The sequence below is a fragment of the Tripterygium wilfordii genome, chromosome 5, assembly GCF_013401445.1.
Source record: "Tripterygium wilfordii isolate XIE 37 chromosome 5, ASM1340144v1, whole genome shotgun sequence".
In the NCBI taxonomy this organism is placed as follows: domain Eukaryota; kingdom Viridiplantae; phylum Streptophyta; class Magnoliopsida; order Celastrales; family Celastraceae; genus Tripterygium; species Tripterygium wilfordii.
Window position 1 is genome coordinate 5649175 of NC_052236.1, and position 144179 is coordinate 5793353.

Genomic DNA, 144179 nt, shown 5'->3' on the forward strand with positions numbered 1-144179 from the left:
TAACGTTTCGTTAGGTAAAGAAGCCAATAGACCAAGTTAGCTTCAAAATTGCACGAAACATGAAAAACTTGTCTATGCATAGAATTGAGCATTCCTAAGGCATGAAAATGGACCGTTATACTCTATTTAGTGTTCTTCGAAGTCTTAACTTGCTAGTTTAGCTTTTGAACATCGTTTTGTTAGGTAAAGAAGCCAATAGACCAAGTTAAGTTCGAAATTGCGCGAAACGTGAAAAACTTGTCCATGCATAGAATTGAGCATTCCTAAGGCATGAAAATAGACCGTTATACTCTATTTAGTGTTCTGAGCAGTCTTAACTTGCTAGTTTAGCTTTTGGACATCGTTTCATTAGGCAAAGAAGCCAATAGACCAAGTTAAGTTCAAAATTGCACGAAACGTGAAAAACTTGTCCATGCAAAGAATTGAGCATTCCTAAGGCATCAAAATAGACCGTTATACTCTATTTAGTGTTCTTAGAAGTCTTAACTTGCTAGTTTGGCTTTTGGATAATGTTTCGTTAGGTAAAGAAGCCAATAGACCAAGTTAAGTTCGAAATTGCACGAAACGTGAAAAACTTGTCCATGCATAGAATTGAGCATTCCTAAGGCATCAAAATAGACCGTTATACTCTATTTAGTGTTCTTAGAAGTCTTAACTTGCTAGTTTAGCTTTTGGACAACGTTTCGTTAGGTAACGCAGCCAATAGACCAAGTTAGGTTCAAAATTGCACGAAACGTGAAAAACTTGTCCATGCATAAATTTGAGCATTCCTAAGGTATCATAATAGACCATTATACTCTATTTAGTGTTCTTAGAAGTCTTAACTTGCTAGTTTAGCTTTTGGATAACGTTTCGTTAGGTAAAGAAGCCAATAGACCAAGTTAGGTTCAAAATTGCACGAAACATGAAAAACTTGTCTATGCGTAGAATTCAGCATTCCTAAGGCAAGAAAATGAACCGTTATACTCTATTTAGTGTTCTTCGAAGTCTTAACTTGCTAGTTTAGCTTTTGGACTTCGTTTTGTTAGGTAAAGAAGCCAATAGACCAAGTTAGGTTCAAAATTGCACGAAACGTGAAAAACTTGTCCATGCATAGAATTGAGCATTCCTAAGGCATCAAAATAGACCGTTATACTCTATTGATTGTTCTTGGAAGTCATAACTTGCTAGTTTAGCTTTTGGACATCGTTTCGTTAGGTAAAGAAGCCAATAGACCAAGTTAGGTTCAAAATTGCATGAAACGTGAAAAACTTGTCCATGCTTAGAATTGAGCATTCCTAAGGCATCAAAATAGACCGTTATACTCTATTTAATGTTCTTGGAAGTCTTAACCTGCTAGTTTATCTTTTGGACAACGTTTCGTTAGGTAAAGAAGCCAATAGACCAGGTTAAGTTCAAAATTACACGAAACCTGAAAAACTTGTCTATGCATAGAATTGAGCATTCCTAAGGCATCAAAATAGACTGTTATACTCTATTTAGTGTTCTTGGAAGTCTTAGCTTGCTTGTTTATCTTTTGGACAACGTTTCGTTAGGTAAAGAAGCCAATAGACCAAATTAAGTTCAAAATTACACGAAACCTAAAAAACTTGTCTATGCATAGAATTGAGCATTCCTAAGGCATGAAAATGGACCGTTATACTCTATTTAGTGTTCTTAGTAGTCTTAACTTGCTAGTTTAACTTTTGGACAACGTTTCGTTAGGTAAAGAAGCCAATAGACCAAGTTAAGTTCAAAATTGCACGAAACGTTAAAAACTTGTCCATGCATAGAATTGAGCATTCCTAAGGCATCAAAAGTTATAATCTATTTAGTGTTCTTAGAAGTCTTAACTTGCTAGTTTAGCTTTTGGACAACGTTTCGTTAGGTAAAGAAGCCAATATACCAAGTTAAGTTCAAAATTGCATGAAACATGAAAAACTTGTCCATGCATAGAATTGAGCATTCGTAAGGCATCAAAATAGACCGTTATACTCTATTTAGTGTTCTTAGAAGTCTTAACTTGCTAGTTTACCTTTTGGATAATGTTTCGTTAGGTAAAGAAGCCAATAGACCAAGTTAGGTTCAAAATTGCACGAAACCTGAAAAACATGTCTATGCATAGAATTGAGCATTCCTAAGGCATGAAAATGGACCGTTACACTCTATTTAGTGATCTTCGAAGTCTTAACTTGCTAGTTTAGCTTTTGGACATGGTTTTGTTAGGTAAAGAAGCCAATACACCAAGTTAAGTTCGAAATTGCGCGAAACGTGAAAAACTTGTCCATGCATAGAATTTAGCATTCCTAAGGCATCAAAATAGACTGTTATACTCTATTTAGTGTTCTTACTAGCCTTAACTTGCCAGTTTAGCTTTTGGACATCGTTTCGTTAGGTAAAGAAGCCAATAGACCAAGTTAAGTTTAAAATTGCGCGAAACGTGAAAAACTTGTCCATGCATAGAATTGAGCATTCCTAAGGCATCAAAATAGACCGTTATACTCTATTTAGTGTTCTGAGCAGTCTTAACTTGCTAGTTTAGCTTTTGGACATCGTTTCGTTAGGTAAAGAAGCCAATAGACCAAGTTAAGTTCAAAATTGCACGAAACGTGAAAAACTTGTCCATGCAAAGAATTGAGCATTCCTAAGGCATCAAAACAGACCGTTATACTCTATTTAGTGTTTTTAGAAGTCATAACTTGCTAGTTTAGCTTTTGGACATCGCTTCGTTAGGTAAAGAAGCCAATAGACCAAGTTAGGTTCAAAATTGCATGAAACGTGAAAAACTTGTCCATGCATAGAATTGAGCATTCCTAAGGCATCAAAATCGACCGTTATACTCTATTTAGTGTTCTTAGAAGTCATAACTTGCTAGTTTAGCTTTTGGACATCGTATCGTTAGGTAAAGAAACCAATAGACCAAGTTAAGTTCACAATTGCACGAAACGTTAAAAACTTGTCCATGCATAGAATTGAGCATTCCTAAGGCATCAAAAGTTATACTCTATTTAGTGTTCTTAGAAGTCTTAACTTGCTAGTTTAGCTTTTGGACATCGTTTCGTTAGGTAAAGAAGCCAATAGACCAAGTTAAGTTCAAAATTGCACGAAACGTTAAAAACTTGTCCATGCATAGAATTCAGTATTCCTAGGGCATCAAAATGGACCGTTATACTCTATTTAGTGTTCTTAGAAGTCTTAACTTGCTAGTTTAGCTTTTGGACAACGTTTCGTTAGGTAAAGAAGCCAATAGATCAAGTTAATTTCAAAATTGCACGAAACGTGAAAAACTTGTCCATGCATAGAATTGAGCATTCCTAAGGCATCAAAATTGACCGTTATACTCTATTTAGTGTTCTTGGAAGTCTTAACTTGCTAGTTTATCTTTTGGACAACGTTTGCTAGGTAAAGAAGCCAATAGACCAAGTTAAGTTCAAAATTGCACGAAACCTGAAAAACATGTCTATGCATAGAATTGAGCATTCCTAAGGCATCAAAATGGACCGTTATACTCTATTTAGTGTTCTTCGAATTCTTAACTTGCTAGTTTAGCTTTTGGACATCGTTTCGTTAGGTAAAGAAGCCAATAGACCAAGTTAAGTTCAAAATTGCACGAAACGTGAAAAACTTGTCCATGCATAGAATTGAGCATTCCTAAGATATCAAAATAGACCATTATACTCTATTTAGTGTTCTTAGAAGTCTTAACTTGCTAGTTTAGCTTTTGGATAACGTTTCATTAGGTAAAGAAGCCAATAGACCAAGTTAGGTTCAAAATTGCACGAAACATGAAAAACTTGTCTATGCATAGAATTGAGCATTCCTAAGGCAAGAAAATGGACCGTTATACTCTATTTAGTGTTCTTCGAAGTCATAACTTGCTAGTTTAGCTTTTGGACATCGTTTCGTTAGGTAAAGAAGCCAATAGACCAAGTTAGGTTCAAAATTGCACGAAACGTGAAAAACTTGTCCATGCATAGAATTGAGCATTCCTAACGCATCAAAATAGACCATTATACTCTATTTAGTGTTCTTCGAAGTTATAACTTGCTAGTTTAGCTTTTGGACATCGTTTCGTTAGGTAAAGAAACCAATAGACCAAGTTAAGTTCACAATTGCACAAAACGTTAAAAACTTGTCCATGCATAGAATTGAGCATTCCTAAGGCATCAAAAGTTATACTCTATTTAGTGTTCTTATAAGTCTTAACTTGCTAGTTTAGCTTTTGGACAACGTTTCGTTCGGTAAAGAAGCCAATAGACCAAGTTAAGTTCAAAATTGCATGAAACATGAAAAACTTGTCCATGCATAGAATTGAGCATTCCTAAGGCATCAAAATAGACCGTTATACTCTATTTAGTGTTCTTCGAAGTCTTAACTTGCTAGTTTAGCTTTTGGACATCGTTTTGTTAGGTAAAGAAGCCAATAGACCAAGTTAGGTTCAAAATTGAACGAAACGTGAATAACTTGTCCATGCAAAGAATTGAGCATTCCTAAGGCATCAAAATAGACCGTTATACTCTATTTAGTGTTCTTAGAAGTCTTAACTTGCTAGTTTGGCTTTTGGATAACGTTTCGTTAGGTAAAGAAGCCAATAGACCAAGTTAGGTTCAAAATTGCACGAAACGTGAAAAACTTATCCATGCATAGAATTGAGCATTCCTAAGGTATCAAAATAGACCATTATACTCTATTTAGTGTTCTTAGAAGTCTTAACTTGCTAGTTTATCTTTTGGATAACGTTTCGTTAGGTAAAGAAGCCAATAGACCAAGTTAGGTTCAAAATTGCACGAAACCTGAAAAACATGTCTATGCATAGAATTGAGCATTCCTAAGGCATCAAAATGGACCGTTATACTCTATTTAGTGTTCTTCGAATTCTTAACTTGCTAGTTTAGCTTTTGGACATCGTTTCGTTAGGTAAAGAAGCCAATAGACCAAGTTAAGTTCAAAATTGCACGAAAGGTGAAAAACTTGTCCATGCATAGAATTGAGCATTCCTAAGATATCAAAATAGACCATTATACTCTATTTAGTGTTCTTAGAAGTCTTAACTTGCTAGTTTAGCTTTTGGATAACGTTTCGTTAGGTAAAGAAGCCAATAGACCAAGTTAGGTTCAAAATTGCACGAAATGTGAAAAACTTGTCCATGCATAGAATTGAGCATTCCTAAGGCATCAAAATAGACCGTTATACTCTATTTAGTGTTCTTAGAAGTCATAACTTGCTAGTTTAGCTTTTGGACATCGTTTCGTTAGGTAAAGAAGCCAATAGACCAAGTTAGGTTCAAAATTGCACGAAACGTGAAAAACTTGTCCATGCATAGAATTGAGCATTCCTAACGCATCAAAATAGACCATTATACTCTATTTAGTGTTCTTCGAAGTCATAACTTGCTAGTTTAGCTTTTGGACATCGTTTCATTAGGTAAAGAAACCAATAGACCAAGTTAAGTTCACAATTGCACGAAACGTTAAAAACTTGTCCATGCATAGAATTGAGCATTCCTAAGGCAAGAAAATGGACCGTTATACTCTATTTAGTGTTCTTCGAAGTCATAACTTGCTAGTTTAGCTTTTGGACATCGTTTCGTTAGGTAAAGAAGCCAATAGACCAAGTTAGGTTCAAAATTGCACGAAACGTGAAAAACTTGTCCATGCATAGAATTGAGCATTCCTAACGCATCAAAATAGACCATTATACTCTATTTAGTGTTCTTCGAAGTCATAACTTGCTAGTTTAGCTTTTGGACATCGTTTCGTTAGGTAAAGAAACCAATAGACCAAGTTAAGTTCACAATTGCACAAAACGTTAAAAACTTGTCCATGCATAGAATTGAGCATTCCTAAGGCATCAAAAGTTATACTCTATTTAGTGTTCTTATAAGTCTTAACTTGCTAGTTTAGCTTTTGGACAACGTTTCGTTCGGTAAAGAAGCCAATAGACCAAGTTAAGTTCAAAATTGCATGAAACATGAAAAACTTGTCCATGCATAGAATTGAGCATTCCTAAGGCATCAAAATAGACCGTTATACTCTATTTAGTGTTCTTCGAAGTCTTAACTTGCTAGTTTAGCTTTTGGACATCGTTTTGTTAGGTAAAGAAGCCAATAGACCAAGTTAGGTTCAAAATTGAACGAAACGTGAATAACTTGTCCATGCAAAGAATTGAGCATTCCTAAGGCATCAAAATAGACCGTTATACTCTATTTAGTGTTCTTAGAAGTCTTAACTTGCTAGTTTGGCTTTTGGATAACGTTTCGTTAGGTAAAGAAGCCAATAGACCAAGTTAGGTTCAAAATTGCACGAAACGTGAAAAACTTATCCATGCATAGAATTGAGCATTCCTAAGGTATCAAAATAGACCATTATACTCTATCTAGTGTTCTTAGAAGTCTTAACTTGCTAGTTTATCTTTTGGATAACGTTTCGTTAGGTAAAGAAGCCAATAGACCAAGTTAGGTTCAAAATTGCACGAAACCTGAAAAACATGTCTATGCATAGAATTGAGCATTCCTAAGGCATCAAAATGGACCGTTATACTCTATTTAGTGTTCTTCGAATTCTTAACTTGCTAGTTTAGCTTTTGGACATCGTTTCGTTAGGTAAAGAAGCCAATAGACCAAGTTAAGTTCAAAATTGCACGAAACGTGAAAAACTTGTCCATGCATAGAATTGAGCATTCCTAAGATATCAAAATAGACCATTATACTCTATTTAGTGTTCTTAGAAGTCTTAACTTGCTAGTTTAGCTTTTGGATAACGTTTCATTAGGTAAAGAAGCCAATAGACCAAGTTAGGTTCAAAATTGCACGAAACATGAAAAACTTGTCTATGCATAGAATTGAGCATTCCTAAGGCAAGAAAATGGACCGTTATACTCTATTTAGTGTTCTTCGAAGTCTTAACTTGCTAGTTTAGCTTTTGGACATCGTTTTGGTTAGGTAAAGAAGCCAATAGACCAAGTTAGGTTCAAAATTGCACGAAATGTGAAAAACTTGTCCATGCATAGAATTGAGCATTCCTAAGGCATCAAAATAGACCGTTATACTCTATTTAGTGTTCTTAGAAGTCATAACTTGCTAGTTTAGCTTTTGGACATCGTTTCGTTAGGTAAAGAAGCCAATAGACCAAGTTAGGTTCAAAATTGCACGAAACGTGAAAAACTTGTCCATGCATAGAATTGAGCATTCCTAACGCATCAAAATAGACCATTATACTCTATTTAGTGTTCTTCGAAGTCATAACTTTCTAGTTTAGCTTTTGGACATCGTTTCATTAGGTAAAGAAACCAATAGACCAAGTTAAGTTCACAATTGCACGAAACGTTAAAAACTTGTCCATGCATAGAATTGAGCATTCCTAGGGCATCAAAAGTTATACTCTATTTAGTGTTCTTATAAGTCTTAACTTGCTAGTTTAGCTTTTGGACAACGTTTCGTTCGGTAAAGAAGCCAATAGACCAAGTTAAGTTCAAAATTGCATGAAACATGAAAAACTTGTCCATGCATAGAATTGAGCATTCCTAAGGCATCAAAATAGACCGTTATACTCTATTTAGTGTTCTTCGAAGTCTTAACTTGCTAGTTTAGCTTTTGGACATCGTTTTGTTAGGTAAAGAAGCCAATAGACCAAGTTAGGTTCAAAATTGAACGAAACGTGAATAACTTGTCCATGCAAAGAATTGAGCATTCCTAAGGCATCAAAATAGACCGTTATACTCTATTTAGTGTTCTTAGAAGTCTTAACTTGCTAGTTTGGCTTTTGGATAACGTTTCGTTAGGTAAACAAGCCAATAGACCAAGTTAGGTTCAAAATTGCACGAAACGTGAAAAACTTATCCATGCATAGAATTGAGCATTCCTAAGGTATCAAAATAGACCATTATACTCTATTTAGTGTTCTTAGAAGTCTTAACTTGCTAGTTTATCTTTTGGATAACGTTTCGTTAGGTAAAGAAGCCAATAGACCAAGTTAGGTTCAAAATTGCACGAAACATGAAAAACTTGTCTATGCATAGAATTGAGCATTACTAAGGCAAGAAAATGGACCGTTATACTCTATTTAGTGTTATTAGAAGTCTTAACTTGCTAGTTTGGCTTTTGGATAATGTTTCGTTAGCCAAAGAAGCCAATAGACCAAGTTAAGTTCAAAATTGCACGAAACGTGAAAAACTTGTCCATGCATAGAATTGAGCATTCCTAAGGCATCAAAATAGACCGTTATACTCTATTTAGTGTTCTTAGAAGTCTTAACTTGCTAGTTTGGCTTTTGGATAACGTTTCGTTCGGTAAAGAAGCCAATAGACCAAGTTAAGTTCAAAATTGCACGAAACGTGAAAAACTTGTCCATGCATAGAATTGAGCATTCCTAAGGCATCAAAATAGACCGTTATACTCTATTTAGTGTTCTTAGAAGTCTTAACTTGCTAGTTTAGCTTTTGGACATAGTTTCGTTAGGTAAAGAAACCAATAGACCAAGTTATGTTCACTATTGCACGAAACGTTAAAAACTTGTCCATGCATAGAATTGAGCATTCCTAAGGCATCAAAAGTTATACTCTATTTAGTGTTCTTAGAAGTCTTAACTTGCTAGTTTAGCTTTTGGACAACGTTTCGTTAGGTAAAGAACCCAATAGACCAAGTTAAGTTCAAAATTGCGTGAAACATGAAAAACTTGTCCATGCATAGAATTGAGCATTCCTAAGGCATCAAAATAGACCGTTATACTCTATTTAGTGTTCTTAGAAGTCTTAACTTGCTAGTTTACCTTTTGGATAATGTTTCGTTAGGTAAAGAAGCCAATAGACCAAGTTAGGTTCAAAATTGCACGAAACATGAAAAACTTGTCTATGCATAGAATTGAGCATTCCTAAGGCATGAAAATGGACCGTTATACTCTATTTAGTGTCCTTCGAAGTCTTAACTTGCTAGTTTAGCTTTTGGACATCGTTTTGTTAGGTAAAGAAGCCAATAGACCAAGTTAAGTTCGAAATTGCGCGAAACGTGAAAAACTTGTCCATGCATAGAATTGAGCATTCCTAAGGCATCAAAATAGACCGTTATACTCTATTTAGTGTTCTGAGCAGTCTTAACTTGCTAGTTTAGCTTTTGGACATCGTTTCGTTAGGTAAAGAAGCCAATAGACCAAGTTAAGTTCAAAATTGCACGAAACGTGAAAAACTTGTCCATGCAAAGAATTGAGCATTCCTAAGGCATCAAAATAGACCGTTATACTCTATTTAGTGTTCTTAGAAGTCTTAACTTGCTAGTTTGGCTTTTGGATAACGTTTCGTTAGGTAAAGAAGCCAATAGACCAAGTTAAGTTCAAAATTGCACGAAACGTGAAAAACTTGTCCATGCATAGAATTGAGCATTCCTAAGGCATCAAAATAGACCGTTATACTCTATTTAGTCTTCTTAGAAGTCTTAACTTGCTAGTTTAGCTTTTGGACAACGTTTCGTTAGGTAAAGAAGCCAATAGACCAAGTTAAGTTCAAAATTGCGTGAAACATGAAAAACTTGTCCATGCATAGAATTGAGCATTCCTAAGGCATCAAAATAGACCGTTATACTCTATTTAGTGTTCTTAGAAGTCTTAACTTGCTAGTTTACCTTTTGGATAATGTTTCGTTAGGTAAAGAAGCCAATAGACCAAGTTAGGTTCAAAATTGCACGAAACATGAAAAACTTGTCTATGCATAGAATTGAGCATTCCTAAGGCATGAAAATGGACCGTTATACTCTATTTAGTGTCCTTCGAAGTCTTAACTTGCTAGTTTAGCTTTTGGACATCGTTTTGTTAGGTAAAGAAGCCAATAGACCAAGTTAAGTTCGAAATTGCGCGAAACGTGAAAAACTTGTCCATGCATAGAATTGAGCATTCCTAAGGCATCAAAATAGACCGTTATACTCTATTTAGTGTTCTGAGCAGTCTTAACTTGCTAGTTTAGCTTTTGGACATCGTTTCGTTAGGTAAAGAAGCCAATAGACCAAGTTAAGTTCAAAATTGCACGAAACGTGAAAAACTTGTCCATGCAAAGAATTGAGCATTCCTAAGGCATCAAAATAGACGTTATACTCTATTTAGTGTTCTTAGAAGTCTTAACTTGCTAGTTTGGCTTTTGGATAACGTTTCGTTAGGTAAAGAAGCCAATAGACCAAGTTAAGTTCAAAATTGCACGAAACGTGAAAAACTTATCCATGCATAGAATTGAGCATTCCTAAGGCATCAAAATAGACCGTTATACTCTATTTAGTGTTCTTAGAAGTCTTAACTTGCTAGTTTAGCTTTTGGACAACGTTTCGTTAGGTAAAGCAGCCAATAGACCAAGTTAGGTTCAAAATTGCACGAAACGTGAAAAACTTGTCCATGCATAAAATTGAGCATTCCTAAGGTATCAAAATAGACCTTTATACTCTATTTGGTGTTCTTAGAAGTATTAACTTGCTAGTTTAGCTTTTGGATAACGTTTCGTTAGGTAAAGAAGCCAATAGACCAAGTTAGGTTCAAAATTGCACGAAACATGAAAAACTTGTCTATGCGTAGAATTCAGCATTCCTAAGCCAAGAAAATGGACCGTTATACTCTATTTAGTGTTCTTCGAAGTCTTAACTTGCTAGTTTAGCTTTTGGACATCGTTTTGTTAGGTAAAGAAGCCAATAGACCAAGTTAGGTTCAAAATTGCACGAAACGTGAAAAATTTGTCCATGCATAGAATTGAGCATTCCTAAGGCATCAAAATAGACCGTTATACTCTATTTAGTGTTCTTAGAAGTCATAACTTGCTAGTTTAGCTTTTGGACATCGTTTCGTTAGGTAAAGAAGCCAATAGACCAAGTTAGGTTCAAAATTGCACGAAACGTGAAAAACTTGACCATGCTTAGAATTGAGCATTCCTAAGGCATCAAAATAGACCGTTATACTCTATTTAGTGTTCTTGGAAGTCTTAACCTGCTAGTTTATCTTTTGGACAACGTTTCGTTAGGTAAAGAGGCCGATAGACCAAGTTAAGTTCAAAATTACACGAAACCTGAAAAACTTGTCTATGCATAGAATTGAGCATTCCTAAGGCATCAAAATAGACTGTTATACTCTATTTAGTGTTCTTGGAAGTCTTAGCTTGCTAGTTTATCTTTTGGACAACGTTTCGTTAGGTAAAGAAGCCAATAGACCAAGTTAAGTTCAAAATTACACGAAACCTGAAAAACTTGTCTATGCATAGAATTGAGCATTCCTAAGGCATGAAAATGGACCGTTATACTCTATTTAGTGTTCTTAGTAGTCTTACCTTGCTAGTTTAACTTTTGGACAATGTTTCGTTAGGTAAAGAAGCCAATAGACCAAGTTAAGTTCGAAATTGCACGAAACGTTAAAAACTTGTCCATGCGTAGAATTGAGCATTCCTAAGGCATCAAAAGTTATACTCTATTTAGTGTTCTTAGAAGTCTTAACTTGCTAGTTTAGCTTTTGGACAACGTTTCGTTAGGTAAAGAAGCCAATAGATCAAGTTAAGTTCAAAATTGCATGAAACACGAAAAACTTGTCCATGCATAGAATTGAGCATTCCTAAGGCATCAAAATAGACCGTTATACTCTATTTAGTGTTCTTAGAAGTCTTAACTTGCTAGTTTACCTTTTGGATAATGTTTCGTTAGGTAAAGAAGCCAATAGACCAAGTTAGGTTCAAAATTGCACGAAACATGAAAAACATGTCTATGCATAGAATTGAGCATTCCTAAGGCATGAAAATGGACCGTTATACTCTATTTAGTGTTCTTCGAAGTCTTAACTTGCTAGTTTAGCTTTTGGACATGGTTTTGTTAGGTAAAGAAGCCAATAAACCAAGTTAAGTTCGAAATTGCGTGAAACGTGAAAAACTTATCCATGTATAGAATTTAGCATTCCTAAGGCATCAAAATAGACTGTTATACTCTATTTAGTGTTCTTACTAGCCTTAACTTGCCAGTTTAGCTTTTGGACATCGTTTCGTTAGGTAAAGAAGCCAATAGACCAAGTTAAGTTCAAAATTGCACGAAACGTGAAAAACTTGTCCATGCAAAGAATTGAGTATTCCTAAGCCATCAAAACAGACCGTTATACTCTATTTAGTGTTTTTAGAAGTCATAACTTGCTAGTTTAGCTTTTGGACATCGTTTCGTTAGGTAAAGAAGCCAATAGACCAAGTTAGGTTCAAAATTGCATGAAACGTGAAAAACTTGTCCATGCATAGAATTGAGCATTCCTAAGGCATCAAAATAGACCGTTATACTCTATTTAGTGATCTTAGAAGTCTTAACTTGCTAGTTTAGCTTTTGGACATCCTTTCGTTAGGTAAAGAAACCGATAGACCAAGTTAAGTTCACAATTGCACGAAACGTTAAAAACATGTCCATGCATAGAATTGAGCATTCCTAAGGCATCAAAAGTTATACTCTATTTAGTGTTCTTAGAAGTCTTAACTTGCTAGTTTAGCTTTTGGACATCGTTTCGTTAGGTAAAGAAGCCAATAGACCAAGTTAAGTTCAAAATTGCACGAAACGTTAAAAACTTATCCCTGCATAGAATTCAGTATTCCTAAGGCATCAAAATGGACCGTTATACTCTATTTAGTGTTCTTAGAAGTCTTAACTTGCTAGTTTAGCTTTTGGACAACGTTTCGTTAGGTAAAGAAGCCAATAGATCAAGTTAAGTTCAAAATTGCACGAAACGTGAAAAACTTGTCCATGCATAGAATTGCGCATTCCTAAGGCATCAAAATAGACCGTTATACTCTATTTAGTGATCTTAGAAGTCTTAACTTGCTAGTTTAGCTTTTGGATAACGTTTCGTTAGGTAAAGAAGCCAATAGACCAAGCTAGGTTCAAAATTGCACGAAACGTGAAAAACTTGTCCATGCATAGAATTGAGCATTCCTAAGGCATCAAAATAGACCGTTATACTTTATTTAGTGTTCTTGGAAGTCCTAACTTGCTAGTTTATCTTTTGGACAACGTTTGTTAGGTAAAGAAACCAATAGACCAAGTTAAGTTCAAAATTGCACGAAACCTGAAAAACATGTCTATGCATAGAATTGAGCATTCCTAAGGCATGAAAATGGACCGTTATACTCTATTTAGTGTTCTTCGAAGTCTTAACTTGCTAGTTTAGCTTTTGGACATCGTTTTGTTAGGTAAAGAAGCCAATAGACCAAGTTAAGTTCAAAATTGCACGAAACGTGAAAAACTTGTCCATGCAAAGAATTGAGTATTCCTAAGCCATCAAAACAGACCGTTATACTCTATTTAGTGTTTTTAGAAGTCATAACTTGCTAGTTTAGCTTTTGGACATCGTTTCGTTAGGTAAAGAAGCCAATAGACCAAGTTAGGTTCAAAATTGCATGAAACGTGAAAAACTTGTCCATGCATAGAATTGAGCATTCCTAAGGCATCAAAATAGACCGTTATACTCTATTTAGTGATCTTAGAAGTCTTAACTTGCTAGTTTAGCTTTTGGACATCGTTTCGTTAGGTAAAGAAACCGATAGACCAAGTTAAGTTCATAATTGCACGAAACGTTAAAAACATGTCCATGCATAGAATTGAGCATTCCTAAGGCATCAAAAGTTATACTCTATTTAGTGTTCTTAGAAGTCTTAACTTGCTAGTTTAGCTTTTGGACATCGTTTCGTTAGGTAAAGAAGCCAATAGACCAAGTTAAGTTCAAAATTGCACGAAACGTTAAAAACTTATCCATGCATAGAATTCAGTATTCCTAAGGCATCAAAATGGACCGTTATACTCTATTTAGTGTTCTTAGAAGTCTTAACTTGCTAGTTTAGCTTTTGGACAACGTTTCGTTAGGTAAAGAAGCCAATAGATCAAGTTAAGTTCAAAATTGCACGAAACGTGAAAAACTTGTCCATGCATAGAATTGAGCATTCCTAAGGCATCAAAATAGACCGTTATACTCTATTTAGTGATCTTAGAAGTCTTAACTTGCTAGTTTAGCTTTTGGATAACGTTTCGTTAGGTAAAGAAGCCAATAGACCAAGCTAGGTTCAAAATTGCACGAAACGTGAAAAACTTGTCCATGCATAGAATTGAGCATTCCTAAGGCATCAAAATAGACCGTTATACTCTATTTAGTGTTCTTGGAAGTCCTAACTTGCTAGTTTATCTTTTGGACAACGTTTGTTAGGTAAAGAAGCCAATAGACCAAGTTAAGTTCAAAATTGCACGAAACCTGAAAAACATGTCTATGCATAGAATTGAGCATTCCTAAGGCATGAAAATGGACCGTTATACTCTATTTAGTGTTCTTCGAAGTCTTAACTTGCTAGTTTAGCTTTTGGACATCGTTTTGTTAGGTAAAGAAGCCAATAGACCAAGTTAAGTTCGAAATTGCGCGAAACGTGAAAAACTTGTCCATGCATAGAATTTAGCATTCCTAAGGCAAGAAAATGGACCGTTATACTCTATTTAGTGTTCTTACTTGCCTTAACTTGCCAGTTTAGCTTTTGGACATCGTTTCGTTAGGTAAAGAAGCCAATAGACCAAGTTAAGTTCAAAATTGCACGAAACGTGAAAAACTTGTCCATGCAAGGAATTGAGCATTCCTAAGGCATCAAAACAGACCGTTATACTCTATTTAGTGTTTTTAGAAGTTATAACTTGCTAGTTTAGCTTTTGGACATCGTTTCGTTAGGTAAAGAAGCCAATAGACCAAGTTAGGTTCAAAATTGCATGAAACGTGAAAAACTTGTCCATGGATAGAATTGAGCATTCCTAAGGCATCAAAATCGACCGTTATGCTCTATTTAGTGTTCTTAGAAGTCATAACTTGCTAGTTTAGCTTTTGGACATCGTTTCGTTAGGTAAAGAAACCAATAGACGAAGTTAAGTTCACAATTGCACGAAACGTTAAAAACTTGTCCATGCATAGAATTGAGCATTCCTAAGGCATCAAAAGTTATACTCTATTTAGTGTTCTTAGAAGTCTTAACTTGCTAGTTTAGCTTTTGGACATCGTTTCGTTAGGTAAAGAAGCCAATAGACCAAGTTAAGTTCAAAATTCCACGAAACGTGAAAAACTTGTCCATGCATAGAATTGAGCATTCCTAAGGCATCAAAATAGACCGTTATACTCTATTTAGTGTTCTTGGAAGTCTTAACTTGCTAGTTTAGCTTTTGGACAACGTTTCGTTAGGTAAAGAAGCCAATAGATCAAGTTAAGTTCAAAATTGCACGAAACGTGAAAAACTTGTCCATGCATAGAATTGAGCATTCCTAAGGCATCAAAATAGACCGTTATACTCTATTTAGTCATCTTAGAAGTCTTAACTTGCTAGTTTAGCTTTTGGATAACGTTTCATTAGGTAAAGAAGCCAATAGACCAAGTTAGGTTCAAAATTGCATGAAACGTGAAAAACTTGTCCATGCATAGAATTGAGCATTCCTAAGGAATCAAAATCGACCGTTATACTCTATTTAGTGTTCTTAGAAGTCATAACTTGCTAGTTTAGCTTTTGGACATCGTTTCGTTAGGTAAAGAAACCAATAGACCAAGTTAAGTTCACAATTGCACGAAACGTTAAAAACTTGTCCATGCATAGAATTGGGCATTCCTAAGGCATCAAAAGTTATACTCTATTTATTGTTCTTAGAAGTCTTAACTTGCTAGTTTAGCTTTTGGACATCGTTTCGTTAGGTAAAGAAGCCAATAGACCGAGTTAAGTTCAAAATTGCACGAAACATTAAAAACTTGTCCATGCATAGAATTCAGTATTCCTAAGGCATCAAAATGGACCGTTATACTCTATTTAGTGTTCTTAAAAGTCTTAACTTGCTAGTTTAGCTTTTGGACAACGTTTCGTTAGGTAAAGAAGCAATAGATCAAGTTAAGTTCAAAATTGCACGAAACGTGAAAAACTTGTCCATGCATAGAATTGAGCATTCCTAAGGCATCAAAATAGACCGTTATACTCTATTTAGTGATCTTAGAAGTCTTAACTTGCTAGTTTAGCTTTTGGATAACGTTTCGTTAGGTAAAGAAGCCAATAGACCAAGTTAGGTTCAAAATTGCACGAAACGTGAAAAACTTGCCCATGCATAGAATTGAGCATTCCTAAGGCATCAAAATAGACCGTTATACTCTATTTAGCGTTCTTGGAAGTCTTAACTTGCTAGTTTATCTTTTGGACAACGTTTGTTAGGTAAAGAAGCCAATAGACCAAGTTAAGTTCAAAATTGCACGAAACCTGAAAAACATGTCTATGCATAGAATTGAGCATTCCTAAGGCATCAAAATGGACCGTTATACTCTATTTAGTGTTCTTCGAATTCTTAACTTGCTAGTTTAGCTTTTGGACATCGTTTCGTTAGGTAAAGAAGCCAATAGACCAAGTTAAGTTCAAAATTGCACGAAACGTGAAAAACTTGTCTATGCATAGAATTGAGCATTCCTAAGGCATCAAAATAGACCGTTATACTCTATTTAGTGTTCTTAGAAGTCTTAACTTGCTAGTTTAGCATTTGGACAACGTTTCGTTAGGTAAAGAAGCCAATAGACCAAGTTAGGTTCAAAATTACACGAAACGTGAAAAACTTGTCCATGCGTAGAATTGAGCATTCCTAAGGTATCAAAATAGACCGTTATACTCTATTTAGTGTTTTTAGAAGTTATAACTTGCTAGTTTAGCTTTTGGACATCGTTTCGTTAGGTAAAGAAGCCAATAGACCAAGTTAGGTTCAAAATTGCATGAAACGTGAAAAACTTGTCCATGGATAGAATTGAGCATTCCTAAGGCATCAAAATCGACCGTTATACTCTATTTAGTGTTCTTAGAAGTCATAACTTGCTAGTTTAGCTTTTGGACATCGTTTCGTTAGGTAAAGAAACCAATAGACGAAGTTAAGTTCACAATTGCACGAAACGTTAAAAACTTGTCCATGCATAGAATTGAGCATTCCTAAGGCATCAAAAGTTATACTCTATTTAGTGTTCTTAGAAGTCTTAACTTGCTAGTTTAGCTTTTGGACATCGTTTCGTTAGGTAAAGAAGCCAATAGACCAAGTTAAGTTCAAAATTGCACGAAACGTGAAAAACTTGTCCATGCATAGAATTGAGCATTCCTAAGGCATCAAAATAGACCGTTATACTCTATTTAGTGTTCTTAGAAGTCTTAACTTGCTAGTTTAGCTTTTGGACAACGTTTCGTTAGGTAAAGAAGCCAATAGATCAAGTTAAGTTCAAAATTGCGCGAAACGTGAAAAACTTGTCCATGCATAGAATTGAGCATTCCTAAGGCATCAAAATAGACCGTTATACTCTATTTAGTGATCTTAGAAGTCTTAACTTGCTAGTTTAGCTTTTGGATAACGTTTCATTAGGTAAAGAAGCCAATAGACCAAGTTAGGTTCAAAATTGCACGAAACGTGAAAAACTTGCCCATGCATAGAATTGAGCATTCCTAAGGCATCAAAATAGACCGTTATACTCTATTTAGCGTTCTTGGAAGTCTTAACTTGCTAGTTTATCTTTTGGACAACGTTTGTTAGGTAAAGAAGCCAATAGACCAAGTTAAGTTCAAAATTGCACGAAACCTGAAAAACATGTCTATGCATAGAATTGAGCATTCCTAAGGCATCAAAATGGACCGTTATACTCTATTTAGTGTTCTTCGAATTCTTAACTTGCTAGTTTAGCTTTTGGACATCGTTTCGTTAGGTAAAGAAGCCAATAGACCAAGTTAAGTTCGAAATTGCGCGAAACGTGAAAAACTTGTCCATGCATAGAATTTAGCATTCCTAAGGCATCAAAATAGACTGTTATACTCTATTTAGTGTTCTTACTAGCCTTAACTTGCCAGTTTAGCTTTTGCACATCGTTTCGTTAGGTAAAGAAGCCAATAGACCAAGTTAAGTTCAAAATTGCACGAAACGTGAAAAACTTGTCCATGCAAAGAATTGAGCATTCCTAAGGCATCAAAACAGACCGTTATACTCTATTTAGTGTTTTTAGAAGTCATAACTTGCTAGTTTAGCTTTTGGACATCGTTTCGTTAGGTAAAGAAGCCAATAGACCAAGTTAGGTTCAAAATTGCATGAAACGTGAAAAACTTGTCCATGCATAGAATTGAGCATTCCTAAGGAATCAAAATCGACCGTTATACTCTATTTAGTGTTCTTAGAAGTCATAACTTGCTAGTTTAGCTTTTGGACATCGTTTCGTTAGGTAAAGAAGCCAATAGACCAAGTTAAGTTCACAATTGCACGAAACGTTAAAAACATGTCCATGCATAGAATTGAGCATTCCTAAGGCATCCAAAGTTATACTCTATTTAGTGTTCTTAGAAGTCTTAACTTGCTAGTTTAGCTTTTGGACATCGTTTCGTTAGGTAAAGAAGCCAATAGACCAAGTTAGGTTCAAAATTGCAAGAAACGTGAAAAACTTGTCCATGCATAGAATTGAGCATTCCTAAGGCATCAAAATAGACCGTTATACTCTATTTAGTGATCTTAGAAGTCTTAACTTGCTAGTTTAGCTTTTGGACATCCTTTCGTTAGGTAAAGAAACCGATAGACCAAGTTAAGTTCACAATTGCACGAAACGTTAAAAACATGTCCATGCATAGAATTGAGCATTCCTAAGGCATCAAAAGTTATACTCTATTTAGTGTTCTTAGAAGTCTTAACTTGCTAGTTTAGCTTTTGGACATCGTTTCGTTAGGTAGAGAAGCCAATAGACCAAGTTAAGTTCAAAATTGCACGAAACGTTAAAAACTTATCCCTGCATAGAATTCAGTATTCCTAAGGCATCAAAATGGACCGTTATACTCTATTTAGTGTTCTTAGAAGTCTTAACTTGCTAGTTTAGCTTTTGGACAACGTTTCGTTAGGTAAAGAAGCCAATAGATCAAGTTAAGTTCAAAATTGCACGAAACGTGAAAAACTTGTCCATGCATAGAATTGAGCATTCCTAAGGCATCAAAATAGACCGTTATACTCTATTTAGTGATCTTAGAAGTCTTAACTTGCTAGTTTAGCTTTTGGATAACGTTTCGTTAGGTAAAGAAGCCAATAGACCAAGCTAGGTTCAAAATTGCACGAAACGTGAAAAACTTGTCCATGCATAGAATTGAGCATTCCTAAGGCATCAAAATAGACCGTTATACTTTATTTAGTGTTCTTGGAAGTCCTAACTTGCTAGTTTATCTTTTGGACAACGTTTGTTAGGTAAAGAAGCCAATAGACCAAGTTAAGTTCAAAATTGCACGAAACCTGAAAAACATGTCTATGCATAGAATTGAGCATTCCTAAGGCATGAAAATGGACCGTTATACTCTATTTAGTGTTCTTCGAAGTCTTAACTTGCTAGTTTAGCTTTTGGACATCGTTTTGTTAGGTAAAGAAGCCAATAGACCAAGTTAAGTTCAAAATTGCACGAAACGTGAAAAACTTGTCCATGCATAGAATTGAGTATTCCTAAGGCCATCAAAACAGACCGTTATACTCTATTTAGTGTTTTTAGAAGTCATAACTTGCTAGTTTAGCTTTTGGACATCGTTTCGTTAGGTAAAGAAGCCAATAGACCAAGTTAGGTTCAAAATTGCATGAAACGTGAAAAACTTGTCCATGCATAGAATTGAGCATTCCTAAGGCATCAAAATAGACCGTTATACTCTATTTAGTGATCTTAGAAGTCTTAACTTGCTAGTTTAGCTTTTGGACATCGTTTCGTTAGGTAAAGAAACCGATAGACCAAGTTAAGTTCATAATTGCACGAAACGTTAAAAACATGTCCATGCATAGAATTGAGCATTCCTAAGGCATCAAAAGTTATACTCTATTTAGTGTTCTTAGAAGTCTTAACTTGCCAGTTTAGCTTTTGGACATCGTTTCGTTAGGTAAAGAAGCCAATAGACCAAGTTAAGTTCAAAATTGCACGAAACGTTAAAAACTTATCCATGCATAGAATTCAGTATTCCTAAGGCATCAAAATGGACCGTTATACTCTATTTAGTGTTCTTAGAAGTCTTAACTTGCTAGTTTAGCTTTTGGACAACGTTTCGTTAGGTAAAGAAGCCAATAGATAAAGTTAAGTTCAAAAATGCACGAAACGTGAAAAACTTGTCCATGCATAGAATTGAGCATTCCTAAGGCATCAAAATAGACCGTTATACTCTATTTAGTGATCTTAGAAGTCTTAACTTGCTAGTTTAGCTTTTGGATAACGTTTCGTTAGGTAAAGAAGCCAATAGACCAAGCTAGGTTCAAAATTGCACGAAACGTGAAAAACTTGTCCATGCATAGAATTGAGCATTCCTAAGGCATCAAAATAGACCGTTATACTCTATTTAGTGTTCTTGGAAGTCCTAACTTGCTAGTTTATCTTTTGGACAACGTTTGTTAGGTAAAGAAGCCAATAGACCAAGTTAAGTTCAAAATTGCACGAAACCTGAAAAACATGTCTATGCATAGAATTGAGCATTCCTAAGGCATGAAAATGGACCGTTATACTCTATTTAGTGTTCTTCAAAGTCTTAACTTGCTAGTTTAGCTTTTGGACATCGTTTTGTTAGGTAAAGAAGCCAATAGACCAAGTTAAGTTCGAAATTGCGCGAAACGTGAAAAACTTGTCCATGCATAGAATTTAGCATTCCTAAGGCAAGAAAATGGACCGTTATACTCTATTTAGTGTTCTTACTTGCCTTAACTTGCCAGTTTAGCTTTTGGACATCGTTTCGTTAGGTAAAGAAGCCAATAGACCAAGTTAAGTTCAAAATTGCACGAAACGTGAAAAACTTGTCCATGCAAGGAATTGAGCATTCCTAAGGCATCAAAACAGACCGTTATACTCTATTTAGTGTTTTTAGAAGTTATAACTTGCTAGTTTAGCTTTTGGACATCGTTTCGTTAGGTAAAGAAGCCAATAGACCAAGTTAGGTTCAAAATTGCATGAAACGTGAAAAACTTGTCCATGGATAGAATTGAGCATTCCTAAGGCATCAAAATCGACCGTTATACTCTATTTAGTGTTCTTAGAAGTCATAACTTGCTAGTTTAGCTTTTGGACATCGTTTCGTTAGGTAAAGAAAGCCAATAGACCAAGTTAAGTTCACAATTGCACGAAACGTTAAAAACTTGTCCATGCATAGAATTGAGCATTCCTAAGGCATCAAAAGACGTTATACTCTATTTAGTGTTCTTAGAAGTCTTAACTTGCTAGTTTAGCTTTTGGACATCGTTTCGTTAGGTAAAGAAGCCAATAGACCAAGTTAAGTTCAAAATTGCACGAAACGTGAAAAACTTGTCCATGCATAGAATTGAGCATTCCTAAGGCATCAAAATAGACCGTTATACTCTATTTAGTGTTCTTAGAAGTCTTAACTTGCTAGTTTAGCTTTTGGACAACGTTTCGTTAGGTAAAGAAGCCAATAGATCAAGTTAAGTTCAAAATTGCACGAAACGTGAAAAACTTGTCCATGCATAGAATTGAGCATTCCTAAGGCATCAAAATAGACCGTTATACTCTATTTAGTGATCTTAGAAGTCTTAACTTGCTAGTTTAGCTTTTGGATAACGTTTCAGTTAGGTAAAGAAGCCAATAGACCAAGTTAAGGTTCAAAATTGCATGAAACGTGAAAAACTTGTCCATGCATAGAATTGAGCATTCCTAAGGAATCAAAATCGACCGTTATACTCTATTTAGTGTTCTTAGAAGTCATAACTTGCTAGTTTAGCTTTTGGACATCGTTTCGTTAGGTAAAGAAGCCAATAGACCAAGTTAAGTTCACAATTGCACGAAACGTTAAAAACTTGTCCATGCATAGAATTGAGCATTCCTAAGGCATCAAAAGACCGTTATACTCTATTTAGTGTTCTTAGAAGTCTTAACTTGCTAGTTTAGCTTTTGGACAATCGTTTCGTTAGGTAAAGAAGCCAATAGACCAAGTTAAGTTCAAAATTGCACGAAACGTGAAAAACTTGTCCATGCATAGAATTCAGTATTCCTAAGGCATCAAAATAGACCGTTATACTCTATTTAGTGTTCTTAGAAGTCTTAACTTGCTAGTTTAGCTTTTGGACAACGTTTCGTTAGGTAAAGAAGCAATAGATCAAGTTAAGTTCAAAATTGCACGAAACGTGAAAAACTTGTCCATGCATAGAATTGAGCATTCCTAAGGCATCAAAATAGACCGTTATACTCTATTTAGTGATCTTAGAAGTCTTAACTTGCTAGTTTAGCTTTTGGATAACGTTTCGTTAGGTAAAGAAGCCAATAGACCAAGTTAAGTTCAAAATTGCGCGAAACGTGAAAAACTTGTCCATGCATAGAATCGAGCATTCCTAAGGCATCAAAATAGACCGTTATACTCTATTTAGTGTTCTTGGAAGTCTTAACTTGCTAGTTTAGCTTTTGGACATCGTTTCGTTAGGTAAAGAAGCCAATAGACCAAGTTAAGTTCAAAATTGCACGAAACCGTGAAAAACATGTCTATGCATAGAATTGAGCATTCCTAAGGCATCAAAATAGGACCGTTATACTCTATTTAGTGTTCTTCGAAGTCTTAACTTGCTAGTTTAGCTTTTGGACATCGTTTCGTTAGGTAAAGAAGCCAATAGACCAAGTTAAGTTCAAAATTGCACGAAACGTGAAAAACTTGTCCTATGCATAGAATTGAGCATTCCTAAGGCATCAAAATAGACCGTTATACTCTATTTAGTGTTCTTAGAAGTCTTAACTTGCTAGTTTAGCTTTTGGACAATCGTTTCGTTAGGTAAAGAAGCCAATAGACCAAGTTAGGTTCAAAATTGCACGAAACGTGAAAAACTTGTCCATGCGATAGAATTGAGCATTCCTAAGGCATCAAAATTAGACCGTTATACTCTATTTAGTGTTCTTAGAAGTCATAACTTGCTAGTTTAGCTTTTGGACATCGTTTCGTTAGGTAAAGAAGCCAATAGACCAAGTTAAGTTCAAAATTGCACGAAACGTGAAAAACTTGTCCATGCATAGAATTGAGCATTCCTAAGGCATCAAATACCGTTATACTCTATTTAGTGTTCTTAGAAGTCTTAACTTGCTAGTTTAGCTTTTGGACATCGTTTCGTTAGGTAAAGAAGCCAATAGACCAAGTTAAGTTCAAAATTGCACGAAACGTGAAAAACTTGTCCATGCATAGAATTGAGCATTCCTAAGGCATCAAAATAGACCGTTATACTCTATTTAGTGTTCTTAGAAGTCTTAACTTGCTAGTTTAGCTTTTGGACAATCGTTTCGTTAGGTAAAGAAGCCAATAGACCAAGTTAAGTTCAAAATTGCAGCGAAACGTGAAAAACTTGTCCATGCATAGAATTGAGCATTCCTAAGGCATCAAAATAGACCGTTATACTCTATTTAGTGTTCTTAGAAGTCTTAACTTGCTAGTTTAGCTTTTGGACTAACGTTTCGTTAGGTAAAGAAGCCAATAGACCAAGTTAGGTTCAAAATTGCACGAAACGTGAAAAACTTGTCCATGCATAGAATTGAGCATTCCTAAGGCATCAAAATAGACCGTTATACTCTATTTAGCGTTCTTGGAAGTCTTAACTTGCTAGTTTATCTTTTGGACAACGTTTGTTAGGTAAAGAAGCCAATAGACCAAGTTAAGTTCAAAATTGCACGAAACCTGAAAAACATGTCTATGCATAGAATTGAGCATTCCTAAGGCATCAAAATGGACCGTTATACTCTATTTAGTGTTCTTCGAATTCTTAACTTGCTAGTTTAGCTTTTGGACATCGTTTCGTTAGGTAAAGAAGCCAATAGACCAAGTTAAGTTCGAAATTGCGCGAAACGTGAAAAACTTGTCCATGCATAGAATTTAGCATTCCTAAGGCATCAAAATAGACTGTTATACTCTATTTAGTGTTCTTACTAGCCTTAACTTGCCAGTTTAGCTTTTGCACATCGTTTCGTTAGGTAAAGAAGCCAATAGACCAAGTTAAGTTCAAAATTGCACGAAACGTGAAAAACTTGTCCATGCAAAGAATTGAGCATTCCTAAGGCATCAAAACAGACCGTTATACTCTATTTAGTGTTTTTAGAAGTCATAACTTGCTAGTTTAGCTTTTGGACATCGTTTCGTTAGGTAAAGAAGCCAATAGACCAAGTTAGGTTCAAAATTGCATGAAACGTGAAAAACTTGTCCATGCATAGAATTGAGCATTCCTAAGGAATCAAAATCGACCGTTATACTCTATTTAGTGTTCTTAGAAGTCATAACTTGCTAGTTTAGCTTTTGGACATCGTTTCGTTAGGTAAAGAAACCAATAGACCAAGTTAAGTTCACAATTGCACGAAACGTTAAAAACTTGTCCATGCATAGAATTGGGCATTCCGAAGGCATCAAAAGTTATACTCTATTTATTGTTCTTAGAAGTCTTAACTTGCTAGTTTAGCTTTTGGACATCGTTTCGTTAGGTAAAGAAGCCAATAGACCGAGTTAAGTTCAAAATTGCACGAAACGTTAAAAACTTGTCCATGCATAGAATTCAGTATTCCTAAGGCATCAAAATGGACCGTTATACTCTATTTAGTGTTCTTAAAAGTCTTAACTTGCTAGTTTAGCTTTTGGACAACGTTTCGTTAGGTAAAGAAGCAATAGATCAAGTTAAGTTCAAAATTGCACGAAACGTGAAAAACTTGTCCATGCATAGAATTGAGCATTCCTAAGGCATCAAAATAGACCGTTATACTCTATTTAGTGATCTTAGAAGTCTTAACTTGCTAGTTTAGCCTTTGGATAACGTTTCGTTAGGTAAAGAAGCCAATAGACCAAGTTAGGTTCAAAATTGCACGAAACGTGAAAAACTTGCCCATGCATAGAATTGAGCATTCCTAAGGCATCAAAATAGACCGTTATACTCTATTTAGCGTTCTTGGAAGTCTTAACTTGCTAGTTTATCTTTTGGACAACGTTTGTTAGGTAAAGAAGCCAATAGACCAAGTTAAGTTCAAAATTGCACGAAACCTGAAAAACATGTCTATGCATAGAATTGAGCATTCCTAAGGCATCAAAATGGACCGTTATACTCTATTTAGTGTTCTTCGAATTCTTAACTTGCTAGTTTAGCTTTTGGACATCGTTTCGTTAGGTAAAGAAGCCAATAGACCAAGTTAAGTTCAAAATTGCACGAAACGTGAAAAACTTGTCTATGCATAGAATTGAGCATTCCTAAGGCATCGAAATAGACCGTTATACTCTATTTAGTGTTCTTAGAAGTCTTAACTTGCTAGTTTAGCATTTGGACAACGTTTCGTTAGGTAAAGAAGCCAATAGACCAAGTTAGGTTCAAAATTACACGAAACGTGAAAAACTTGTCCATGCGTAGAATTGAGCATTCCTAAGGTATCAAAATAGACCATTATACTCTATTTAGTGTTCTTAGAAGTCTTAACTTGCTAGTTTAGCTTTTGGATAACGTTTCGTTAGATAAAGAAGCCAATAGACCAAGTCAGGTTCAAAATTGCACGAAACATGAAAAACTTGTCTATGCATAGAATTGAGCATTCCTAAGGCAAGAAAATGGACCGTTATACTCTATTTAGTGTTCTTCGAAGTCTTAACTTGCTAGTTTAGCTTTTGGACATCGTTTTGTTAGGTAAAGAAGCCAATAGACGAAGTTAAGTTCAAAATTGCACGAAACGTGAAAAACTTGTCCATGCATAGAATTGAACATTCCCAAGGCATCAAAATAGACCGTTATACTCTATTTAGAGTTCTTGGAAGTCTTAACTTGCTAGTTTATCTTTTGGACAACGTTTCGTTAGGTAAAGAGGCCAATAGACCAAGTTAAGTTTAAAATTGTACGAAACCTGAAAAATTTGTCTATGCATAGAATTGAGCATTCCTAAGGCATGAAAATGGACCGTTATACTCTATTTAGTGTTCTTAGTAGTCTTAACTTGCTAGTTTAGCTTTTGGACATCGTTTCGTTAGGTAAAGAAGCCAATAGACCAAGTTAGGTTCAAAATTGCACGAAACGTGAAAAACTTGTCCATGCATAGAATTGAGCATTCCTAAGGCATCGAAATAGACCGTTATACTCTATTTAGTGTTCTTCGAAGTCTTAACTTGCTAGTTTAGCTTTTGGACAACGTTTGGTTAGGTAAAGAAGCCAATAGACCAAGTTAGGTTCAAAATTGCACGAAACGCGAAAAACTTGTCCATGCAAAGAATTGAGCATTCCTAAGGTATCAAAATAGACCATTATACTCTATTTAGTGTTCTTAGATGTCTTAACTTGCTAGTTTAGCTTTTGCATAACGTTTCGTTAGGTAAAGAAGCCAATAGACGAAGTTAGGTTCAAAATTGCACGAAACATGAAAAACTTGTCTATGCATAGAATTGAGCATTCCTAAGGCATCAAAATGGACCGTGATACTCTATTTAGTGTTCTTCGAAGTCTTAACTTGCTAGTTTAGCTTTTGGACATCGTTTTGTTAGGTAAAGAAGCCAATAGACGAAGTTAAGTTCAAAATTGCACGAAACGTGAAAAACTTGTCCAAGCATAGAATTGAGTATTCTTAAGGCATCAAAATAGACCGTTATACTCTATTTAGTGTTCTTAGAAGTCTTAACTTGCTAGTTTAGCTTTTGGATAACGTTTCGTTAGGTAAAGGAGCCAATAGACCAAGTTAGGTTCAAAATTGCACGAAACATGAAAAACTTGTCTGTGCATAGAATTGAGCATTCCTAAGGCATGAAAATGGACCGTTATACTCTATTTAGTGTGTTTCGAAGTCTTAACTTGATAGTTTAGCTTTTGGACATCGTTTCGTTAGGTAAAGAAGCCAATAGACCAAGTTAAGTTCAAAATTGCATGAAACGTGAAAATCTTGTCCATGCATAGAATTGAGCATTCCTAAGGCATCAAAATAAACCGTTACACTCTATTTAGTGTTCTTAGAATTCTTAACTTGCTAGTTTAGCTTTTGGACATCGTTTCGTTAGGTAAAGAAGCCAATAGACCAAGTTAAGTTCAAAATTGCACGAAACGTTAAAAACTTGTCCATGCATAGAATTGAGCCTTCCTAAGGCATCAAAATGGACCGTTATAGTCTATTTAGTGTTCTTAGAAGTCTTAACTTGGTAGTTTAGCTTTTGGACATCGTTTCGTTAGGTAAAGAAGCCAATAGACCAAGTTAAGTTCAAAATTGCACGAAACGTGAAAAACTTGTCCATGCAAATAATTGAGCATTCCTAAGGCATCAAAATAGACCGTTATACTCTATTTAGTGTTCTTAGAAGTCTTAACTTGCTATTTTGGCTTTTGGATAACGTTTCGTTAGGTAAAGAAGCCAATAGACCAAGTTAAGTTCAAAATTGCACGAAACGTGAAAAACTTGTCCATGCATAGAATTGAGCATTCCTAAGGTATCAAAATAGACCATTATACTCTATTTAGTGTTCTTAGAAGTCTTAACTTGCTAGTTTAGCTTTTGGACAACGTTTCATTAGGTAAAGAAGCCAATAGACCAAGTTAGCTTCAAAATTGCACGAAACATGAAAAACTTGTCTATGCATAGAATTGTGCATTCCTAAGGCATGAAAATGGACCGTGATACTCTATTTAGTGTTCTTCGAAGTCTTAACTTGCTAGTTTAGCTTTTGGACATCGTTTTGTTAGGTAAAGAAGCCAATACACGAAGTTAAGTTCAAAATTGCACGAAACGTGAAAAACTTGTCCAAGCATAGAATTGAGCATTGTTAAGGCATCAAAATAGACGTTATACTCTATTTAGTTTCTTAGAAGTCTTAACTTGGTAGTTTACCTTTTGGATAACGTTTCGTTAGGCAAAGAAGCCAATAGACCAAGTTAGGTTCAAAATTGCACGAAACATGAAAAACTTGTCTGTGCATAGAATTGAGCATTCCTAAGGCATGAAAATGGACCGTTATACTCTATTTAGTGTGTTTCGAAGTCTTAACTTGATAGTTTAGCTTTTGGACATCGTTTCGTTAGGTAAAGAAGCCAATAGACCAAGTTAAGTTCAAAATTGCATGAAACGTGAAAATCTTGTCCATGCATAGAATTGAGCATTCCTAACGCATCAAAATAAACCGTTACACTCTATTTAGTATTCTTAGAAGTCTTAACTTGCTAGTTTAGCTTTTGGACATCGTTTCGTTAGGTAAAGAATCCAATAGACCAAGTTAAGTTCAAAATTGCACGAAACGTTAAAAACTTGTCCATGCATAGAATTGAGCATTCCTAAGGCATCAAAATGGACCCTTATAGTCTATTTAGTGTTCTTAGAAGTCTTAACTTGCTAGTTTAGCTTTTGGACATCGTTTTGTTAGGTAAAGAAGCCAATAGACCAAGTTAAGTTCAAAATTGCACGAAACGTGAAAAACTTGTCCCTGCATAGAATTGAGCATTCCTAAGGCATCAAAATAGACCGTTATACTCTATTTAGTGATCTTAGAAGTCTTAACTTGCTAGTTTAGCTTTTGGATAACGTTTCGTTAGGTAAAGAAGCCAATAGACCAAGTTAGGTTCAAAATTGCACGAAACGTGAAAAACTTATCCATGCATAGAATTGAGCATTCCTAAGGCATCAAAATAGACCGTTATACTCTATTTAGTGTTCTTGGAAGTCTTAACTTGCTAGTTTATCTTTTGGAGAACGTTTGTTAGGTAAAGAAGCCAATAGACCAAGTTAAGTTCAAAATTGCACGAAACCTGAAAAACATGTCTATGCATAGAATTGAGCATTCCTAAGGCATCAAAATGGACCGTTATACTCTATTTAGTGTTCTTCGAATTCTTAACTTGCTAGTTTAGCTTTTGGACATCGTTTCGTTAGGTAAAGAAGCCAATAGACCAAGTTAAGTTCAAAATTGCACGAAACGTGAAAAACTTGTCTATGCATAGAATTGAGCATTCCTAAGGCATCGAAATAGACCGTTATACTCTATTTAGTGTTCTTAGAAATCTTAACTTGCTAGTTTAGCATTTGGACAACGTTTCGTTAGGTAAAGAAGCCAATAGACCAAGTTAGGTTCAAAATTACACGAAACGTGAAAAACTTGTCCATGCGTAGAATTGAGCATTCCTAAGGTATCAAAATAGACCATTATACTCTATTCAGTGTTCTTAGAAGTCTTAACTTGCTAGTTTAGCTTTTGGATAACGTTTCGTTAGGTAAAGAAGCCAATAGACCAAGTTAGGTTCAAAATTGCACGAAACATGAAAAACTTGTCTATGCATAGAATTGAGCATTCCTAAGGCAAGAAAATGGACCGTTATACTCTATTTAGTGTTCTTCGAAGTCTTAACTTGCTAGTTTAGCTTTTGGACATCGTTTTGTTAGGTAAAGAAGCCAATAGACGAAGTTAAGTTCAAAATTGCACGAAACGTGAAAAACTTATCCATGCATAGAATTGAACATTCCTAAGGCATCAAAATAGACCGTTATACTCTATTTAGAGTTCTTGGAAGTCTTAACTTGCTAGTTTATCTTTTGGACAACGTTTCGTTAGGTAAAGAGGCCAATAGATCAAGTTAAGTTTAAAATTGCACGAAACCTGAAAAATTTGTCTATGCATAGAATTGAGCATTCCTAAGGCATGAAAATGGACCGTTATACTCTATTTAGTGTTCTTAGTAGTCTTAACTTGCTAGTTTAGCTTTTGGACATCGTTTCGTTAGGTAAAGAAGCCAATAGACCAAGTTAGGTTCAAAATTGCACGAAACGTGAAAAACTTGTCCATGCATAGAATTGAGCATTCCTAAGGCATCGAAATAGACCGTTATACTCTATTTAGTGTTCTTAGAAGTCTTAACTTGCTAGATTAGCTTTTGGATAACGTTTCGTTAGGTAAAGGAGCCAATAGACCAAGTTAGGTTCAAAATTGCACGAAACATGAAAAACTTGTCTGTGCATAGAATTGAGCATTCCTAAGGCATGAAAATGGACCGTTATACTCTATTTAGTGTGTTTCGAAGTCTTAACTTGATAGTTTAGCTTTTGGACATCGTTTCGTTAGGTAAAGAAGCCAATAGACCAAGTTAAGTTCAAAATTGCATGAAACGTGAAAATCTTGTCCATGCATAGAATTGAGCATTCCTAAGGCATCAAAATGAACCGTTATAGTCTATTTAGTGTTCTTAGAAGTCTTAACTTGCTAGTATAGCTTTTGGACATCGTTTCGTTAGGTAAAGAAGCCAATAGACCAAGTTAAGTTCAAAATTGCACGAAACGTGAAAAACTTGTCCATGCAAATAATTGAGCATTCCTAAGGCATCAAAATAGACCGTTATACTCTATTTAGTGTTCTTAGAAGTCTTAACTTGCTATTTTGGCTTTTGGATAACGTTTCGTTAGGTAAAGAAGCCAATAGACCAAGTTAAGTTCAAAATTGCACGAAACGTGAAAAACTTGTCCATGCAAATAATTGAGCATTCCTAAGGCATCAAAATAGACCGTTATACTCTATTTAGTGTTCTTAGAAGTCTTAACTTGCTATTTTGGCTTTTGGATAACGTTTCGTTAGGTAAAGAAGCCAATAGACCAAGTTAAGTTCAAAATTGCACGAAACGTGAAAAACTTGTCCATGCATAGAATTGAGCATTCCTAAGGCATCAAAATAGACCGTTATACTCTATTTAGTGTTCTTAGAAGTCTTAACTTGCTATTTTGGCTTTTGGATAACGTTTCGTTAGGTAAAGAAGCCAATAGACCAAGTTAAGTTCAAAATTGCACGAAACGTGAAAAACTTGTCCATGCAAATAATTGAGCATTCCTAAGGCATCAAAATAGACCGTTATACTCTATTTAGTGTTCTTAGAAGTCTTAACTTGCTATTTTGGCTTTTGGATAACGTTTCGTTAGGTAAAGAAGCCAATAGACGAAGTTAAGTTCAAAATTGCACGAAACGTGAAAAACTTGTCCAAGCATAGAATTGAGCATTCTTAAGGCATCAAAATAGACCGTTATACTCTATTTAGAGTTCTTAGAAGTCTTAACTTGGTAGTTTACCTTTTGGATAACGTTTCGTTAGGTAAAGAAGCCAATAGACCAAGTTAGGTTCAAAATTGCACGAAACATGAAAAACTTGTCTGTGCATAGAATTGAGCATTCCTAAGGCATGAAAATGGACCGTTATACTCTATTTAGTGTGTTTCGAAGTCTTAACTTGATAGTTTAGCTTTTGGACATCGTTTCGTTAGGTAAAGAAGCCAATAGACCAAGTTAAGTTCAAAATTGCATGAAAGGTGAAAATCTTGTCCATGCATAGAATTGAGCATTCCTAAGGCATCAAAATGAACCGTTATAGTCTATTTAGTGTTCTTAGAAGTCTTAACTTGCTAGTATAGCTTTTGGACATCGTTTCGTTAGGTAAAGAAGCCAATAGACCAAGTTAAGTTCAAAATTGCACGAAACGTGAAAAACTTGTCCATGCAAATAATTGAGCATTCCTAAGGCATCAAAATAGACCGTTATACTCTATTTAGTGTTCTTAGAAGTCTTAACTTGCTATTTTGGCTTTTGGATAACGTTTCGTTAGGTAAAGAAGCCAATAGACCAAGTTAAGTTCAAAATTGCACGAAACGTGAAAAACTTGTCCATGCAAATAATTGAGCATTCCTAAGGCATCAAAATAGACCGTTATACTCTATTTAGTGTTCTTAGAAGTCTTAACTTGCTATTTTGGCTTTTGGATAACGTTTCGTTAGGTAAAGAAGCCAATAGACCAAGTTAAGTTCAAAATTGCACGAAACGTGAAAAACTTGTCCATGCATAGAATTGAGCATTCCTAAGGCATCAAAATAGACCGTTATACTCTATTTAGTGTTCTTAGAAGTCTTAACTTGCTATTTTGGCTTTTGGATAACGTTTCGTTAGGTAAAGAAGCCAATAGACCAAGTTAAGTTCAAAATTGCACGAAACGTGAAAAACTTGTCCATGCAAATAATTGAGCATTCCTAAGGCATCAAAATAGACCGTTATACTCTATTTAGTGTTCTTAGAAGTCTTAACTTGCTATTTTGGCTTTTGGATAACGTTTCGTTAGGTAAAGAAGCCAATAGACGAAGTTAAGTTCAAAATTGCACGAAACGTGAAAAACTTGTCCAAGCATAGAATTGAGCATTCTTAAGGCATCAAAATAGACCGTTATACTCTATTTAGAGTTCTTAGAAGTCTTAACTTGGTAGTTTACCTTTTGGATAACGTTTCGTTAGGTAAAGAAGCCAATAGACCAAGTTAGGTTCAAAATTGCACGAAACATGAAAAACTTGTCTGTGCATAGAATTGAGCATTCCTAAGGCATGAAAATGGACCGTTATACTCTATTTAGTGTGTTTCGAAGTCTTAACTTGATAGTTTAGCTTTTGGACATCGTTTCGTTAGGTAAAGAAGCCAATAGACCAAGTTAAGTTCAAAATTGCATGAAACGTGAAAATCTTGTCCATGCATAGAATTGAGCATTCCTAAGGCATCAAAATAAACCGTTACACTCTATTTAGTATTCTTAGAAGTCTTAACTTGCTAGTTTAGCTTTTGGACATCGTTTCGTTAGGTAAAGAATCCAATAGACCAAGTTAAGTTCAAAATTGCACGAAACGTTAAAAACTTGTCCATGCATAGAATTGAGCATTCCTAAGGCATCAAAATGGACCGTTATAGTCTATTTAGTGTTCTTAGAAGTCTTAACTTGCTATTTTAGCTTTTGGACATCGTTTCGTTAGGTAAAGAAGCCAATAGACCAAGTTAAGTTCAAAATTGTACGAAACGTGAAAAACTTGTCCATGCAAATAATTGAGCATTCCTAAGGCATCAAAATAGACCGTTATACTCTATTTTGTGTTCTTAGAAGTCTTAACTTGCTATTTTGGCTTTTGGATAACGTTTCGTTAGGTAAAGAAGCCAATAGACCAAGTTAAGTTCAAAATTGCACGAAACGTGAAAAACTTTTCCATGCATAGAATTGAGCATTCCTAAGGTATCAAAATAGACCATTATAATCTATTTAGTGTTCTTAGAAGTCTTAACTTGCTAGTTTAGCTTTTGGATAACGTTTCGTTAGGTAAAGAAGCCAATAGACCAAGTTAGGTTCAAAATTGCACGAAAGATGAAAAACTTGTCTATGAATAGAATTGAGCATTCCTAAGGCATGAAAATGGACCGTTATACTCTATTTAGTGTTCTTCGAAGTCTTAACTTGTGAGTTTAGCTTTTGGACATCGTTTTGTTAGGTAAAGAAGGCAATAGACGAAGTTAAGTTAAAAATTGCACGAAACGTGAAAAACTTGTCCATGCATAGAATTGAGCATTCCTAAGGCATCAAAATGGACCGTTATAGTCTATTTAGTGTTCTTAGAAGTCTTAACTTGCTAGTTTAGCTTTTGGACATCGTTTCGTTAGGTAAAGAAGCCAATAGACCAAGTTAAGTTCAAAATTGCACGAAACGTGAAAAACTTGTCCATGCAAATAATTGAGAATTCCTAAGGCATCAAAATAGACCGTTATAGTCTATTTAGTGTTCTTAGAAGTCTTAACTTGCTAGTTTAGCTTTTGGACATCGTTTCGTTAGGTAAAGAAGCCACTAGACCAACTTAGGTTCAAAATTGCACGAAAGATGAAAAACTTGTCTATGAATAGGATTGAGCATTCCTAAGGCATGAAAATGGACCGTTATACTTTATTTAGTGTTCTTCGAAGTCTTAACTTGTGAGTTTAGCTTTTGGACATCGTTTTGTTAGGTAAAGAAGGCAATAGACGAAGTTAAGTTAAAAATTGCACGAAACGTGAAAAACTTGTCCATGCATAGAATTGAGCATTCCTAAGGCATCAAAATAGACCGTTATACTCTATTTAGTGTTCTTAGAAGTCTTAACTTGCTAGTTTAGCTTTTGGACATCGTTTCGTTAGGTAAAGAAGCCAATAGACCAAGTTAAGTTCAAAATTGCACGAAACGTGAAAAACTTGTCCATGCATAGAATTGAGCATTCCTAAGGCATGAAAATGGACCCTTATACTCTATTTAGTGTGTTTCGAAGTCTTAACTTGCTAGTTTAGCTTTTGGACATCGTCTCGTTAAGTAAAGAAGCCAATAGACCAAGTTAAGTTCAAAATTGCATGAAACGTGAAAAACTTGTCCATGCATAGAATTGAGCATTCCTAAGGCATCAAAATAAACCGTTACACTCTATTTAGTGTTCTTAGAAGTCTTAACTTGCTAGTTTAGCTTTTGGACAGCGTTTCGTTAGGTAAAGAAGCCAATAGACCAAGTTAAGTTCAAAATTGCACGAAAGATGAAAAACTTGTCTATGAATAGAATTGAGCATTCCTAAGGCATGAAAATGGACCGTTATACTCTATTTAGTGTTCTTCGAAGTCTTAACTTGTGAGTTTAGCTTTTGGACATCGTTTTGTTAGGTAAAGAAGGCAATAGACGAAGTTAAGTTAAAAATTGCACGAAACGTCAACAACTTGTCCACGCATAGAATTGAGCATTCCTAAGGCATCAAAATAGACCGTTATACTCTATTTAGTGTTCTTAGAAGTCTTAACTTGCTAGTTTAGCTTTTGGACATCGTTTCGTTAGGTAAAGAAGCCAATAGACCAAGTTAAGTTCAAAATTGCACGAAACGTGAAAAACTTGTCCATGCATAGAATTGAGCATTCCTAAGGCATCAAAATGGACCGTTATAGTCTATTTAGTGTTCTTAGAAGTCTTAACTTGCTAGTTTAGCTTTTGGACATCGTTTCGTTAGGTAAAGAAGCCAATAGACCAAGTTAAGTTCAAAATTGCACGAAACGTGAAAAACTTGTCCATGCAAATAATTGAGCATTCCTAAGGCATCAAAATAGACCGTTATACTCTATTTAGTGTTCTTAGAAGTCTTAACTTGCTATTTTTGCTTTTGGATAACGTTTTGTTAGGTAAAGAAGCCAATAGACCAAGTTAAGTTCAAAATTGCACGAAACGTGAAAAACTTGTCCATGCATAGAATTGAGCATTCCTAAGGTATCAAAATAGACCATTATACTCTATTTAGTGTTCTTAGAAGTCTTAACTTGCTAGTTTAGCTTTTGGACATCGTTTCGTTAGGTAAAGAATCCAATAGACCAAGTTAAGTTCAAAATTGCACGAAACGTTAAAAACTTGTCCATGCATAGAATTGAGCATTCCTAAGGCATCAAAATGGACCGTTATAGTCTATTTAGTGTTCTTAGAAGTCTTAACTTGCTAGTTTAGCTTTTGGACATCGTTTCGTTAGGTAAAGAACCCAATAGACCAAGTTAAGTTCAAAATTGCACGAAACGTGAAAAACTTGTCCATGCAAATAATTGAGCATTCCTAAGGTATCAAAATAGACCATTATACTCTATTTAGTGTTCTTAGAAGTCTTAACTTGCTAGTTTAGCTTTTGGATAACGTTTCGTTAGGTAAAGAAGCCAATAGACCAAGTTAGGTTGAAAATTGCACGAAAGATGAAAAACTTGTCTATGAATAGAATTGAGCATTCCTAAGGCGTGAAAATGGACCGTTATACTCTATTTAGTGTTCTTCGAAGTCTTAACTTGTGAGTTTAGCTTTTGGACATCGTTTTGTTAGGTAAAGAAGGCAATAGACGAAGTTAAGTTAAAAATTGCACGAAACGTGAAAAACTTGTCCATGCATAGAATTGAGCATTCCTAAGGCATCAAAATAGACCGTTATACTCTATTTAGTGTTCTTAGAAGTCTTAACTTGCTAGTTTAGCTTTTGGACATCGTTTCGTTAGGTAAAGAAGCCAATAGACCAAGTTAAGTTCAAAATTGCACGAAACGTGAAAAACTTGTCCATGCATAGAATTGAGCATTCCTAAGGCATGAAAATGGACCCTTATACTCTATTTAGTGTGTTTCGAAGTCTTAACTTGCTAGTTTAGCTTTTGGACATCGTCTCGTTAAGTAAAGAAGCCAATAGAGCAAGTTAAGTTCAAAATTGCATGAAACGTGAAAAACTTGTCCATGCATAGAATTGAGCATTCCTAAGGCATCAAAATAAACCGTTACACTCTATTTAGTGTTCTTAGAAGTCTTAACTTGCTAGTTTAGCTTTTGGACAGCGTTTCGTTAGGTAAAGAAGCCAATAGACCAAGTTAAGTTCAAAATTGCACGAAAGATGAAAAACTTGTCTATGAATAGAATTGAGCATTCCTAAGGCATGAAAATGGACCGTTATACTCTATTTAGTGTTCTTCGAAGTCTTAACTTGTGAGTTTAGCTTTTGGACATCGTTTTGTTAGGTAAAGAAGGCAATAGACGAAGTTAAGTTAAAAATTGCACGAAACGTCAACAACTTGTCCACGCATAGAATTGAGCATTTCTAAGGCATCAAAATAGACCGTTATACTCTATTTAGTGTTCTTAGAAGTCTTAACTTGCTAGTTTAGCTTTTGGACATCGTTTCGTTAGGTAAAGAAGCCAATAGACCAAGTTAAGTTCAAAATTGCACGAAACGTGAAAAACTTGTCCATGCATAGAATTGAGCATTCCTAAGGCATCAAAATGGACCGTTATAGTCTATTTAGTGTTCTTAGAAGTCTTAACTTGCTAGTTTAGCTTTTGGACATCGTTTCGTTAGGTAAAGAAGCCAATAGACCAAGTTAAGTTCAAAATTGCACGAAACGTGAAAAACTTGTCCATGCAAATAATTGAGCATTCCTAAGGCATCAAAATAGACCGTTATACTCTATTTAGTGTTCTTAGAAGTCTTAACTTGCTATTTTTGCTTTTGGATAACGTTTTGTTAGGTAAAGAAGCCAATAGACCAAGTTAAGTTCAAAATTGCACGAAACGTGAAAAACTTGTCCATGCATAGAATTGAGCATTCCTAAGGTATCAAAATAGACCATTATACTCTATTTAGTGTTCTTAGAAGTCTTAACTTGCTAGTTTAGCTTTTGGACATCGTTTCGTTAGGTAAAGAATCCAATAGACCAAGTTAAGTTCAAAATTGCACGAAACGTTAAAAACTTGTCCATGCATAGAATTGAGCATTCCTAAGGCATCAAAATGGACCGTTATAGTCTATTTAGTGTTCTTAGAAGTCTTAACTTGCTAGTTTAGCTTTTGGACATCGTTTCGTTAGGTAAAGAACCCAATAGACCAAGTTAAGTTCAAAATTGCACGAAACGTGAAAAACTTGTCCATGCAAATAATTGAGCATTCCTAAGGTATCAAAATAGACCATTATACTCTATTTAGTGTTCTTAGAAGTCTTAACTTGCTAGTTTAGCTTTTGGATAACGTTTCGTTAGGTAAAGAAGCCAATAGACCAAGTTAGGTTGAAAATTGCACGAAAGATGAAAAACTTGTCTATGAATAGAATTGAGCATTCCTAAGGCGTGAAAATGGACCGTTATACTCTATTTAGTGTTCTTCGAAGTCTTAACTTGTGAGTTTAGCTTTTGGACATCGTTTTGTTAGGTAAAGAAGGCAATAGACGAAGTTAAGTTAAAAATTGCACGAAACGTGAAAAACTTGTCCATGCATAGAATTGAGCATTCCTAAGGCATCAAAATAGATCGTTATACTCTATTTAGTGTTCTTAGAAGTCTTAACTTGCTAATTTAGCTTTTGGACATCGTTTCGTTAGGTAAAGAAGCCAATAGACCAAGTTAAGTTCAAAATTGCACGAAACGTGAAAAACTTGTCCATGCATAGAATTGAGCATTCCTAAGGCATGAAAATGGACCCTTATACTCTATTTAGTGTGTTTCGAAGTCTTAACTTGCTAGTTTAGCTTTTGGACATCGTCTCGTTAGGTAAAGAAGCCAATAGACCAAGTTAAGTTCAAAATTGCATGAAACGTGAAAAACTTGTCCATGCATAGAATTGAGCATTCCTAAGGCATCAAAATAAACCGTTACACTTTATTTAGTGTTCTTAGAAGTCTTAGCTTGCTAGTTTAGCTTTTGGACATCGTTTCGTTAGGTAAAGAAGCCAATAGACCAAGCTAAGTTCAAAATTGCACGAAACGTGAAAAACTTGTCCAAGCATAGAATTGAGCATTCTCAAGGCATCAAAATAGACCGTTATACTCTATTTAGTGTTCTTAGAAGTCTTAACTTGCTAGTTTAGCTTTTGGATAACGTTTCGTTAGGTAAAGAAGCCAATAGACCAAGTTAGGTTCAAAATTGCACGAAACATGAAAAACTTGTCTGTGCATAGAATTGAGCATTCCTAAGGCATGAAAATTGACCGTTATACTCTATTTAGTGTGTTTCGAAGTCTTAACTTGATAGTTTAGCTTTTGGACATCGTTTCGTTAGGTAAAGAAGCCAATAGACCAAGTTAAGTTCAAAATTGCATGAAACGTGAAATTCTTGTCCATGCATAGAATTGAGCATTACTAAGGCATCAAAATGGACCGTTATAGTCTATTTAGTGTTCTTAGAAGTCTTAACTTGCTAGTTTAGCTTTTGGACATCGTTTCGTTAGGTAAAGAAGCCAATAGACCAAGTTAAGTTCAAAATTGCACGAAACGTGAAAAACTTGTCCATGCAAATAATTGAGAATTCCTAAGGCATCAAAATAGACCGTTATAGTCTATTTAGTGTTCTTAGAGGTCTTAACTTGCTAGTTTGGCTTTTGGATAACGTTTCGTTAGGTAAAGAAGCCAATAGACCAAGTTAGGTTCAAAATTGCACGAAAGATGAAAAACTTGTCTATGAATAGAATTGAGCATTCCTAAGGCATGAAAATGGACCGTTATACTCTATTTAGTGTTCTTCGAAGTCTTAACTTGTGAGTTTAGCTTTTGGACATCGTTTTGTTAGGTAAAGAAGGCAATAGACGAAGTTAAGTTAAAAATTGCACAAAACGTTAAAAACTTGTCCATGCATAGAATTGAGCATTCCTAAGGCATCAAAATAGACCGTTATACTCTATTTAGTGTTCTTAGAAGTCTTAACTTGCTAGTTTAGCTTTTGGACATCGTTTCGTTAGGTAAAGAAGCCAATAGACCAACTTAGGTTCAAAATTGCACGAAAGATGAAAAACTTGTCTATGAATAGAATTGAGCATTCCTAAGGCATGAAAATGGACGGTTATACTCTATTTAGTGTTCTTAGAAGTCTTAACTTGCTAGTTTGGCTTTTGGATAGCGTTTCGTTAGGTAAAGAAGCCAATAGACCAAGTTAAGTTCAAAATTGCACGAAACGTGAAAAACTTTTCCATGCATAGAATTGAGCATTCCTAAGGTATCAAAATAGACCATTATAATCTATTTAGTGTTCTTAGAAGTCTTAACTTGCTAGTTTTGCTTTTGGATAACGTTTCGTTAGGTAAAGAAGCCAATAGACCAAGTTAGGTTCAAAATTGCACGAAAGATGAAAAACTTGTCTATGAATAGAATTGAGCATTCCTAAGGCATGAAAATGGACCGTTATACTCTATTTAGTGTTCTTCGAAGTCTTAACTTGTGAGTTTAGCTTTTGGACATCGTTTTGTTAGGTAAAGAAGCCAATAGATGAAGTTAAGTTAAAAATTGCACGAAACGTGAAAAACTTGTCCATGCATAGAATTGAGCATTCCTAAGGCATCAAAATAGACCGTTTTACTTTATTTAGTGTTCTTAGAAGTCTTAACTTGCTAGTTTAGCTTTTGGACATCGTTTCGTTAGGTAAAGAAGCCAATAGACCAACTTAGGTTCAAAATTGCACGAAAGATGAAAAACTTGTCTATGAATAGAATTGAGCATTCCTAAGGCATGAAAATGGACCGTTATACTCTATTTAGTGTTCTTTGAAGTCTTAACTTGTGAGTTTAGCTTTTGGACATCGTTTTGTTAGGTAAAGAAGGCAATAGACGAAGTTAAGTTAAAAATTGCACGAAACGTGAAAAACTTGTCCATGCATAGAATTGAGCATTCCTAAAGCATCAAAATAGACCGTTATACTCTATTTAGTGTTCTTAGAAGTCTTAACTTGCTAGTTTAGCTTTTGGACATCGTTTCGTTAGGTAAAGAAGCCAATAGACCAACTTAGGTTCAAAATTGCACGAAAGATGAAAAACTTGTCTATGAATAGAATTGAGCATTCCTAAGGCATGAAAATGGACCGTTATACTCTATTTAGCGTTCTTCGAAGTCTTAACTTGTGAGTTTAGCTTTTGGACATCGTTTTGTTAGGTAAAGAAGGCAATAGACGAAGTTAAGTTAAAAATTGCACGAAACGTGAAAAACTTGTCCATGCATAGAATTGAGCATTCCTAAGGCATCAAAATAGACGTTATACTCTATTTAGTGTTCTTAGAAGTCTTAACTTGCTAGTTTAGCTTTTGGACATCGTTTCGTTAGGTAAAGAAGCCAATAGACCAAGTTAAGTTCAAAATTGCACGAAACGTGAAAAACTTGTCCAAGCATAGAATTGAGCATTCTTAAGGCATCAAAATAGACCGTTATACTCTATTTAGTGTTCTTAGAAGTCTTAACTTGCTAGTTTAGCTTTTGGATAACGTTTCGTTAGGTAAAGAAGCCAATAGACCAAGTTAGGTTCAAAATTGCACGAAACATGAAAAACTTGTCTGTGCATAGAATTGAGCATTCCTAAGGCATGAAAATGGACCGTTATACTCTATTTAGTGTGTTTCGAAGTCTTAACTTGATAGTTTAGCTTTTGGACATCGTTTCGTTAGGTAAAGAAGCCAATAGACCAAGTGAAGTTCAAAATTGCATGAAACGTGAAAATCTTGTCCATGCATAGAATTGAGCATTCCTAAGGCATCAAAATAAACCGTTACACTCTATTTAGTATTCTTAGAAGTCTTAACTTGCTAGTTTAGCTTTTGGACATCGTTTCGTTAGGTAAAGAAGCCAATAGACCAAGTTAAGTTCAAAATTGCACGAAACGTGAAAAACTTGTCCATGCAAATAGTTGAGAATTCCTAAGGCATCAAAATAGACCGTTATAGTCTATTTAGTGTTCTTAGAGGTCTTAACTTGCTAGTTTGGCTTTTGGATAACGTTTCGTTAGGTAAAGAAGCCAATAGACCAAGTTAAGTTCAAAATTGCACGAAACGTGAAAAACTTTTCCATGCATAGAATTGAGCATTCCTAAGGTATCAAAAGAGAACATTATAATCTATTTAGTGTTCTTAGAAGTCTTAACTTGCTAGTTTAGCTTTTGGATAACGTTTCGTTAGGCAAAGAAGCCAATAGACCAAGTTAGGTTCAAAATTGCATGAAAGATGAAAAACTTGTCTATGAATAGAATTGAGCATTCCTAAGGCATGAAAATGGACCGTTATACTCTATTTAGTGTTCTTCGAAGTCTGAACTTGTGAGTTTAGCTTTTGGACATCGTTTTGTTAGGTAAAGAAGGCAATAGACGAAGTTAAGTTAAAAATTGCACGAAACGTGAAAAACTTGTCCATGCATAGAATTGAGCATTCCTACGGCATCAAAATAGACCGTTATACTCTATTTAGTGTTCTTAGAAGTCTTAACTTGCTAGTTTAGCTTTTGGACATCGTTTCGTTAGGTAAAGAAGCCAATAGACCAACTTAGGTTCAAAATTGCACGAAAGATGAAAAACTTGTCTATGAATAGGATTGAGCATTCCTAAGGCATGAAAATGGACCGTTATACTTTATTTAGTGTTCTTCGAAGTCTTAACTTGTGAGTTTAGCTTTTGGACATCGTTTTGTTAGGTAAAGAAGGCAATAGACGAAGTTAAGTTAAAAATTGCACGAAACGTGAAAAACTTGTCCATGCATAGAATTGAGCATTCCTAAGGCATCAAAATAGACCGTTATACTCTATTTAGTGTTCTTAGAAGTCTTAACTTGCTAGTTTAGCTTTTGGACATCGTTTCGTTAGGTAAAGAAGCCAATAGACCAAGTTAAGTTCAAAATTGCACGAAACGTGAAAAACTTGTCCATGCATAGAATTGAGCATTCCTAAGGCATGAAAATGGACCCTTATACTCTATTTAGTGTGTTTCGAAGTCTTAACTTGCTAGTTTAGCTTTTGGACATCGTCTCGTTAAGTAAAGAAGCCAATAGACCAAGTTAAGTTCAAAATTGCATGAAACGTGAAAAACTTGTCCATGCATAGAATTGAGCATTCCTATGGCATCAAAATAAACCGTTACACTCTATTTAGTGTTCTTAGAAGTCTTAACTTGCTAGTTTAGCTTTTGGACATCGTTTCGTTAGGTAAAGAAGCCAATAGACCAAGTTAAGTTCAAAATTGCACGAAACGTGAAAAACTTGTCCATGCATAGAATTGAGCATTCCTAAGGCATCAAAATGGACCGTTATAGTCTATTTAGTGTTCTTAGAAGTCTTAACTTGCTAGTTTAGCTTTTGGACATCGTTTCGTTAGGTAAAGAAGCCAATAGACCAAGTTAAGTTCAAAATTACACGAAACGTGAAAAACTTGTCCATGGAAATAATTGAGCATTCCTAAGGCATCAAAATAGACCGTTATACTCTATTTAGTGTTCTTAGAAGTCTTAACTTGCTATTTTGGATTTTGGATAACGTTTCGTTAGGTAAAGAAGCCAATAGACCAAGTTAAGTTCAAAATTGCACGAAACGTGAAAAACTTGTCCATGGAAATAATTGAGCATTCCTAAGGCATCAAAATAGACCGTTATACTCTATTTAGTGTTCTTAGAAGTCTTAACTTGCTAGTTTAGCTTTTGGACATCGTTTCGTTAGGTAAAGAAGCCAATAGACCAAGTTAAGTTCAAAATTACACGAAACGTGAAAAACTTGTCCATGGATAGAATTGAGCATTCCTAAGGCATGAAAATTGACCGTTATACTCTATTTAGTGTTCTTCGAAGTCTTAACTTGTGAGTTTAGCTTTTGGACATCGTTTTGTTAGGTAAAGAAGGCAATAGACGAAGTTAAGTTAAAAATTGCACGAAACGTCAAAAACTTGTCCATGCATAGAATTGAGCATTCCTAAGGCATCAAAATAGACCGTTATACTCTATTTAGTGTTCTTAGAAGTCTTAACTTGCTAGTTTAGCTTTTGGACATCGTTTCGTTAGGTAAAGAAGCCAATAGACCAACTTAGGTTCAAAATTGCACGAAAGATGAAAAACTTGTCTATGAATAGAATTGAGCATTCCTAAGGCATGAAAATGGACCGTTATACTCTATTTAGCGTTCTTCGAAGTCTTAACTTGTGAGTTTAGCTTTTGGACATCGTTTTGTTAGGTAAAGAAGGCAATAGACGAAGTTAAGTTAAAAATTGCACGAAACGTGAAAAACTTGTTCATGCATAGAATTGAGCATTCCTAAGGCATCAAAATAGACCGTTATACTCTATTTAGTGTTCTTAGAAGTCTTAACTTGCTAGTTTAGCTTTTGGACATCGTTTCGTTAGGTAAAGAAGCCAATAGACCAAGTTAAGTTCAAAATTGCACGAAACGTGAAAAACTTGTCCAAGCATAGAATTGAGCATTCTTAAGGCATCAAAATAGACCGTTATACTCTATTTAGTGTTCTTAGAAGTCTTAACTTGCTAGTTTAGCTTTTGGATAACGTTTCGTTAGGTAAAGAAGCCAATAGACCAAGTTAGGTTCAAAATTGCACGAAACATGAAAAACTTGTCTGTGCATAGAATTGAGCATTCCTAAGGCATGAAAATGGACCGTTATACTCTATTTAGTGTGTTTCGAAGTCTTAACTTGATAGTTTAGCTTTTGGACATCGTTTCGTTAGGTAAAGAAGCCAATAGACCAAGTGAAGTTCAAAATTGCATGAAACGTGAAAATCTTGTCCATGCATAGAATTGAGCATTCCTAAGGCATCAAAATAAACCGTTACACTCTATTTAGTATTCTTAGAAGTCTTAACTTGCTAGTTTAGCTTTTGGACATCGTTTCGTTAGGTAAAGAAGCCAATAGACCAAGTTAAGTTCAAAATTGCACGAAACGTGAAAAACTTGTCCATGCAAATAGTTGAGAATTCCTAAGGCATCAAAATAGACCGTTATAGTCTATTTAGTGTTCTTAGAGGTCTTAACTTGCTAGTTTGGCTTTTGGATAACGTTTCGTTAGGTAAAGAAGCCAATAGACCAAGTTAAGTTCAAAATTGCACGAAACGTGAAAAACTTTTCCATGCATAGAATTGAGCATTCCTAAGGTATCAAAAGAGAACATTATAATCTATTTAGTGTTCTTAGAAGTCTTAACTTGCTAGTTTAGCTTTTGGATAACGTTTCGTTAGGCAAAGAAGCCAATAGACCAAGTTAGGTTCAAAATTGCATGAAAGATGAAAAACTTGTCTATGAATAGAATTGAGCATTCCTAAGGCATGAAAATGGACCGTTATACTCTATTTAGTGTTCTTCGAAGTCTGAACTTGTGAGTTTAGCTTTTGGACATCGTTTTGTTAGGTAAAGAACGCAATAGACGAAGTTAAGTTAAAAATTGCACGAAACGTGAAAAACTTGTCCATGCATAGAATTGAGCATTCCTACGGCATCAAAATAGACCGTTATACTCTATTTAGTGTTCTTAGAAGTCTTAACTTGCTAGTTTAGCTTTTGGACATCGTTTCGTTAGGTAAAGAAGCCAATAGACCAACTTGGGTTCAAAATTGCACGAAAGATGAAAAACTTGTCTATGAATAGGATTGAGCATTCCTAAGGCATGAAAATGGACCGTTATACTTTATTTAGTGTTCTTCGAAGTCTTAACATGTGAGTTTAGCTTTTGGACATCGTTTTGTTAGGTAAAGAAGGCAATAGACGAAGTTAAGTTAAAAATTGCACGAAACGTGAAAAACTTGTCCATGCATAGAATTGAGCATTCCTAAGGCATCAAAATAGACCGTTATACTCTATTTAGTGTTCTTAGAAGTCTTAACTTGCTAGTTTAGCTTTTGGACATCGTTTCGTTAGGTAAAGAAGCCAATAGACCAAGTTAAGTTCAAAATTGCACGAAACGTGAAAAACTTGTCCATGCATAGAATTGAGCATTCCTAAGGCATGAAAATGGACCCTTATACTCTATTTAGTGTGTTTCGAAGTCTTAACTTGCTAGTTTAGCTTTTGGACATCGTCTCGTTAAGTAAAGAAGCCAATAGACCAAGTTAAGTTCAAAATTGCATGAAACGTGAAAAACTTGTCCATGCATAGAATTGAGCATTCCTAAGGCATCAAAATAAACCGTTACACTCTATTTAGTGTTCTTAGAAGTCTTAACTTGCTAGTTTAGCTTTTGGACATCGTTTCGTTAGGTAAAGAAGCCAATAGACCAAGTTAAGTTCAAAATTGCATGAAACGTGAAAAACTTGTCCATGCATAGAATTGAGCATTCCTAAGGCATCAAAATAAACCGTTACACTCTATTTAGTGTTCTTAGAAGTCTTAACTTGCTAGTTTAGCTTTTGGACATCGTTTCGTTAGGTAAAGAAGCCAATAGACCAAGTTAAGTTCAAAATTGCACGAAACGTGAAAAACTTGTCCATGCATAGAATTGAGCATTCCTAAGGCATCAAAATGGACCGTTATAGTCTATTTAGTGTTCTTAGAAGTCTTAACTTGCTAGTTTAGCTTTTGGACATCGTTTCGTTAGGTAAAGAAGCCAATAGACCAAGTTAAGTTCAAAATTACACGAAACGTGAAAAACTTGTCCATGGAAATAATTGAGCATTCCTAAGGCATCAAAATAGACCGTTATACTCTATTTAGTGTTCTTAGAAGTCTTAACTTGCTATTTTGGATTTTGGATAACGTTTCGTTAGGTAAAGAAGCCAATAGACCAAGTTAAGTTCAAAATTGCACGAAACGTGAAAAACTTGTCCATGGAAATAATTGAGCATTCCTAAGGCATCAAAATAGACCGTTATACTCTATTTAGTGTTCTTAGAAGTCTTAACTTGCTAGTTTAGCTTTTGGACATCGTTTCGTTAGGTAAAGAAGCCAATAGACCAAGTTAAGTTCAAAATTACACGAAACGTGAAAAACTTGTCCATGGATAGAATTGAGCATTCCTAAGGCATGAAAATTGACCGTTATACTCTATTTAGTGTTCTTCGAAGTCTTAACTTGTGAGTTTAGCTTTTGGACATCGTTTTGTTAGGTAAAGAAGGCAATAGACGAAGTTAAGTTAAAAATTGCACGAAACGTCAAAAACTTGTCCATGCATAGAATTGAGCATTCCTAAGGCATCAAAATAGACCGTTATACTCTATTTAGTGTTCTTAGAAGTCTTAACTTGCTAGTTTAGCTTTTGGACATCGTTTCGTTAGGTAAAGAAGCCAATAGACCAACTTAGGTTCAAAATTGCACGAAAGATGAAAAACTTGTCTATGAATAGAATTGAGCATTCCTAAGGCATGAAAATGGACCGTTATACTCTATTTAGCGTTCTTCGAAGTCTTAACTTGTGAGTTTAGCTTTTGGACATCGTTTTGTTAGGTAAAGAAGGCAATAGACGAAGTTAAGTTAAAAATTGCACGAAACGTGAAAAACTTGTCCATGCATAGAATTGAGCATTCCTAAGGCATCAAAATAGACGTTATACTCTATTTAGTGTTCTTAGAAGTCTTAACTTGCTAGTTTAGCTTTTGGACATCGTTTCGTTAGGTAAAGAAGCCAATAGACCAAGTTAAGTTCAAAATTGCACGAAACGTGAAAAACTTGTCCAAGCATAGAATTGAGCATTCTTAAGGCATCAAAATAGACCGTTATACTCTATTTAGTGTTCTTAGAAGTCTTAACTTGCTAGTTTAGCTTTTGGATAACGTTTCGTTAGGTAAAGAAGCCAATAGACCAAGTTAGGTTCAAAATTGCACGAAACATGAAAAACTTGTCTGTGCATAGAATTGAGCATTCCTAAGGCATGAAAATGGACCGTTATACTCTATTTAGTGTGTTTCGAAGTCTTAACTTGATAGTTTAGCTTTTGGACATCGTTTCGTTAGGTAAAGAAGCCAATAGACCAAGTGAAGTTCAAAATTGCATGAAACGTGAAAATCTTGTCCATGCATAGAATTGAGCATTCCTAAGGCATCAAAATAAACCGTTACACTCTATTTAGTATTCTTAGAAGTCTTAACTTGCTAGTTTAGCTTTTGGACATCGTTTCGTTAGGTAAAGAAGCCAATAGACCAAGTTAAGTTCAAAATTGCACGAAACGTGAAAAACTTGTCCATGCAAATAGTTGAGAATTCCTAAGGCATCAAAATAGACCGTTATAGTCTATTTAGTGTTCTTAGAGGTCTTAACTTGCTAGTTTGGCTTTTGGATAACGTTTCGTTAGGTAAAGAAGCCAATAGACCAAGTTAAGTTCAAAATTGCACGAAACGTGAAAAACTTTTCCATGCATAGAATTGAGCATTCCTAAGGTATCAAAAGAGAACATTATAATCTATTTAGTGTTCTTAGAAGTCTTAACTTGCTAGTTTAGCTTTTGGATAACGTTTCGTTAGGCAAAGAAGCCAATAGACCAAGTTAGGTTCAAAATTGCATGAAAGATGAAAAACTTGTCTATGAATAGAATTGAGCATTCCTAAGGCATGAAAATGGACCGTTATACTCTATTTAGTGTTCTTCGAAGTCTGAACTTGTGAGTTTAGCTTTTGGACATCGTTTTGTTAGGTAAAGAAGGCAATAGACGAAGTTAAGTTAAAAATTGCACGAAACGTGAAAAACTTGTCCATGCATAGAATTGAGCATTCCTACGGCATCAAAATAGACCGTTATACTCTATTTAGTGTTCTTAGAAGTCTTAACTTGCTAGTTTAGCTTTTGGACATCGTTTCGTTAGGTAAAGAAGCCAATAGACCAACTTAGGTTCAAAATTGCACGAAAGATGAAAAACTTGTCTATGAATAGGATTGAGCATTCCTAAGGCATGAAAATGGACCGTTATACTTTATTTAGTGTTCTTCGAAGTCTTAACTTGTGAGTTTAGCTTTTGGACATCGTTTTGTTAGGTAAAGAAGGCAATAGACGAAGTTAAGTTAAAAATTGCACGAAACGTGAAAAACTTGTCCATGCATAGAATTGAGCATTCCTAAGGCATCAAAATAGACCGTTATACTCTATTTAGTGTTCTTAGAAGTCTTAACTTGCTAGTTTAGCTTTTGGACATCGTTTCGTTAGGTAAAGAAGCCAATAGACCAAGTTAAGTTCAAAATTGCACGAAACGTGAAAAACTTGTCCATGCATAGAATTGAGCATTCCTAAGGCATGAAAATGGACCCTTATACTCTATTTAGTGTGTTTCGAAGTCTTAACTTGCTAGTTTAGCTTTTGGACATCGTCTCGTTAAGTAAAGAAGCCAATAGACCAAGTTAAGTTCAAAATTGCATGAAACGTGAAAAACTTGTCCATGCATAGAATTGAGCATTCCTAAGGCATCAAAATAAACCGTTACACTCTATTTAGTGTTCTTAGAAGTCTTAACTTGCTAGTTTAGCTTTTGGACATCGTTTCGTTAGGTAAAGAAGCCAATAGACCAAGTTAAGTTCAAAATTGCACGAAACGTGAAAAACTTGTCCATGCATAGAATTGAGCATTCCTAAGGCATCAAAATGGACCGTTATAGTCTATTTAGTGTTCTTAGAAGTCTTAACTTGCTAGTTTAGCTTTTGGACATCGTTTCGTTAGGTAAAGAAGCCAATAGACCAAGTTAAGTTCAAAATTACACGAAACGTGAAAAACTTGTCCATGGAAATAATTGAGCATTCCTAAGGCATCAAAATAGACCGTTATACTCTATTTAGTGTTCTTAGAAGTCTTAACTTGCTATTTTGGATTTTGGATAACGTTTCGTTAGGTAAAGAAGCCAATAGACCAAGTTAAGTTCAAAATTGCACGAAACGTGAAAAACTTGTCCATGGAAATAATTGAGCATTCCTAAGGCATCAAAATAGACCGTTATACTCTATTTAGTGTTCTTAGAAGTCTTAACTTGCTAGTTTAGCTTTTGGACATCGTTTCGTTAGGTAAAGAAGCCAATAGACCAAGTTAAGTTCAAAATTACACGAAACGTGAAAAACTTGTCCATGGATAGAATTGAGCATTCCTAAGGCATGAAAATTGACCGTTATACTCTATTTAGTGTTCTTCGAAGTCTTAACTTGTGAGTTTAGCTTTTGGACATCGTTTTGTTAGGTAAAGAAGGCAATAGACGAAGTTAAGTTAAAAATTGCACGAAACGTCAAAAACTTGTCCATGCATAGAATTGAGCATTCCTAAGGCATCAAAATAGACCGTTATACTCTATTTAGTGTTCTTAGAAGTCTTAACTTGCTAGTTTAGCTTTTGGACATCGTTTCGTTAGGTAAAGAAGCCAATAGACCAACTTAGGTTCAAAATTGCACGAAAGATGAAAAACTTGTCTATGAATAGAATTGAGCATTCCTAAGGCATGAAAATGGACCGTTATACTCTATTTAGCGTTCTTCGAAGTCTTAACTTGTGAGTTTAGCTTTTGGACATCGTTTTGTTAGGTAAAGAAGGCAATAGACGAAGTTAAGTTAAAAATTGCACGAAACGTGAAAAACTTGTCCATGCATAGAATTGAGCATTCCTAAGGCATCAAAATAGACGTTATACTCTATTTAGTGTTCTTAGAAGTCTTAACTTGCTAGTTTAGCTTTTGGACATCGTTTCGTTAGGTAAAGAAGCCAATAGACCAAGTTAAGTTCAAAATTGCACGAAACGTGAAAAACTTGTCCAAGCATAGAATTGAGCATTCTTAAGGCATCAAAATAGACCGTTATACTCTATTTAGTGTTCTTAGAAGTCTTAACTTGCTAGTTTAGCTTTTCGATAACGTTTCGTTAGGTAAAGAAGCCAATAGACCAAGTTAGGTTCAAAATTGCACGAAACATGAAAAACTTGTCTGTGCATAGAATTGAGCATTCCTAAGGCATGAAAATGGACCGTTATACTCTATTTAGTGTGTTTCGAAGTCTTAACTTGATAGTTTAGCTTTTGGACATCGTTTCGTTAGGTAAAGAAGCCAATAGACCAAGTGAAGTTCAAAATTGCATGAAACGTGAAAATCTTGTCCATGCATAGAATTGAGCATTCCTAAGGCATCAAAATAAACCGTTACACTCTATTTAGTATTCTTAGAAGTCTTAACTTGCTAGTTTAGCTTTTGGACATCGTTTCGTTAGGTAAAGAAGCCAATAGACCAAGTTAAGTTCAAAATTGCACGAAACGTGAAAAACTTGTCCATGCAAATAGTTGAGAATTCCTAAGGCATCAAAATAGACCGTTATAGTCTATTTAGTGTTCTTAGAGGTCTTAACTTGCTAGTTTGGCTTTTGGATAACGTTTCGTTAGGTAAAGAAGCCAATAGACCAAGTTAAGTTCAAAATTGCACGAAACGTGAAAAACTTTTCCATGCATAGAATTGAGCATTCCTAAGGTATCAAAAGAGAACATTATAATCTATTTAGTGTTCTTAGAAGTCTTAACTTGCTAGTTTAGCTTTTGGATAACGTTTCGTTAGGCAAAGAAGCCAATAGACCAAGTTAGGTTCAAAATTGCATGAAAGATGAAAAACTTGTCTATGAATAGAATTGAGCATTCCTAAGGCATGAAAATGGACCGTTATACTCTATTTAGTGTTCTTCGAAGTCTGAACTTGTGAGTTTAGCTTTTGGACATCGTTTTGTTAGGTAAAGAAGGCAATAGACGAAGTTAAGTTAAAAATTGCACGAAACGTGAAAAACTTGTCCATGCATAGAATTGAGCATTCCTACGGCATCAAAATAGACCGTTATACTCTATTTAGTGTTCTTAGAAGTCTTAACTTGCTAGTTTAGCTTTTGGACATCGTTTCGTTAGGTAAAGAAGCCAATAGACCAACTTAGGTTCAAAATTGCACGAAACGTGAAAAACTTGTCCATGCATAGAATTGAGCATTCCTAAGGCATCAAAATAGGACCGTTATACTCTATTTAGTGTTCTTAGAAGTCTTAACTTGCTAGTTTAGCTTTTGGACATCGTTTCGTTAGGTAAAGAAGCCAATAGACCAAGTTAAGTTCAAAATTGCACGAAACGTGAAAAACTTGTCCATGCATAGAATTGAGCATTCCTAAGGCATGAAAATAGGACCGTTATACTCTATTTAGTGTTCTTAGAAGTCTTAACTTGCTAGTTTAGCTTTTGGACATCGTTTCGTTAGGTAAAGAAGCCAATAGACCAAGTTAAGTTCAAAATTGCACGAAACGTGAAAAACTTGTCCATGCATAGAATTGAGCATTCCTAAGGCATCAAAATAGACCGTTATACTCTATTTAGTGTTCTTAGAAGTCTTAACTTGCTAGTTTAGCTTTTGGACATCGTTTCGTTAGGTAAAGAAGCCAATAGACCAAGTTAAGTTCAAAATTGCACGAAACGTGAAAAACTTGTCCATGCATAGAATTGAGCATTCCTAAGGCATCAAAATAGACCGTTATACTCTATTTAGTGTTCTTAGAAGTCTTAACTTGCTAGTTTAGCTTTTCGACATCGTTTCGTTCGGTAAAGAAGCCAATAGACCAAGTTAAGTTCAAAATTGCACGAAACGTGAAAAACTTGTCCATGCATAGAATTGAGCATTCCTAAGGCATCAAAATGGACCGTTATAGCTCTATTTAGTGTTCTTAGAAGTCTTAACTTGCTAGTTTAGCTTTTGGACATCGTTTCGTTAGGTAAAGAAGCCAATAGACCAAGTTAAGTTCAAAATTGCACGAAACGTGAAAAACTTGTCCATGGAAATAATTGAGCATTCCTAAGGCATCAAAATAGACCGTTATACTCTATTTAGTGTTCTTAGAAGTCTTAACTTGCTAGTTTAGCTTTTGGATAATCGTTTCGTTAGGTAAAGAAGCCAATAGACCAAGTTAAGTTCAAAATTGCACGAAAAGTGAAAAACTTGTCCATGCATAGAATTGAGCTTTCCTAAGGCATCAAAACAGACCGTTATACTCTATTTAGTGTTATTAGATGTCTTAACTTGCTAGTTTAGCTTTTGGACATCGTTTCGTTAGGTAAAGAAGCCAATAGACCAAGTTAAGTTCAAAATTACACGACACGTGAAAAACTTGTCCATGCATAGAGTTGAGCATTCCTAAGGCATCAAAATTGACCGTTATACTCTATTTAGTGTTCTTAGAAGTCTTAACTTGCTGAGTTTAGCTTTGGACATCGTTTCGTTAGGTAAAGAAGGCAATAGACCGAAGTTAAGTTCAAAATTACACGACACGTGAAAAACTTGTCCATGCATAGAGTTGAGCATTCCTAAGGCATCAAAATTGACCGTTATACTCTATTTAGTGTTCTTAGAAGTCTTAACTTGCTAGTTTAGTTTTTCGACATCATTTCGTTAGGTAAAGAAGCCAATAGACCAAGTTAAGTTCAAAATTGCACGAAACGTGAAAAACTTGTCCATGCATAGAATTGAGCATTCCTAAGGCATCAAAATTTACCGTTATACTCTATTTAGTGTTCTTAGAAGTCTTAACTTGCTAGTTTAGCTTTTGGACATCGTTTCGTTAGGTAAAGAAGCCAATAGACCAAGTTAAGTTCAAAATTGCACGAAACGTGAAAAACTTGTCCATGCATAGAATTGAGCATTCCTAAGGCATCAAAATAGACCTTTATACTCTATTTAGTGTTATTAGAAGTATTAACTTGCTAGTTTAGCTTTTGAACATTGTTTCGTTAGGTAAAGAAGCCAATAGACCAAGTTAAGTTCAAAATTGCACGAAACGTGAAAAACTTGTCCTATGCATAGAATTGAGCATTCCTAAGGCATCAAAATAGACCGTTATACTCTATTTAGTGTTCTTAGAAGTCTTAACTTGCTAGTTTAGCTTTTGGACATCGTTCTGTTAGGTAAAGAAGGCAATAGACGAAGTTAAGTTAAAAATTGCACGAAACGTCAAAAACTTGTCCATGCATAGAATTGAGCATTCCTAAGGCATCAAAATAGACCGTTATACTCTATTTAGTGTTCTTAGAAGTCTTAACTTGCTAGTTTAGCTTTTGGACATCGTTCCGTTAGGTAAAGAAGCCAATAGACCAAGTTAAGTTCAAAATTGCACGAAACGTGAAAAACTTGTCCATGCATAGAATTGAGCATTCCTAAGGCATGAAAATGGACCCTTATACTCTATTTAGTGTTCTTAGAAGTCTTAACTTGCTAGTTTAGCTTTTGGACATCGTCTTCGTTAGGTAAAGAAGCCAATAGACCAAGTTAAGTTCAAAATTGCATGAAACGTGAAAAACTTATCCATGCATAGAATTGAGCATTCCTAAGGCATCAAAATAAACCGTTACACTCTATTTAGTGTTCTTAGAAGTCTTAACTTGCTAGTTTAGCTTTTGGACATCGTTTCGTTAGGTAAAGAAGCCAATAGACCAAGTTAAGTTCAAAATTGCACGAAACGTTAAAAACTTGTCCATGCATAGAATTGAGTGTTCCTAAGGCGTCAAAATAGAACGTTATACTCTTTTTAGTGTTCTTAGAAGTCTTAACTTGCTAGTTTAGCTTTTGGACAACGTTTCGTTAGGTAAAGAAACCAATAGATCAAGTTAAGTTCAAAATTGCACGAAACGTGAAAAACTTGTCCATGCATAGAATTGAGCATTCCTAGGGCATCAAAATAGACCGTTATACTCTATTTAGTGTTCTTAGAAGTCTTAACTTGCTAGTTTAGCTTTTGTATAACGTTTCGGTAGGTAAAGAAGCCAATAGACCAAGTTAAGTTCAAAATTGCACGAAACGTGAAAAACTTTTCCATGCATAGAATTGAGCATTCCTAAGGCATCAAAATAAACCGTTACACTCTATTTAGTGTTCTTAGAAGTCTTAACTTGCTAGTTTAGCTTTTGGACATCGTTTCGTTAGGTAAAGAAGCCAATAGACCAAGTTAAGTTCAAAATTGCACGAAAGATGAAAAACTTGTCTATGAATAGAATTGAGCATTCCTAAGGCATGAAAATGGACCGTTATACTTTATTTAGTGTTCTTCGAAGTCTTAACTTGTGAGTTTAGCTTTTGGACATCGTTCTGTTAGGTAAAGAAGGCAATAGACGAAGTTAAGTTAAAAATTGCACGAAACGTCAAAAACTTGTCCATGCATAGAATTGAGCATTCCTAAGGCATCAAAATAGACCGTTATACTCTATTTAGTGTTCTTAGAAGTCTTAACTTGCTAGTTTAGCTTTTGGACATCGTTCCGTTAGGTAAAGAAGCCAATAGACCAAGTTAAGTTCAAAATTGCACGAAACGTGAAAAACTTATCCATGCATAGAATTGAGCATTCCTAAGGCATGAAAATGGACCCTTATACTCTATTTAGTGTGTTTCGAAGTCTTAACTTGCTAGTTTAGCTTTTCGACATCGTCTTGTTAGGTAAAGAAGCCAATAGACCAAGTTAAGTTCAAAATTGCATGAAACGTGAAAAACTTATCCATGCATAGAATTGAGCATTCCTAAGGCATCAAAATAAACCGTTACACTCTATTTAGTGTTCTTAGAAGTCTTAATTTGCTAGTTTAGCTTTTGGACATCGTTTCGTTAGGTAAAGAAGCCAATAGACCAAGTTAAGTTCAAAATTGCACGAAACGTTAAAAACTTATCCATGCATAGAATTGAGTGTTCCTAAGGCGTCAAAATAGAACGTTATACTCTATTTAGTGTTCTTAGAAGTCTTAACTTGCTAGTTTAGCTTTTGGACAACGTTTCGTTAGGTAAAGAAACCAATAGATCAAGTTAAGTTCAAAATTGCACGAAACGTGAAAAACTTGTCCATGCATAGAATTGAGCATTCCTAGGGCATCAAAATAGACCGTTATACTCTATTTAGTGTTCTTAGAAGTCTTAACTTGCTAGTTTAGCTTTTGTATAACGTTTCGGTAGGTAAAGAAGCCAATAGACCAAGTTAAGTTCAAAATTGCACGAAACGTGAAAATCTTGTCCATGCATAGAATTGAGCATTCCTAAGGTATCAAAATAGACCATTATACTCTATTTAGTGTTCTTAGAAGTCTTAACTTGCTAGTTTAGCTTTTGGATAACGTTTCGTTAGGTAAAGAAGCCAGTAGACCAAGTTAGGTTCAAAATTGCACGAAACATGAAAAACTTGTCTATGCATATAATTGAGCATTCCTAAGGCATGAAAATTGACCTTGATACTCTATTTAGTGTTCTTCGAAGTCTTAACTTGCTAGTTTAGCTTTTGGACATCGTTTTGTTAGGTAAAGAAGCCAATAGACGAAGTTAAGTTCAAAATTGCATGAAACGGGAAAAACTTGTCCAAGCATAGAATTGAGCATTCTTATGGCATCAAAATAGACCGTTATACTCTATTTAGTGTTCTTAGAAGTCTTAACTTGCTAGTTTAGCTTTTGGATAACGTTTCGTTAGGTAAAGAAGCCAATAGACCAAGTTTGGATCAAAATTGCACGAAACATGAAAAACTTGTCTGTGCATAGAATTGAGCATTCCTAAGGCATGAAAATGGACTGTTATACTCTATTTAGTCTGTTTCGAAGTCTTAACTTGATAGTTTAGCTTTTGGACATCGTTTCGTTAGGTAAAGAAGCCAATAGACCAAGTTAAGTTCAAAATTGCATGAAACGTGAAATTCTTGTCCATGCATAGAATTGAGCATTCCTAAGGCATCAAAATGGACCGTTATAGTCTATTTAGTGTTCTTAGAAGTCTTAACTTGCTAGTTTAGCTTTTGGACATCGTTTCGTTAGGTAAAGAAGCCAATAGACCAAGTTCAGTTCAAAATTGCACGAAACGTGAAAAACTTGTCCATGCAAATAATTGAGAATTCCTAAGGCATCAAAATAGACCGTTATAGTCTATTTAGTGTTCTTAGAGGTCTTAACTTGCTAGTTTGGCTTGGGATAACGTTTCGTTAGGTAAAGAAGCCAATAGACCAAGTTAAGTTCAAAATTGCACGAAACGTGAAAAACTTGTCCATGCATAGAATTGAGCATTCCTAAGGTATCAAAATAGACCATTATACTCTATTTAGTGTTCTTAGAAGTCTTAACTTGCTCGTTTACCTTTTGGATAAAGTTTCGTTAGGTAAAGAAGCCAATAGACCAAGTTAGGTTCAAAATTGCACGAAACATGAAAAACTTGTCTGTGCATAGAATTGAGCATTCCTAAGGCATGAAAATGGACCTTTATACTCTATTTAGTGTGTTTCGTAGTCTTAACTTGATAGTTTAGCTTTTGGACATCGTTTCGTTAGGTAAAAAAGCCAATAGACCAAGTTAAGTTCACAATTGCATGAAACTTGAAAATCTTGTCCATGCATAGAATTGAGCATTCCTAAGGCATCAAAATAAACCGTTACACTCTATTTAGTGTTCTTAGAAGTCTTAACTTGCTAGTTTAGCTTTTGGACATTGTTTCGTTAGCTAAAGAAGCCAATAGACCAAGTTAAGTTCAAAATTGCACGAAACGTTAAAAACTTGTCTTTGCATAGAATTGAGCATTCCTAAGGCACCAAAATGGACCGTTATAGTCTATTTAGTGTTCTTAGAAGTCTTAACTTGCTAGTTTAGCTTTTGGACATCATTTCGTTAGGTAAAGAAGCCAATAGACCAAGTTAAGTTCAAAATTACACGAAACGTGAAAAACTTGTCCATGCAAATAGTTGAGAATTCCTAAGGCATCAAAATAGACCGTTATAGTCTATTTAGTGTTCTTAGAGGTCTTAACATGCTAGTTTGGCTTTTGGATAACGTTTCGTTAGGTAAAGAAGCCAATAGACCAAGTTAAGTTCAAAATTGCACGAAACGTGAAAAACTTTTCCATGCATAGAATTGAGCATTCCTAAGGTATCAAAATAGACCATTATAATCTATTTAGTGTTCTTAGAAGTCTTAACTTGCTAGTTTAGCATTTGGATAACGTTTCGTTAGGTAAAGAAGCCAATAGACCAAGTTAGGTTCAAAATTGCACGAAAGATGAAAAACTTGTCCATGAATAGAATTGAGCATTCCTAAGGCATGAAAATGGACCGTTATACTATATTTAATGTTCTTCGAAGTCTTAAATTGTGAGTTCAGCTTTTGGACATCGTTTTGTTAGGTAAAGAAGGCAATAGACGAAGTTAAGTTAAAAATTGCACGAAACGTGAAAAACTTGTCCATGCATAGAATTGAGCATTCCTAAGGCATCAAAATAGACCGTTATACTCTATTTAGTGTTCTTAGAAGTCTTAACTTGCTAGTTTAGCTTTTGGACATTGTTTCGTTAGGTAAAGAAGCCAATAGACCAAGTTAAGTTAAAAATTACACGAAACGTGAAAAACTTGTCCATGGAAATAATTGAGCATTCCTAAGGCATCAAAATAGACCGTTATACTCTATTTAGTGTTCTTCGAAGTCTTAACTTGTGAGTTTAGCTTTTGGACATCGTTTTGTTAGGTAAAGAAGGCAATAGACGAAGTTAAGTTAAAAATTGCACGAAACGTGAAAAACTTGTCCATGCATAGAATTGAGCATTCCTACGGCATCAAAATAGACCGTTATACTCTATTTAGTGTTCTTAGAAGTCTTAACTTGCTAGTTTAGCTTTTGGACATCGTTTCGTTAGGTAAAGAAGCCAATAGACCAACTTAGGTTCAAAATTGCACGAAAGATGAAAAACTTGTCTATGAATAGGGTTGAGCATTCCTAAGGCATGAAAATGGACCGTTATACTTTATTTAGTGTTCTTCGAAGTCTTAACTTGTGAGTTTAGCTTTTGGACATCGTTTTGTTAGGTAAAGAAGGCAATAGACGAAGTTAAGTTAAAAATTGCACGAAACGTGAAAAACTTGTCCATGCATAGAATTGAGCATTCCTAAGGCATCAAAATAGACCGTTATACTCTATTTAGTGTTCTTTGAAGTCTTAACTTGCTAGTTTAGCTTTTGGACATCGTTTCGTTAGGTAAAGAAGCCAATAGACCAAGTTAAGTTCAAAATTACACGAAACGTGAAAAACTTGTCCATGCAAATAGTTGAGAATTCCTAAGGCATCAAAATAGACCGTTATAGTCTATTTAGTGTTCTTAGAGGTCTTAACTTGCTAGTTTGGCTTTTGGATAACGTTTCGTTAGGTAAAGAAGCCAATAGACCAAGTTAAGTTCAAAATTGCACGAAACGTGAAAAACTTGTCCATGCATAGAATTGAGCATTCCTAAGGTATCAAAATAGACCATTATACTCAATTTAGTGTTCTTAGAAGTCTTAACTTGCTAGTTTAGCTTTTGGATAACGTTTCGTTAGGTAAAGAAGCCAATAGACCAAGTTAGGTTCAAAATTGCACGAAAGATAAAAAACTTGTCTATGAATAGAATTGAGCATTCCTAAGGCATGAAAATGGACCGTTATACTCTATTTAGTGTTCTTCGAAGTCTTAACTTGTGAGTTTAGCTTTTGGACATAGTTTTGTTAGGTAAAGAAGGCAATAGACGAAGTTAAGTTAAAAATTCCACGAAACGTGAAAAACTTGTCCATGCATAGAATTGAGCATTCCTAAGGCATCAAAATAGACCGTCATACTCTATTTAGTGTTCTTAGAAGTCTTAACTTGCTAGTTTAGCTTTTGGACATCGTTTCGTTAGGTAAAGAAGCCAATAGACCAAGTTAAGTTCAAAATTGCACGAAACGTGAAAAACTTGTCCATGCATAGAATTGAGCATTCCTAAGACATGAAAATGGACCCTTATACTCTATTTAGTGTGTTTCGAAGTCTTAACTAGCTAGTTTAGCTTTTGGACATCGTTTCGTTAGGTAAAGAAGCCAATCGACCAAGTTAAGTTCAAAATTGCAGGAAGCGTGAAAAACTTGTCCATGCATAGAATTGAGCATTCCTAAGACATCAAAATAAACCGTTACACTCTATTTAGTGTTCTTAGAAGTCTTAACTTGCTAGTTTAGCTTTTGGATAACGTTTCGTTAGGTAAAGAAGCCAATAGACCAAGTTAGGTTCAAAATTGGACGAAAGATGAAAAACTTGTCTATGAATAGAATTGAGCATTCCTAAGGCATGAAAATGGACCGTTATACTCTATTTAATGTTCTTCGAAGTCTTAACTTGTGAGTTTAGCTTTTGGACATAGTTTTGTTAGGTAAAGAAGGCAATAGACGAAGTTAAGTTAAAAATTCCACGAAACGTGAAAAACTTGTCCATGCATAGAATTGAGCATTCCTAAGGCATCAAAATAGACCGTCATACTCTATTTAGTGTTCTTAGAAGTCTTAACTTGATAGTTTAGCTTTTGGACTTCGTTTCGTTAGGTAAAGAAGCCAATAGACCAAGTTAAGTTCAAAATTGCACGAAACGTGAAAAACTTGTCCATGCATAGAATTGAGCATTCCTAAGACATGAAAATGGACCCTTATACTCTATTTAGTGTGTTTCGAACTCTTAACTTGCTAGTTTAGCTTTTGGACATCGTTTCATTAGGTAAAGAAGCCAATAGACCAAGTTAAGTTCAAAATTACATGAAACGTGAAAAACTTGTCCATGCATAGAATTGAGCATTCCTAAGGCATCAAAATAAACCGTTACACTCTATTTAGTGTTCTTAGAAGTCTTAACTTGCTAGTTTAGCTTTTGGATAACGTTTCGTTAGGTAAAGAAGCCAATAGACCAAGTTAGGTTCAAAATTGGACGAAAGATGAAAAACTTGTCTATGAATAGAATTGAGCATTCCTAAGGCATGAAAATGGACCGTTATACTCTATTTAATGTTCTTCGAAGTCTTAACTTGTGAGTTTAGCTTTTGGACATAGTTTTGTTAGGTAAAGAAGGCAATAGACGAAGTTAAGTTAAAAATTCCACGAAACGTGAAAAACTTGTCCATGCATAGAATTGAGCATTCCTAAGGCATCAAAATAGACCGTCATACTCTATTTAGTGTTCTTAGAAGTCTTAACTTGATAGTTTAGCTTTTGGACTTCGTTTCGTTAGGTAAAGAAGCCAATAGACCAAGTTAAGTTCAAAATTGCACGAAACGTGAAAAACTTGTCCATGCATAGAATTGAGCATTCCTAAGACATGAAAATGGACCCTTATACTCTATTTAGTGTGTTTCGAACTCTTAACTTGCTAGTTTAGCTTTTGGACATCGTTTCATTAGGTAAAGAAGCCAATAGACCAAGTTAAGTTCAAAATTACATGAAACGTGAAAAACTTGTCCATGCATAGAATTGAGCATTCCTAAGGCATCAAAATAAACCGTTACACTCTATTTAGTGTTCTTAGAAGTCTTAACTTGCTAGTTTAGCTTTTGGATAACGTTTCGTTAGGTAAAGAAGCCAATAGACCAAGTTAGGTTCAAAATTGGACGAAAGATGAAAAACTTGTCTATGAATAGAATTGAGCATTCCTAAGGCATGAAAATGGACCGTTATACTCTATTTAATGTTCTTCGAAGTCTTAACTTGTGAGTTTAGCTTTTGGACATAGTTTTGTTAGGTAAAGAAGGCAATAGACGAAGTTAAGTTAAAAATTCCACGAAACGTGAAAAACTTGTCCATGCATAGAATTGAGCATTCCTAAGGCATCAAAATAGACCGTCATACTCTATTTAGTGTTCTTAGAAGTCTTAACTTGATAGTTTAGCTTTTGGACTTCGTTTCGTTAGGTAAAGAAGCCAATAGACCAAGTTAAGTTCAAAATTGCACGAAACGTGAAAAACTTGTCCATGCATAGAATTGAGCATTCCTAAGACATGAAAATGGACCCTTATACTCTATTTAGTGTGTTTCGAAGTCTTAACTTGCTAGTTTAGCTTTTGGACATCGTTTCATTAGGTAAAGAAGCCAATAGACCAAGTTAAGTTCAAAATTGCATGAAACGTGAAAAACTTGTCCATGCATAGAATTGAGCATTCCTAAGGCATCAAAATAAACCGTTACACTCTATTTAGTGTTCTTAGAAGTCTTAACTTGCTAGTTTACCTTTTGGACATCGTTTCGTTAGGTAAAGAAGCCAATAGACCAAGTTAAGTTCAAAATTGCACGAAACGTTAAAAACTTGTCCATGCATAGAATTGAGTATTCCTAAGGCATCAAAATGGACCGTTATACCCTATTTAGTGTTCTTAGAAGTCTTAACTTGCTAGTTTAGCTTTTGGACAACGTTTCGTTACGTAAAGAAGCCAATAGATCAAGTTAAGTTCAAAATTGCACGAAACGTGAAAAAGTGTCCATGCATAGAATTGAGCATTCCTAAGGCATCAAAATAGACCGTTATACTCTATTTAGTGTTCTTAGAAGTCTTAACTTGCTAGTTTAGCTTTTGGACATCGTTTCGTTAGGTAAAGAAGCCAATAGACCAAGTTAAGTTCAAAATTACACGAAATGTGAAAAACTTGTCTATGCAAAGAATTGAGCATTCCTAAGGCATCAAAATAGACAGTTATACTCTATTAAGTGTTCTTGGAAGTCTTAACTTGCTAGTTTATCTTTTGGACAACGTTTGTTAGGTAAAGAAGCCAATAGACCAAGTTAAGTTCAAAATTGCACGAAATCTGAAAAACTTGTCTATGCATAGAATTGAGCATTCCTAAGGCATCAAAATGGACCGTTATACTCTATTTAGTGTTCTTAGAAGTCTTAACTTGCTAGTTTAGCTTTTGGACATCGTTTGTTAGGTAAAGAAGCCAATAGACCAAGTTAAGTTCAAAATTGCACGAAACGTGAAAAACTTGTCCATGCAAAGAATTGAGCATTCCTAAGGCCTCAAAATAGACCGTTATACTCTATTTAGTGTTCTTAGAAGTCTTAACTTGCTAGTTTGGCTTTTGGATAACGTTTCGTTAGGTAAAGAAGCCAATAGACCAAGTTAAGTTCAAAATTGCATGAAACGTGAAAAACTTGTCCATGCATAGAATTGAGCATTCCTAAGGCATGAAAATGGACCGTTATACTCTATTTAGTGTGTTTCGAAGTCTTAACTTGCTAGTTTAGCTTTTGGACATCGTTTCGTTACGTAAAGAAGCCAATGGACCAAGTTAAGTTCAAAATTGCATGAAACGTGAAAAACTTGTCCATGCATAGAATTGAGCATTCCTAAGGCATCAAAATAAACCGTTACACTCTATTTAGTGTTCTTAGAAGTCTTAACTTGCTAGTTTAGCTTTTGGACATCGTTTCGTTAGGTAAAGAAGCCAATAGACCAAGTTAAGTTCAAAATTGCACGAAACGTTAAAAACTTGTCCATGCATAGAATTGAGTATTCCGAAGTCATCAAAATGGACCGTTATACTCTATTCAGTGTTCTTTGACGTCTTAACTTGCTAGTTAGGTTTTGGACAACGTTTCGTTAGGTAAAGAAGCCAATAGATCAAGTTAAGTTCAAAATTGCACGAAACGTGAAAAACTTGTCCATGCATAGAATTGAGCATTCCTAAGGCATCAAAGTAGACCGTTATACTCTATTTAGTGTTCTTAGAAGTCTTAACTTGCTAATTTAGCTTTTGTATAACATTTCGTTAGGTAAAGAAGCCAATAGACCAAGTTAAGTTCAAAATTGCACGAAATATGAAAAACTTGTCCATGCATAGAATTGAGCATTCCTAAGGCATCAAAATAGACCGTTATACTCTATTTAGTGTTTTTGCAAGTCTTAACTTGCTAGTTTATCTTTTGGACAACGTTTGTTAGGTAAAGATGCCAATAGACCAAGTTAAGTTCAAAATTGCACGAAACCTGAAAAACTTGTCTATGCATAGAATTGGGCATTCCTAAGGCATCAAAATGGACCGTTATACTCTATTTAGTGTTCTTAGAAGTCTTAACTTGCTAGTTTAGCTTTTGTCCATCGTTTGTTAGGTAAAGAAGCCAATAGACCAAGTTAAGTTCAAAATTGCACGAAACGTGAAAAACTTGTCCATGCAAAGAATTGAGCATTCCTGAGGCATCAAAATAGACCGTTATACTCTATTTAGTGTTCTTAGAAGTCTTAACTTGCTAGTTTGGCTTTTGTATAACGTTTCGTTAGGTAAAGAAGCCAATAGACCAAGTTAAGTTCAAAATTGCACGAAACGTGAAAAACTTGTCCATGCATAGAATCGAGCATTCCTAAGGCATGAAAATGGACCGTTATACTCTATTTAGTGTGTTTCCAAGTCTTAACTTGCTAGTTTAGCTTTTGGACATCGTTTCGTTACGTAAAGAAGCCAATAGACCAAGTTAAGTTCAAAATTGCATGAAACGTGAAAAACTTGTCCATGCATAGAATTGAGCATTCCTAAGGCATCAAAATAAACCGTTACACTCTATTTAGTGTTCTTAGAAGTCTTAACTTGCTCGTTTAGCTTTTGGACATCGTTTCGTTAGGTAAAGAAGCCAATAGACCAAGTTAAGTTCAAAATTGCACGAAACGTTAAAAACTTGTCCATGCATAGAATTGAGTATTCCTAAGGCATCAAAATGGACCGTTATACTCTATTTAGTGTTCTTAGATGTCTTAACTTGCTAGTTTAGCTTTTGGACAACGTTTCGTTAGGTAAAGAAGCCAATAGATCAAGTTAAGTTCAAAATTACACGAAACGTGAAAAACTTGTCCATGCATAGAATTGAGCATTCCTAAGGCATCAAAATAGACCGTTATACTCTATTTAGTGTTCTTGGAAGTCTTAACTTGCTAGTTTATCTTTTGGACAACGTTTGTTAGGTAAAGAAGCCAATAGACCAAGTTAAGTTCAAAATTGCACGAAACCTGAAAAACTTGTCTATGCATAGAATTGAGCATTCCTAAGGCATCAAAATGGACCGTTATACTCTATTTAGTGTTCTTAGAAGTCTTAACTTGCTAGTTTAGCTTTTGGACATCGTTTGTTAGGCAAAGAAGCCAATAGACCAAGTTAAGTTCAAAATTGCACGAAACGTGAAAAACTTGTCAATGCAAAGATTGAGCATTCCTAAGGCCTCAAAATAGACCGTTATACGCTATTTAGTGTTCTTAGAAGTCTTAACTTGCTAGTTTGGCTATTGGATAACGTTTCGTTAGGTAAAGAAGCCAATAGACCAAGTTAAGTTCAAAATTGCACGAAACGTGAAAAACTTGTCCATGCATAGAATTGAGCATTCCTAAGGCATCAAAATAGACCGTTATACTCTATTTAGTGTTCTTAGAAGTCTTAACTTGCTAGTTTCACTTTTGGACAACGTTTCGTTAGGTAAAGAAGCCAATAGACCAAGTTAGGTTCAAAATTGCACGAAAAGTGAAAAACTTGTCCATGCATAGAATTGAGCATTCCTAAGGTATCAAAATAGACCATTATACTCTATTTAGTGTTCTTAGAAGTTTTAACTTGCTAGTTTAGCTTTTGCATAACGTTTCGTTAGGTAAAGAAGCCAATGGACCAAGTTAGGTTCAAAATTGCACGAAACATGAAAAACTTGTCTATGCATAGAATTGAGCATTCCTAAGGCATGAAAATGGACCGTGATACTCTATTTAGTGTTCTTCGAAGTCTTAACTTCTAGTTTAGCTTTTGGACATCGTTTTGTTAGGTAAAGAAGCCAATAGACGAAGTTAAGTTCAAAATTGCGCGAAACGTGAAAAACTTGTCCAAGCATAGAATTGAGCATTCTTAAGGCATCAAAATAGACCGTTATACTCTATTTAGTGTTCTTAGAAGTCTTAACTTGCTCGTTTACCTTTTGGATAAAGTTTCGTTAGGTAAAGAAGCCAATAGACCAAGTTAGGTTCAAAATTGCACGAAACATGAAAAACTTGTCTGTGCATAGAATTGAGCATTCCTAAGGCATGAAAATGGACCTTTATACTCTATTTAGTGTGTTTCGTAGTCTTAACTTGATAGTTTAGCTTTTGGACATCGTTTCGTTAGGTAAAAAAGCCAATAGACCAAGTTAAGTTCACAATTGCATGAAACTTGAAAATCTTGTCCATGCATAGAATTGAGCATTCCTAAGGCATCAAAATAAACCGTTACACTCTATTTAGTGTTCTTAGAAGTCTTAACTTGCTAGTTTAGCTTTTGGACATCGTTTCGTTAGGTAAAGAAGCCAATAGACCAAGTTAAGTTCAAAATTGCACGAAACGTTAAAAACTTGTCCATGCATAGAATTGAGCATTCCTAAGGCATCAAAATGGACCGTTATAGTCTATTTAGTGTTCTTTGAAGTCTTAACTTGCTAGTTTAGCTTTTGGACATCGTTTCGTTAGGTAAAGAAGCCAATAGACCAAGTTAAGTTCAAAATTGCACGAAACGTGAAAAACTTGTCCATGCATAGAATTGAGCATTCCTAAGGCATCAAAATAGACCGTTATACTCTATTTAGTGTTCTTAGAAGTCGTAACTTGCTAGTTTCGCTTTTGGACAACGTTTCGTTAGGTAAAGAAGCCAATAGACCAAGTTAGGTTCAAAATTGCACGAAACGTGAAAAACTTGTCCATGCATAGAATTGAGCATTCCTAAGGTATCAAAATAGACCATTATACTCTATTTAGTGTTCTTAGAAGTCTTAACTTGCTAGTTTAGCTTTTGCATAACGTTTCGTTAGGTAAAGAAGCCAATAGACCAAGTTAGGTTCAAAATTGCACGAAACATGAAAAACTTGTCTATGCATAGAATTGAGCATTCCTAAGGCATGAAAATGGACCGTGATACTCTATTTAGTGTTCTTCGAAGTCTTAACTTGCTAGTTTAGCTTTTGGACATCGTTTTGTTAGGTAAAGAAGCCAATAGACGAAGTTAAGTTCAAAATTGCACGAAACGTGAAAAACTTGTCCAAGCATAGAATTGAGCATTCTTAAGGCATCAAAATAGACCGTTATACTCTATTTAGTGTTCTTAGAAGTCATAACTTGCTAGTTTACCTTTTGGATAAAGTTTCGTTAGGTAAAGAAGCCAATTGACCAAGTTAGGTTCAAAATTGCACGAAACATGAAAAACTTGTCTGTGCATAGAATTGAGCATTCCTAAGGCATGAAAATGGACCGTTATACTCTATTTAGTGTGTTTCGTAGTCTTAACTTGATAGTTTAGCTTTTGGACATCGTTTCGTTAGGTAAAGAAGCCAATAGACCAAGTTAAGTTCAAAATTGCATGAAACTTGAAAATCTTGTCCATGCATAGAATTGAGCATTCCTAAGGCATCAAAATAAACCGTTACACTCTATTTAGTGTTCTTAGAAGTCTTAACTTGCTAGTTTAGCTTTTGGACATTGTTTCGTTAGGCAAAGAAGCCAATAGACCAAGTTAAGTTCAAAATTGCACGAAACGTTAAAAACTTGTCTTTGCATAGAGTTGAGCATTCCTAAGGCACCAAAATGGACCGTTATAGTCTATTTAGTGTTCTTAGAAGTCTTAACTTGCTAGTTTAGCTTTTGGACATCATTTCGTTAGGTAAAGAAGCCAATAGACCAAGTTAAGTTCAAAATTACACGAAACGTGAAAAACTTGTCCATGCAAATAATTGAGCATTCCTAAGGCATCAAAATAGACCGTTATACTCTATTTAGTGTTCTTAAAAGTCTTAACTTGCTAGTTTGGCTTTTGGATAACGTTTCGTTAGGTAAAGAAGCCAATAGACCAAGTTAAGTTCCAAATTGCACGAAACGTGAAAAACTTGTCCATGCATAGAATTGAGCATTCCTAAGGTATCAAAATAGACCATTATACTCTATTTAGTGTTCTTAGAAGTCTTAACTTGCTAGTTTAGCTTTTGGACAACGTTTCGTTAGGTAAAGAAGCCAATAGACCAAGTTAGGTTCAAAATTACACGAAACGTGAAAAACTTGTCCATGCATAGAATTGAGCATTCCTAAGGTATCAAAATAGACCATTATACTCTATTTAGTGTTCCTAGAAGTCTTAACTTGCTAGTTTAGCTTTTGCATAACGTTTCATTAGGTAAAGAAGCCAATAGACCAATTTAGGTTCAAAATTGCACGAAACATGAAAAACTTGTCTATGCATAGAATTGAGCATTCCTAAGGCATGAAAATGGACCTTGATACTCTATTTAGTGTTCTTCGAAGTCTTAACTTGCTAGTTTAGTTTTTGGACATCGTTTCGTTAGGTAAAGAAGCCAATAGACGAAGTTAAGTTTAAAATTGCACGAAACGTGAAAAACTTGTCCAAGCATAGAATTGAGCATTCTTAAGGCATCAAAATAGACCGCTATACTCTATTTAGTGTTCTTAGAAGTCTTAACTTGCTAGTTTAGCTTTTGGATAACGTTTCGTTAGGTAAAGAAGCCAATAGACCAAGTTAGGTTCAAAATTGCACGAAAGATGAAAAAACTTGTCTATGAATAGAATTGAGCATTCCTAAGGCATGAAAATGGACCGTTATACTCTATTTAGTGTTCTTCGTAGTGTTAACTTGCTAGTTTAGCTTTTGGACATCGTTTCGTTAGGTAAAGAAGCCAATAGACCAAGTTAAGTTCAAAATTGCATGAAACGTGAAAAACTTGTCCATGCATAGAATTGAGCATTCCTAAGGCATCAAAATAAACCGTTACACTCCATTTAGTGTTCTTAGAAGTCTTAACTTGCTAGTTTAGCTTTTGGACTTCGTTTCGTTAGGTAAAGAAGCCAATAGACCAAGTTAAGTTCAAAATTGCACGAAACGTTAAAAACTTGTCCATGCATAGAGTTGAGTATTCCTAAGGCATCAAAATGGACCGTTATAGTCTATTTAGTGTTCTTAGAAGTCTTAACTTGCTAGTTTAGCTTTTGGACATCATTTCGTTAGGTAAAGAAGCCAATAGACCAAGTTAAGTTCAAAATTACACGAAACGTGAAAAACTTGTCCATGCAAATAATTGAGCATTCCTAAGGCATCAAAATAGACCGTTATACTCTATTTAGTGTTCTTAAAAGTCTTAACTTGCTAGTTTGGCTTTTGGATAACGTTTCGTTAGGTAAAGAAGCCAATAGACCAAGTTAAGTTCCAAATTGCACGAAACGTGAAAAACTTGTCCATGCATAGAATTGAGCATTCCTAAGGTATCAAAATAGACCATTATACTCTATTTAGTGTTCTTAGAAGTCTTAACTTGCTAGTTTAGCTTTTGGACAACGTTTCGTTAGGTAAAGAAGCCAATAGACCAAGTTAGGTTCAAAATTACACGAAACGTGAAAAACTTGTCCATGCATAGAATTGAGCATTTCTAAGGTATCAAAATAGACCATTATACTCTATTTAGTGTTCCTAGAAGTCTTAACTTGCTAGTTTAGCTTTTGCATAACGTTTCGTTAGGTAAAGAAGCCAATAGACCAATTTAGGTTCAAAATTGCACGAAACATGAAAAACTTGTCTATGCATAGAATTGAGCATTCCTAAGGCATGAAAATGGACCTTGATACTCTATTTAGTGTTCTTCGAAGTCTTAACTTGCTAGTTTAGTTTTTGGACATCGTTTCGTTAGGAAAAGAAGCCAATAGACGAAGTTAAGTTTAAAATTGCACGAAACGTGAAAAACTTGTCCAAGCATAGAATTGAGCATTCTTAAGGCATCAAAATAGACCGTTATACTCTATTTAGTGTTCTTAGAAGTCTTAACTTGCTAGTTTAGCTTTTGGATAACGTTTCGTTAGGTAAAGAAGCCAATAGACCAAGTTAGGTTCAAAATTGCACGAAAGATGAAAAAACTTGTCTATGAATAGAATTGAGCATTCCTAAGGCATGAAAATGGACCGTTATACTCTATTTAGTGTTCTTCGTAGTGTTAACTTGCTAGTTTAGCTTTTGGACATCGTTTCGTTAGGTAAAGAAGCCAATAGACCAAGTTAAGTTCAAAATTGCATGAAACGTGAAAAACTTGTCCATGCATAGAATTGAGCATTCCTAAGGCATCAAAATAAACCGTTACACTCTATTTAGTGTTCTTAGAAGTCTTAACTTGCTAGTTTAGCTTTTGGACTTCGTTTCGTTAGGTAAAGAAGCCAATAGACCAAGTTAAGTTCAAAATTGCACGAAACATTAAAAACTTGTCCATGCATAGAATTGAGTATTCCTAAGGCATCAAAATGGACCGTTATACTCTATTTAGTGTTCTTAGAAGTCTTAACTTGCTTGTTTAGCTTTTGGACAACGCTTCGTTAGGTAAAGAAGCCAATAGATCAAGTTAAGTTCAAAATTGCATGAAACGTGAAAAACTTGTCCATGCATAGAATTGAGCATTCCTAAGGCATCAAAATAGACCGTTATACTCTATTTAGTGATCTGAGAAGTCTTAACTTGCTAGTTTAGCTTTTGGATAACGTTTCGTTAGGTAAAGAAGCCAATAGACCAAGTTAGGTTCAAAATTGTACGAAACGTGAAAAACTTGTCCATGCATAGAATTGAGCATTCCTAAGGCATCAAAATAGACCGTTATACTCTATTTAGTGTTCTTGGAAGTCTTAACTTGCTAGTTTATCTTTTGGACAACGTTTGTTAGGTAAAGAAGCCAATAGACCAAGTTAAGTTCAAAATTGCACGAAATCTGAAAAAACTTGTCTATGCATAGAATTGAGCATTCCTAAGGCATCAAAATGGACCGTTATACTCTATTTAGTGTTCTTCGAATTGTTAACTTGCTAGTTTAGCTTTTGGACATCGTTTCGTTAGGTAAAGAAGCCAATAGACAAAGTTAAGTTCAAAATTGCACGAAACGTGAAAAACTTGTCTATGCATAGAATTGAGCATTACTAAAGCATCAAAGTGGACCATTGTACTCTATTTAGTATTCTTAGATGTCTAACTTGCTAGTTTAGCATTCATACAACTATTCATTATGTAAAGATGTGAATAGACCAAGTTATGTTTGAAAATGCACAAAACCTGAAAAGCTCGTCTATGGACAGAATTGAGCATTCCTGAAGGATCAAAGTGGACCATTGTACTCTTTTTAGTGTTCATAGAAATCTGACTTGCTAGTTTAGATTTCGTACAACGTTTTGTTAGGTAAAGATGCCAATAGACTAAGTTATGTTTGAAAATGCACAGAACGTGAAAAACTTGTCTATGGACAGAATTGAGCATTCCTAAACCATCAAAGTCGACCGTTGTATTAGGGTTTAGGGTCTTGCTAGTTTAGATTTCGTACAACGTTTCGTTAGGTAAAGATGCCAATAGACCAAGTTATGTTTAAAAATGCACAGAACGTGAAAAGCTTGTCTATGGACAGAATTGAGCATTCCTAAACCATCAAAGTGGACCGTTGTATTATCTTTAGTGGTCTTAGAACTCTAACTTACTAGTTTAGCTTTTGTACAATGTTTCGTTAGGTAAAGATGCCAATAGACCAAGTTATGTTTGAAATTACACAAAAACTTGGAAAGCTCGTCTATGGGGAGAGTTGAGCAATTCCAAACATCAAAATGGGCCATTATACTATATTTAGTGTTCGTAGAAATCTTAACTTGCTAGTTTTGATTTCGTACAACATTTCGTTAGGTTAAGATGCCAATAGATCAAGCTATGTTTGAAAATGCATGAAACGAGAAATGCTCGTCTATGGACAGAATTGAGCATTCCTAAAGCATCAAAGTGGACCATTATACTCTATTTAGTGTTCTTGGAAGTCTTAACTTGCTAGTTTATCATTTGGACAACGTTTCGTTAGGTAAAGAAGCCAATAGACCAACTTAAGTTCAAAATGGCACGAAACGTGAAAAACTTGTCTATGCATAGAATTGAGCATTCCTAAGGCATCAAAATGGACCGTTATACTCTATTTAGTGTTCTTCGAAGTCTTAACTTGCTAGTTTAGCTTTTGGACATCGTTTCGTTTGGTAAAGAAGCCAATAGACCAAGTTAAGTTCAAAATTGCATGAGACGTGAAAAACTTGTCTATGCATAGAATTGAGCATTTCTAAAGCATCAAAGTGCACCATTGTACTCTATTTAGTATTCTTAGATGTCTAAGTTGCTAGTTTAGCATTCATACAACTATTTGTTCTGTAAAGATGTCAATAGACCAAGTTAGGTTTGAAAATGCACAAAACTTGAATAGCTCGTCTATGGACAGAATTGAGCATTCCTAAAGGATCAAAGTGGACCGTTGTACTCTTTTTAGTGTTTTTAGAAATCTGACTAGCTAGTTTAGATTTTGTACAACGTTTCGTTAGGTAAAAATGCCAATAGACCAAGTTATGTTTGAAAATGCACAGAACGTGAAAAGCTTGTCTATGGACAGAATTGAGCAATTTCAAACATCAAAATGGGCCATTATACTATATTTAGTGTTCTTTGAAATCTTAACTTGCTAGTTTAGCTTTCGTACAACGTTTCGTTAGGTTAAGATGCCAATAGATCAAGCTATGTTTGAAAATGTACGAAACGAGAAATGCTCGTCTCTGGATAGAATTGAGCCTTCCTAAAGCATCAAACTGGACCCTTATACTCTATTTAGCGTTCTTGGAAGTCTTAACTTGCTAGTTTATCTTTTGGACAACGTTTCGCTAGGTAAAGAAGCCAATAGACCAAGTTAAGTTCAAAATTGCACGAAACGTGAAAAACTTGTCTATGCATAGAATTGAGCATTCCTAAGGCATCAAAATGGACCGTTATACTCTATTTAGTGTTCTTCAAAGTCTTAGCGTTTGGACATCGTTTTGTTAGGTAAAGAAGCCAATAGATCAAGTTAAGTTCAAAATTGCACGAAACATGAAAACCTTGTCTGTGCATAGAATTGAGCATTCCTAAAGCATCAAAGTGGACCATTGTACTCTATTTAGTATTCTTAGATGTCTAACTTGCTAGTTTAGCATTCATACAACTATTCGTTCTGTAAATATGTCAATAGACCAAGTTATGTTTGAAAATGCACAAAACGTGAAAAGCTCGTCTATGGACAGAATTGAGCATTCCTAAAGGATCAAAGTGGACCGTTGTACTCTATTTAGTGTTCTTAGAAGTCTAACTTGCTAGTTTTGATTTCGTATAACGTTTCGTTAGGTAAAGATGTCAATAGATCAAGCTATGTTTGAAAAAGCACGAAATAAGAAATGCTTGTCTCTGGAAAGAATTGAGCATTCCTAAAGCATCAAAGTGGACCGTTATACTCTATTTAGTGTTCTTGGAAGTCTTAACTTGCTAGTTTATCTTTTGGAGGACGTTTTGTTAGGTAAAGAAGCCAATAGACCAAGTTCAGTTCAAAATTGCACGAAACGTGAAAAACTTGTCTATGCATAGAATTGACCATTCCTAAGGCATCAAAATGGACCGTTATACTCTATTTAGTGTTCTTCGAAGTCTTAACTTGCTAGTTTAGCTTTTGGACATCGTTTCGTTAGGTAAAGAAGCCAAAAGACCAAGTTAAGTCAAAAAATTCCACGAAACGTGAAAAACTTGTATATGAATAGAATTGAGCATTCATAAAGCATCAAAGTGGGCCATTGTACTCTATTTAGTATTCTTAGATGTCTAACTTGCTAGTTTAGCATTCATAGAACTCTTCGTTCTATAAAGATGTCAATACACCAAGTTATGTTTGAAAATGCACAAAACGTGAAAAGCTCGTCTATGGACAGAATTGAGCATTCCTAAAGGATCAAAGTGGAGCGTTGTACTCTATTTAGTGTTCTTAGAAGTGTAACTTGCTAGTTTAGATTTCGTACAACGTTTCGTTAGGTAAAGATGCCAATAGACCAAGTTATGTTTGAAAATGCACAGAACGTGAAAAGCTCGTCTATGGAGAGAATTGAGCATTCCTAAACCATCAAAGTGGACCGTTGTATTATATTTATTGTTCTTAGAACTCTAACTTGCTAGTTTAGATTTCATACAATGTTTCGTTGGGTAAAGATGCCAATAGACCAAGTTATGTTTGAAATTACACAAAAACTTTGAAAGCTCGTCTATGGAGAGAGTTGAGCAATTCCAAACATCAAAATGGGCCATTATACTATATTTAGTGTTCTTAGAAATCTTAACTTGCTAGTTTAGCTTTCGTACAGCGTTTCGTTAGGTTAAGATGCCAATAGATCAAGCTATGTTTGAAAATGCACGAAACGAGAAATGCTCGTCTAAGGACAGAGTTGAGCATTCCTAAAGCATCAAAGTGGACCGTTATACTCTATTTAGTGTTCTTGGAAGTCTTAACTTGCTAGTTTATCTTTTGGACAATGTTTCGTTAGGTAAAGAAGCCAATAGACCAAGTTAAGTTCAAAATTGCACGAAACGTGAAAAACTTGTCTATGCATAGAATTGAGCATTCCTAAAGCATCAAAGTGGACCATTGTACTCTATTTAGTATTCTTAGATGTCTAACTTGCTAGTTTGGCATTCTTACAACTATTCGTTCTGTAAAGATGTCAATAGACCAAGTTATGTTTGAAAATGCACAAAACGTGAAAAGCTCGTCTATGGACACAATTGAGCTTTCCTAAAGGATCAAAGTGGACCGTTGTACTCTTTTTAGTGTTCTTAGAAGTCTGACTTGCTAGTTCAGATTTCGTTCAACGTTCCGTTAGGTAAAGATGCCAATAGATCAAGTTATGTTTGAAAATGCACAGAACGTGAAAAGCTCGTCTATGGACAGAATTGAGCATTCTCGTCTATGGACAGAATTGAGCATTCCTAAACTATCAAAGTGGACCGTTGTATTATATTTAGTGTTCTTAGAAATCTTAACTTGCTAGTTTAGTTTTTGTACAACGTTTCGTTAGGTTAAGATGCCAATAGATCAAGCTATGTTTGAAAATGCACGAAACGAGAAATGCTCATCTATGGACAGAATTGAGCATTCCTAAAACATCAAAGTGGAACGTTATACTCTATTTAGTGTTCTTGGAAGTCTGAACTTGCTAGTTTATCTTTTGGACAACGTTTCGTTAGGTAGAGAAGCCAATAGACCAAGTTAAGTTGAAAATTGCACGAAACGTGAAAAACTTGTCTATGCATAGAATTGAGCATTCCTAAGGCATCAAAATGGACCGTTATACTTTATTTAGTGTTCTTCGAAGTCTTAACTTGCTAGTTTAGCTTTTGGACATCGTTTCGTTAGGTAAAGAAGCCAATAGACCAAGTTAAGTTCAAAATTGCACGAAACGTGAAAAACTTGTCTATGCATATAATTGAGCATTCGTAAAGCATCAAAGTGGACCATTGTACTCTATTTAGTATTCTTAGATGTCTAACTTGCTAGTTTAGCATTCATACAAATATTCGTTCCGTAAAGATGTCAATAGACCAAGTTATGTTTGAAAATGTACAAGACGTGAAAAGCTCATCTATGGACAGAATTGAGCATTCCTAAAGGATCAAAGTGGACCGTTGTACTCTTTTTAGTGTTCTTGCAAGTTTGACTTGCTAGTTTAGATTTCGTACAACGTTTCGTTAGGTAAAGATGCCGATAGACCAAGTTATGTTTGAAAATGATCAGAACGTGAAAAACTCGTCTATGGACAGAATTGAGCATTCCTAAACCATCAAAATGGACCGTTGTATTATATTTGGTGTTCTTAGAACTGTAACTTGCTAGTTTAGCATTCGTACAATGTTTCGTTAGGTAAAGATGACGGATCGAGTTTAACACAAGAGGGGGGGGTGAATTGTGTCCCCAAATTCCAATTGGAATCCCTTTTTCAATTTAAACAAATTAATGGCAATTAACAAGTAGCACACAAATTTGGACTCTAATGATTTTCCTAATCAATATTCAATCCAATGCAAGATGTGATACAATATAGTGAATGACCAAATATCAAATAATCAAGAATTGCACAAAACAGATTTTCAAGCAACACACTGCACACAGATTTTTCAACTCAGATTTTACCTATCAAATGATGTCAAAATGCAACGAAATTTTATATGCAATGTCACAACACCTTAATAAACACTATATCAAAATTTCAGATCAAAATTCAAAGTTTAAGGTAGTCTGCTAATCTCGGACAGATTAGGGTTTTGAAAATCCTGCAGTTTGAAACAAGTAGTAAATATAAACAAGTAAACAAAGAAATCAACACAGCGATTTATAGTAGTTCGGAGACCCTTCTCCTACGTCTACTACCTAGATTCACCAACCTAGGATTTTCCCAACTCCACTAAGGTGTGGTTTTAAGAGACCCACAAAACTCCTTACACCAAGGGTTTCTAAGAACTCCCTCAAACTTCAATGTTTACAATTTCCCCTAACAAAGGGAATTTCTCAATGGGATTTTCAGCCAAGGTTCTCACAGGTTACCTCAAAGGTATTTGGTGTGGAACTCTCAAGATTACAGCAACACTCTCAAAGATAGGATTTTAAGAACAAGAGAGGTTTAGATTGTAAGTAAACAAAGCCTAAAGGATATAGGAACTTCCCTTTTGCAAAAGCAAGAGTAGTGAGAAGTCCTTGATTGTAGAGGCTTGTATTGGAGAAGATTGTTGTAGCAAATAGCAAGAAAGCTTGATGATTGATGAACTTGATAGCAAGAGGTTTCTCTCAAGGATAATTTTCAATTTGCTTCTCCAAGTTGTATGAAAGGGAAGATCCTCTTTTAAAGGCAATTCTCTCCTATGCTTGCAGCCATTGGATCAAACTTCAAGAGTTGATCTCTACCATCCATTGCAGCTCCTAATCTTGGTCATTGATGATTTGAGCAAACAAATCTCCACCATAGAGCATATAGACATTGGAAGCTTGAGAGAAGTCAAGTTGTACCTTTCTTCCATAAGTGTTGTCACAAGCACAACCCTTTGATCAATGTACGTCTTCAAATCTTGACCATTCAAACTCTCTTTAATTCTCAACCATGGATGTAAATTGTACTATGCCATCTTGTCCCTTCATTTTGAATCAAAGACTTCAAAAGTGATCCCTTAGTCAAGGATCTTGTTTGATTGCACCAACCTAACTTTCTTGGTAGCACATGTCTTGAGTGAAAATGTCAAGGATCTTGTTTGATTGCACCAACCTAACTTTCTTGGTAGCACATGTCTTGAGTGAAAATGTCAAACAAGAATATATCACTAATGATAGAGAGGACAAGGTTTGTCCCACATGTTTGAAAAGAGTTGTATCTCCATGAAGACCACAACCAATAGCCTCAATGTTTGATTCATTCAACTTGATTAAGTGCCTTAGTGGAAAGTTGGCAAATATAGGATTTTTCATAGTTTCCTAGAGCTCCAAGCTCATTCTTAGAAACATGATTTCGACCACTCTTTGAACATACTGAATTCTGAGCCATATGAGACCACAATGATGATTAACCTACAAGGAAATAGGAGGTAGAACTCCCCAATTGCATGTAAGCTTAAAGAGCTTCATATAGAGCGCATAGGTTAATTACATTAGAACAACAACCCAGAAAATTCATATTACTGCATGATAAATCATTTTATATGTATTAGAATGTCCATGTAAAATTTCATAACAATCGGAAATCGTTTGGTCACTCAACCAAGCAATTAGATCACTAATAGTGAAACCGATAAATTCTAAGTGTAAATTCAAAGTCATTTTGCAAACTCAGTGTAAATGACCTTTTCTCTTGAACTTTACTAAATCAAATATGTTCATAGTGATGAAACTAAGATGCACACGAAATTTCATTTAAATCGGAGTTCATTTGGTTCACCACGTTCACAAAGAACACATATGCACAAAATTAGGTAAAACCTAGTTTTGGCGGAATTTAAGCATATGACCAAATATATATGTGATGCACTTAATTTCTCATGATTATAGTCCTAGAACATATATTAAACCTTCATGTGCATGTGGTTCAAGTTTCAAGTCATTTGGACCTAAGTTGGTTAAGATATGATAATTGGAAAATTGATGCTCTAACTTAGTCCATGTATGTTTTGTTTTCAAAACTTAATTTCCAGCACTATCTCAAAAATATATAGTCATTTAAATTCAATTCATATAAATCAAATATTGTTTTAATGTTTCATTATCATTTATAAATGATTTAATATCATCAAAATTAGACATATAGGACCATAGGTCCAACAAAAGATGCCAATAGACCAATTATGTTTGAAATTACACAAAAACTTGGAAAGCTCGTCTACGGAGAGAGTTGAGCAATTCCAAACATCAAAATGGGCCATTATACTATATTTAGTGTTCTTAGAAATCTTAACTTGCTAGTTTAGCTTTCGTACAGCGTTTCGTTAGGTTAAGATGCCATAGATCAAGCTATGTTTGAAAATGCACGAAACGAGAAATGCTCGTCTATGGACAAAATTGAGCATTCCTAAAGCATCAAAGTGGACCGTTATACTCTATTTAGTGCTCTTGGAAGTCTTAACTTGCTAGTTTATCTTTTGGACAACGTTTCGTTATGTAAAGAAGCCAATAGACCAAGTTAAGTTCAAAATTGCACGAAACGTGAAAAACTTGTCTATGCATAGAATTGAGCATTCCTAAGGCATCAAAATGGACCTTTATACTCTATTTAGTGTTCTTCGAAGTCTTAACTTGCTAGTTTAGCTTTTGGACATCGTTTCGTTTGGTAAAGAAGCCAATAGACCAAGTTAAGTTCAAAATTGCATGAGACGTGAAAAACTTGTCTATGCATAGAATTGAGCATTGCTAAAGCATCAAAGTAGACCATTGTACTCTATTTAGTATTCTTAGATGTCTAACTTGCTAGTTTAGCATTCATACCACTATTTGTTCTGTAAAGATGTCAATAGACCAAGTTATGTTTGAAAATGCACAAAACGTGAATAGCTCGTCTATGGACATAATTGAGCATTCCTAAACGATCAAAGTGGTCCGTTGTACTCTTTTTAGTGTTCTTACAAGTTTGACTTGCTAGTTTAGATTTCGTACAACGTTTCGTTAGGTAAAGATGCCGATAGACCAAGTTATGTTTGAAAATGATCAGAACGTGAAAAGCTCGTCTATGGACAGAATTGAGCATTCCTAAACCGTGAAAATGGACCGTTGTATTATATTTAGTGTTCTTAGAACTCTAAATTGCTAGTTTAGCATTCGTACAATGTTTCGTTAGGTAAAGATGCCAATAGACCAATTATGTTTGAAATTACACAAAAACTTGGAAAGCTCGTCTATGGAGAGAGTTGAGCAATTCCAAACATCAAAATGGGCCATTATACTATATTTAGTGTTCTTAGAAATCTTAACTTGCTAGTTTAGCTTTCGTACAGCGTTTCGTTAGGTTAAGATGCCATAGATCAAGCTATGTTTGAAAATGCACGAAACGAGAAATGCTCGTCTATGGACATAATTGAGCATTCCTAAAGCATCAAAGTGGACCGTTATACTCTATTTAGTGTTCTTGGAAGTCTTAACTTGCTAGTTTATCTTTTGGACAACGTTTCGTTATGTAAAGAAGCCAATAGACCAAGTTAAGTTCAAAATTGCACGAAACGTGAAAAACTTGTCTATGCATAGAATTGAGCATTCCTAAGACATCAAAATGGACCTTTATACTCTATTTAGTGTTCTTCGAAGTCTTAACTTGCTAGTTTAGCTTTTGGACATCGTTTCGTTAGGTAAAGAAGCCAATAGACCAAGTTAAGTTCAAAATTGTACGAAACGAGAAAAACTTGCCTATGCATAGAATTGAGCATTCCTAAAGCATCAAAGTGGACCATTGTACTCTATTTAGTATTCCTAGATGTCTAACTTGCTAGTTTAGCATTCATACCACTATTCGTTCTGTAAAGATGTCAATAGACCAAGTTATGTTTGAAAATGCGCAAAACGTGAAAAGCTCGTCTATGGACACAATCTAGCTTTCCTAAAGGATCAAAGTGGACCGTTGTATTCTTTTTAGTGTTCTTAGAAGTCTGACTTGCTAGTTTAGATTTCGTACAACGTTTCGTTAGGTAAAGATGCCAATAGACCAAGTTATGTTTGAAAATGCACAGAACGTGAAAAGCTCGTCTATGGACAGAATTAAGCATTCCTAAACCATCAAAGTGGACCGTTGTATTATATTTAGTGTTCTTAGGACTCTAACTTGCTAGTTTAGCTTTCGTACAATGTTTCGTTAGGTAAAAATGCCAATAGACCAAGTTATGTTTGAAATTACACAAAAACTTGGAAAGCTCGTCTATGGAGAGAGTTGAGCAATTCCAAACATCAAAACGGGCCATTATACTATATTTAGTGTTCTTAGAAATCTTAACTTGCTAGTTTAGCTTTTGGACATCGTTTCGTTAGGTAAAGAAGCCAATAGACCAAGTTAAGTTCAAAATTGCACGAAACGTGAAAAACTTGTCTATGCATATAATTGAGCATTCGTAAAGCATCAAAGTGGACCATTGTACTCTATTTAGTATTCTTAGATGTCAAACTTGCTAGTTTAGCATTCATACAAATATTCGTTCCGTAAAGATGTCAATAGACCAAGTTATGTTTGAAAATGTACAAGACGTGAAAAGCTCATCTATGGACAGAATTGAGCATTCCTAAAGGATCAAAGTGGACCGTTGTACTCTTTTTAGTGTTCTTACAAGTTTGACTTGCTAGTTTAGATTTCGTACAACGTTTCGTTAGGTAAAGATGCCGATAGACCAAGTTATGTTTGAAAATGATCAGAACGTGAAAAGCTCGTCTATGGACAGAATTGAGCATTCCTAAACCATCAAAATGGACCGTTGTATTATATTTGGTGTTCTTAGAACTGTAACTTGCTAGTTTAGCATTCGTACAATGTTTCGTTAGGTAAAGATGCCAATGGACCAATTATGTTTGAAATTACACAAAAACTTGGAAAGCTCGTCTACGGAGAGAGTTGAGCAATTCCAAACATCAAAATGGGCCATTATACTATATTTAGTGTTCTTAGAAATCTTAACTTGCTAGTTTAGCTTTCGTACAGCGTTTCGTTAGGTTAAGATGCCATAGATCAAGCTATGTTTGAAAATGCACGAAACGAGAAATGCTCGTCTATGGACAGAATTGAGCATTCCTAAAGCATCAAAGTGGACCGTTATACTCTATTTAGTGCTCTTGGAAGTCTTAACTTGCTAGTTTATCTTTTGGACAACGTTTCGTTATGTAAAGAAGCCAATAGACCAAGTTAAGTTCAAAATTGCACGAAACGTGAAAAACTTGTCTATGCATAGAATTGAGCATTCCTAAGGCATCAAAATGGACCTTTATACTCTATTTAGTGTTCTTCGAAGTCTTAACTTGCTAGTTTAGCTTTTGGACATCGTTTCGTTAGGTAAAGAAGCCAATAGACCAAGTTAAGTTCAAAATTGCACGAAACGAGAAAAACTTGCCTATGCATAGAATTGAGCATTCCTAAAGCATCAAAGTGGACCATTGTACTCTATTTAGTATTCCTAGATGTCTAACTTGCTAGTTTAGCATTCATACCACTATTCGTTCTGTAAAGATGTCAATAGACCAAGTTATGTTTGAAAATGCGCAAAACGTGAAAAGCTCGTCTATGGACAATCTAGCTTTCCTAAAGGATCAAAGTAGACCGTTGTATTCTTTTTAGTGTTCTTAGAAGTCTGACTTGCTAGTTTAGATTTCGTACAACGTTTCGTTAGGTAAAGATGCTAATAGACCAAGTTATGTTTGAAAATGCACAGAACGTGAAAAGCTCGTCTATGGACAGAATTAAGCATTCCTAAACCATCAAAGTGGACCGTTGTATTATATTTAGTGTTCTTAGAACTCTAACTTGCTAGTTTAGCTTTCGTACAATGTTTCGTTAGGTAAAAATGCCAATAGACCAAGTTATGTTTGAAATTACACAAAAACTTGGAAAGCTCGTCTATGGAGAGAGTTGAGCAATTCCAACCTTCAAAAAGGGCCATTATACTATATTTAGTGTTCTTTGAAATCTTAACTTGCTAGTTTAGCTTTCGTACAGCGTTTCGTTAGGTTAAGTTGCCAATAGATCAAGCTATGTTTGAAAATGCACGAAACGGGAAATGCTCTTCTATGGGTATTCCTAAAGCATCAAAGTGGACCGTTATATTCTATTTAGTGCTCTTGGAAGTCTTAACTTGCTAGTTTATCTTTTGGACAACATTTCGTTAGGTAAAGAAGCCAATAGACGAAGTTAAGTTCAAAATTGTACGAAACGTGAAAAACTTGTCTATGCATAGAATTGAGCATTCCTAAGGCATCAAAATGGACCTTTATACTCTATTTAGTGTTCTTCGAAGTCTTAACTTGCTAGTTTAGCTTTTGGACATCGTTGCGTTAGGTAAAGAAGCCAATAGACCAAGTTAAGTTCAAAATTCCACGAAACGTGAAAAACTTGCCTATGCATAGAATTGAGCATTCCTAAACCATCAAAGTGGACCATTGAACTCTATTTTGTATTCTTAGATGTCTAACTTGCTAGTTTAGCATTCATACAACTATTCGTTCTGTAAAGATGTCAATAGACCAAGTTATGTTTGAAAATGCACAAAACGTGAAAAGCTCGTCTATGGACACAATTGAGCAATCCTAAAGGATCAAAGTGGACCGTTGTATCATTTTTAGTGTTCTTAGAAGTCTGACTTGCTAGTTTAGATTTCGTACAACGTTTCGTTAGGTAAAGATGCCAATAGACCAAGTTATGTTTGAAAATGCACAGAACGTGAAAAGCTCGTCTATGGACAGAATTGAGCATTCTCGTCTATGGACAGAATTGAGCATGCCTAAACTATCAAAGTGGACCGTTGTATTATATTTAGTGTTCTTAGAAATCTTAACTTGCTAGTTTAGTTTTTGTACAACGTTTCGTTAGGTTAAGATGCCAATAGATCAAGCTATGTTTGAAAATGCACGAAACGAGAAATGCTCGTCTATGGACAGAATTGAGCATTCCTAAAGCATCAAAGTGGAACGTTATACTCTATTTAGTGTTCTTGGAAGTCTTAAATTGCTAGTTTATCTTTTGAACAACGTTTCGTTAGGTAAAGAAGCCAATAGACGAAGTTAAGTTGAAAATTGCACGAAACGTGAAAAACTTGTATATGCATAGAATTGAGCATTCCTAAGGTATCAAAATGGACCGTTATACTCTATTTAGTGTTCTTCGAAGTCTTAGCTTGCTAGTTTAGCTTTTGGACATCGTTTCGTTAGGTAAAGAAGCCAATAGACCAAGTTAAGCTCAAAATTGCACGAAACGTTAAAAACTTGTCTATGCATATAATTGAGCATTCGTAAAGCATCAAAGTGGACCATTGTACTCTATTTAGTATTCTTAGATGTCTAACTTGCTAGTTTAGCATTCATACAAATATTCGTTCTGTAAAGATGTCAATAGACCAAGTTATGTTTGAAAATGCACAAGACGTGAAAAGCTCCTCTATGGACAGAATTGAGCATTCCTAAAGGATCAAAGTGGACCGTTGTACTCTTTTTAGTGTTCTTACAAGTTTGACTTGCTAGTTTAGATTTCGTACAACGTTTCGTTAGGTAAAGATGCCGATAGACCAAGTTATGTTTGAAAATGATCAGAACGTGAAAAGCTTGTCTATGGACAGAATTGAGCATTCCTAAACCGTCAAAATGGACCGTTGTATTATATTTAGTGTTCTTAGAACTCTAACTTGCTAGTTTAGCATTCGTACAATGTTTCGTTAGGTAAAGATGCCAATAGACCAATTATGTTTGAAATTACACAAAAACTTGGAAAGCTCGTCTATGGAGAGAGTTGAGCAATTCCAAACATCAAAATGGGCCATAATACTATATTTAGTGTTCTTAGAAATCTTAACTTCCTAGTTTAGCTTTCGTACAACGTTTCGTTAGGTTAAGATGCCATAGATCACGCTATGTTTGAAAATGCACGAAACGAGAAATGCTCGTCTATGGACAGAATTGAGCATTCCTAAAGCATCAAAGTGGACCGTTATACTCTATTTAGTGTTCTTGGAAGTCTTAACTTGCTAGTTTATCTTTTGGACAACGTTTCGTTATGTAAAGAAGCCAATAGACCAAGTTAAGTTCAAAATTGCACGAAACGTGAAAAACTTGTCTATGCATAGAATTGAGCATTCCTAAGGCATCAAAATGGACCTTTATACTCTATTTAGTGTTCTTCGAAGTCTTAACTTGCTAGTTTAGCTTTTGGACATTGTTTCGTTAGGTAAGGAAGCCAATAGACCAAGTTAAGTTCAAAATTGCACGAAACGAGAAAAACTTGCCTATGCATAGAATTGAGCATTCCTAAAGCATCAAAGTGGACCATTGTACTCTATTTAGTATTCCTAGATGTCTAACTTGCTAGTTTAGCATTCATACCACTATTCGTCCTGTAAAGATGTCAATAGACCAAGTTATGTTTGAAAATGCGCAAAACGTGAAAAGCTCGTCTATGGACACAATCTAGCTTTCCTAAAGGATCAAAGTGGACCGTTGTATTCTTTTTAGTGTTCTTAGAAGTCTGACTTGCTAGTTTAGATTTCGTACAACGTTTCGTTAGGTAAAGATGCTAATAGACCAAGTTATGTTTGAAAATGCACAGAACGTGAAAAGCTCGTCTATGGACAGAATTAAGCATTCCTAAACCATCAAAGTGGACCGTTGTATTATATTTAGTGTTCTTAGAACTCTAACTTGCTAGTTTAGCTTTCGTACAATGTTTCGTTAGGTAAAAATGCCAATAGACCAAGTTATGTTTGAAATTACACAAAAACTTGGAAAGCTCGTCTATGGAGAGAGTTGAGCAATTCCAACCTTCAAAAAGGGCCATTATACTAAATTTAGTGTTCTTTGAAATCTTAACTTGCTAGTTTAGCTTTCGTACAACGTTTCGTTAGGTTAAGATGCCAATAGATCAAGCTATGTTTGAAAATGCACGAAACGGGAAATGCTCGTCTATGGACAGAATTGGGCATTCCTAAAGCATCAAAGTGGACCGTTATATTCTATTTAGTGCTCTTGGAAGTCTTAACTTGCTAGTTTATCTTTTGGACAACGTTTCGTTAGGTAAAGAAGCCAATAGACCAAGTTAAGTTCAAAATTGTACGAAACGTGAAAAACTTGTCTATGCATAGAATAGAGCATTCCTAAGGCATCAAAATGGACCTTTATACTTTATTTAGTGTTCTTCGAAGTCTTAACTTGCTAGTTTAGCTTTTGGACATCGTTTCATTAGGTAAAGAAGCCAATAGACCAAGTTAAGTTCAAAATTACACGAAACGTGAAAAACTTGCCTATGCATAGAATTGAGCATTCCTAAACCATCAAAGTAGACCATTGAACTCTATTTTGTATTCTTAGATGTCTAACTTGCTAGTTTAGCATTCATACAACTATTCATTCTGTAAAGATGTCAATAGACCAAGTTATGTTTGAAAATGCACAAAACGTGAAAAGCTCGTCTATGGACACAATTGAGCAATCCTAAAGGATAAAAGTGGACTGTTGTACCCTTTTTAGTGTTCTTAGAAGTCTGACTTGCTAGTTTAGATTTCGTACAACGTTTCGTTAGGTAAAGATGCCAATAGACCAAGTTATGTTTGAAAATGCACAGAACGTGAAAAGCTCATCTATCGACAGAATTGAGCATTCCTAAACCATCAAAGTGGACCGTTGTATTATATTTAGTGTTCTTAGAACTCTAACTTGCTAGTTTAGCTTTCGTACAATGTTTCGCTAGGTAAAGATGCCGATAGACCAAGTTACGTTTGAAATTACACAAAAAATTGGAAATCTAGTCTACGGAGAGAGTTGAGCAATTCCAAACATCAAAATGGGCCATTATACTATATTTATTGTTCTTAGAAATCTTAACTTGCTATTTTAGCTTTCGTACAGCGTTTCGTTAGGTTAAGATGCCAATAGATCAAGCTATGTTTGAAAATGCACGAAACGAGAAATGCTCGTCTATGGACAAATTTGAGCATTCCTAAAGCATCAAAGTGGACCGTTATACTCTATTTAGTGTTCTTGGAAGTCTTAACTTGCCAGTTTATCTTTTGGACAATGTTTCGTTTGGTAAAGAAGCCAATAGACCAAGTTAAGTTCAAAATTGCACGAAACGTGAAAAACTTGTCTATGCATAGAATTGAGCATTCCTAAAGCATCAAAGTGGACCATTGTACTCTATTTTGTATTCTTAGATGTCTAACTTGCTAGTTTGGCATTCATACAACTATTCGTTCTGTAAAGATGTCAATAGACCAAGTTATGTTTGAAAATGCACAAAACGTGAAAAGCATGTCTATGGACACAATTGAGCTTTCCTAAAGGATCAAAGTGGACCGTTGTACTCTTTTTAGTGTTCTTAGAAGTCTGACTTGCTAGTTCAGATTTCGTACAACGTTTCGTTGGCTAAAGATGCCAATAGATCAAGTTATGTTTGAAAATGCACAGAACGTGAAAAGTTCATCTATGGGCAGAATTGAGCATTCCTAAACCATCAAATTGGACCGTTGTATTATATTTAGTGTTCTTAGAAATCTTAACTTGCTAGTTTAGTTTTCGTACAACGTTTCGTTAGGTTAAGATGCCAATAGATCAAGCTATGTTTGAAAATGCACGAAATGAGAAATGCTCGTCTTTGGACAGAATTGAGCATTCCTAAAGAATCAAAGTGGAACGTTATACTCTGTTTAGTGTTCTTGGAAGTCTTAACTTGCTAGTTTATCTTTTGGACAACCTTTCGTTAGGTAAAGAAGCCAATAGACCAAGTTACGTTGAAAATTGCACGAAACGTGAAAAACTTGTCTATGCATAGAATTGAGCATTCCTAAGGCATCAAAATGGAGCGTTATACTCTATTTAGTGTTCTTCGAAGTCTTAACTTGCTGGTTTAGCTTTTGGACATCCTTTCGTTAGGTAAAGAAGCCAATAGACCAAGTTAAGTTCAAAATTGCACGAAACGTGTAAAACTTGTCAATGCATAGAATTGAGCATTCGTAAAGCATCAAAGTGGACCATTGTACTCTACTTAGTATTCTTAGATGTCTAACTTGCTAGTTTAGCATTCATACAACTATTAGTTCTGTAAAGATGTCAATAGACCAAGTTATGTTTGAAAATGCACAAAACGTGAAAAGCTCATCTATGGACAGAATTGAGCATTCCAAAAGGATCAAAGTTGACCGTTGTACTCTTTTTAGTGTTCTTAGAAGTCTGACTTGCTAGTTTAGATTTCGTACAATGTTTCGTTAGGTAAAGATGCCAATAGACCACGTTAAGTTTGAAAATGCGCAGAACGTGAAAAGTTCATCTATGGGCAGAATTGAGCATTCCTAAACCATCAAATTGGACCGTTGTATTATATTTAGTGTTCTTAGAACTCTAACTTGCTAGTTTAGCTTTCGTACAATGTTTCGTTAGGTAAAGATGCCGATAGACCAAGTTACGTTTGAAATCACACAAAAAATTGCAAAGCTCATCTATGGAAAGAGTTGACCAATTCCAAACATCAAAATGGGCCATTATACTACATTTATTGTTCTTAGAAATCTTAACTTGCTAGTTTAGCTTTCGTACAACGTTTCGTTAGGTTAAGATGCCAATAGATCAAGCTATGTTTGAAAATGCACGAAACGAGAAATGCTCGTCTATGGACAAAGTTGAGCATTCCTAAAGCATCAAAGTGGACCGTTATACTCTATTTAGTGTTCTTGGAGGTCTTAACTTGCTAGTTTATCTTTTGGACAATGTTTCGTTAGGTAAAGAAGCCGATAGACCAAGTTAAGTTCAAAATTGCACGAAACGTGAAAAACTTGTCTATGCATAGAATTGAGCATTCCTAAAGCATCAAAGTGGACCATTGTACTCTATTTAGTATTCTAAGATGTCTAACTTGCTAGTTTGGCATTCATACAACTATTTGTTCTGTAAAGATGTCAATAGACCAAGTTATGTTTGAAAATGCACAAAACGTGAAAAGCTCGTCTATGGACAGAATTGAGCATTCCTAAACCATCAAAGTGGACCGTTGTATTATATTTAGTGTTCTTAGAACTCTAACTTGCTAGTTTAGCTTTCGTACAATGTTTCGTTAGGTAAAGATGCCAATAGACCAAGTTATGTTTGAAATTACACAAAAACTTGTAAAGCTCGTCAATGGAGAGAGTTGAGCAATTCCAAACATCAAAATAGGCCATTATACTATATTTAGTGTTCTTAGAAATCTTAACTTGCTGGTTTAGCTTTCGTACAACGTTTTGTTAGGTTAAGATGCCAATAGATCAAGCTATGTTTGAAAATGCACGAAACGAGAAATGCTCATCTCTAGACAGAATTGAGCATTCCTAAAGCATCAAAGTGGACCGTTATACTCTATTTAGTGTTCTTGGAAGTCTTAACTTACTAGTTTATCTTTTGGACAACGTTTCGTTAGGTAAAGAAGCCAATAGACCAAGTTAAGTTCAAAATTGTACGAAACGTGAAAAACTTTTCTATGCATAGAATTGAGCATTCCTAAGCCATCAAAATGGACCGTTATACTCTATTTAGTGTTCTTCAAAGTCTTAACTTGCTAGTTTAGCTTTTGGACATCGTTTCGTTAGGTAAAGAAGCGAATAGACCAAGTTAAGTTCAAAATTGCACGAAACGTGAAAAACTTGTCTATGCATAGAATTGAGCATTCCTAAGGCATCAAAATGGACCGTTATACTCTTTTTAGTATTCTTCGAAGTCTTAACTTGCTAGTTTAGCTTTTGCACATCGTTTCGTTAGGTATAGAAGCCAATAGACCAAGTTAAGTTCAAAATTGCCCAAAACATGAAAAACTTGCCTATGCGTAGAATTCAGCATTCCTAAAGCATCAAAGTGGACCATTGTACTCTATTTAGTATTCTTAGATGTCTAACTTGCTAGTTTAGCATTCATACAACTATTCGTTCTGTAAAGATGTCAATAGACCAAGTTATGTTTGAAAATGCACAAAACGTGAAAAGCTCGTCTATGGACAGAATTGAGCACTCCTATAGGATCAAAGTGGACCGTTGTACTCTATTTAGTGTTCTTAGAAGTCTAACATGCTAGTTTAGATTTCGTACAACGTTTCGTTAGGTAAATATGCCAACATCCCAAGTTATGTTTGAAAATGCACAGAACATGAAAAGCTCGTCTATGGACAGAATTGAGCATTCCTAAACCATCAAAGTGGACCGTTGTATTATATTTAGTGTTCTTAGAACTCTAACTTGCTAGTTTAGCTTTAGTACAATGTTTCGTTAGGTAAAGATGCAAATAGACCAAGTTATGTTTGAAATTACACAAAAACTTGTAAAGCTCGTCAATGGAGAGAGTTGAGCAATTCCAAACATCAAAATAGGCCATTATACTATATTTAGTGTTCTTAGAAATCTTAACTTGCTAGTTTAGCTTTCGTACAACGTTTTGTTAGGTTAAGATGGCAATAGATCAAGCTATGTTTGAAAATGCACGAAACGAGAAATGCTCGTCTATAGACAGAATTGAGCATTCCTAAAGCATCAAAGTGGAACGTTATACTCTATTTAGTGTTATTGGAAGTCTTAACTTGCTAGTTTATCTTTTGGACAACGTTTTGTTAGGTAAAGAAGCCAATAGACCAAGTTAAGTTCAAAATTGCACGAAATGTGAAAAACTTGTCTATGCATAGAATTGAGCATTCGTAAAGTATCAAAGTGGACCATTGTACTCTATTTAGTATTCTTAGATGTCTAACTTGCTAGTTTAGCATTCATACAACTATTCGTTCTGTAAAGATGTCAATAGACCAAGTTATGTTTGAAAATGCACAAAACGTGAAAAGCTCGTCTGTGGATAGAATTGAGCATTCCAAAAGGATCAAAGTGGACCGTTGTACTCTTTTTAGTGTTCTTGGAAGTCTGACTTGCTAGTTTAGATTTCGTACAACGTTTCCTTAGGTAAAGATGCCAATAGACCAAGTTATGTTTGAAAATGCACAGAACGTGAAAAGTTCGTCTATGGGCTGAATTGAGCATTCCTAAACCATCAAAGTGGACCTTTGTATTATATTTAGTGTTCTTAGAACTCTAACTTGCTAGTTTAGCTTTCGTACAATGTTTCGTTAGGTAAAGATGCCAATAGACCAAGTTATGTTTGAAATTACACAAAAACTTGGAAAGTTCGTCTATGGAGAGAGTTGAGCAATTCCAAACATCAAAATGGGCCATTATACTATATTTAGTGTTCTTAGAAATCTTAACTTGCTAGTTTAGCTTTCGTACAACGTTTCGTTAGGCTAAGATGCCAATAGATCAAGCTATGTTTGAAAATGCACGAAACGAGAAATGCTCATCTCTGGACAGAATTGAGCATTCCTAAAGCATCAAAGTGGACCGTTATACTCTATTTAGTGTTCTTGGAAGTCTTAACTTACTATTTTATCTTTTGGACAACGTTTCGTTAGGTAAAGAAGCCAATAGACCAAGTTAAGTTCAAAATTGCACGAAACGTGAAAATCTTGTCTATGCATAGAATTGAGCATTCCTAAGGCATGAAAATGGACCATTATACTCTATTTAGTGTTCTTCGAAGTCTTAACCTGCTAGTTTAGTTTTTAGACATCGTTTCGTTAGGTAAAGAAACCAATAGACCAAGTTAAGTTCAAAATTCCACGAAACATGAAAAACTTGTCTATGCATAGAATTGAGCATTCCTAAAGCATCAAAGTGGACCATTTTACTCTATTTAGTATTCTTAGATGTCCAACTTGCTAGTTTAGCATTCATACAACTATTCGTTCTGTAAAGATGTCAATAGACCAAGTTATGTTTGAAAATGCACAAAACGTGAAAAGCTCGTCTATGGACAAAATTGAGCATTCCTAAGGGATCAAAGTGGACCGTTGTACTCTATTTAGTGTTCTTAGAAGTCTAACTTGCTAGTTTAGATTTCGTACAACGTTTTGTTAGGTAAAGATGCCAAAATCCCAAGTTATGTTTGAAAATGCACAGAACATGAAAAGCTCGCTATGGACAGAATTGAGCATTCCTAAACCATCAAAGTGGACCGTTGTATTATATTTAGTGTTCTTAGAACTCTAACTTGCTAGTTTAGCTTTCGTACAATGTTTCGTTAGGTAAAGATGCCAATAGACCAAGTTATGTTTGAAATTACACAAAAACTTAGAAAGCTCGTCTATGGAGAGAGTTGAGCAATTCCAACCTTCAAAAAGGGCCATTATACTAAATTTAGTGTTCTTTGAAATCTTAACTTGCTAGTTTAGCTTTCGTACAGCGTTTCGTTAGGTTAAGATGCCAATAGATCTAGCTATGTTTGAAAATGCACGAAACGGGAAATGCTCGTCTATGGACAGAATTGAGCATTCCTAAAGCATCAAAGTGGACCGTTATATTCTATTTAGTGCTCTTGGAAGTCTTAACTTGCTAGTTTATCTTTTGGACAACGTTTCGTTAGGTAAAGAAGCCAATAGACCAAGTTAAGTTCAAAATTGCACGAAACGTGAAAAACTTGTCTATGCATAGAATTGAGCATTCCTAAGGCATCAAAATGGACCTTTATACTCTATTTAGTGTTCTTCGAAGTCTTAACTTGCTAGTTTAGCTTCTGGACATCGTTTCGTTAGGTAAAGAAGCCAATAGACCAAGTTAAGTTCAAAATTGCACGAAACGTGAAAAACTTGCCTATTCATACAACTATTCGTTCTGTAAAGATGTCAACAGACCAAGTTATGTTTGAAAATGCACAAAACGTGAAAAGCTCGTCTATGGACACAATTGAGCAATCCTAAAGGATCAAAGTGGACCGTTGTACCCTTTTTAGTGTTCTTAGAAGTCTGACTTGCTAGTTTAGATTTCGTACAACGTTTCGTTAGGTAAAGATGCCAATAGACCAAGTTATGTTTGAAAATGCACAGAACGTGAAAAGCTCGCTATGGACAGAATTGAGCATTCCTAAACCATCAAAGTAGACCGTTGTATTATATTTAGTGTTCTTAGAACTCTAACTTGCTAGTTTAGCTTTCGTACAATGTTTCGTTAGGTAAAGATGCCAATAGACCAAGTTACGTTTGAAATTACACAAAAAATTGGAAAGCTACTCTACGGAGAGAGTTGAGCAATTCCAAACATCAAAATGGGCCATTATACTATATTTATTGTTCTTAGAAATCTTAACTTGCTAGTTTAGCTTTCGTACAGCATTTCGTTAGGTTAAGATGCCAATAGATCAAGCTATGTTTGAAAATGCACGAAACGAGAAATGCTCGTCTATGGACAAAGTTGAGCATTCCTAAAGCATCAAAGCGGACCGTTATACTCTATTTAGTGTTCTTGGAAGTCTTAACTTGCTAGTTTATCTTTTGGACAATGTTTCGTTTGCTAAGGAAGCCAATAGACCAAGTTAAGTTCAAAATTGCACGAAACGTGAAAAACTTGTCTATGCATAGAATTGAGCATTCCTAAAGCATCAAAGTGGACCATTGTACTCTATTTAGTATTCTTAGATGTCTAACTTGCTAGTTTGGCATTCATACAACTATTCGTTCTGTAAAGATGTCAATAGACCAAGTTATGTTTGAAAATGCACAAAACGTGAAAAGCTCGTCTATGGACACAATTGAGCTTTCCTAAAGGATCAAAGTGGACCGTTGTACTCTTTTTAGTGTTCTTAGAAGTCTGACTTGCTAGTTTAGATTTCGTACAATGCTTCGTTAGCTAAAGATGCCAATAGATCAAGTTATGTTTGAAAATGCACAGAACGTGAAAAGTTCATCTATGGGCAGAATTGAGCATTCCTAAACCATCAAATTGGACCGTTGTATTATATTTAGTGTTCTTAGAAATCTTAACTTGCTAGTTTAGTTTTTGTACAACGTTTCGTTAGGTTAAGATGCCAATAGATCAAGCTATGTTTGAAAATGCACGAAATAAGAAATGCTCGTCTTTGGACAGAATTGAGGATTCCTAAAGCATCAAAGTGGAACATTATTCTCTATTTAGTGTTCTTGGAAGTCTTAACTTGCTAGTTTATCTTTTGGACAATGTTTCGTTAGGTGAAGATGCCAATAGACCAAGTTATGTTTGAAATTACACAAAAACTTGTAAAGCTCGTCAATGGAGAGAGTTGAGCAATTCCAAACATCAAAATGGGCCATTATACTATATTTAGTGTTCTTAGAAATCTTAACTTGCTAGTTTAGCTTTCGTATAACGTTTTGTTAGGTTAAGATGCCAATAGATCAAGCTATGTTTGAAAATGCACGAAACGAGAAATGCTCGTCAATAGACAGAATTGAGCATTCCTAAAGCATCAAAGTGGAACGTTATACTCTATTTAGTGTTATTCGAAGTCTTAACTTGCTAGTTTATCTTTTGGACAACGTTTTGTTAGGTAAAGAAGCCAATAGACCAAGTTAAGTTCAAAATTGCACGAAACGTGAAAAACTTGTCTATGCATAGAATTGGGCATTCCTAAGGCATCAAAATGGACCGTTATACTTTATTTAGTGTTCTTCGAAGTGTTAACTTGCTAGTTTAGCTTTTGGACATCGTTTCATTAGGAAACGAAGCCAATAGACCAAGTTGAGTTCAAAATTGCACGAAATGTGAAAAACTTGTCTATGCATAGAATTGAGCATTCTTAAACCATCAAAGTGGACCATTGTACTCTATTTAGTATTCTTAGATGTCTAACTTGCTAGTTTAGCATTCATACAACTATTCGTTCTGTAAAGATGTCAATAGACCAAGTTATGTTTGAAAATGCACAAAACGTGAAAAGCTCGTCTGTGGACAGAATTGAGCATTCCAAAAGGATCAAAGTGGACCGTTGTACTCTTTTTAGTGTTCTTAGAAGTCTGACTTGCTAGTTTAGATTTCGTACAACGTTTCGTTAGGTAAAGATGCCAATAGACCAAGTTATGTTTGGAAATGCACAGAACGTGAAAAGTTCGTCTATGGGCTGAATTGAGCATTCCTAAACCATCAAAGTGGACCGTTGTATTATATTTAGTGTTCTTAGAACTCTAAATTGCTAGTTTAGCTTTCGTACAATGTTTCGTTTGGTAAAGATGCCAATAGACCAAGTTATGTTTGAAATTACACAAAAACTTGGAAAGCTCGTCTATGGAGAGAGTTGAGCAATTCCAAACATCAAAATGGGCCATTATACTATATTTAGTGTTCTTAGAAATCTTAACTTGCTAGTTTAGCTTTCGTACAACGTTTCGTTAGGTTAAGATGCCAATAGTTCAAGCTATGTTTGAAAATGCACGAAACGAGAAATACTCATCTCTGGACAGAATTGAACATTCCCAAATCATCAAAGTGGACCGTTATACTCTATTTAGTGTTATTCGAAGTCTTAACTTGCTAGTTTATCTTTTGGACAACGTTTTGTTAGGTAAAGAAGCCAATAGACCAAGTTAAGTTCAAAATTGCACGAAACGTGAAAAACTTGTCTATGCATAGAATTGGGCATTCCTAAGGCATCAAAATGGACCATTATACTCTATTTAGTGTTCTTCGAAGTCTTAACCTGCTAGTTTAGCTTTTAGACATCGTTTCGTTAGGTAAAGAAACCAATAGACGAAGTTAAGTTCAAAATTGCACGAAACGTGAAAAACTTGTCTATGCATAGAATTGAGCATTCCTAAGGCATCAAAATGGACCGTTATACTCTATTTAGTGTTCTTCGAAGTCTTAACTTGCTAGTTTAGCTTTTGGACATCGTTTCGTTAGGTAAAAGAAGCCAATAGACCAAGTTAAGTTCAAAATTCCACAAAACATGAAAAACTTGTCTATGCATAGAATTGAGCATTCCTAAAGCATCAAAGTGGACCATTTTACTCTATTTAGTGTTCTTAGATCTCTAACTTGCTAGTTTAGCATTCATACAACTATTCGTTCTGTAAAGATGTCAATAGACCAAGTTATGTTTGAAAATGCACAAAACGTGAAAAGCTTGTCTATGGATAAAATTGAGCATTCCTAAAGGATCAAAGTGGACCGTTGTACTCTATTTAGTGTTCTTAGAAGTGTAACTTGCTGGTTTAGATTTCATACAACGTTTCGTTAGGTAAAGATGCCAAAATCCCAAGTTATGTTTGAAAATGCACAGAACTTGAAAAGCTCGCTATGGACAGAATTGAGCATTCCTAAACCATCAAAGTGGACCGTTGTATTATATTTAGTGTTCTTAGAACTCTAACTTGCTAGTTTAGCTTTCGTACAATGTTTCGTAAGGTAAAGATGCCAATAGACCAAGCTATGTTTGAAAATGCATGAAACGAGAAATGCTCATCTCTGGACAGAATTGAGCATTCCTAAAGCATCAAAGTGGACCGTTATACTCTATTTAGTGTTCTTGGAAGTCTTAACTTACTAGTTTATCTTTTGGACAACGTGTTGTTAGGTAAAGAAGCCAATAGACCAAGTTAAGTTCAAAATTGCCCGAAACGTGAAAAACTTGTCTATGCATAGAATTGAGGATTCCTAAGGCATGAAAATGGACCGTTATACTCTATTTAGTGTTCTTCGAAGTCTTAACTTGCTAGTTTAGCTTTTGGACATCGTTTCGTTAGGTAAAGAAGCCAATAGACCAAGTTAAGTTCAAAATTGCACGAAATGTGAAAAACTTGTCTATGCATAGAATTGAGCATTCCTAAGGCATCAAAATGGACCGTTATACTCTATTTAGTGTTCTTCGAAGTCTTAACTTGCTAGTTTAGCTTTTGGACATCGTTTCATTAGGTAAAGAAGCCAATAGACCAAGTTAAGTTGAAAATTGCACGAAACATGAAAAACTTGTCTGTGCATAGAATTGAGCATTCCTAAAGCATCAAATTGGACCATTGTACTCTATTTAGTATTCTTAGATGTCTAACATGATAGTTTAGCATTCATACAACTATTTGTTCTGTAAAGATGTCAATAGACCAAGTTATGTTTGAAAATGCACAAAACGTGAAAAGCTCGTCTGTGGACAGAATTGAGCATTCCAAAAGGATCAAAGTGGACCGTTGTACTCTTTTTAGTGTTCTTAGAAGTCTGACTTGCTAGTTTAGATTTCGTACAACGTTTCGTTAGGTAAAGATGCCAATAGACCAAGTTATATTTGAAAATGCACAGAACGTGAAAAGTTCGTCTATGGGCTGAATTGAGCATTCCTAAACCATCAAAGTGGACCGTTGTATTATATTTAGTGTTCTTAGAACTCTAACTTGCTAGTTTAGCTTTCGTACAATGTTTCGTTAGCTAAAGATGCCAATAGACCAAGTTATGTTTGAAATTACACAAAAACTTGGAAAGCTCGTCTATGGAGAGAGTTGAGCAATTCCAAACATCAAAATGGGCCATTATACTATATTTAGTGTTCTTAGAAATCTTAACTTGCTAGTTTAGCTTTCGTACAACGTTTTGTTAGGTTAAGATGCCAATAGATCAAGCTATGTTTGAAAATGCACGAAACGAGAAATGCCCATCCATAGACAGAATTGAGCATTCCTAAAGCATCAAAGTGGAACGTTATACTCTATTTAGTGTTCTTGGAAGTCTTAACTTGCTAGTTTATCTTTTGGACAACGTTTTGTTAGGTAAAGAAGCCAATAGACCGTGTTAAGTTTAAAATTGCACGAAACGTGAAAAACTTGTCTATGCATAGAATTGAGCATTCCTAAGGCATCAAAATGGACCGTTATAGTCTATTTAGTGTTCTTCGAAGTCTTAACTTGCTAGTTTAGCTTTTGGACATCGTTTCGTTAGGTAAAGAAGCCAATAGACCAAGTTAAGTTCAAAATTGCACGAAACGTGAAAAACTTGTCTATGCATAGAATTGAGCATTCCTAAGGCTTCAAAATGGACCGTTATACTCTATTTAGTGTTCTTCGAAGTCTTAACTTGCTAGTTTAGCCTTTGGACATCGTTTCGTTAGGTAAAGAAGCCAATAGACCAAGTTAAGTTCAAAATTGCACGAAACATGAAAAACTTGTCTACGCATAGAATTGAGCATTCCTAAAGCATCAAAGTGGACCATTGTACTCTATTTAGCATTCTTAGATGTCTAACTTGCTAGTTTAGCATTCATACAACTATTCGTTCTGTAAAGATGTCAATAGACCAAGTTATGTTTGAAAATGCACAAAACGTGAAAAGCTCGTCTATGGACAGAATTGAGCATTCCTAAAGAATCAAAGTGGACCGTTGTACTCTATTTAGTGTTCTTAGAAGTCTAACTTGCTAGTTTAGATTTCGTACAACGTTTTGTGAGGTAAAGATGCCAATATCCCAAGTTATGTTTGAAAATGCACAGAACATGAAAAGTTCGTCTATCGACAGAATTGAGCATTCCTAAACCATCAAAGTGGACCGTTGTATTATATTTAGTGTTCTTAGAACTCTAAATTGCTAGTTTAGCTTTCGTACAATGTTTCGTTTGGTAAAGATGCCAATAGACCAAGTTATGTTTGAAATTACACAAAAACTTGGAAAGCTCGTCTATGGAGAGAGTTGAGCAATTCCAAACTTCAAAATGGGCCATTATACTATATTTAGTGTTCTTAGAAATCTTAACTTGCTAGTTTAGCTTTCGTAAAACGTTTTGTTAGGTTAAGATGCCAATAGATCAAGCTATGTTTGAAAATGCACGAAACGAGAAATGCCCATCCATAGACAGAATTGAGCATTCCTAAAGCATCAAAGTGGAACGTTATACTCTATTTAGTGTTCTTGGAAGTCTTAACTTGCTAGTTTATCTTTTGGACAACGTTTTGTTAGGTAAAGAAGCCAATAGACCATATTAAGTTTAAAATTGCACGAAACGTGAAAAACTTGTCTATGCATAGAATTGAGCATTCCTAAGGCATCAAAATGGACCGTTATACTCTATTTAGTGTTCTTCGAAGTCTTAACTTGCTAGTTTAGCTTTTGGACATCGTTTCGTTAGGTAAAGAAGCCAATAGACCAAGTTAAGTTCAAAATTGCACGAAACGTGAAAAACTTGTCTATGCATAGAATTGAGCATTCCTAAGGCATCAAAATGGACTGTTATACTCTATTTAGTGTTCTTCGAAGTCTTAACTTGCTAGTTTAGCTTTTGGACATCGTTTCGTTATGTAAATAAGCCAATAGACCAAGTTAAGTTCAAAATTGCACGAAACATGGAAAACTCGTCTATGGACAAAATTGAGCATTCCTAAACCGTCAACGTGGACCGTTGTATTATATTTAGTGTTCTTAGAACTCTAACTTTCTAGTTTAGCTTTCGTACAATGTTTCGTTGGGTAAAGATGCCAATAGACCAAGCTATGTTTGAAAATGCACGAAACGAGAAATGCTCATCTCTGGACAAAATTAAGCATTCCTAAAGCATCAAAGTGGACCGTTATACTCTATTTAGTGTTCTTGGAAGTCTTAACTTACTATTTTATCTTTTGGACAACGTTTCGTTAGGTGAAGAAGCCAATAGACCAGGTTAAGTTCAAAATTATACGAAACGTGAAAAACTTGTCTATGCATAGAATTGAGCATTCCTAAGGCATCAAAATGGACCGTTATACTCTATTTAGTGTTCTTCGAAGTCTTAACTTGCTAGTTTAGCTTTTGGACATCGTTTCGTTAGGTAAAGAAGCCAATAGACCAAGTTAAGTTCAAAATTGCACGAAACATGAAAAACTTGTCTATGCATAGAATTAAGCATTCCTAAAGCATCAAAGTGGACCATTGTACTCTATTTCGTATTCTTAGATGTCTAACTTGCTAGTTTAGCATTCATAAAACTATTCGTTCTGTAAAGATGCCAATAGACCAAGTTATGTTTGAAAATGCACAAAACGTGAAAAGCTCGTCTATGGACAGAATTGAGCATTCCTAAAGGATCAAAGTGGACCGTTGTACTCTATTTAGTGTTCTTAGAAGTCTAACATGCTAGTTTAGATTTCTACAACGTTTCGCTAGGTAAAGATGCCAATATCCCAAGTTACGTTTGAAAATGCACAGAACATGAAAAGCTCGTCTATGGACAGAATTGAGCATTCCTAAACCATCAAAGTGGACCGTTGTATTATATTTTGTGTTCTTAGAACTCTAAATTGCTAGTTTAGCTTTCGTACAATGTTTCGTTAGGTAAAGATGCCAATAGGCCAAGTTATGTTTGACATTACACAAAAACTTGGAAAGCTCGTCTATGGAGAGAGTTGAGCATTTCCAAACATCAAATGGGCCATTATACTATATTTAGTGTTCTTAGAAATCTTAACTTGCTAGTTTAGCTTTCGTACAACGTTTCGTTAGGTTAAGATGCCAATAGATCAAGCTATGTTTGAAAATGCACGAAACGAGAAATGCTCATCTCTGGACAGAATTGAGCATTCCTAAAGCATTAAAGTGGACCGTTATACTCTATTTAGTGTTCTTGGAAGTCTTAACTTACTAGTTTATCTTTTGGACAATGTTTCGTTAGGTAAAGAAGCGAATAGACCATATTAAGTTTAAAATTGCACGAAACGTGAAAAACTTGTCTATGCATAGAATTGAGCATTCCTAAAGCATCAAAGTGGACCATTGTACTCTCTTTAGTATTCTTAGATGTCTAACTTGCTAGTTTAGCATTCATACAACTATTCGTTCTGTAAAGATGTCAATAGACCAAGTTATGTTTGAAAATGCACAAAACGTGAAAAGCTTGTCTATGGACAGAATTGAGCATTCCTAAAGGATCAAAGTGGACCGTTGTACTATATTTAGTGTTCTTAGAATTCAAACTTGCTAGTTTAGATTTCGTACAACGTTTCGTTAGGTAAAGATGCCAATATCCCAAGTTATGTTTGAAAATGCACAGAACATGAAAAGCTCGTCTATGGATAGAATTGAGCATTCCTAAACCATCAAAGTGGACCGTTGTATTATATTTAGTGTTCTTAGAACTCTAAATTGCTAGTTTAGCTTTCGTACAATGTTTCGTTAGGTAAAGATGCCAATAGACCAAGTTATGTTTGAAATTACACAAAAACTTGGAAGGCTCGTCTATGGAGAGAGTTGAGCAATTCCAAACATCAAAATGGGCCATTATACTATATTTAGTGTTCTTAGAAATCTTCACTTGCTAGTTTAGCTTTCGTACAACGTTTCGTTAGGTTAAGATGCCAATAGACCAAGCTATGTTTGAAAATGCACGAAACGAGAAATGCTCATCTCTGGACAAAATTGAGCATTCCTAAAGCATCAAAGTGGACCGTTATACTCTATTTAGTGTTCTTGGAAGTCTTAACTTACTAATTTATCTTTTGGACAACGTTTCGTTAGGTTAAGAAACCAATAGACCAAGTTAAGTTCAAAATTGTACGAAACGTGAAAAACTTGTCTATGCATAGAATTGAGCATTCCTAAGGCATCAAAATGAACCGTTATACTCTATTTAGTGTTCTTCGAAGTCTTAACTTGCTAGTTTAGCTTTTGGACATCGTTTCGTTAGGTAAAGAAGCCAATAGACCAAGTTAAGTTCAAAATTGCACGAAACATGAAAAACTTGTCTATGCATAGAATTGAGCATTCCTAAAGCATCAAAGTGGACCATTGTACTCTATTTAGTATTCTTAGATGTGTAACTTGCTAGTTAAGCATTCATACAACTATTCGTTCTGTAAAGATGTCAATAGACCAAGTTATGTTTGAAAATGCACAAAACGTGAAAAGCTCGTCTATGGATAGAATTGAGCATTCCTAAAGGATCAAAGTGGACCGTTGTATTCTTGGAAGTCTAACTCGCTAGTTTAGATTTCGTACAACGTTTCGTTAGGTAAAGATGCCAATATCCCAAGTTATGTTTGAAAATGCACAGAACATGAAAAGCTCGTCTATGGACAGAATTGAGCATTCCTAAACCATCAAAGTGGACCGTTGTATTATATTTAGTGTTCTTAGAACTCTAAATTGCTAGTTTAGCTTTCGTACAATGTTTCGTTTGGTAAAGATGCCAATAGACCAAGTTATGTTTGAAATTACACAAAAACTTGGAAAGCTCGTCTATGGAGAGAGTTGACCAATTCCAAACATCAAAATGGGCCATTATACTACATTTAGTGTTCTTAGAAATCTTAACTTGCTAGTTTAGCTTTCGTACACCGTTTCGTTAGGTTAAGATGCCAATAGATCAAGCTATGTTTGAAAATGCACAAAACGAGAAATGCTCATCTCTGGACAGAATTGAGCATTCCTAAAGCATCAAAGTGGACCGTTATACTCTATTTAGTGTTCTTGGAAGTCTTAACTTACTAATTTATCTTTTGGACAACGTTTCGTTAGGTAAAGAAGCCAATAGGCCAAGTTAAGTTCAAAATTGCACGAAACGTGAAAAACTTGTCTATGCATAGAATTGAGCATTCCTAAGGCATCAAAATGGACCGTTATACTCTATTTAGTGTTCTTCGAAGTCTTAACTTGCTAGTTTAGCTTTTGGACATCGTTTCGCTAGGTAAATAAGCCAATAGACCAAGTTAAGTTTAAAATTGCACGAAACATGAAAAACTTGTCTATGCATAGAATTGAGCATTCGTAAAGCATCAAAGTGGACCATTGTACTCTCTTTAGTATTCTTAGATGTCTAACTTGCTAGTTTAGCATTCATACAACTATTCGTTCTGTAAAGATGTCAATAGACCAAGTTATGTTTGAAAATGCACAAAACGTGAAAAGCTTGTCTATGGACAGAATTGAGCATTCCTAAAGGATCAAAGTGGACCGTTGTACTATATTTAGTGTTCTTAGAATTCAAACTTGCTAGTTTAGATTTCGTACAACGTTTCGTTAGGTAAAGATGCCAATATCCCAAGTTATGTTTGAAAATGCACAGAACATGAAAAGCTCGTCTATGGATAGAATTGAGCATTCCTAAACCATCAAAGTGGACCGTTGTATTATATTTAGTGTTCTTAGAACTCTAAATTGCTAGTTTAGCTTTCGTACAATGTTTCGTTAGGTAAAGATGCCAATAGACCAAGTTATGTTTGAAATTACACAAAAACTTGGAAGGCTCGTCTATGGAGAGAGTTGAGCAATTCCAAACATCAAAATGGGCCATTATACTATATTTAGTGTTCTTAGAAATCTTCACTTGCTAGTTTAGCTTTCGTACAACGTTTCGTTAGGTTAAGATGCCAATAGACCAAGCTATGTTTGAAAATGCACGAAACGAGAAATGCTCATCTCTGGACAAAATTGAGCATTCCTAAAGCATCAAAGTGGACCGTTATACTCTATTTAGTGTTCTTGGAAGTCTTAACTTACTAATTTATCTTTTGGACAACGTTTCGTTAGGTTAAGAAACCAATAGACCAAGTTAAGTTCAAAATTGTACGAAACGTGAAAAACTTGTCTATGCATAGAATTGAGCATTCCTAAGGCATCAAAATGAACCGTTATACTCTATTTAGTGTTCTTCGAAGTCTTAACTTGCTAGTTTAGCTTTTGGACATCGTTTCGTTAGGTAAAGAAGCCAATAGACCAAGTTAAGTTCAAAATTGCACGAAACATGAAAAACTTGTCTATGCATAGAATTGAGCATTCCTAAAGCATCAAAGTGGACCATTGTACTCTATTTAGTATTCTTAGATGTGTAACTTGCTAGTTAAGCATTCATACAACTATTCGTTCTGTAAAGATGTCAATAGACCAAGTTATGTTTTAAAATGCACAAAACGTGAAAAGCTCGTCTATGGACAGAATTGAGCATTCCTAAAGGATCAAAGTGGACCGTTGTATTCTTAGAAGTCTAACTTGCTAGTTTAGATTTCGTACAACGTTTCGTTAGGTAAAGATGCCAAAATCCCAAGTTATGTTTGAAAATGCACAGAACATGAAAAGCTCGTCTATGGACATAATTGAGCATTCCTAAACCATCAAAGTGGACCGTTGTATTATATTTAGTGTTCTTAGAACTCTAAATTGCTAGTTGAGCTTTCGTACAATGTTTCGTTTGGTAAAGATGCCAATAGACCAAGTTATGTTTGAAATTACACAAAAACTTGGAAAGCTCGTCTATGGAGAGAGTTGAGCAATTCCAAACATCAAAATGGGCCATTATACTATATTTAGTGTTCTTAGAAATCTTAACTTGCTAGTTTAGCTTTCGTACAACGTTTCGTTAGGTTAAGATGCCAATAGATCAAGCTATGTTTGAAAATGCACAAAACGAGAAATGCTCATCTCTGGACAGAATTGAGCATTCCAAAAGCATCAAAGTGGACCGTTATAGTCTATTAAGTGTTCTTGGAAGTCTTAACTTACTAGTTTATCTTTTGGACAACGTTTCGTTAGGTAAAGAAGCCAATAGACCAAGTTAAGTTCAAAATTGCACGAAACATGAAAAACTTGTCTATGCATAGAATTGAGCATTCCTAAAGCATCAAAGTGGACCATTGTACTCTATTTAGTATTCTTAGATGTCTAACTTGCTAGTTTGGCATTCATACAACTATTCGTTCTGTAAAGATGTCAATAGACCAAGTTATGTTTGAAAATGCACAAAACGTGAAAAGCTCGTCTATGGATAGAATTGAGCATTCCTAAAGGATCAAAGTGGACCGTTGTATTCTTAGAAGTCTAACTTGCTAGTTTAGATTTCGTACAACGTTTCGTTAGGTAAAGATGCCAATATCCCAAGTTATGTTTGAAAATGCACAGAACATGAAAAGCTCGTCTATGGACAGAATTGAGCATTCCTAAACCATCAAAGTGGACCGTTGTATTATATTTAGTGTTCTTAGAACTCTAAATTGCTAGTTTAGCTTTCGTACAATGTTTCGTTTGGTAAAGATGCCAATAGACCAAGTTATGTTTGAAATTACACAAAAACTTGGAAAGCTCGTCTATGGAGAGAGTTGAGCAATTCCAAACATCAAAATGGGCCATTATACTACATTTAGTGTTCTTAGAAATCTTAACTTGCTAGTTTAGCTTTCGTACACCGTTTCGTTAGGTTAAGATGCCAATAGATCAAGCTATGTTTGAAAATGCACAAAACGAGAAATGCTCATCTCTGGACAGAATTGAGCATTCCTAAAGCATCAAAGTGGACCGTTATACTCTATTTAGTGTTCTTGGAAGTCTTAACTTACTAATTTATCTTTTGGACAACGTTTCGTTAGGTAAAGAAGCCAATAGGCCAAGTTAAGTTCAAAATTGCACGAAACGTGAAAAACTTGTCTATGCATAGAATTGAGCATTCCTAAGGCATCAAAATGGACCGTTATACTCTATTTAGTGTTCTTCGAAGTCTTAACTTGCTAGTTTAGCTTTTGGACATCGTTTCGCTAGGTAAATAAGCCAATAGACCAAGTTAAGTTTAAAATTGCACGAAACATGAAAAACTTGTCTATGCATAGAATTGAGCATTCGTAAAGCATCAAAGTGGACCATTGTACTCTCTTTAGTATTCTTAGATGTCTAACTTGCTAGTTTAGCATTCATACAACTATTCGTTCTGTAAAGATGTCAATAGACCAAGTTATGTTTGAAAATGCACAAAACGTGAAAAGCTTGTCTATGGACAGAATTGAGCATTCCTAAAGGATCAAAGTGGACCGTTGTACTATATTTAGTGTTCTTAGAATTCAAACTTGCTAGTTTAGATTTCGTACAACGTTTCGTTAGGTAAAGATGCCAATATCCCAAGTTATGTTTGAAAATGCACAGAACATGAAAAGCTCGTCTATGGATAGAATTGAGCATTCCTAAACCATCAAAGTGGACCGTTGTATTATATTTAGTGTTCTTAGAACTCTAAATTGCTAGTTTAGCTTTCGTACAATGTTTCGTTAGGTAAAGATGCCAATAGACCAAGTTATGTTTGAAATTACACAAAAACTTGGAAGGCTCGTCTATGGAGAGAGTTGAGCAATTCCAAACATCAAAATGGGCCATTATACTATATTTAGTGTTCTTAGAAATCTTCACTTGCTAGTTTAGCTTTCGTACAACGTTTCGTTAGGTTAAGATGCCAATAGACCAAGCTATGTTTGAAAATGCACGAAACGAGAAATGCTCATCTCTGGACAAAATTGAGCATTCCTAAAGCATCAAAGTGGACCGTTATACTCTATTTAGTGTTCTTGGAAGTCTTAACTTACTAATTTATCTTTTGGACAACGTTTCGTTAGGTTAAGAAACCAATAGACCAAGTTAAGTTCAAAATTGTACGAAACGTGAAAAACTTGTCTATGCATAGAATTGAGCATTCCTAAGGCATCAAAATGAACCGTTATACTCTATTTAGTGTTCTTCGAAGTCTTAACTTGCTAGTTTAGCTTTTGGACATCGTTTCGTTAGGTAAAGAAGCCAATAGACCAAGTTAAGTTCAAAATTGCACGAAACATGAAAAACTTGTCTATGCATAGAATTGAGCATTCCTAAAGCATCAAAGTGGACCATTGTACTCTATTTAGTATTCTTAGATGTGTAACTTGCTAGTTAAGCATTCATACAACTATTCGTTCTGTAAAGATGTCAATAGACCAAGTTATGTTTTAAAATGCACAAAACGTGAAAAGCTCGTCTATGGACAGAATTGAGCATTCCTAAAGGATCAAAGTGGACCGTTGTATTCTTAGAAGTCTAACTTGCTAGTTTAGATTTCGTACAACGTTTCGTTAGGTAAAGATGCCAAAATCCCAAGTTATGTTTGAAAATGCACAGAACATGAAAAGCTCGTCTATGGACATAATTGAGCATTCCTAAACCATCAAAGTGGACCGTTGTATTATATTTAGTGTTCTTAGAACTCTAAATTGCTAGTTGAGCTTTCGTACAATGTTTCGTTTGGTAAAGATGCCAATAGACCAAGTTATGTTTGAAATTACACAAAAACTTGGAAAGCTCGTCTATAGAGAGAGTTGAGCAATTCCAAACATCAAAATGGGCCATTATACTATATTTAGTGTTCTTAGAAATCTTAACTTGCTAGTTTAGCTTTCGTACAACGTTTCGTTAGGTTAAGATGCCAATAGATCAAGCTATGTTTGAAAATGCACAAAACGAGAAATGCTCATCTCCGGACAGAATTGAGCATTCCTAAAGCATCAAAGTGGACCGTTATAGTCTATTAAGTGTTCTTGGAAGTCTTAACTTACTAGTTTATCTTTTGGACAACGTTTCGTTAGGTAAAGAAGCCAATAGACCAAGTTAAGTTCAAAATTGCACGAAACATGAAAAACTTGTCTATGCATAGAATTGAGCATTCCTAAAGCATCAAAGTGGACCATTGTACTCTATTTAGTATTCTTAGATGTCTAACTTGCTAGTTTAGCATTCATACAACTATTCGTTCTGTAAAGATGTCAATAGACCAAGTTATGTTTGAAAATGCACAAAACGTGAAAAGCTCGTCTATGGATAGAATTGAGCATTCCTAAAGGATCAAAGTGGACCGTTGTATTCTTAGAAGTCTAACTTGCTAGTTTAGATTTCGTACAACGTTTCGTTAGGTAAAGATGCCAATATCCCAAGTTATGTTTGAAAATGCACAGAACATGAAAAGCTCGTCTATGGACAGAATTGAGCATTCCTAAAACATCAAAGTGGACCGTTGTATTATATTTAGTGTTCTTAGAACTCTAAATTGCTAGTTTAGCTTTCGTACAATGTTTCGTTTGGTAAAGATGCCAATAGACCAAGTTATGTTTGAAATTACACAAAAACTTGGAAAGCTCGTCTATGGAGAGAGTTGAGCAATTCCAAACATCAAAATGGGCCATTATACTATATTTAGTGTTCTTAGAAATCTTAACTTGCTAGTTTAGCTTTCGTACACCGTTTCGTTAGGTTAAGATGCCAATAGATCAAGCTATGTTTGAAAATGCACAAAACGAGAAATGCTCATCTCTGGACAGAATTGAGCATTCCTAAAGCATCAAAGTGGACCGTTATAGTCTATTAAGTGTTCTTGGAAGTCTTAACTTACTAGTTTATCTTTTGGACAACGTTTCGTTAGGTAAAGAAGCCAATAGGCCAAGTTAAGTTCAAAATTGCACGAAACGTGAAAAACTTGTCTATGCATAGAATTGAGCATTCCTAAGGCATCAAAATGGACCGTTATACTCTATTTAGCGTTCTTCGAAGCCTTAACTTGCTAGTTTAGCTTTTGGACATCGTTTCGTTAGGTAAATAAGCCAATAGACCAAGTTAAGTTCAAAATTGCACGAAACATGAAAAACTTGTCTATGCATAGAATTGAGCATTCCTAAATAATCAAAGTGGACCATTGTACTCTCTTTAGTATTCTTAGATGTCTAGCTTGCTAGTTTAGCATTCATACAACTATTCGTTCTGTAAAGATGCCAATAGACCAAGTTATGTTTGAAAATGCACAAAACGTGAAAAGCTCGTCTATGGACAGAATTGAGCATTCCTAAAGGATCAAAGTGGACCTTTGTACTCTATTTAGTGTTCTTAGAAGTCTAACTTGCTAGTTTAGATTTCGTACAACGTTTCGTTATGTAAGATGCCAATATCCCAAGTTATGTTTGAAAATGCACAGAACATGAAAAGCTCGTCTATGGACATAATTGAGTATTCCTAAACCATCAAAGTGGACCGTTGCATTATATTTAGTGTTCTTAGAACTCTAACTTGCTAGTTTAGCTTTCGTACAACGTTTCGTTAGGTAAAGATGCCAATAGACCAAGCTATGTTTGAAAATGCACGAAACGAGAAATGCTCATCTCTGGACAAAATTGAGCATTCCTAAAGCATCAAAGTGGACCGTTATACTCTATTTAGTGTTCTTGGAAGTCTTAAGTTACTAGTTTATCTTTTGGACAACGTTTCGTTAGGTTAAGAAGCCAATAGACCAAGTTAAGTTCAAAATTGTACGAAACGTTAAAAACTTGTCTATGCATAGAATTGAGCATTCCTAAGGCATCAAAATGGACCGTTATACTCTATTTAGTGTTCTTCGAAGTCTTAACTTGCTAGTTTAGCTTTTGGACATCGTTTCGTTAGGTAAAGAAGCCAATAGACCAAGTTAAGTTCAAAATTGCACGAAACATGAAAAACTTGTCTATGCATAGAATTGAGCAGTCCTAAAGCATCAAAGTGGACCATTGTACTCTATTTAGTATTCTTAGATGTCTAACTTGCTAGTTTAGCATTCATACAACTATTCGTTCTGTAAAGATGTCAATAGACCAAGTTATGTCTGAAAATGCACAAAACGTGAAAAGCTCGTCTATGGATAGAATTGAGCATTCCTAAAGGATCAAAGTGGACCGTTGTATTCTTAGAAGTCTAACTTGCTAGTTTAGATTTCGTACAACGTTTCGTTAGGTAAAGATGCCAATATCCCAAGTTATATTTGAAAATGCATAGAACATGCAAAGCTCATCTATGGACAGAATTGAGCATTCCTAAACCATCAAAGTGGACCGTTGTATTATATTTAGTGTTCTTAGAACTCTAAATTGCTAGTTTAGCTTTCGTACAATGTTTCGTTAGGTAAAGATGCCAATAGACCAAGTTATGTTTGAAATTACACAAAAACTTAGAAAGCTCGTCTATGGAGAGAGTTGAGCAATTCCAAACATCAAAATGGGCCATTATACTATATTTAGTGTTCTTAGAAATCTTAACTTGCTAGTTTAGCTTTCGTACAACGTTTCGTTAGGTTAAGATGTCAATAGATCAAGCTATGTTTGAAAATGCACGAAACGAGAAATGCATATCTCTAGACAGAATTGAGCATTCCTAAAGCATCAAAGTGGACCGTTATACTCTATTTAGTGTTCTTGGAAGTCTTAACTTACTAGTTTATCTTTTGGACAACGTTTTGTTAGGTAAAGAAGCCAATAGACCAAGTCAAGTTCAAAATTGCACGAAACGTGAAAAACTTGTCTATGCATAGAATTGAGCATTCCTAAGGCATCAAAATGGACCGTTATACTCTATTTAGTGTTCTTCGAAGTCTTAACTTGCTAGTTTAGCTTTTGGACATCGTTTCGTTAGCTAAATAAGCCAATGGACCAAGTTAAGTTCAAAATTGCACGAAACTTGAAAAACTTGTCTATGCATAGAATTGAGCATTCCTAAAGCATTAAAGTGGACCATTGTACTCTCTTTAGTATTCTTAGATGTCTAACTTGCTAGTTTAGCATTCATACAACTATTCGTTCTGTAAAGATGTCAATAGACCAAGTTATGTTTGAAAATGCACAAAATGTGAAAAGCTCGTCTATGGACAGAATTGAGCATTCCTAAAGGATCAAAGTGGACCTTTGTACTCTATTTAGTGTTCTTAGAAGTCTAACTTGCTAGTTTAGATTTCGTACAACGTTTCGTTAGGTAAAGATGCCAATATCCCAAGTTATGTTTGAAAATGCACAGAACATGAAAAGCTCGTCTATGGACAAAATTGAGCATTCCTAAACCATCAAAGTGGACCGTTGTATTATATTTAGTGTTCTTAGAACTCTAACTTGCTAGTTTAGCTTTCGTACAATGTTTCGTTAGGTAAAGATGCCAATAGACCAAGCTACGTTTGAAAATGCACGAAACGAGAAATGCTCATCTCTGGACAAAATTGAGCATTCCTAAAGCATCAAAGTGGACCGTTATACTCTATTTAGTGTTCTTGGAAGTCTTAACTTACTAGTTTATCTTTTGGATAACGTTTCATTAGGTTAAGAAGCCAATAGACCAAGTTAAGTTCAAAATTGTACGAAACGTGAAAAACTTGTCTATGCATAGAATTGAGCATTCCTAAGGCATCAAAATGGACCGTTATACTCTATTTAGTGTTCTTCGAAGTCTTAACTTGCTAGTTTAGCTTTTGGACATCGTTTCGTTAGGTAAAGAAGCCAATAGACCAAGTTAAGTTCAAAATTGCACGAAACATGAAAAACTTGTCTATGCATAGAATTGAGCATTCCTAAAGCATCAAAGTGGACCATTGTACTCTATTTAGTATTCTTAGATGTCTAACTTGCTAGTTTAGCATTCATACAACTATTCGTTCTGTAAAGATGTCAATAGACCAAGTTATGTTTGAAAATGCACAAAACGTGAAAAGCTCGTCTATGGATAGAATTGAGCATTCCTAAAGGATCAAAGTGGACCGTTGTATTCTTAGAAGTCTAACTTGCTAGTTTAGATTTCGTACAACGTTTCGTTAGGTAAAGATGCCAATATCCCAAGTTATATTTGAAAATGCACAGAACATGCAAAGCTCATCTATGGACAGAATTGAGCATTCCTAAACCATCAAAGTGGACCGTTGTATTATATTTAGTGTTCTTTGAACTCTAAATTGCTAGTTTAGCTTTCGTACAATGTTTCGTTAGGTAAAGATGCCAATAGACCAAGTTATGTTTGAAATTACACAAAAACTTAGAAAGCTCGTCTATGGAGAGAGTTGAGCAATTCCAAACATCAAAATGGGCCATTATACTATATTTAGTGTTCTTAGAAATCTTAACTTGCTAGTTTAGCTTTCGTACAACGTTTCGTTAGGTTAAGATGTCAATAGATCAAGCTATGTTTGAAAATGCACGAAACGAGAAATGCATATCTCTAGACAGAATTGAGCATTCCTAAAGCATCAAAGTGGACCGTTATACTCTATTTAGTGTTCTTGGAAGTCTTAACTTACTAGTTTATCTTTTGGACAACGTTTTGTTAGGTAAAGAAGCCAATAGACCAAGTCAAGTTCAAAATTGCACGAAACGTGAAAAACTTGTCTATGCATAGAATTGAGCATTCCTAAGGCATCAAAATGGACCGTTATACTCTATTTAGTGTTCTTCGAAGTCTTAACTTGCTAGTTTAGCTTTTGGACATCGTTTCGTTAGCTAAATAAGCCAATGGACCAAGTTAAGTTCAAAATTGCACGAAACTTGAAAAACTTGTCTATGCATAGAATTGAGCATTCCTAAAGCATTAAAGTGGACCATTGTACTCTCTTTAGTATTCTTAGATGTCTAACTTGCTAGTTTAGCATTCATACAACTATTCGTTCTGTAAAGATGTCAATAGACCAAGTTATGTTTGAAAATGCACAAAATGTGAAAAGCTCGTCTATGGACAGAATTGAGCATTCCTAAAGGATCAAAGTGGACCTTTGTACTCTATTTAGTGTTCTTAGAAGTCTAACTTGCTAGTTTAGATTTCGTACAACGTTTCGTTAGGTAAAGATGCCAATATCCCAAGTTATGTTTGAAAATGCACAGAACATGAAAAGCTCGTCTATGGACAAAATTGAGCATTCCTAAACCATCAAAGTGGACCGTTGTATTATATTTAGTGTTCTTAGAACTCTAACTTGCTAGTTTAGCTTTCGTACAATGTTTCGTTAGGTAAAGATGCCAATAGACCAAGCTACGTTTGAAAATGCACGAAACGAGAAATGCTCATCTCTGGACAAAATTGAGCATTCCTAAAGCATCAAAGTGGACCGTTATACTCTATTTAGTGTTCTTGGAAGTCTTAACTTACTAGTTTATCTTTTGGATAACGTTTCATTAGGTTAAGAAGCCAATAGACCAAGTTAAGTTCAAAATTGTACGAAACGTGAAAAACTTGTCTATGCATAGAATTGAGCATTCCTAAGGCATCAAAATGGACCGTTATACTCTATTTAGTGTTCTTCGAAGTCTTAACTTGCTAGTTTAGCTTTTGGACATCGTTTCGTTAGGTAAAGAAGCCAATAGACCAAGTTAAGTTCAAAATTGCACGAAACATGAAAAACTTGTCTATGCATAGAATTGAGCATTCCTAAAGCATCAAAGTGGACCATTGTACTCTATTTAGTATTCTTAGATGTCTAACTTGCTAGTTTAGCATTCATATAACTATTCGTTCTGTAAAGATGTCAATAGACCAAGTTATGTTTGAAAATGCACAAAACGTGAAAAGCTCGTCTATGGATAGAATTGAGCATTCCTAAAGGATCAAAGTGGACCGTTGTATTCTTAGAAGTCTAACTTGCTAGTTTAGATTTCGTACAACGTTTCGTTAGGTAAAGATGCCAATATCCCAAGTTATATTTGAAAATGCACAGAACATGCAAAGCTCATCTATGGACAGAATTGAGCATTCCTAAACCATCAAAGTGGACCGTTGTATTATATTTAGTGTTCTTTGAACTCTAAATTGCTAGTTTAGCTTTCGTACAATGTTTCGTTAGGTAAAGATGCCAATAGACCAAGTTATGTTTGAAATTACACAAAAACTTAGAAAGCTCGTCTATGGAGAGAGTTGAGCAATTCCAAACATCAAAATGGGCCATTATACTATATTTAGTGTTCTTAGAAATCTTAACTTGCTAGTTTAGCTTTCGTACAACGTTTCGTTAGGTTAAGATGTCAATAGATCAAGCTATGTTTGAAAATGCACGAAACGAGAAATGCATATCTCTAGACAGAATTGAGCATTCCTAAAGCATCAAAGTGGACCGTTATACTCTATTTAGTGTTCTTGGAAGTCTTAACTTACTAGTTTATCTTTTGGACAACGTTTTGTTAGGTAAAGAAGCCAATAGACCAAGTCAAGTTCAAAATTGCACGAAACGTGAAAAACTTGTCTATGCATAGAATTGAGCATTCCTAAGGCATCAAAATGGACCGTTATACTCTATTTAGTGTTCTTCGAAGTCTTAACTTGCTAGTTTAGCTTTTGGACATCGTTTCGTTAGCTAAATAAGCCAATGGACCAAGTTAAGTTCAAAATTGCACGAAACTTGAAAAACTTGTCTATGCATAGAATTGAGCATTCCTAAAGCATTAAAGTGGACCATTGTACTCTCTTTAGTATTCTTAGATGTCTAACTTGCTAGTTTAGCATTCATACAACTATTCGTTCTGTAAAGATGTCAATAGACCAAGTTATGTTTGAAAATGCACAAAATGTGAAAAGCTCGTCTATGGATAGAATTGAGCATTCCTAAAGGATCAAAGTGGACCTTTGTACTCTATTTAGTGTTCTTAGAAGTCTAACTTGCTAGTTTAGATTTCGTACAACGTTTCGTTAGGTAAAGATGCCAATATCCCAAGTTATGTTTGAAAATGCACAGAACATGAAAAGCTCGTCTATGGACAAAATTGAGCATTCCTAAACCATCAAAGTGGACCGTTGTATTATATTTAGTGTTCTTAGAACTCTAACTTGCTAGTTTAGCTTTCGTACAATGTTTCGTTAGGTAAAGATGCCAATAGACCAAGCTACGTTTGAAAATGCACGAAACGAGAAATGCTCATCTCTGGACAAAATTGAGCATTCCTAAAGCATCAAAGTGGACCGTTATACTCTATTTAGTGTTCTTGGAAGTCTTAACTTACTAGTTTATCTTTTGGATAACGTTTCATTAGGTTAAGAAGCCAATAGACCAAGTTAAGTTCAAAATTGTACGAAACGTGAAAAACTTGTCTATGCATAGAATTGAGCATTCCTAAGGCATCAAAATGGACCGTTATACTCTATTTAGTGTTCTTCGAGGTCTTAACTTGCTAGTTTAGCTTTTGGACATCATTTTTTTAGGTAAAGAAGCCAATAGACCAAGTTAAGTTCAAAATTGCACGAAACATGAAAAACTTGTCTATGCATAGAATTGAGCATTCCTAAAGCATCAAAGTGGACCATTGTACTCTATTTAGTATACTTAGATGTCTAACTTGCTAGTTTAGCATTCATACAACTATTCGTTCTGTAAAGATGTCAATAGACCAAGTTATGTTTGAAAATGCACAAAACGTGAAAAGCTCGTCTATGGACAGAATTGAGCATTCCTAAAGGATCAAAGTGGACCGTTGTACTCTATTTAGTGTTCTTAGAAGTCTAACTTGCTAGTTTAGATTTCGTACAACGTTTCATTAGGTAAAGATGCCAATATCCCAAGTTATGTTTGAAAATGCACAGAACATGAAAAGCTCGTCTATGGACAGAATTGAGCATTCCTAAACCATCAAAGTGGACCGTTGTATTATATTTAGTGTTCTTAGAACTCTAAATTGCTAGTTTAGCTTTCGTACAATGTTTCGTTAGGCAAAGATGCCAATAGACCAAGTTATGTTTGAAATTACACAAAAACTTGGAAAGCTCGTCTATGGAGAGAGTTGAGCAATTCCAAACATCAAAATGGGCCATTATACTATATTTAGTGTTCTTAGAAATCTTAACTTGCTAGTTTAGCTTTCGTACAACGTTTCGTTAGGTTAAGATGTCAATAGATCAAGCTATGTTTGAAAATGCACGAAACGAGAAATGCTCATCTCTGGACAGAATTGAGCATTCCTAAAGCATCAAAGTGGACCGTTATACTCTATTTAGTGTTCTTGGAAGTCTTAACTTACTAGTTTATCTTTTGGACAACGTTTCGTTAGGTAAAGAAGCCAATAGACCAAGTTAAGTTCAAAATTGCACGAAACGTGAAAAACTTGTCTATGCATAGAATTGAGCATTCCTAAGGCATCAAAATGGACCGTTATACTCTATTTAGTGTTCTTCGAAGTGTTAACTTGCTAGTTTAGCTTTTGGACATCGTTTCGTTAGGTAAATAAGCCAATAGACCAAGTTAAGTTAAAAATTGTACGAAACATGAAAAACTTGTCTATGCATAGAATTGAGCATTCCTAAAGCATCAAAGTGGACCATTGTACTCTCTTTAGTATTCTTAGATGTCTAAATTGCTAGTTTAGCATTCATACAACTATTCGTTATGAAAAGATGTCAATAGACCAAGTTATGTTCGAAAATGCACAAAACGTGAAAAGCTCGTCTATGGACAGAATTGAGCATTCCTAAAGGATCAAAGTGGACCGTTGTACTCTATTTAGTGTTCTTAGAAGTCTAACTTGCTAGTTTAGATTTCGTACAGCGTTTCGTTAGGTAAAGATGCCAATATCCCATGTTATGTTTGAAAATGCACAGAACATGAAAAGCTCGTCTATGGACAGAATTGAGCATTCCTAAACCATCAAAGTGGACCGTTGTATTATATTTAGTGTTCTTAGAACTCTTACTTGCTAGTTTAGCTTTCGTACAATGTTTCGTTAGGTAAAGATGCCAATAGACCAAGCTATGTTTGAAAATGCACGAAACGAGAAATGCTCATCTATGGACAAAATTGAGCATTCCTAAAGCATCAAAGTGGACCATTATACTCTATTTAGTGTTCTTGGAAGTCTTAACTTACTAGTTTATCTTTTGGACAACGTTTCGTTAGGTTAAGAAGCCCATAGACCAAGTTAAGTTCAAAATTGTACGAAACGTGAAAAACATGTCTATGCATAGAATTGAGCATTCCTAAGGCATCAAAATGGACCGTTATACTCTATTTAGTGTTCTTCGAAGTCTTAACTTGCTAGTTTAGCTTTTGGACATCATTTCGTTAGGTAAAGAAGCCAATAGACCAAGTTAAGTTCAAAATTGCACGAAAAGTGAAAAACTTGTCTATGCATAGAATTGAGCATTCCTAAAGCATCAAAGTGGATCATTGTACTCTATTTAGTATTCTTAGATGTCTAACTTGCTAGTTTAGCATTCATACAACAATTCGTTCTGTAAAGATGTCAATAGACCAAGTTATATTTGAAAATGCACAAAACGTTATAAGCTCGTCTATGGACAGAATTGAGCATTCCTAAAGGATCAAAGTGGACCGTTGTAGTCTATTTAGTGTTCTTAGAAGTCTAACTTGCTAGTTTAGATTTCGTACAACGTTTCGTTAGGTAAAGGTTCCAATATCCCAAGTTATGTTTGAAAATGCACAGAACATGAAAAGCTCATATATGGACAGAATTGAGCATTCCTAAACCATCAAAGTGGACCGTTGTATTATATTTAGTGTTCTTAGAACTCTAAATTGCTAGTTTAGCTTTCGTACAATGATTCGTTAGGTAAAGATGCCAATAGACCAAGTTATGTTTGAAATTACACAAAAACTTGGAAAGCTCGTCTATGGAGAGAGTTGAGCAATTCCAAACATCAAAATGGGCCATTATACTATATTTAGTGTTCTTAGAAATCTTAACTTGCTAGTTTAGCTTTCGTACAACGTTTCGTTAGGTTAAGATGCCAATAGATCAAGCTATGTTTGAAAATGCACGAAACGAGAAATGCTCGTCTATAGATAGAATTGAGCATTCCTAAAGCATCAAAGTGGAACGTTATACTCTATTTAGTGTTCTTGGAAGTCTTAACTTGCTAGTTTCTTTTGGACAACGTTTTGTTAGGTAAAGAAGCCAATAGACCAAGTTAAGTTCAAAATTGCACGAAACGTGAAAAACTTGTCTATGCATAGAATTGAGCATTCCTAAGGCATCAAAATGGACCGTTATACTCTTTTTAGTATTCTTCGAAGTCTTAACTTGCTAGTTTAGCTTTTGGACATCGTTTCATTAGGTAAAGAAGCCAATAGACCAAGTTAAGTTCAAAATTGCACGAAACGTGAAAAACTTGTCTATGCATAGAATTGAGCATTCCTAAAGCATCAAAGTGGACCATTGTACTCTATTTAGTATTCTTAGATGTCTAACTTGCTAGTTTAGCATTCATACAACTATTCGTTCTGTAAAGATGTCAATAGACCAAGTTATGTTTGAAAATGCACAAAATGTGAAAAGCTCGTCTATGGACAGAATTGAGCATTCCAAAAGGATCAAAGTGGACCGTTGTACTCTTTTAAGTGTTCTTAGAAGTCTGACTTGCTAGTTTAGATTTCATACAACGTTTCGTTAGGTAAAGATGCCAATAGACGAAGTTATGTTTGAAAATGAATAAAACGTGAAAAGTTCATCTATGGGCTGAATTGAGCATTCCTAAACCATCAAAGTGGACCGTTGTATTATATTTAGTGTACTTAGAACTCTAACTTGCTAGTTTAGCTTTCGTGCAATGTTTCGTTAGGTAAAGGTGCCAATAGACCAAGTTATGTTTGAAATTACACAAAAACTTGGAAAGCTCGTCTATGGAGAGAGTTGAGCAATTCCAAACATCAAAATGGGCCATTATACTATATTTAGTGTTCTTAGAAATCTTAACTTGCTAGTTCAGTTTTCGTACAACGTTTCGTTAGGTTAAGATGCCAATAGATGAAGCTATGTTTGAAAATACACGAAACGAGAAATGCTAATCTCTGGACAGAATTGAGCATTCCTAAAGCATCAAAGTCGACCGTTATACTCTATTTAGTGGTCTTGGAAGTCTTAACTTACTAGTTTATCTTTTGGACAACGTTTCGTTAGGTAAAGAAGCCAATAGACCAAGTTAAGTTCAAAATTGCACGAAACTTGAAAAACTTGTCTATGCATAGAATTGAGCATTCCTAAGGCATCAAAATGGACCGTTATACTCTATTTAGTGTTCATCGAAGTCTTAACTTGCTAGTTTAGCTTTTCGACATCGTTTCGTTAGGTAAAGAAGCCAATAGACCAAGTTAAGTTCAAAATTGCACGAAACGTGAAAAACTTGTCTATGCATAGAATTGAGCATTCCTAAGACATCAAAATGGACAGTTATACTCTATTTAGTGTTCTTCGAAGTCTTAACTTGCTAGTTTAGCTTTTGGACTTCGTTTCGTTAGGTAAAGAAGCCAATAGACCAAGTTAAGTTCAAAATTACACGAAACATGAAAAACTTGTCTGTGCATAGAATTGAGCATTCCTAAAGCATCAAATTGGACCATTGTACTCTATTTAGTATTCTTAGATGTCTAACTTGATAGTTTAGCATTCATACAACTATTTGTTTTGTAAAGATGTCAATAGACCAAGTTATGTTTGAAAATGCACAAAACGTGAAAAGCTCGTCTACGGACAGAATTGAGCATTCCTAAAGGATCAAAGTGGACCGTTGTACTCTATTTAGTGTTCTTAGAAGTCTAACTTGCTAGTTTAGATTTCGTACAACGTTTCGTTAGGTAAAGATGCCAATACCCCAAGTTATGTTTGAAAATGCACAGAACATGAAAAGCTCATCTATGGACAGAATTGAGCATTCCTAAACCATCAAAGTGGACCGTTGTATTATATTTAATGTTCTTAGAACTCTAACTTGGTAGTTTAGCTTTCGTACAATGTTTCGTTAGGTAAAGATGCCAATAGACCAAGTTATGTTTGAAATTACACAAAAACTTGGAAAGCTCGTCTATGGAGAGAGTTGAGCAATTCAAAACATCAAAATGGGCCATTATACTATATTTAGTGTTCTTAGAAATCTTAACTTGCTAGTTTAGCTTTCGTACAACGTTTTGTTAGGTTAAGATGCCAATAGATCAAGCTATGTTTGAAAATGCACGAAACGAGAAATGCTCGTCTATAGACAGAATTGAGCATTCCTAAAGCATCAAAGTGGAACGTTATACTCTAACTAGTGTTCTTGGAAGTCTGAACTTGCTAGTTTATCTTTTGGACAATGTTTTGTTAGGTAAAGAAGCCAGTAGACCAAGTTAAGTTCAAAATTGCACGAAACGTGAAAAACTTGTCTATGCATAGAATTGAGCATTCCTAAGGCATCAAAATGGACCGTTATACTCTATTTAGTGTTCTTCGAAGTCTTAACTTGCTAGTTTAGCTTTTGGATATCGTTTCATTGGGTAAAGAAGCCAATAGACCAAGTTAAGTTCAAAATTGCACGAAACGTGAAAAACTTGTCTATGCATAGAATTGAGCATTCCTAAGGCATCAAAATGGACCGTTATACTCTATTTAGTGTTCTTCGAAGTCTTAACTTGCTAGTTTAGCTTTTGGATATCGTTTCATTAGGTAAAGAAGCCAATAGACCAAGTTAAGTTCAAAATTGCACGAAACGTGAAAAACTTGTCTATGCATAGAATTGAGCATTCCTAAAGCATCAAAGTGGACCATTGTACTCTATTTAGTATTCTTAGATGTCTAACTTGCTAGTTTAGCATTCATACAGCTATTCGTTCTGTAAAGATGTCAATAGACCAAGTTATGTTTGAAAATGCACAAAATGTGAAAAGCTCGTCTATGGACAGAATTGAGCATTCCAAAAGGATCAAAGTGGACCGTTGTACTCTTTTAAGTGTTCTTAGAAGTCTGACTTGCTAGTTTAGATTTCGTACAACGTTTCGTTAGGTAAAGATGCCAATAGACCAAGTTATGTTTGAAAATGCATAGAACGTGAAAAGTTCGTCTATGGGCTGAATTGAGCATTCCTTGACGGATCGAGTTTAACACAAGAGGGGGGGTGAATTGTGTCCCCAAATTCCAATTGGAATCCCTTTTTCAATTTAAACAAATTAATGGCAATTAACAAGTAGCACACAAATTTGGACTCTAATGATTTTTCTAATCAATATTCAATCCAATGCAAGATGTGATACAATATAGTGAATGACCAAATATCAAATAATCAAGAATTGCACAAAACAGATTTTCAAATAACACACTGCACACAGATTTTTTCAACTCAGATTTTACCTATCAAATGATGTCGAAATGCAACGAAATTTTATATGCAATGTCACAACACCTTAATAAACACTATAGCAAAAGTTCAGATCAAAATTCAAAGTTTAAGGCAGTCTGCTAATCTCGGACAGATTAGGGTTTTGAAAATCCTGCGGTTTGAAACAAGTAGTAAATATAAACAAGTAAACAAAGAAATCAACACAGCGATTTATAGTAGTTCGGAGACCCTTCTACTACGTCTACTACCTAGATTCACCAACCTAGGATTTTCCCAACTCCACTAAGGTATGGTTTTAAGAGACCCACAAAACTCCTTACACCAAGGGTTTCTAAGAACTCCCTCAAACTTCAATGTTTACAATTTCCCCTAACAAAGGGAATTTCTCAATGGGATTTTCAGCCAAGGTTCTCACAGGTTACCTCAAAGGTATTTGGTGTGGAACTCTCAAGATTACAGCAACACTCTCAAAGATAGGATTTTAAGAACAAGAGAGGTTTAGATTGTAAGTAAACAAAGCCTAAAGGATATAGGAACTTCCCTTTTGCAAAAGCAAGAGTAGTAAGAAGTCCTTGATTGTAGAGGCTTGTATTGGAGAAGATTGTTGTAGCAAATAGCAAGAAAGCTTGATGATTGATGAACTTGATAGCAAGAGGTTTCTCTCAAGGATAATTTTCAATTTGCTTCTCCAAGTTGTATGAAAGGGAAGATCCTCTTTTAAAGGCAATTCTCTCCTATGCTTGCATCCATTGGATCAAACTTCAAGAGTTGATCTCTACCATCCATTGCAGCTCCTAATCTTGGTCATTGATGATTTGAGCAAACAAATCTCCACCATAGAGCATATAGACGTTGGAAGCTTGAGAGAAGTCAAGTTGTACCTTTCTTCCATAAGTGTTGTCACAAGCACAACCCTTTGATCAATGTATGTCTTCAAATCTTGACCATTCAAACTCTCTTTAATTCTCAACCATGGATGTAAATTGTACTATGCCATCTTGTCCCTTGATTTTGAATCAAAGACTTTAAAAGTGATCCCTTAGTCAAGGATCTTGTTTGATTGCACCAATCCTAACTTTCTTGGTAGCACATGTCTTGAGTGAAAATGTCAAGGATCTTGTTTGATTGCACCAATCCTAATTTTCTTGGTAGCACATGTCTTGAGTGAAAATGTCAAGGATCTTGTTTGATTGCACCAATCCTAACTTTCTTGGTAGCACATGTCTTGAGTGAAAATGTCAAACAAGAATATATCACTAATGATAGAGAGGACAAGGTTTGTCCCACATGTTTGAAAAGAGTTGTATCTCCATGAAGACCACAACCAATAGCCTCAATGTTGGATTCATTCAACTTGATTAAATGCCTTAGTGGAAAGTTGGCAAATATAGGATTTTTCATAGTTTCCTAGAGCTCCAAGCTCATTCTTAGAAACAGGACTTCGACCACTCTTGAACATACTGAATTCTGAGCCATATGAGACCACAATGATGATTAACCTACAAGGAAATAGGAGGTAGAACTCCCCAATTGCATGTAAGCTCAAAGAGCTTCATATAGAGCGCATAGGTTAATTACATTAGAAAAATAACCCAGAAAATTCATATTACTGCATGATAAATCATTTTATATGTATTAGAATGTCCATGTAAAATTTCATAACAATCGGAAATCGTTTGGTCACTCAACCAAGCAATTAGATCACTAATAGTGAAACCGATAAATTCTAAGTGTAAATTCAAAGTCATTTTGCAAACTCAGTGTAAATGACCTTTTCTCTTGAACTTTGCTAAATCAAATATGTTCATAGTGATGAAACTAAGATGCACACGAAAGTTCATTTAAATCGGAGTTCATTTGGTTCACCACGTTTACAAAGAACACATATGCACAAAATTAAGTAAAACCTAGTTTTGGCGGAATTTAGGCATATAACCAAATATATGTGATGCACTTAATTTCTCATGATTATAGTCCTAGAACATATATTAAACCTTCATGTGCATGTGGTTCAAGTTTCAAGTCATTTGGACCTAAGTTGGTTAAGATATGATAATTGGAAAATTGATGCTCTAACTTAGTCCATGTATGTTTGTTTTCAAAACTTAATTTCCAGCACTATCTCAAAAATATATAGTCATTTAAATTCAATTCATATAAATCAAATATTGCTTTAATGTTTCATTATCATTTATAAATGATTTAATATCATCAAAATTAGACATATAGGACCATAGGTCCAACAATCTCCCCCTTTTTGATGATTACAAAACATGCATGATATAAATGTCTATTTGATTGTAATTGAATTTAATATCAATTCAAAGTGCATTAAAAAGTTTAATGATATCAATTTAAAACAATTTTGAAACTCATATACAACTTTAGTTAAGTAAGCTTAGCTCCCCCTTACTTTAACATCTATTCTCTCCCAATCATGGCATATACACTCCCCCTTAAGTTATGCCTATATATGCATTTTGACAAATGATTTTAATGCAATTTATCATCATGTCTCTCCCCCTTTTTGTAATAATTCAAAAAGTGGAGAACTAAGGGGTTGATGCAAGTTTTGTAAAAGATTTATAAGCATTTTTGAGATTTTATCACAAAAGTGATTTAAGACCATAAACATGCTTCAAATAATATCAAAACTAGTTCTCATCAACAAATAGTCATGGCAACACACCAATTGAACTAATAGAACCTAAGTGACTCAATTTGGAGCCTATCACACTAAGTGACCCATGGCCTCCTAATGACACTAGGTTACTCCCCCTTCAATCATGCATACCAATTTATACATTTATCTTATAAGCACATATCACCAAGAAAATATAATAAGCATTCAAGTTCAAACTTGGGATATCAATCAAACAAGGATATGCATTCAAGTAATATGCACTCAAGGTGCTTCACACAAACCCAATGCATTTCTTAGTTTTATGAATCTATCCTTAGCTAAAGGCTTAGCGAACAAATCGGCAATATTAAGTTCCCCTTCTACATGTTCAAGCACAATGTTCTTTTTAGCAACATGATCTCTAATGAAATGATGTCTAATGTCTATATGCTTAGCTTTACCATGATATCTAGGATTCTTAGACAAATGTATGGCACTTATGTTATCACAAAGAATTGGAATGTTTGAAAATTCCATATTAAAATCAAGCATTTGTTGTTTAATCCAAAGCAATTGGCAAGTACAACTACCAATAGCCATATATTCGGCTTCGGTAGTGCTCAAAGCAACACATGTTTGCTTCTTGGAGAACCAAGATATGAGCATATTTCCTAGGTATTGACAAGTACCACTAGTACTTTTCCTATTTATTTTGCAACCCGCAAAGTCGGCATCTACAAATGAATGCAAGTCAAATGAAGATTTCTTATCATACCACAACCCTAGGGAAGGTGTGTCCTTTAAGTACCTAAGAATCTTCTTTATGGCCATGGGATGTGTTTGCTTAGGATTAGATTGAAATCTTGCACACATGCAAACACTAAACATAATATCGGGCCTAGATGCGGTCAAGTAAAGTAAACTACCAATCATTGACCTATATCTCTTTTGATCAACATCATTACCATCTAGGTCGGGTTCTAATTTGGTTCCCACTCCCATAGGTGTGGATGAACCTTTAGAAATATCCATGCCAAACCTTTTTAATATCTCATTTGTATACTTAGTTTGACTAATGTGAGTGCCAAGTGGGGTTTGTTTAATTTGTAAACCTAGAAAGTAAGTCAACTCACCCATCATACTCATTTCAAATTCATTCTTCATGCATAATGTAAAATCTTCACACATAGATTCTAATGTAGCACCAAACACAATATCATCAACATATATTTGCACAATTAGCATATCAAGACCTTTGTTTTTAATAAACAAAGTATCATCAATACTACCACATTGAAAACCATTTTCAAGCAAGAACTTAGACAATCTTTCATACCAAGCTCTAGGAGCTTGTTTTAAACCATATAAAGCCTTGTCTAGTTTGTAAACATGGTTTGGAAATTTCTTACTTTCAAATCCGGGAGGTTGTTTAACATAAACTTCCTCATTTATCACACCATTTAAAAATGCACTTTTCACATCCATTTGAAAAAGTTTGATATTTTTGTAACATGCAAATGCAAGCAATAATCTAATAGCCTCTAACCTTGCAACCGGTGCAAAGGTTTCATCAAAGTCAATGCCCTCTTCTTGGCAATATCCTTGGGCCACTAATCTAGCTTTGTTCCTAGTTACATTACCATTTTCATCCATCTTATTCCTATAGACCCATTTTGTTCCTATAATGGTGTGGTCTTTAGGTTTAGGACAAAGAGTCCAAACCTTACTTCTCTCAAATTGTTCTAACTCCTCTTGCATGGCATACACCCAATCATCATCATGCAAAGCATCACGTACATTTTTAGGCTCTACTAAAGAAAGCATGGCAAAAGAGTTTAAAGGATTAGAATTGACCGTAGAGTCCCTTTTGGCTCTTAGTTGCCTTCCTTGATGCAAGTCTCCAATAATTAATTCTTTTGGATGAGACTTCATCACCTTGTATTTGTGAACACCCGGTTGTTTCATAGCATTTTCAGCTTCATTTTGTTCTTCATTTCCCTCGGGTTCACCTTCACTTTCTTCATTTGGTGGTGTTTCTTCATTTGAGATATTCATCTCCCTTAAGGTCTCCACCAAAGGGACATCATCTTCATCTTCTTCTAGCAATTGTACTCCATGTGTACCTTCATTTTTGTGCTTCAAAGGATGTTCCAAATCTGAAAATTTATTTTCTACACGCACATTTGGAGCAAGTGTGGTCATATCATCGAATTTAACATTTACACTTTCTTCCACAATTTTAGTTCTAGAGTTAAATACTCTATATGCTTTAGATGATGATGAATATCCTAAAAATATTCCAATGTCACTCTTTGCATCAAATTTATCCAAATTATCTTTGGTATTTAAAATAAAACATTTAGCACCAAAAACCTTAAAGTAATCTACTTTAGGTTTCTTGCCATACAAGAGTTCATAAGGAGTTTTCTTTAATCCTTTTCTAATGCTAAGTCTATTACTCACATAACATGCATTACTAGTAGCTTCGGCCCAAAAATATTTAGGAAGATTATATTCTAGAAGCATGGTTCTTCCTAATTCTTGTAAAGTTCTATTCTTCCTTTCTACAACCCCATTTTGTTGAGGTGTCCTAGGAGCACTAAACTCGTGTTTAATACCAAAAGAAGCACACAAAGAATCAAAATTAGCATTTTCAAATTCACCTCCATGGTCACTTCTAATTTTTGAAACCTTTAAGTTATGCTCATTTTGCAATCTCCTAAGTAAGTTTTCAAAAGCATGCAATGCATCACTTTTATGCACAAGAGACAAACACCATGTAAATCTAGTATAATCATCCACAATAACAAATGCATAGTATTTTCCACCTAGACTCCTAACTCTACTAGGACCAAATAAATCCATATGTAACAATTCTAGAGGCCTAGAAGTACTAATATCAAGTTTAGGCTTAAAAAACTCTTTAGTTTGTTTACCCCTAACACAAACATCACAAACATGTTCAACATTGAAATTTAACTTAGGCAATCCTCTAATAAGTTCATTGGCACACAACTTTTTCAATGTAGACATTCCGATATGACCTAATCTTCTATGCCAATGCAAAACATCATCATTCTTAGCAAGCAAGCAAGATATTTTAGAATTTTTCATAGCATCAAAATGCATTACATACATATCACCACTTCTACTTCCTAATTTCACAACATTACCATAAACATTAAACACATAACATTTATCATTTTTGAAAAGAATATCAAAGCCTTTATCGGCTAAATGACTAACACTCAATAAATTAAAAGATAAATTTTCAACCAATCTTACTTCACTAAGGGAGAAAGAAGAGTTACCTATGGATCCCAAGCCTAGGATCTTACCTTTGACCTTGTCTCCAAAGGTCACAAATCCTCCATTCCTCTTTGCTTCAAAGGATGTGAATAATGAAGCATCTCCCGTCATGTGTCTAGAACAACCACTATCCAAATACCATTTGCATGACTCGGATTTGGATTTTAAGCACACCTAGATAAACACATGTTTAATATACCTTAGGTATCCAAACTTTGGATCCTTTGGGGTTAGTAGCAATAAAGGCATATGCATCAGTTTTTAAAGTTCTCATCACATATGCTTTCTTTTCAAAGTCATTCAACCCTTTAGGCACCCAAACCTTTTTCACATAAACTTTCCTCTTCCTAGGTGTAGTTCCCTTAGGAACATTAGCCTTACCCTTAGGGTAGGTACCATTTTTGTTCACGTTGACCGGGGCCTCCTTAGCCTCTAGGGTGTCCTTAAGTTTCATAGGATCATATCCTAATCCACTCTTGTCAAGATAATGTCTTTGAGATGCAAGAAGTTCATCCAATTTAGAAGAACTCATAGAAAATTTTGAAAATTGTTTTTCAAGCATATTGTATTTCTCATTGGCCATATCAAGCTCTTTTTGTAGAGAAGAAGAGTTAGGCATAATAATGCACTCATGATTATCCCATGTATCCAAATCACCTTCTAGCTCATGAATCCTAGCATGCAAAGCATCTAAGTCATGTGAATTGCTAGATGATGCAGTGTTACTAGAATTAACACATGTTTTCAATTGATCTTTTAAATCCTCATTTTCTTGAACTAATGCATCAAGTGAAAAACATACATGATCATATTTAGATTTCAAATCACAACACTCATTTAGATGCATTTTTTCTACTTTAGAAAGTCTACTAACTTCTTTCTTAGCATGCTTGTGTTTATGCATCAATTTCTCATAAGCAATATAAAGTTCATCATAAACACAAGAGAGCTCATCATAAGAAGGTTTAGAAGATGTTACCATCTCATCCGAATTTGATGAGGACACTTCCTCTTCCTCATTTGCCATGAGACACAAGTTGGCTTGGAGTTCCTCTTCACTATCACTTGAAGATGATGATGAAGAATCATCCCAAGTGGCCTTGAATGCCTTCTTCTCCTTCTTCCCTTTTTCCTTCTTCTTCTCTTTCTCTCTATATTCCTTATGCTTCTTCTTTTGAAGCTTAGGGCAATCGGCCATAAAGTGACCTACTTTGCCACACTTAAAGCAAGTACTCTTTTCTTTCTCTTTCTCCTCTCTCTTTTCTTTAAAAGCCTTTCTATTCTTGAATCCTCCACGTTTGTTCATCTTCAAGAACTTCTTGAAATGCTTAGCTAATAGGGCTGCCCCTATTTCACTATCATCATCACTAGAATCCGAACTAGTGTCACTATTGATCCTAAGAGCTAGGCCATTTTTCTTAGGTGGTGCATCTTCCTCATCTAATCTTGACATCTCTAACTCATGTGTCATTAGACTTCCTATTAATTCCTCTATCTTAAGCTTCCTAGGGTCTTTAGCCTCTTTAATGGCTACTACCTTATCTTTCCAAATCCTAAGTAAACTCCTAAGGATCTTTTGGACCTTATCAACTTCCTCATATGGTTTGTTCAAAGCTTCTAATTCATTACATATGCAAGTAAGTCTAGAAAACATCTCCCTAATGCTCTCACCCTTCTTCATTCTAAAGGTCTCAAACTCGGTGACTAGCATGTTTATCTTAGAGTCCTTCACTTGACTTGTTCCTTCATGCTTCAACTCTAACATATCCCAAATCTCCTTTGCACTCTTACATTGAGCTATGTAATCAAATTCACTCCTAATAAGTGCAATGTGCAAAGTGTTGATTGCCTTATTATTTAGGCTAAGTAATCTCTTATCTTCCTTAGTAAACTCACTCTTTTCCTTATCTACCATCTCATCACCCAAAAGTTTTCTAGGAACATAAGGACCATTCTCTACAACTTCCCACAAATCATAATCAATGGAATTTATAAAAATTTTCATCCTATTTTTCCAAAAACCATATTGCAAGCCATTGAAAAATGGTGGTCTATTCATGGATAGGCCTTCGGCCTCACCATAAGAATTAATATTTGCCATAAATATGCCAAATAGGATATGACTCCTAATTTTAGCTAACCTGCTCCGATACCAATTGACGGATCGAGTTTAACACAAGAGGGGGGCTGAATTGTGTCCCCAAATTCCAATTGGAATCCCTTTTTCAATTTAAACAAATTAATGGCAATTAACAAGTAGCACACAAATTTGGACTCTAATGATTTTCCTAATCAATATTCAATCCAATGCAAGATGTGATACAATATAGTGAATGACCAAATATCAAATAATCAAGAATTGCACAAAACAGATTTTCAAGTAACACACTGCACACAGATTTTTTCAACTCAGATTTTACCTATCAAATGATGTCGAAATGCAACGAAATTTTATATGCAATGTCACAACACCTTAATAAACACTATATCAAAAGTTCAGATCAAAATTCAAAGTTTAAGGTAGTCTTCTAATCTCGGACAGATTAGGGTTTTGAAAATCCTGCGGTTTGAAACAAGTAGTAAATATAAACAAGTAAACAAAGAAATCAACACAGCGATTTATAGTAGTTCGGAGACCCTTCTACTACGTCTACTACCTAGATTCACCAACCTAGGATTTTCCCAACTCCACTAAGGTATGGTTTTAAGAGACCCACAAAACTCCTTACACCAAGGGTTTCTAAGAACTCCCTCAAACTTCAATGTTTACAATTTCCCCTAACAAAGGGAATTTCTCAATGGGATTTTCAGCCAAGGTTCTCACAGGTTACCTCAAAGGTATTTGGTGTGGAACTCTCAAGATTACAGCAACACTCTCAAAGATAGGATTTTAAGAACAAGAGAGGTTTAGATTGTAAGTAAACAAAGCCTAAAGGATATAGGAACTTCCCTTTTGCAAAAGCAAGAGTAGTAAGAAGTCCTTGATTGTAGAGGCTTGTATTGGAGAAGATTGTTGTAGCAAATAGCAAGAAAGCTTGATGATTGATGAACTTGATAGCAAGAGGTTTCTCTCAATGATAATTTTCAATTTGCTTCTCCAAGTTGTATGAAAGGGAAGATCCTCTTTTAAAGGCAATTCTCTCCTATGCTTGCATCCATTGGATCAAACTTCAAGAGTTGATCTCTACCATCCATTGCAGCTCCTAATCTTGGTCATTGATGATTTGAGCAAACAAATCTCCACCATAGAGCATATAGACGTTGGAAGCTTGAGAGAAGTCAAGTTGTACCTTTCTTCCATAAGTGTTGTCACAAGCACAACCCTTTGATCAATGTATGTCTTCAAATCTTGACCATTCAAACTCTCTTTAATTCTCAACCATGGATGTAAATTGTACTATGCCATCTTGTCCCTTGATTTTGAATCAAAGACTTTAAAAGTGATCCCTTAGTCAAGGATCTTGTTTGATTGCACCAATCCTAACTTTCTTGGTAGCACATGTCTTGAGTGAAAATGTCAAGGATCTTGTTTGATTGCACCAATCCTAATTTTCTTGGTAGCACATGTCTTGAGTGAAAATGTCAAGGATCTTGTTTGATTGCACCAATCCTAACTTTCTTGGTAGCACATGTCTTGAGTGAAAATGTCAAACAAGAATATATCACTAATGATAGAGAGGACAAGGTTTGTCCCACATGTTTGAAAAGAGTTGTATCTCCATGAAGACCACAACCAATAGCCTCAATGTTGGATTCATTCAACTTGATTAAATGCCTTAGTGGAAAGTTGGCAAATATAGGATTTTTCATAGTTTCCTAGAGCTCCAAGCTCATTCTTAGAGACAGGACTTCGACCACTCTTGAACATACTGAATTCTGAGCCATATGAGACCACAATGATGATTAACCTACAAGGAAATAGGAGGTAGAACTCCCCAATTGCATGTAAGCTCAAAGAGCTTCATATAGAGCGCATAGGTTAATTACATTAGAACAATAACCCAGAAAATTCATATTACTGCATGATAAATCATTTTATATGTATTAGAATGTCCATGTAAAATTTCATAACAATCGGAAATCGTTTGGTCACTCAACCAAGCAATTAGATCACTAATAGTGAAACCGATAAATTCTAAGTGTAAATTCAAAGTCATTTTGCAAACTCAGTGTAAATGACCTTTTCTCTTGAACTTTGCTAAATCAAATATGTTCATAGTGATGAAACTAAGATGCACACGAAATTTCATTTAAATCGGAGCTCATTTGGTTCACCACGTTCACAAAGAACACATATGCACAAAATTAGGTAAAACCTAGTTTTGGCGGAATTTAAGCATATGACCAAATATATGTGATGCACTTAATTTCTCATGATTATAGTCCTAGAACATATATTAAACCTTCATGTGCATGTGGTTCAAGTTTCAAGTCATTTGGACCTAAGTTGGTTAAGATATGATAATTGGAAAATTGATGCTCTAACTTAGTCCATGTATGTTTGTTTTCAAAACTTAATTTCCAGCACTATCTCAAAAATATATAGTCATTTAAATTCAATTCATATAAATCAAATATTGCTTTAATGTTTCATTATCATTTATGAATGATTTAATATCATCAAAATTAGACATATATGACCATAGGTCCAACATTCCTAAACCATCAAAGTGGACCGTTGTATTATATTTAGTGTTCTTAGAACTCTAACTTGCTAGTTTAGCTTTCGTACAATGTTTCGTTAGGTAAAGGTGCCACTAGACCAAGTTATGTTTGAAATTACACAAAAACTTGGAAAGCTCGTCTATGGAGAGAGTTGAGCAATTCCAAACATCAAAATGGGCCATTATACTATATTTAGTGTTCTTAGAAATCTTAACTTGCTAGTTTAGCTTTCGTACAACGTTTCGTTAGGTTAAGATGCCAATAGATGAAGCTATGTTTGAAAATGCACGAAACGAGAAATGCTCATCTCTGGACAGAATTGAGCATTCCTAAAGCATCAAAGGGGACCGTTATACTCTATTTAGTGTTCTTGGAAGTCTTAACTTACTAGTTTATCTTTTGGACAACGTTTCGTTAGGTAAAGAAGCCAATAGACCAAGTTAAGTTCAAAATTGCACGAAACTTGAAAAACTTGTCTATGCATAGAATTGAGCATTCCTAAGGCATCAAAATGGACCGTTATACTCTATTTAGTGTTCTTCGAAGTCTTAACTTGCTAGTTTAGCTTTTGGACATCGTTTCGTTAGGTAAAGAAGCCAATAGACCAAGTTAAGTTCAAAATTGCACGAAATGTGAAAAACTTGTCTATGCATAGAATTGAGCATTCCAAAGGCATCAAAATGGACCGTTATACTCTATTTAGTGTTCTTCGAAGTCTTAACTTTCTAGTTTAGCTTTTGGACATCGTTTCATTAGGTAAAGAAGCCAATAGACCAAGTTAAGTTCAAAATTACACGAAACAAGAAAAACTTGTCTGTGCATAGAATTGAGCATTCCTAAAGCATCAAATTGGACCATTGTACTCTATTTAGTATTCTTAGATGTCTAACTTGATAGTTTAGCATTCATACAACTATTTGTTCTGTAAAGATGTCAATAGACCAAGTTATGTTTGAAAATGCACAAAACGTGAAAAGCTCGTCTACGGACAGAATTGAGCATTCCCAAAGGATCAAAGTGGACCGTTGTACTCTATTTAGTGTTCTTAGAAGTCTAACTTGCTAGTTTAGATTTCGTACAACGTTTCGTTAGGTAAAGATGCCAATATCCCAAGTTATGTTTGAAAATGTACAGAACATGAAAAGCTCATCTATGGACAGAATTGAGCATTCCTAAACCATCAAAGTGGACCGTTGTATTATATTTAGTGTTCTTAGAACTCTAACTTGGTAGTTTAGCTTTCGTACATTGTTTCGTTAGGTAAAGATGCCAATAGACCAAGTTATGTTTGAAATTACACAAAAACTTGGAAAGCTCGTCTATGGAGAGAGTTGAGTAATTCAAAACAGCAAAATGGGCCATTATACTATATTTAGTGTTCTTAGAAATCTTAAGTTGCTAGTTTAGCTTTCGTACAACGTTTTGTTAGGTTAATATGCCAATAGATCAAGCTATGTTTGAAAATGAACGAAACGAGAAATGCTCGTCTATAGACAGAATTGAGCATTCCTAAAGCATCAAAGTCGAACGTTATACTCTATTTAGTGTTCTTGGAAGTCTTAACTTGCTAGTTTATCTTTTGGACAACGTTTTGTTAGGTAAAGAAGCCAATAGACCAAGTTAAGTTCAAAATTGCACGAAACGTGAAAAACTTGTCTATGCATAGAATTGAGCATTCCTAAGGCATCAAAATGGACCGTTGTACTCTATTTAGTGTTCTTCTTAACTTGCTTGTTTAGATTTTGGACATCGTTTCATTAGGTAAAGAAGCCAAAAGACCAAGTTAAGTTCAAAATTGCACGAAACGTGAAAACCTTGTCTATGCATAGAATTGAGCATTCCTAAAGCATCAAAGTGGACCATTGTACTCTATTTAGTATTCTTAGATGTCTAACTTGCTAGTTTAGCATTCATACAACTATTCGTTCTGTAAAGATGTCAATAGACCAAGTTATGTTTGAAAATGCGCAAAACGTGAAAAGCTCGTCTATGGACAGAATTGAGCATTCCAAAAGGATCAAAGTGGACCGTTGTACTCTTTTTAGTGTTCTTAGAATTCTGACTTGCTAGTTTAGATTTCCTACAACGTTTCGTTAGGTAAAGATGCCAATAGACCAAGTTATGTTTGAAAATGCACAGAACGTGAAAAGTTCGTCTATGGGCTGAATTGAGCATTCCTGAACCATCAAAGTGAACCGTTGTATTATATTTAGTGTTCTTAGAACTCTAACTTGCTAGTTCAGCTTTCGTACAACGTTTCGCTAGGTAAAGATGCCAATAGACCAAGTTATGTTTGAAATTACACAAAAACTTGGAAAGCTCGTCTATTGAGAGAGTTGAGCAATTCCAAACATCAAAATGGGCCATTATACTATATTTAGTTATCTTAGAAATCTTAACTTGCTAGTTTAGCTTTCGTACAACGTTTCGTTAGGTTAAGATGCCAATAGATCAAGCTATGTTTGAAAATGCACGAAACGAGAAATGCTCATCTCCAGACAGGATTGAGCATTCCTAAATCATCAAAGTGGACCGTTATACTCTATTTAGTGTTCTTGGAAGTCTTAACTTACTAGTTTAACTTTTGAACAACGTTTCGTTAGGTAAAGAAGCCAATAGACCAAGTTAAGTTCAAAATTGCACGAAACGTGAAAAACCTGTCTATGCATAGAATTGAGCATTCCTAAGCCATCAAAATGGACCGTTATACTCTATTTAGTGTTCTTCGAAGTCTTAACTTGCTAGTTTAGCTTTTGGACATCGTTTCGTTAGGTAAAGAAGCCAATAGACCATGTTAAGTTCAAAATTGCACGAAACGTGAAAAACTTGTCTATGCATAGAATTGTGCATTCCTAAGGCATCAAAATGGACCGTTATACTCTATTTAGTGTTCTTCGAAGTCTTAGCTTGCTAGTTCAGCTTTTGGACATCGTTTCGTTAGGTAAAGAAGCCAATAGACCAAGTTAAGTTCAAAATTACACGAAACATGAAAAACTTGTCTGTGCATAGAATTGAGCATTCCTAAAGCATCAAATTGGACCATTGTACTCTATTTAGTATTCTTCGATGTCTAACTTGATAGTTTAGCATTCATACAACTATTTGTTCTGTAAAGATGTCAATAGACCAAGTTATGTTTGAAAATGCACAAAACGTGAAAAGCTCGTCTACGGACAGAATTGAGCATTCCTAAAGGATCAAAGTGGACCGTTGTACTCTATATAGTGTTCTTAGAAGTCTAACTTGCTCGTTTAGATTTCGTACAACGTTTCGTTAGGTAAAGATGCCAATATCCCATGTTATGTTTGAAAATGCACAGAACATGAAAAGCTCATCTATGGACAGAATTGAGCATTCCTAAACCATCAAAGTGGACCGTTGTATTATATTTAGTGTTCTTAGAACTCTAACTTGCTAGTTTAGCTTTCGTACAATGATTCGTTAGGTGAAGATGCCAATAGACCAAGTTATGTTTGAAATTACACAAAAACTTGGAAAGCTCGTCTATGGAGAGAGTTGAGCAATCCCAAACATCAAAATGGGCCATTATACTATATTTAGTGTTCTTAGAAATCTTAACTTGCTAGTTTAGCTTTCGTACAACGTTTTGTTAGGTTAAGATGCCAATAGATCAAGCTATGTTTGAAAATGCACGAAATGAGAAATGCTCGTCTATAGACAGAATTGAGCATTCCTAAAGCATCAAAGTGGAATGTTATACTCTATTTAGTGTTCTTGAAAGTCTTAACTTGCTAGTTTATCTTTTGGACAACGTTTTGTTAGGTAAAGAAGCCAATAGACCAAGTTAAGTTCAAAATTGCACGAAACGTGAAAAACATGTCTATGCATAGAATTGAGCATTCCTAAGGCATCAAAATGGACCGTTATACTCTATTTAGTGTTCTTTGAAGTCTTAACTTGCTAGTTTAGCTTTTGGACATCGTTTCATTAGGTAAAGAAGCCAATAGACCAACTTAAGTTCAAAATTGCACGAAACGTGAAAAACTTGTCTATGCATAGAATTGAGCATTCCTAAAGCATCAAAGTGGACCATTGTACTCTATTTAGTATTCTTAGATGTCTAACTTGCTAGTTTAGCATTCATACAACTATTCGTTCGGTAAAGATGTCAATAGACCAAGTTATGTTTGAAAATGCGCAAAACGTGAAAAGCTCGTCTATGGACAGAATTGAGCATTCCAAAAGGATCAAAGTGGACCGTTGTACTCTTTTTAGTGTTCTTAGAAGTCTGACTTGCTAGTTTAGATTTCGTACAACGTTTCGTTAGGTAAAGATGCCAATAGACCAAGTTATGTTTGAAAATGCATAGAACGTGAAAAGTTCGTCTATGGGCTGAATTGAGCATTCCTAAACCATCAAAGTGGACCGTTGTATTATATTTAGTGTTCTTAGAACTCTCACTTGCTAGTTTAGCTTTCGTACAATGTTTCGTTAGGTAAAGATGCCAATAGACCAAGTTATGTTTGAAATTACACAAAAACTTGGAAAGCTCGTCTATGGAGAGATTTAAACATCAAAATGGGCCATTATACTATATTTAGTGTTCTTAGAAATCTTAACTTGCTAGTTTAGCTTCGTACAACGTTTCGTTAGGTTAAGATGCCAATAGATCAATCTATGTTTGAAAATGCACGAAACGAGAAATGCTCGTCTCTGGACAGAATTGAGCATTCCTAAAGCATCAAAGTGGACCTTTATACTCTATTTAGTGTTCTTGGAAGTCTTAACTTACTAGTTTATCTTTTGAACAACGTTTCGTTAGGTAAAGAAGCCAATAGACCAAGTTAAGTTCAAAATTGCACGAAACGTGAAAAACTTGTCTATGCATAGAATTGAGCAGTCCTAAGGCATCAAAATGGACCGTTATACTCTATTTTGTGTTCTTCGAAGTCTTAACTTTCTAGTTTAGCTTTTGGACATCGTTTCGTTAGGTAAAGAAGCCAATAGACCAAGTTAAGTTCAAAATTACACGAAACAAGAAAAACTGGTCTATGCATAGAATTGAGCATTCCTAAAGCATCAAAGTGGACCATTGTACTCTATTTAGTATTCTTAGATGTCTAACTTGCTAGTTTAGCATTCATACAACTATTTGTTCTGTAAAGATGTCAATAGACCATGTTATGTTTGAAAATGCACAAAACATGAAAAGCTCGTCTATGGACATAATTGAGCATTCCTAAAGGATCAAAGTGGACCTTTGTACTCTATTTAGTGTTCTTAGAAGTCTAACTTGCTAGTTTAGATTTCGTACAACGTTTCGTTAGGTAAAGATGCCAATATCCCAAGTTATGTTTGAAAATGCACAGAACATGAAAAGCTCGTCTATGGGCAGAATTGAGCATTCCTAAACCATCAAAGTGGACCGTTGTATTATATTTACTGTTCTTAGAACTCTAACTTGCTAGTTTAGCTTTCGTACAATGTTTCGTTAGGTAAAGATGCCAATAGACCAAGTTATGCTTGAAATTACACAAAAACTTGGAAAGCTCGTCTATGGAGAGAGTTGAGCAATCCCAAACATCAAAATGGGCCATTATACTATATTTAGTGTTCTTAGAAATCTTAACTTGCTAGTTTAGCTTTCGTACAATGTTTTGTTAGGCTAAGATGCCAAAAGATCAAGCTATGTTTGAAAATGCACGAAACGAGAAATGATCGTCTATAGACAGAATTGAGCATTCCTAAAGCATCAAAGTGGAATGTTATACTCTATTTAGTGTTCTTGGAAGTCTTAACTTGCTAGTTTATCTTGTGGACAACGTTTTGTTAGGTAAAGAAGCCAATAGACCAAGTTAAGTTCAAAATTGCACGAAACGTGAAAAACTTGTCTATGCATAGAATTGAGCATTCCTAAGGCATCAAAATGGACCGTTATACTCTATTTAGTGTTCTTCGAAGTCTTAACTTGCTAGTTTAGCTTTTGGACATCGTTTCATTAGGAAAAGATGCCAATAGACCAAGTTAAGTTCAAAATTGCACGAAACGTGAAAAACTTGTCTATGCATAAAATTGAGCATTCCTAAATCATCAAAGTGGACCACTGTACTCTATTTAGTATTCTTAGATGTCTAACTTGCTAGTTTGACATTCATACAACTATTCGTTCTGTAAAGATGTCAATAGACCAAGTTATGTTTGAAAATGCGTAAAACGTGAAAAGCTCGTGTATGGACAGAATTGAGCATTCCAAAAGGCTCAAAGTCGACCGTTGTACTCTTTTTAGCGCTCCTAGAAGTCTGACTTGCCAGTTTAGATTTCGTACAACTTTTCGTTAGGTAAAGATGCCAATAGACCAAGTTATGTTTGAAAATGCACAGAATGTGAAAAGTTCGTCTATGGGTTGAATTGAGCATTCCTAAACCATCAAAGTGGACCGTTGTATTATATTTAGTATTCTTAGACCTCTAACTTGCTAGTTTAGCTTTCGTACAATGTTTCGTTAGGTAAAGATGCCAATAGACCAAGTTATGTTTGAAATTACACAAAAACTTCGAAAGCTCGTCTATAGAGAGAGTTGAGTAATTCCAAACATCAAAATGGGCCATTATACTATATTTAGTGTTCTTAGAAATCTTAACTTGCTAGTTTAGCTTTCGTACAACGTTTCGTTAGGTTAAGATGCCAACAGATCAATCTATGTTTGAAAATGCACGAAACGAGAAATGCTCATCTCTGGACAGAATTGAGCATTCCTAAAGCATCAAAGTGGACCGTTATACTCTATTTAGTGTTCTTGGAAGTCTTAACTTACTAGTTTATCTTTTGAACAATGTTTCGTTAGGTAAAGAAGCCAATTGACCAAGTTAAGTTCAAAATTGCACGAAACGTGAAAAACTTGTCTATGCATAGAATTGAGCAGTCCTAAGGCATCAAAATGGACCGTTATACTCTATTTAGTGTTCTTCGAAGTCTTAACTTGCTAGTTTAGCTTTTGGACATCGTTTCGTTTGGTAAAGAAGCCAATAGACCAAGTTAAGTTAAAAATTGCACAGAACGTGAAAAACATATTTATGCATAGAATTGAGCATTCCTAAGGCATCAAAATGGACCGTTATACTCTATTTAGTGTTCTTCGAAGTCTTAACTTGCTAGTTTAGCTTTTGGACATCGTTTCGTTAGGTAAAGAAGCCAATAGACCAAGTTACGTTCAAAATTACACGAAACATGAAAAACTTGTCTATGCATAGAATTGAGCATTCCTAAAGCATCAAAGTGGACCATTGTAGTCTATTTAGTATTCTTAGATGTCTAACTTGCTAGTTTAGCATTCATACAACTATTTGTTCTGTAAAGATGTCAATAGACCAAGTTATGTTTGAAAATGCACAAAACATGAAAAGCTCGTCTATGGACAGAATTGAGCATTCCTAAAGGATCAAAGTGGACCGTTGTACTCTATTTAGTGTTCTTAGAAGTCTAACTTGCTAGTTTAGATTTCGTACAACGTTTCGTTAGGTAAAGATGCCAATATCCCAAGTTATGTTTGAAAATGCACAGAATGTGAAAAGTTCGTCTATGGGTTGAATTGAGCATTCCTAAACCATCAAAGTGGACCGTTGTATTATATTTAGTATTCTTAGACCTCTAACTTGCTAGTTTAGCTTTCGTACAATGTTTCGTTAGGTAAAGATGCCAATAGACCAAGTTTTGTTTGAAATTACACAAAAACTTGGAAAGCTCATCTATGGAGAGAGTTGAGCAATTCCAAACATCAAAATGGGCCATTATACTATATTTAGTGTTTTTAGAAATCTTAACTTGCTAGTTTAGCTTTCGTACAACGTTTTGTTAGGTTAAGATGCCAATAGATCAAGCTATGTTTGAAAATGCACGAAACGAGAAATGCTCGTCTATAGACAGAATTGAGCATTGCTAAAGCATCAAAGTGGAACGTTATACTCTATTTAGTGTTCTTGGAAGTCTTAACTTGCTAGTTTATCTTTTGGACAACGTTTTGTTAGGTAAAGAAGCCAATAGACCAAGTTAAGTTCAAAATTGCACGAAATGTGAAAAACTTGTCTATGCATAGAATTTAGCATTCCTAAGGCATCAAAATGGAACGTTATACTTTATTTAGTGTTCTTCGAAGTCTGAACTTGCTAGTTTAGCTTTTGGACATCGTTTCATTAGGTAAAGAAGCCAATAGACCAAGTTAAGTTCAAAATTGCACGAAACGTGAAAAACTTGTCTATGCATAGAATTGAGCATTCCTGAAGCATCAAAGTGGACCATTGTACTCTATTTAGTATTCTTAGATGTCTAACTTGCTAGTTTAGCATTCATACAACTATTCGTTCTGTAAAGATGTCAATAGACCAAGTTATGTTTGAAAATGCGCAAAACGTCAAAAGCTCGTCTATGGACAGAATTGAGCATTCGTAAAGGATCAAAGTGGACCGTTGTACTCTATTTAGTGTTCTTAGAAGTCTAACTTGCTCGTTTAGATTTCGTACAACGTTTCGTTAGGTAAAGATGCCAATATCCCAAGTTATGTTTGAAAATGCACAGAATATGAAAAGCTCATCTATGGACAGAATTGAGCATTCCTAAACCATCAAAGTGGACCGTTGTATTATATTTAGTGTTCTTAGAACTCTAACTTGCTAGTTTAGCTTTCGTACAATGTTTCGTTAGGTAAAGATGCCAATAGACCAAGTTATGTTTGAAATTACACAAAAACTTGGCAAGCTCGTCTATGGAGAGAGTTGAGCAATTCCAAACATCAAAATGGGCCATTATACTATATTTAGTGTTCTTAGAAATCTTAACTTGCTAGTTTAGCTTTCGTACAACGTTTCGTTAGGTTAAGATGCCAACAGATCAATCTATGTTTGAAAATGCACGAAACGAGAAATGCTCATCTCTGGACAGAATTGAGCATTCCTAAAGCATCAAAGTGGACCGTTATACTCTATTTAGTGTTCTTGTAAGTCTTAACTTACTAGTTTATCTTTTGAACAACGTTTCGTTAGGTAAAGAAGCCAATAGACCAAGTTAAGTTCAAAATTGCACGAAACGTGAAAAACTTGTTTATGCATAGAATTGAGCAGTCCTAAGGCATCAAAATGGACCGTTATACTCTATTTAGTGTTCTTCGAAGTCTTAACTTGCTAGTTTAGCTTTTGGACATCGTTTCGTTAGGTAAAGAAGCCAATAGACCAAGTTAAGTTAAAAATTACACGAAACGTGAAAAACTTATCTATGCATAGAATTGAGCAGTCCTAAGGCATCAAAATGGACCGTTATACTCTATTTAGTGTTCTTCGAAGTCTTAGCTTGCTAGTTTAGCTTTTGGACATCGTTTCGTTAGGTAAAGAAGCCAATAGACCAAGTTAAGTTCAAAATTGCACGAAACGTGAAAAACTTATCTATGCATAGAATTGAGCATTCCTAAGGCATCAAAATGGACCGTTATACTCTATTTTGTGTTCTTCGAAGTCTTAACTTGCTAGTTTAGCTTTTGGACGTCGTTTCGTTAGGTAAAGAAGCCAATAGACCAAGTTAAGTTCAAAATTACACGAAACATGAAAAACTGGTCTATGCATAGAATTGAGCATTCCTAAAGCATCAAAGTGGACAATTGTACTCTATTTAGTATTCTTGGATGTCTAACTTGCTAGTTTAGCATTCATACAACTATTTGTTCTGTAAAGATGTCAATAGACCAAGTTATGTTTGAAAATGCACAAAACATGAAAAGCTCGTCTATGGATAGAATTGAGCATTCCTAAAGGATCAAAGTGGACCTTTGTACTCTATTTAGTGTTCTTAGAAGTCTAACTTGCTAGTTTAGATTTCGTACAACGTTTCGTTAGGTAAAGATGCCAATATCCCAAGTTATGTTTGAAAATGCACAGAACATGAAAAGCTCGTCTATGGACAGAATTGAGCATTCCTAAACCATCAAAGTGGACCGTTGTATTATATTTAGTGTTCTTAGAACTCTAACTTGCTAGTTTAGCCTTCGTACAATGTTTCGTTAGGTAAAGATGCCAATAGACCAAGTTATGTTTGAAATTACACAAAAACTTGGAAAGCTCGTCTATGGAGAGAGTTGAGCAATTCCAAACATCAAAATGGGCCATTATACTATATTTAGTGTTCTTAGAAATCTTAACTTGCTAGTTTAGCTTTCGTACAACATTTCGTTAGGTTAAGATGCCAATAGATCAATCTATGTTTGAAAATGCACGAAACGAGAAATGCTCATCTCTGGACAGAATTGAGCATTCCTAAAGCATCAAAGTGGACCGTTAAACTCTATTTAGTGTTCTTGGAAGTCTTAACTTACTAGTTTATCTTTTGAACAACGTTTCGTTAGGTAAAGAAGCCAATAGACCAAGTTAAGTTCAAAATTGCACGAAACGTGAAAAACTTGTCTATGCATAGAATTGAGCATTCCTAAGGCATCAAAATGGACCGTTATACTCTATTTAGTGTTCTTCGAAGTCTTTACTTGCTAGTTTAGCTTTTGGACATCGTTTCGTTAGGTAAAGAAGCCAATAGACCAAGTTAAGTTCAAAATTGCACGAAACGTGAAAAGCTTGTCTATGCATAGAATTGAGCATTCCTAAGGCATCAAAATGGACCGTTATACTCTATTTAGTGTTCTTCGAAGTCTTAACTTGTTAGTTTAGCTTTTGGACATTGTTTCGTTATGTAAAGAAACCAATAGACCAAGTTAAGTTCAAAATTACACGAAGCATGAAAAACTGGTCTATGCATAGAATTGAGCATTCCTAAAGCATCAAAGTGGACCATTGTACTCTATTTAGTATTCTTAGATGTCTAACTTGCTAGTTTAGCATTCATACAACTATTCGTTCTGTAAAGATGTCAATAGACCAAAGTGGACCGTTGTACTCTTTGTAGTGTTCATAGAAATCTGACTTGCTAGTTTAGATTTCGTACAACGTTTCGTTAGGTAAAGATGCCAATTGACCAAGTTATGTTTGAAAATGATGCCAATAGACCAAGTTATGTTTGAAAATGCACAGAACGTGAAAAGCTCGTCTATGGACAGAATTGAGCATTCCTAAACCATCAAAGTTGACCGTTGTATTATATTTAGTGTTCTTAGAACTCTAACTTGCTAGTTTAGCTTTTGTACAATGTTTTGTTAGGTTAAGATGCCAATAGATCAAGCTATGTTTGAAAATGCACGAAACGAGAAATGCTCGTCTATGGATAGAATTGAGCATTCCTAAAGCATCAAAGTGGAACTTTATACTCTATTGAGTGTCTTGGAAGTCTTAACTTGCTAGTTTATCTTTTGGACAACGTTTCGTTAGGTAAAGAAGCCAATAGACCAAGTTAAGTTGAAAATTGCACGAAACATGAAAAACTTGTCTATGCGTAGAATTGAGCATTCCTAAGGCATAAAAATGGACCGTTATACTCTATTTAGTGTTCTTCGAAGTCTTAACTTGCTAGTTTAGCTTTTGGACATCGTTTCGTTGGGTAAAGAACCCAATAGACCAAGTTAAGTTCAAAATTGCAAGAAACATGAAAAACTTGTCTATGCATAGAATTGAGCATTCCTAAAGCATCAAAGTGGACCATTGTACTCTATTTAGTATTCTTAGTTGTCTAACTTGCTAGTTTAGCATTCATACAACTATTCGTTATGTAAAGATGTCAATAGACCAAGTTATGTTTGAAAATGCACAAAACGTGAAAAGCTCGTCTATGGACAGAATTGAGCATTCCTAAAGGATCAAAGTGGTCCGTTGTACTCTTTTTAGTGTTCATAGAAATCTGACTTGCTAGTTTAGATTTCGTACAACGTTTCGTTAGGTAAAGATGCCAATAGACCAAGTTATGTTTGAAAATGCACAGAACGTTAAAAGCTCGTCTATGGACAGAATTGAGCATTCCAAAACCATCAAAGTTGACCGTTGTATTATATTTGGTGTTCTTAGAACTTTAACTTGCTAGTTTAGCTTTTGTACAATGTTTCGTTAGGTTAAGATGCCAATAGATCAAGCTATGTTTGAAAATGCACGAAACGAGAAATGCTCGTCTATGGACAGAATTCAGCATTCCTAAAGCATCAAAGTGGAACGTTATACTTTATTTAGTGTTCTTGGAAGTCTTAACTTGCTAGTTTATCTTTTGGACAATGTTTCGTTAGGTAAAGAAGCCAATAGACCAAGTTAAGTTGAAAATTGGACGAAACGTGAAAAACTTGTCTATCCGTAGAATTGAGCATTCCTAAGGCATCAAAATGGACCGTTATACTCTATTTAGTGTTATTCAACGTCTTAACTTGCTAGTTTAGCGTTTGGACATCGTTTCGTTGGGTAAAGAAGCCAATAGACCAAGTTATGTTCAAAATTGCACGAAACGTGAAAAACTTGTCTATGCATAGAATTGAGCATTCCAAAAGCATAAAAGTGGACCATTGTACTCTATTTAGTATTCTTAGATGTCTAACTTGCTAGTTTAGCATTCATACAACTATTCGTTCTGTAAAGATATCAATAGACCAAGTTATGTTTGAAAATCCACAAAACGTGAAAAGCTCGTCTATGGACACAATTGAGCATTCCTAAAGGATCAAAGTGGACCGTTGTACTCTTTTTAGTGTTCTTAGAAGTCTGACTTGCTAGTTTAAATTACGTACAACGTTTCGTTAGGTAAATATGCCAACAGATCAAGTTATGTTTGAAAATGCACAGAACGTGAAAAGCTCGTATATGGACAGAATTGAGCATTCCTACACCATCAAAGTTGACCTTTGTATTATATTTAGTGTTCTTAGAACTCTAACTTGCTAGTTTAGCTTTTGTACAATGTTTCGTTAGGTAAAGATGCCAATAGACCAAGTTATGTTTGAAAGTACACAAAAACTTGGAAAGCTCATCTATGGAGAGAGTTGAGCAATTCCAAACATCAAAATGGGCCATTATACTATATTTAGTGTTCTTAGAAATCTTAACTTGTTAGTTTAGCTTTCGTACAATGTTTTGTTAGGTTATGATGCCAATAGATCAAGCTATGTTTGAAAATGCACGAAACGAGAAATGCTCGTCTATAGACAGAATTGAGCATTCCTAAAGCATCAAAGTGGAACGTTATACTCTATTTAGTGTTCTTGGAAGTCTTAACTTGCTAGTTTATCTTTTGGACAACGTTTCGTTAGGTAAAGAAGCCAATAGACCAAGTTAAGTTCAAAATTGCACGAAACGTGAAAAACTTGTCTATGCATAGAATTGAGCATTCCTAAGGCATCAAAAGGGACCGTTATACTCTATTTAGTGTTCCTGGAAGTCTTAACTTACTAGTTTATCTTTTGGACAACGTTTCGTTAGGTAAAGAAGCCAATAGACCAAGTTAAGTTCAAAATTGCACGAAACGTGAAAAACTTGTCTATGCATAGAATTGAGCATTCCTAAGGCATCAAAATGGACTGTTATACTCTATTTAGTGTTCTTGGAAGTCTTAACTTACTAGTTTATCTTTTGGACAACGTTTCGTTAGGTAAAGAAGCCAATAGACCAAGTTAAGTTCAAAATTGCACGAAACGTGAAAAACTTGTCTATGCATAGAATTGAGCATTCCTAAGGCATCAAAATGGACTGTTATACTCTATTTAGTGTTCTTGGAAGTCTTAACTTGCTAGTTTATCTTTTGGACAACGTTTCGTTAGGTAAAGAAGCCAATAGACCAAGTTAAGTTCAAAATTGCACGAAACGTGAAAAACTTGTCTATGCATAGAATTGAGCATTCCTAAAGCATCAAAGTGGACCATTGTACTCTATTTAGTATTCTTAGTTGTCTAGCTTGCTAGTTTATCATTCATACAACTATTCGTTCTGTAAAGATGTCAATAGACCAAGTTATGTTTGAAAATGCACAAAACGTGAAAAGCTCGTCTATGGACAGAATTGAGCATTCCTAAAGGATCAAAGTGGACCGTTGTACTCTTTTTAGTGTTCATAGAAATCTGACTTGCTAGTTTAGATTTCGTACAACGTTTCGTTAGGTAAAGATGCCAATAGACCAAGTTATGTTTGAAAATGCACAGAACGTTAAAAGCTCGTCTCTGGACAGAATTGAGCATTCCAAAACCATCAAATTTGACTGTTGTATTATATTTAGTGTTCTTAGAACTCTAACTTGCTAGTTTAGCTTTTGTACAATGTTTCGTTAGGTTAAGATGCCAATAGATCAAGCTATGTTTAAAAATGCACGAAACGAGAAATGCTCGTCTATGGACAGAATTGAGCATTCCTAAAGCATCAAAGTGGAACGTTATACTCTATTTAGTGTTCTTGGAAGTCTTAACTTGCTAGTTTATCTTTTGGACAACGTTTCGTTAGGTAAAGAAGCCAATAGACCAAGTTAAGTTGAAAATTGCACGAAACGTGAAAAACTTGTCTATCCGTAGAATTGAGCATTCCTAAGGCATCAAAATGGACCGTTGTACTATATTTAGTGTTATTCGAAGTCTTAACTTGCTAGTTTAGCTTTTGGACATCGTTTCGTTGGGTAAAGAAGCCAATAGACCAAGTTATGTTCAAAATTGCACGAAACGTGAAAAACTTGTCTATGCATAGAATTGAGCATTCCAAAAGCATCAAAGTGGACCATTGTACTCTATTTAGTATTCTTAGATGTCTAAGTTGCTAGTTTAGCATTCATACAACTATTCGTTCTGTAAAGATGTCAATAGACCAAGTTATGTTTAAAAATCCAAAAAACGTGAAAAGCTCGTCTATGGACACAATTGAGCATTCCTAGAGGATCAAAGTGGACCGTTGTACTCTTTTTAGTGTTCTTAGAAGTCTGACTTGCTAGTTTAAATTTCGTACAACGTTTCGTTAGGTAAAGATGCCAATAGATCAAGTTATGTTTGAAAATGCACAGAACGTGAAAAGCTCGTCTATGGACAGAATTGAGCATTCCTAAACCATCAAAGTTGACCGTTGTATTATATTTAGTGTTCTTAGAACTGTAACTTGCTAGTTTAGCTTTTGTACAATGTTTCGTTAGGTAAAGATGCCAATAGACCAAGTTATGTTTGAAAGTACAAAAAACTTGGAAAGCTCATCTATGGAGAGAGTTGAGCAATTCCAAACATCGAAATGGGCCATTATACTATATTTAGTGTTCTTAGAAATCTTAACTTGCTAGTTTAGCTTTCGTACAACGTTTTGTTAGGTTAAGATGCCAATAGATCAAGCTATCTTTGAAAATGCACGAAACGAGAAATGCTCGTCTATAGACAGAATTGAGCATTCCTAAAGCATCAAAGTGGAACGTTATACTCTATTTAGTGTTCTTGGAAGTCTTAACTTGCTAGTTTATCTTTTGGACAACGTTTCGTCAGGTAAAGAAGCCAATAGACCAAGTTAAGTTCAAAATTGCACAAAACGTGAAAAACTTGTCGATGCATAGAATTGAGCATTCCTAAGGCATCAAAATGGACCATTA